The sequence below is a fragment of the Sinohyriopsis cumingii genome, chromosome 17, assembly GCF_028554795.1.
Source record: "Sinohyriopsis cumingii isolate HCF-2022 chromosome 17, ASM2855479v2, whole genome shotgun sequence".
Taxonomy (NCBI): domain Eukaryota; kingdom Metazoa; phylum Mollusca; class Bivalvia; order Unionida; family Unionidae; genus Sinohyriopsis; species Sinohyriopsis cumingii.
Window position 1 is genome coordinate 63,615,987 of NC_142977.1, and position 144,179 is coordinate 63,760,165.

General features: G+C 37.2%; 4 protein-coding genes and 1 pseudogene across 7 annotated transcripts in view; 1 reads left to right on the plus strand and 4 right to left on the minus strand.

Moving 5' to 3' along the window:
- Positions 1-6,428, minus strand: part of LOC149779100 (uncharacterized) — a 20,026-nt pseudogene extending 13,598 nt beyond the window's left edge. The window contains exons 1-2 of the transcript XR_016415331.1: positions 6,372-6,428; positions 5,100-5,210 (exon numbers count right to left, since the gene is read on the minus strand). The product of XR_016415331.1 is annotated as an uncharacterized LOC149779100 (transcript). The remainder of the gene's footprint in view (positions 1-5,099; positions 5,211-6,371) is intronic.
- Positions 6,429-19,943: 13,515 nt separating this feature from the next.
- LOC149779101 (uncharacterized) lies at positions 19,944-21,773 on the minus strand. Its single transcript, XM_089938394.1, is given in 3 exon segments — positions 19,944-20,141; positions 21,170-21,232; positions 21,747-21,773. Coding segments are annotated over 3 exon segments (288 nt in total).
- Positions 21,774-23,994: 2,221 nt separating this feature from the next.
- Positions 23,995-28,573, minus strand: LOC149779102 (uncharacterized). Its single transcript, XM_089938395.1, has 5 exons — positions 28,552-28,573; positions 24,827-24,941; positions 24,707-24,788; positions 24,106-24,171; positions 23,995-24,045 (listed from the first exon to the last, which is right to left on the minus strand). The coding sequence occupies exons 1-5, from the start codon at positions 28,571-28,573 to the stop codon at positions 23,995-23,997; spliced, it is 336 nt and encodes a 111-aa protein (XP_089794521.1).
- A 2,921-nt stretch (positions 28,574-31,494) lies between these two features.
- LOC149779103 (sulfotransferase 1A2-like) lies at positions 31,495-100,715 on the plus strand. 2 transcript variants are annotated; one of them, XM_089939658.1, is made up of 5 exons: positions 31,495-31,720; positions 79,333-79,656; positions 94,154-94,257; positions 97,283-97,463; positions 98,398-100,715. In XM_089939658.1, exons 1-5 carry the CDS (start codon positions 31,549-31,551, stop codon positions 98,508-98,510), a joined length of 894 nt encoding a protein of 297 aa, XP_089795784.1. In that variant the 5' UTR covers positions 31,495-31,548; the 3' UTR covers positions 98,511-100,715. The 2 variants fall into 2 exon arrangements, with proteins under 2 accessions (XP_089795784.1, XP_089795785.1); XM_089939659.1 differs by lacking the exon at positions 31,495-31,720 and adding an exon at positions 72,642-72,828.
- Positions 100,716-136,666: 35,951 nt separating this feature from the next.
- Positions 136,667-144,179, minus strand: part of LOC149779104 (uncharacterized) — a 14,845-nt gene continuing 7,332 nt past the window's right edge. For both annotated transcript variants that reach the window (XM_089939660.1, XM_089939661.1), the window contains 5 exons: positions 141,958-142,049; positions 141,385-141,475; positions 140,560-140,689; positions 139,778-139,929; positions 136,667-139,243 (listed from right to left, as the gene is read on the minus strand). In XM_089939660.1, the coding sequence (XP_089795786.1) occupies positions 139,130-139,243; positions 139,778-139,929; positions 140,560-140,689; positions 141,385-141,475; positions 141,958-142,049 (579 nt within the window). In that variant the 3' untranslated portion in view covers positions 136,667-139,129. The remainder of the gene's footprint in view (positions 139,244-139,777; positions 139,930-140,559; positions 140,690-141,384; positions 141,476-141,957; positions 142,050-144,179) is intronic.

Sequence of the window (144,179 nt, forward strand, 5' to 3'; positions counted from 1 at the left end):
CCTTTCTCGACTGGAAGATAAGACATGTGTTCCATTTTTTAAATCAATAATGCAATACCATTATATAGTTCAGTATCGCTGGAAATGATTGCACTTTAATGATAAAAACATTTCACTGTCAAGATTTATTTATCAAGTACGTACATTGCTCATCTATGGTGATATAGCCATATATCAGTCATATTCGTTTATAAATGATATACATTGATCATTCATTATGATAGGTTCATATCTTTGTCAAGTTTGTTTATAGGTTCCATATATTAAGTTTTGTTTGATTTCTCGTTTAATTCTCTGATTACTTATATTTAGGACCGACATTGTTACGGTGAACTGATTGCTAATAATTATGTGGAATCCGTTGTTGTTATGTGCACGAGTATGGTGTCAGATTAATTCATAGTTGAATTACATTATACATAGATCATTGTGTACAATGTCTTCCCTATTCCGGTTTCATCCAGTTACAATGTAGGTACTTATTTCGCAATTACAAATATTCATATATGAAAGCAATATTGTAATTTAGTAAACGTAAATCAAAGAAACGTTATTCACACAAAACATTCAATCATAACAACACGATATTTTCATATCGAAAACAGTAACTGATTACTTTCCCCCTTCTCGAAATATTCAGCTATGCCAAACGTTTGAGTAAAAATATTTTGCATCTGCTATGCGGTTGTTTCAAATAAGTTAGGATTTCAGGACAACTTGTCTTTGCTCATTAACTTGTTTTGCGCCATCTAAGAAATAGTATCCTTTGTGGTATGAAAAATATGTAATGTATGGTCATTCTCAAAAAAGGTCAAAATCTTATTCCTGATTTTTTTGGATAATGAAACCACACAAAGTTCATCAATGTAAGCTTTATTTCATCACTTAACCATTAAAATGTGTAAAACAAACAATGAACACCAACTTTGAATTAAAACAAAATATTAAAATTGAAAATATAGCTCCTTGCTACTAGTAAATGTCCCTTGTGTTACAAATGCAATATAAGAATTATTTCTCCGAATTATCTTTAATATTAACGATGTAATCAGCTTAACATCCGTGATATATGAAAATTACTCAACTAATCCAAGATATTTTTTCTTATCTGTTTTTATCTTTTCTTTTCTTAGATTTATAAAATGACCTAGTAAAAAGGTAAAATCTAACTCACATATTTTTGATTATAATTCCAAAAGAATTTACTTATTTCTTATTTTTATCCTATATGTTAGCAAGTGTCTAATGTCGAATCTTGAACAACTGGAATGGCAAAGTAATTTTTAACTGGTTAATATTTGACATGTAACACAAGGGACAATAATGTAACATAAATGACTCAAATGATAACACAAGTGATATTCAAACATTAAACAAATGTAACATCTATTTTTTTTTCAAGAATATTCATTGTTATTGTTTGATGTAAATCATAAAGTCCAAAATATTCATCTATGATTGAATGAACACAGTTTACTGGTCCTTGATTTTTGATTTACTGATTTTGGTAACACAAGGGAATAAAAAGTAACACAAAGGAAAGTTTTGTACTTCTCTCCTCCGTTATAAAAATATTTGTTGGATGTTGTGAAGATTAAACCTCAACATATTCGATTATTAATTGAAAAAGAAATTTCTAATGAAGTCACTTTCAATTCATCGTGTATAGATGGTAAAATTGAGGAAAATTCACAATACAAATTAAATAATCATGTCATTTTTTCAATTTTTGTAAAGCTAAGGCCCACAGTTCACTATCAACACAGTACTTTTGTCCAACAAGCTTGGGGTCGGGAATAGTTCCAATAACATTCTCCATATCATACCAACACTCATCTCTAACAGCAAGTGGCCAATAAAAGGAGGAATTCTCCAAACTTCTTCCAACCCTGTGCATACAGCTGACATATATTTCAGCTTCATCACAGTCTGTTACTATTCCAGGATATGGTTTATTGTCATAACTCACTAATACAAACTTTCCCAATAAATCTTGAGGACTTAAATCAGAAATATCAAAATGACTCCTGATGTTCTCGGTACTTTCATTGAGTTCAGACTTACTTTCAATGTTCTCTGATTCATGATGATTTGTTTCTGAATCGTTAGCTTTTGTCTCTTGTTTGTCCTCTGTTTCTGGCATAACGTTCTGAATTTCAATATCTTTCACTGATTCATCTACAGAAATCTTTGTATTTGGTCGATCCATCGGCAACATTGTGACAAAATTATTAGGAATCCAATTATGTTTTGACATGTCTTGTCTTGTTGTTGTCCACATTATGTAACTCGTTTGAGTAGATCTTTCTTCCCTTGGTTTAACCAATCGGTGTAGATCCTTTCTTACATTTGGGTTTCCTAATAAAGGATAGACGGAAAATATTCTGCGACAAAGAACACTCGATAGTGCAAATATTTGCCATATACCCATATAGGATTTGTTCTTGCAGATTTTCATGATTTCCTTTTCATAGATCCGTTCGATTTGTCCATCAGAGAGTGCTTCATCTGAATATTCGTCAGAATAGAAGGCATATGTTTTTGCAAGAGAATCATTCATTGGATCGTCAGTTCCTTGTTCTAAGAACGTATCTTGTAAATTGTGTCGGTTAAAATTTGCCTCTGTTTTTTAACACCCTTTTTCGTAACTGTTTCCTTTATTCCAGGAGTGAGTTTACAATTATCGTCCCTTTCAAAGAAATTCCAAATCTTCGTTCTTAATCTGTATGACACTGAACCCTTCTTAAGACGGTCATTACTTGTTTGAATTTGAAACTCTGTTCTTGCTCTATTTAATAATTTGTACTTCTTTAATAGTCTACCTCTTATTATCTCTGATAAGTACTTCTTCTGTTTGTTCTTAGAGCGTCTATACTTGTCCTTAAGATCTTCATTCAGGGAAAAGTGAAATAAGAGGTTTTTTGTAGCCTTGCTCTTCATTTCTCGTCTTTCTTTTCGAGTCATGCTGCCTTGCTCTGTGTTCCAGTTTCTCAACAATTTCTTTGTCTTTGACCTTGGTGTATCTGGAACAGATTCTTTTCCTTGTGACTTCTTAGCTCTTTAAAGTCGGACATAAAGTTTATGTGTAAGTCTTTTCTGAGCTTCGAGCTTCTCTTTCAACTTTAAGTTGTCTCGATAGCATTTTGCCATTAGTCTTTTCTTTCTACGAGTGTTTTGATGCCCCATTGGTTGAGCTGTTTCTCTAGGTGATGAAGGAGGCGTAAGAATTTCATTATCTTCCTTCTTCCTCTTACGCTGAGTTGTTTTCCTTTTTCTCCATTCCTTTCTCTGCTTTCTTTGTTCTCGGGGAGTCATATTTCCTATAAGTTTTAATTTGCCGACTCCAAGATCTTGTTGGTATTTTGCCCTGCATTTTGCTTTGTGTTCCTCTCTTCTTAACGGATCGGCATCTCTTTTTAGTCGATAACGACGTTGTTTTTCTGCATTTGTTAAGGCCATTATGATTCTACTTTACATTCTAAAAAATAAAAGAACCAATGGTTCATTATCATCAAATAAAAGTATATTAAAGCTTTTTTTGTCCATTCCCTTATTTTTAGATTTTTGGGTAAACAAGAGAATCACATAAAAAGATAAAAAGGCATAAAAAGTTTCGTTTTTATTCTTTGTGGTTATATTAATGGTAGCAACAAGATAAGACAGTAATGAGTATGTTAACGAATGACAAAATATCTTTACGATGGACAACCATCAATTATATATTGTTTTTTCCACTGCTGTTTTGTAGTGCTATCAAATAATTAAGCTTGGTATTTTTTTAGTCACTTGTGTTACTAAGGATGTGGTTAATAATATTTATTTCTACTGAAAAGTAAACTCATTTTATGCAAGTATTTCGATGTTATATTCTAATATTTTCTGTTATTTTTGCTATAAAGAATGATGTAACTTTTCCTAAATTTATTCCTTGTACAAAATGTATGCTTGAACTTTTGAAAAAAAATATATAGTTTATGTCCCTTGTGTTACCGTATTTGTCACTTGTGTTACTAAATTCTATTTGACAGTTTTGGTTCATTTAAATTTGTGATCCAGTGATTTATCATTGAATGCAAACAGGTAAATAAGCGTTTACTTATGATCAAATCATAATTTTGTTATTCATAAAATGCTATGCCGTGAAAGACAATAATTTTGTCACTATTGTTATTAAATCAGTCCCTTATGTTACATTTTTTACAGTAACACAAGGGACAGTAACACAAGGGACATATTTACCTGTGTTTCTCATTTATTTCACAATATATGCACCCTAGCAGAATGATTCAACAATATTTTTAACCATGGTGTGATATACAAATGCTACACACAAATTTATTATAAAATCAATATATTTACTGTTTATATATGGAGTAACAATGTGGACAGAAATAAAAGTTACGGCATTACCATACATACCTTTAATCTTAATAAAAACGTCCTTGCTGCATCATATCGTCTGCTCCATTACCAATAATTCCAAAGAGGAAGTTCTACTTGAGGGAGAAACTATTTATGAAATTATTTCATAAGAAAGACAACTCTTACTCAGATAATGATATATTGAGTGACACAAGGGACACGGCGAAATGCACTTTGAATTTATTGGAAATTCCTGTAAGTTTCACAATCTTTTGATGTAAATAAGACTGATATTTATGAAGAAACAATGTGATACAATAATAACCTGAAGGTTTAGGGAAAAAACTTTAATATATGTGATATAAATTAACACAAATTGATTGTGTTACGGCGAAATCACATCAAGATTTTACAAAATTCAATGAACCAAGGGGCAAACGCTGAAAAATTCAGACAAGGAATGAACCATTTTCTATTAAAATTTATTTTTGTAATAACTTAAATTGACATTGCAAGCTAAGAAGGGTGGAATTAAATCAAAATTGGTTTAAATATACCAGAAATCACACAATTATCAATATTTTTTGAGAATGACAACCTGAACTATTAGAGAAGAAGGATAACTGACTCGAAAAAGTAAAGTTTTAATTGAGAAACGCTCCATTTTAATGCAGTGCGAAATTACGTTGCCATCCTTCTTTATTCTTGTCTCACAAGTGTAAACCACTTACATATACCTGCTCACTTGTACCCGCCACCTTTTCTGATCTTTCCAACACACCAGTGATGTCATTTCCTGGATGGTTCCATATGCCTAGGCCGAGAGGGCGCCCGTCTGGATCATCAAGCTGATGACGGTTTTAGGGATGGTATTTAGAAGCACAGAGACGGAGTATAAGACGAATACATTTCCGCATTCAAGATTGAATTGATGTAATTACTGACTTCTGCTTCTTGCTACCACTGAGTGGCAATTGTTTGTATTGTTTCTTATAAACTTACCACACAAATAAACTTTCGATAAAATTAAAGTGGTCTTTAAATGAATAAGTTTCAATTCTGAACATGCTGAATGTTAATTAGTTTGCTTAAATAACTGTTATAAGGTCGTATTACAGTGTACGATCTCAAGTGGTGACGATTAGTAAATAGGGTCCAGTATATTTCAGGTATTTGTCAACGAAACGTGAGAATTGGAATTTTCATGAACTGTTCACAATTCTGTGGATACGTTTTATATAGGTTGTTTAATTGACATTGAAACAGTTGCCATTTTTTTTAAAGCTAATATATATTGTTGCGCACGATAACCACATGTAAGGAGATATAAGACTATGAATTTTTGCCTGATAATGATTCAGTTAGTTTGATTAAAGCAACGTAATCACATATACAAATGACACTCTACTGGAATTTCCACAGCTAATAGGTGAATATTCAAAACTCACATTGTTGCCTATGGAACGTATAGATTATAAACATTCTTTGTGACACAAGTTTAAACGATTGTTTCAAATCGTACATATATTTCGTCATGAAATTATTCACAATTACGGAAAAAACATTAAAAAATTCTAAGGAAGTCTAACAATAAAGAGCGTAAGGCATAAATAAAGCAATGTCTTCACATAATACCCCACTTACAGAGTAGCGATGTTTAAGCACACCGTCTGGTGACGAAATTGCTTTGTTAATAAGCTCAAGTTCTTTCTTATCCAACAGACCCCTGTTAATAATTAATAATCAAAACTCAGTTATTTTCACGGCTTAAAATAAGTAGCTGAGTAGCATTCATTACATAATATACACTCTTCATCCAAAATCACACGTGTTTATTAACGTCTCATCATTTGCGTAATAAAATTAAAAACGTATATAATCTAACACAATTATACAAGCATACCCTTCTTTTACTGAACTATATGAGACGAAGTTTCTAAATCATAAATCTATCAGATATCGATGATTTTGTTTAAACACATTTTTAAATGTTTCATACCTTATATTACTATTAAGAGGTTGATACAAGCCCTTGCCATTCGGAAAGCTTGAGTCACCTGTGCCATGGTTACAATGAAATTTTAAATGAATTAAATGCAAAAATAAGTCCTTATAATTTCCGATGTAAAGATGTAAAACCTAAATAAGTACACAATGAGTGTATTTAAGAAATATAAGATAAGTAGGACCCTGGCCATAACCTAATATGGAAAGCTAATATTAGTGTGGTTTCATGGAATCGATGGTTGCCGAAACAAACATACCTATAGAGGGGAGCTAATATTCTTCTTCTGTTAGTTTGTTCACATATTTGTTTCTGTAGCCGTGATTGCTCGAATAAAACCTGGATTAACGGAGTTGACGTAAAACTATGAACAAAGACTTATGACCAATAATAAATCAATGCACTTATTACACATTAAAATGTCCAAAAGTTTTGTTATATAGTGAAAATGTTATATCACTCTTGGACTGTAAGTTGTATAACATCTAGATTACGAAACGAAACTAATCAATATAATGCAATGTCTAAAATCAGTTTATAAATGTAACATTTTTTTCTCTAACTCCTATCATATTTCGTGCTATGAAGGACATTCACGTAAAATATGGTCTTATCTTTCTGTACGTAATGTGTACATATTAGTATATATTAATTTCTAGACAAGTAGGTTCCACACCACAGCCAAAAGGAGGCAGCTAACTTTTAAAATGCAATAGAATCATGTTCTAATCCCTTTTTTCTTCATGACATTCATATTTAAAGAACAAAAAACCGTTCATACACTTGTTTTATTTGCATGGACACTAAATGTCAATACTCAGTAAATGATATCCTATGTAAGAGATGTATTATTAGACTTTGTATATGACACTCTATGCAAGAGGTGTAGTATTAGACACATTATATTAATTATATGTAAGAGGTGTAGTATTAGACACATTATATGAATTATATGTAGGGGGTGCAGTATCAGACTCAGTCTATGAATTATATGTACGAGGTCTAGTATTAGACTCACTATATGATATTATATGTAAGAGGGGTAGTATTAGACACATCATATGAATTATACAGAAGAGGTGTAGTAATAGACTCAGCATATGAATTATAAATACGAGGTGTAGTATTAGACTCTATATATTTTATTCTATGTAAGAGGTGTAGTATTAGCCTCAGCATATGAATTATTTGTACGAGGTCTAGTATTAGATTCAGTGTATGATATTCTATGTAAGAGGGGTAGTATTAGACACATCATATGAATTATATATAAGAGGTGTAGTAATAGACTCAGCATATGAATTATATATACGAGATGTAGTATTAGACTCAATATATTATATGTAGGATGTGTAGTATTATAATAAGTATATGATATTCTTTGTAAGAGGTGTAGTTTTAGAATCAGTATATGATATTCTATGTACGAGGTTTTGTATTAGACTCACTATACGATATTATATGTAAGAGGTGTCGTATTAGACTCAGTATATGAATTTTGGGGCCCCGAGTGGTCGAGTGGTCGAAAGCGCTCACCGTTACGGATCACTACCATCTCACCTCTGTCTACGTGGGTTCGAGTCTCGGGTTCGGCCAATGTGGATATGTGAGAAAGCTTGCCGGTAGCTTCTCGTGGGTCGATGGTTCTTTCCGGGGTTTTCCCGGTTTCTTCCTCCACCATTAATACTGGCCGCCATGAATAGCCTATATTGTGCAGACAAATGGCGTTAAAACCTACAACAACAACAACAACAACAGAGGTGTAGTATTAGACTCAGTATATTATATTCTATGTACGGGGTGTACTATTAGACTCAGTATATGATATTCTAACGGGTGTTGTATTAGACTCAGTATATTATATTCAATATAAGAGGTTTACTGTTAGACTCAGTATATTATATTCTATGTAACAACTGTAGTATTAGACATTATATGATATTATATCTAAGAGGTGTAGTATTAGAATCAATATATTATATTATATGTAAGAGGTGTTTTATTAGACTCAGTATATTATATTCTATGTAAAGCCTGTAGTATTAGATTAATTATTATATGCTCATTTGTTTCCCCGTTAACTTTACATTGTCAGAATCGTTCAATATTCCCCGATACTGAACGCGCGCGACAATACACATATAGCATTCACGTGAATAAAGGAACTACTTTCTATTGTAAACAAACAATGACGCAGACGCACTTCTGATTTGTAAACAAATCTTATACACTCTCGTAAGAGGCTCTTTACGTTGTGGTTATTTAAATTTGTTTCTGAATTAACTAAAACATGTTTCGTAGACTGCAAAAAAATACCCCAAGCTGTTGTGGTACATTGCAGGTTGTTACAATGTTACGGATTTAGGCTAGCTACATTATATAAAAGACGGACGATTATGTCCTTACAAATAAGATATAAGTGACAAGACATATAATGTCTTCTTTATCTGGTGATAAGAATGGCAAAATAAAATATACTTACAGTTTTACATCCTGAATTTCCTCGAACTGTTTTTTTTTTTTTTAATTCTGCAGATCCGAATTACATGAGCCATGTCATAGGTTTCCAATCTGGTTTAAACATTTCGAAATTGTGCTGTAATTTAGATGACAAGTGCAACTGCTTCCTCCTTACTGCACTCAAAATGAAATAAGCATCAAATTCCATAGCGTCCTTTTGATAATTGCAATTGAAAGGTTTCATATTTTTCCCACATTAGGATTTCAAACATTCAATGACAGAAACAGAAACAGATTTACAGACGTAAACACGCTTCTCCTGCGCCACTTCAATCCGATGTATTTCATGTTTAATTTGCACAGATGAATCCAGTCCAAAATCACAAACATTCGTCGAATCGAAACAAAATACCAAAATATATTCATTCCAGATCAAACGGAAAAGTTGTTGCAATGCGCATTCATTCACAATATGACTGCAAATTTCAATCTTAACTAGACACGCCATTTTCTTTCGAAAGTTATGTCGACCGCGCGACAAAGTTCAAATTTATCTGGGCGGAGCTATGTGCGCATTAATAATGATGTCATTTTGTAATGTCAAATCTGCGCTTGTGTATTTAGTTTTGGAATACGGCATTCATTCATTGACGTTTTTTTTTTTCTTGTAGTGTATTTTGTTTATATAATTAAACCTATGGTAGAATTAAAAAAATGAGCATATAATTAAAAGGTTACTGCATTTTTATGGGAAATTATGAACTCGTTTTGTCGGAAGGATATACTGAACTCACAAGTTCGTGCAGTATTCCATCCGAAAACTCGTTCATATTTTCCCATACAAATGCATTGACCTATAGTTATTTGATAGTCTAGCTAGAGGTGTAGTATTAGACTCAGTATATTATATTATTTGTAAGAGCTGTAGTATTAGACTTATTCTATTATATTATATGTAAAAGGCGTAGCATTAGACTCAGTATATGATATTCTATCCAAGAGGTTTAGTAGTAGACTCAATATTTTGTATTATATGTAAGAGGTGTATTTTTAGACTCAATATATCATATTCTATTTAAGAGCTGTATTATTAGACTCATTATATTATAGTATATGTGAGAGGTGTAGTATTAGGCTCAGCATCCAAGGATCGTGATTGAATTTTTTTTGTGTATTTTGTTTATATAATTAAACCTTAGGTAGAACAAAAAATGAGCATATAATAAAAAGGTTACTGCATTTGCATGGGAAAATATGAACTCGTTTTGTCGGAAGGATATCCTGCACTCACAAGTTCGTGCAGTATTCCATCCAAAATCTCGTTCATATTTTCCCATACAAATGCAGTAACCTATAATTATTATATGCTCATTTTTTCCACGTTAACTTTACATTGTCAGAATCGTTCAATATTCCCCGATGCTGAACGCGCGCGACAATACACATATAGCATTCAAGCGAATAAAGGAACTACTTTCTATTCTAAACAACAATGACGCAGACACCTGGATTTTTGATTTGTAAACAAATCATATACACTCGCGTAAGAGGCTCTTTACATTGTGGTTATTTAAATTTGTTTCTGAATGAACTGAAACATGTTTAGTGGACTGCAAAAAAAACAAAAAACAAAAAAAAACAAAGCTGTTTTGGTACATTCCGCGTTGATGCAATGTTACGGATTTAGGCTAGCTACATTATCTAAAAGACGGACGATTATGTCCTTACAAATAACATACCAGTGACAAGGCATATACCGTCTTCTTTATCTGGTGATAAAAATGGCAAAATAAAATATACTTACAGTTGTACATCATGAACTTCCTCAAACTGTTTTTTTTAATTCTGCAAATCCGTGTTACATGAGCCATGTCATAGGTTTTCAATCTGGTTTAAACATTTCGAAATTGTGCTGTAATTTCTATGATAAGTGCAATTGCATCCTCCTTACTGCACTCAAAATGAAATAAGCATCAAATTCTATAGCGTCCTTTTGATAATTGCAATTGAAAGACTTCATATTTTCCCACGTTATGATTTCAAACATTCAATGACAGAAACAGAAACACATTTGCAGATGTAAACAGGCTTCTCCTGCGCCACTTCAATCCGATGTATTTCATGTTTAATTTGCACAGATGAATCCAGTCCAAAATCACAAACTTTCGTCGAATCGAAACAAAATACCAAAAATATATCATACCAGATCAAATGGAAAAGTTGTTGCAATGCGCATTCATTCACAATATGACTGCAAATTTCAATTTTAACTAGAAACGCCATTTTCTTTCGAAAGTTATGTCGACCGCGCGACAAAGTTCAAATTTATCTGGGCGGAGTTATGTGGGCATTAATAATAATGTCATTGTGTAATGACAAATCTGCGCTTGTGTATTTAGTTTGGAATACGGCATTCATTGATTTACATTGTTTCTTGTAGTGTATTTTGTTTATATAATTAAACCTTAGGTAGAATAAAAAATGAGCATATAACAAAAAGGTTACTGCATTTGTATGGGAAATTATGAACTCGTTTTGTCGGAAGGATATACTGCACTCACAAGTTCGTGCAGTATTCCATCCAAAAACTCGTTCATATTTTCCCATACAAATGCAGTAACCTATAATTATTATATGCTCATTTTTTCCACGTTAACTTTACATTGTCAGAATCGTTCAATGTTTCCCGATACTGAACGAGCGCGACAATACGCATATAGCATTCAGGTGAATAAAGGAACTGCTTTCTGTTTTAAACAAACAATGACGCAGACACCTGCACCTTTGATTTGTAAACAAATCATATACACTCTCGTAAGAGGCTCTTTACATTGTGGTTATTTAAATTTGTTTCTGAATGAACTAAAACATGTTTCGTAGACTGCAAAAAATACATATCCCAAGCTGTTGTTGTACATTGAACGTTGATACAATGTTACGGATTTAGGCTAGCTACATTATCTAAAAGACGGACGATTATGTCCTTACAAATAATATACAAGTGACAAGGCATATACTGTATTCTTTATCTGGTGATAAGAATAGCAAAATAAAATATACTTACAGTTTTACATTATGAATTTCCTCAAAATGTTGTTTCTTAATTCTGCAAATCCGAATTACATGAGCCATGTCATAGGTTTTCAACCTGATTACACATTTCGAAATTGTGCTGTAATTTAGATGATAAGTGCAATTGCATCCTCCTTACTGCACTCAAAATGTAATACACATTAAATTCCATAGCGTCTATTTGAAAATTGCAATTGAAATTCCATAGCGTCTATTTGAAAATTGCAATTGAAAGACTTCATATTTTTCCCACGTTATGATTTCAAACATTCAGTGACAGAAACAGAAACACATTTGCAGACGTAAACACGCTTCTCCTGTGCCACTTCAATCCGATGTATTTCATGTATAATTTGCATAGATGAATCCAGTCCAAAATCACAAACATTCGTCGAATCGAAACAAATTACCAAAATATATTCACTCCAGATCAAATGGAAAAGTTGTTGCAATGCGCATTCATTCACAATATGACTGCAAATTTCAATCTTAACTAGACACGCCATTTTCTTTCGAAAGTTATGTCGACCCTGTGACAAAGTTCAAATTTATCTGGGCGGAGCTATGTGCGCATTAATAATGATGTCATTTTGTAATGTCAAATCTGCGCTTGTGTATTTAGTTTTGGAATACGGCATTCATTCATTGACGTTTTTTTTTTCTTGTAGTGTATTTTGTTTATATAATTAAACCTATGGTAGAATTAAAAAAATGAGCATATAATAAAAAGGTTACTGCATTTTTATGGGAAATTATGAACACGTTTTGTCGGAAGGATATACTGAACTCACAAGTTCGTGCAGTATTCCATTCGAAAACTCGTTCATATTTTCCCATACAAATGCATTGACCTATAGTTATTTGATAGTCTAGCTAGAGGTTTAGTATTAGACTCAGTATATGATATTCTATCCAAGAGGTTTAGTAGTAGACTCAATATTTTGTATTCTATTTAAAAGGTGTAGTATTAGACTCAGTATATCATATTATATGTAAGAGGTGTAGTATTAGACTCAATATATCATATTCTATTTAAGAGCTGTATTATTAGACTCATTATATTATAGTATATGTGAGAGGTGTAGTATTAGACTCAGCATCCAAGGATCGTGATTGAATTTTTTTTTTTAAAAACCAACCAGATACGAAACATTTGCATATTAAAATCTATCAGATCCATAAGAATTGAATTCATTCAAAGATTCGTCTGTTTATCATAATGTTATTTACAATGTTTACATTTGACAATATTGCCTAACTGGTTAGCACAGTTAATGGACATTCACTAGCGTCCACCTCATCTCACCAATAATGGATGCATTAGATGAGTATATTCATAGAGTATCACATCACAGACGAGGCAGCTGGGGGATAATGTACTGAAGGATACGAAGAGAACAATAACAACTTAAGAAAATAAAATCGATATTTGGCAAAAGCACATTCTTTTATATTCTGTGTGAGAGGTGAAGTATTAGAGTCAGCATCTAAGGATGGTGAGTGAAGACTTATATAACAAAAAACAGATGCGAAACATTTGCATTTTAAAATCTAACAGAACCGCAAGAATTGAATTCATTCAAAGATTCGTCTGTTTATCATAATGTTATTTACAATGTTTACATTTGACAATATTGCCTAACTGGTCAGCACAATTAATGCACACTTATTCGCGTCCACCTCATCTCGCCAATAATGGATGCATAGGATGAGAATATTCATAGAGTACCACATCACAGACGGGGCAGCTGGGGGACAATGTAATGATGGATAAGAAGAGAACAATAACAACTTAAGAAAATAAAATCGATATTTGGCGAAAGCACAATCTGAGATGACCACAACTATTATTTAGCACAGCATTGTAAGTGAAATCAAAAGATGACTTCAGTGAGAGTAATATTTGGTTCACCGTAAACAAACTCAGAACAGTTGTGTAGAAGATAGATACATTATGACAGTTGGAATTTTTTGTACGTCTTATACAATGAAGCTGTCCAAGGCGTCAGAATATCACTGATAATGCGGCATTATGGTCAGACAAGTTTGTCATTACATACATTACTACAGAGTAAATTATAAACAACACAGATATAGAGTGGATAGACGCTAATTTAAATTTATAAATCAACGATTGACTCACAACAGGTGGTAAGTATGTTGCTTTTTAAATGAAGGCGAAAGAGAGGAAAGAAAAGTATATACAAGATGAGACTGAATGTTATGACCAATGGCAACAACTAAAACGTGGGGAAAGCCAGGCCAGTAAGAAGATGAACATATCTGACGATAAAATTTAGTACAATTGATAGGAGAGACCCATCTTTGAGACATAATACTTCTGATAATTCTATATTACGTAAAATGTGTCAGTGGTCTGTACAGTTATAACATAAAGCCCAATTTCAGAAACATAAACGAACAGGCTTACACATAATGAGGGAAACACTGAGTGATAAGAAATGACTCGTAGAACGTAACCCATGTATTCAAAAATGAAACTGCAGACAAATTTCAAACCACTTTCATATATTGTTTACATGTGCTATTTATTTTTATTTTGCAATAGCACAAAACGTGCATAAGGATCAATTTAATGTCGTAGATTTACCTCACCTTTAAGCGTATGTTAAATGTCATAAGCACTGGTAGTCTTTTATTTCAATCTTCCTTCACTATGAGCCGGTCTGTGCGTGCAATGTTGACTCAGTAAGAAAGCTTTACCTCAAGATGATGTATCCATATTCGTCGAATATCTGTTTAGTTTCTGGGGTAACGGTGAAATCGCCATTAAACCTAACGTCTAAAATAGAACACAGAATGTACTAACGGTAGTGACGGTGGTAGTTTTAGGAGTAGTAGTGGTGGTGGTAGCATTATCAGTAGTACTGGTGGTAGTATTAGTAGTATTATCAGTAGCAGCGGCAGCAGCAGTTATTAATGTGGCTTACATTAGAAACATACTATGAAGGAGGGGCATTCATCATCCTCTTCATAACAGACCCTCATGACCAACTACTGCTCACTATTAAGAGTCGATAAATATTGAATCATCTAATGATTAAGTCAAAGTCGATTTTGATTCGACTCTTCTGCAGTCATATCGATTTTGATTCGACTCTTCTGCAGTCATATATTCAACTTATATTTGGGTGCCAGACTAAGCTTACACTGTTATAATCTGGATGGTTGTTTTTATTTCTTTTCATTTTTGCCCTCATGATCAGCAAAATCATTTTCCTATAATTCTTGTTTGAACCTGTCTGTAGTCATGAATATGATTTCAAGAAGCGAACACTGTTTAGAGTTCAACTTCACACTAAGACATACTAACAGTAATTTCGACCAAGCATATTTATGTCTATAAGCGTCAATGCCCCTGCCCTATCCTCCATATTATTTGTTTATATCAGTAATCGACAGCGTTATTCGACCACACGTTTTAGATAATGAATATAGACACACTTCAAATAAATAGTACTTACACTTAGATCATGATGTATATAAACATAATACTTACAACTAGAGCAAAATGTATATAAACTGTGTGCAAAGTAAACCCTATTTATAACTGAGTGTCCATGATGTTTCTTATTATTGGTATGGTTATGGTATTACGATGATTTCAGAAACATAAATAATTATTTTCTTCACAGATTAAATATTTTGACTATTTTTGTTCCATATTAATTTTTCCTGTTGTCCTCCTTGTCTCAGTGTCCTAAAGGTATTTTTCTTCTCTCTTTATAAATACTAATATATGTGTATGTAATTTTATGGTAGACTGTATGTTTTGGTTAAGCACCCCCACAGGCATGCACAACAATAATGACTACAATCATATAGCAACAACAACACACGGAGTTATTAAAGCTACCATTGTTATTTGCAGTCTCTTGCAGACGACGTAATTGTTCCTATTTATGCTTTTACTATATATGGTAAGATTTTTTACTACACGTACTTGTAATATTTGCTGAGACATTGCAGTGCTGATTGAATATCCAGAAAAAGAAACATCTCGACTTATGTAAAATGTAACATACCACACTTATCCATGACGTATGTCTAGATCTTGTGTAAAATGTAACATACCACACGTATCCATGACATGTCTAGATCTTGTGTAAAATGTAACATACCACACTTATCCATGACATGTCTAGATCGTGTGTAAAATGTAACATACCACACTTATCCATGACGTATGTCTAGATCTTGTGTAAAATGTAACATACCACACTTATCCATGACGTATGTCTAGATCTTGTGTTCCAAAACAGATCTTTTCAGCTTTTATGAAATAGGAGGTCCTCACGTAAGGGATAGCCGTACATATATGTTCAATGTAAACTAGGTATTTTGTATGATACTGAAAAAGGGATTTAAAAGATTAAATGTGTTTTACTTAGTCAATGGCATTAAAGACTGTCCATAACGTTTTCTTTAAAGACGTCTTCATATTTGTGGTCTATTTGACTGTGCCCCTCTGAACATATGTACTTAATTTATTAGTTTTTTCACTGTATGTGTATGTATGTTTGAAATGCTCGTAAGCCTTGTATATATTTTTGATCGTCTTTAATAATCATGCTAGTTATGTGACACACACACATGAGGCTACAAACATTCTCATTTCCTCAAGCTTAATGCAAAATGACGCTTAATGCAAACTGTTGAGAAAATGGATAACATAAAAGAGTGTGGACCACTGCCGTACCGTTTCTGAATACAACCAGCAAACATTTTATGTTGTCATACACTTATACAAGTTATGTCAGATATTTTCATTCCACACCAAGCTGAACAATCGTCGCGAACATGTCTTCAGATTTTGTTGAAAGAAACACTTTTAATCGTATAACAACAGATAATCTACTACTAGTAAACATACCTTATCTTCTCTGTCACAAAATGTACTCTTATTTTACGATTGTGAACTGCATAATTTGTACGCTATAATATAATACAATTTGTTTCATGACACTTGTGTACGTAAATAGTACCTATCATAAAAAATGCTCTACCGTAGAAAGATATTTCCTCTTAAAAAGTTTGTCTTGACATACGTGACTCTACTCACATGACTGATATGTCGTTTATTTTACAAGGGTATCCTACGTTCGAATGATTATTTACACCTATTTCATCTTTAACCTATTTTATCTTTAATCAGTTCATGTTTGCTCAGGTTGGCTCCTGCATATACATATTGTCTTGATAAAATTATCTTAGTTACTGTGATTTTGACCTCTCCGTATTGAAGGTAAATGATTGCATATTCATGACATTATATAGATCATATTATCGTATAGGTATTATACTGATCTAATGACGCATACGCATTCTGTCAACTGTTTACATTTTATGTGACAGAAAACCCATGGTATCATCCGAAAATGCGGACAATTTTCTGCTTTCTATGACATCCTGACAAATTCTTTTTATCTAGACGCGTTTGATATATACCTAAGATGGATTCGTGGTACTCATTTATGTACACAAACGCATGCCATTCTCCCCAAGTACGTTATTGCACTAGTGACAAAATATTGACTCATTCATGGTTGAAAACAGTGGATCATCAGTTCTGATTCACCTATAATATAAATCGGATCTTCAATAATACAATTGCTTACACAGATGCACCATCAATAACGTGGAAGATTGAACAATGCTGATTGAGTTAAAAAATTTCACACAAAATCCATTCATATTTCATGTTTAACAAAATCTTCCGGTATTAATTTATTTTTGCAATGCTGTGCAAAAACTGAGAAGATTTGTAATGAGAAATCATTAGCATGTGAACCCTTTCTTTCTGAAATATAACGAAATTTATTTTACATACATTGCAAATAATATGTGTTTGCTTATATATATGTGCCTGCTTGTGTGCGTGTCTGTGTCTGTGTGTGTCTTTTTCCAGCTATATCTATGACTCCCATGGCAAATTATGCATGCATTTAAAAAAAGCATCGAAACTATCTAGTGGTGAGAAAGGAGCAGAAGCATGTGGATGTACGATAAAGTCCTTAAAGCACCGCGAACAGGATTTTATAGCTAAATATTTTTTGAATGAGGCAAAATAGCGGTAACAACATTGGCTGATAACATGTTCCTTGCAATAAACTGGTCTCTGTAATCAGCCGTGGAAATTATTTATGTCGAATCTGTATATGCTATTTATCTTGTTCCTGAAACAATTTGTATTGTTTATTTTTATTATAAAATGGGTAAAATCAACAACAAAAAGAATAAAAGAAAGAGTGAGAGTCTTTATAGAGTACGTTCTTTCGCTCTAACATCTAAATTATACTTCTTCGTAGTCATAAACTTAAATATGTAGTAGCTTGTTTATTTGTTGAATGAAACAAATGTCAATTTTGTTATTTATTTCTTTATATGCATAAGCATCACCTATGAAGTATTAATTTATATTTCCATGAACTTGCTCCATTTACGTACAATCAGCATAAGTATTGTCTACTACAACGTATATGCCTATATTTTATCAAATTGTCCAGACTGCTTCCTATGTTCAACACCATATGACTTGGAATTAAATTTATGTAGCACCAATATCATAATGGTGTAGTCAAATATTTGAATTGAAACTACATGTTTAAAATTGGATTGCGATAGTTATTGAATTAAGTTATATCCTGACTGGACCTGAAATAAATGTTTAAATTGATTTGAATTTGTTTTATGTTTGCAGTACTTGGTACAGTTGATACAGGCTGGGTGGTATATATTGTACCATTTTCGTCGCGACATGTCACAAAAACTAGTACATTTATTCGAGACATTCCTTCATTGGTTAGATCATATATGTACACACTATTTTCTTAATTAGTGTGACAGAAATGTCATCTTCAATACCAAAATTGAATAAGAATAAGTGCAAACGTACATATTTCTCACCCATGCGACAGAGAAATCCGTTTGTTTTGCTAACCTTACTTTTCCTGTCTCAGTCTAGTCATCTCATACCAATTGTCTCAGTCAAGGTCTTCACGCACCACGGACTACTGTATCAAGGGACGTAACCATAGTTGTCTTATGCTTGGTCTGATGGAGTTATTTTCGGATCAATCAACCGCTAACACTTTGGGACATTTAACAAAAATAAATGTTTGGAGTAGAGAGAAGAAATAACTTACAAAAACAAATTAAATAAATGTGTCGCTGAAACCAAACCAACTTTCGTCGGAGAAAATAACACAATCAGGAGTGGAAATAAAAAAAGACTGAAACGGTCAAAAAGAGTAGATTTACAGAAGTGGACGAACAATTTGTCATAAATTTTGTTTTGCAGCAAGAAAATACGAATAACAAACGCAAGGCATTGTGACATAAAACTACTAGAAGAATATCCTGAGAAAATATCTCTTCTCTCTATCTATCTCCCTCTCTTTATCTCTCTATTTCCCTCTCTCTTCCTCTCTCTTTCTATCTCTCTCTTTCTCTTTCTTTCCCTCATTCTCTGTCTCTTTCTCTTTGTATCTTTCCCACTCTCTCTTTATCTCACTCTGTCTCTCCCTCTCTTTCTCTCTCACTATCGCTGTCTTTCTGTCTCTTCCTCTCTCTCTCTCCCTTTCACTCTCTCATTCATTATCTCTTTCTCTTTTTTCTCTCTTTCCCACTCTCTCTTTCTCTTTGTCCCTATCTTTCTCTATCATTCTCTTTCACTATCTTTCTCTCTCTCCATTTCTCTCTCTATCTCTCTTTATAACTCTTTCTCTCTCTATTTCTCTCGTCTCTATCTCACTCTCTCCTTTTCTGTCTCTCGCACTCTTTATCTCTCATTCTCTCTCTGTTTCTCGCTAATTCTCTCTCTGTCTTTCTACCTCCTTTCTCCCACTACCTCTTGCTCTCTTGCTCTTTTTCACTCTCTCTTATATTTCTCTCTTTCTCTCTCTCTCTCTATTTCCCTCTCATTCGCTCTCTTTAACTTTCTCTTTTTCTCTTGCTCCTTATCTTTCTCTTTCTCTTTCCCTCTCTATCTTGCTATTTGTCTGTCTTTCTCTCTCTCTTTCTATCACTTTTTTCTCAAATTTCTCTCTCTCTTTATCTTTCTTCCCGTCTCTACCTTTCCCTCTCTCATTCTCTCTCTCTTTCTCTCTTTCACTCTTTCTCTTTCACTTTCCTTCTCTGTCTCTCTCTCTTTCTCCTCCTCTCCCTGTCTTTATTACTTCTCCTTCTCTTTCTCTCTCTCTTCCTCTTTCTCTCCTTCTCTCTTTCTCTTTCTCTCTCTTTCTCTCTGTCTCCCTCTTTTCTCTCTCTCTTTATCTCTCTCTTTCGCTCTGTTCCCTTTTCTCTATATGTCTGTCTCATTCTCTCTCTGTTTCACTTTCTCTCTTTCTCTCTCCTTCTCTCTATCTCTCTTTCTCTACCTCATTCTCTCTCTTTCTATTTCTCTCTTTCACTCTCTCGCTCTCTCTCTTCATCTCTCTTTCTCTGTCTCTCTCGTCTCTCTCTGGTTCTCTTATTCTGTCTCTCCATCTCTTTCTCTCTCTCGTTCTCTTTCTCTTCCTTTCTCTCTCAATCTCTCTAATTCTCTCTTTCTCTTTTCTCAATTTCTCTCACTCTCTCTCACTCCTTGTCTCTTTCTCTTTCACCTTTCTATATATCTTTCTCTCTCTTTTTCCCTCTTTCACTATCGCTAGGTTCCTTTTTCTCTCTCTCCATCTCTCTTTCTATCTCTCTCTCTCTGCGTATCTCTCTTTTTCTTACTCTGTCTCTCCCTCTCTTTCTCTCTCACTCTCGCTCTCTTTCTATTTATCTTCCTCTCTCTTCCTTTCTCTCTCATTATCGCTCTTTTTCTTTCTTTTTACTCACTATCTATCTTTCTCTCACTCTCTAGCACTCTCTCTCTTTCTTTCTACCTCTCTTCTCTTTCACTATCCCTCTCTTTCTCACTCTATATCCCTCGTTATCCCTCTTTCTTTCTCCATATCTCTTTCTATCTCTCTTTCTCTCTCTACCTCTCTCTTTCTGTCTGTTTTTCCTCCTCACTCTCGCTCTCTATCTCTCTCTCTTTCAATATTTCTCTTCTTTCCTCATTCTCTCTCTCTTTCTTTCCCTTTCTCTCTCTACCTCACTTTTTCTCTCTCTCTCTTTTCTCTCCCTATTTCTCTCCTTCTTTCTCTTTTTCCATCTCCCTCTCGCTCTCGTACTCTTTTACTTTATCTCTTTCTCTCTCATTATCTCTCTCTTTATCTTTCTATTTCTCCTTTACTCTCTTTCTCTCTCTCTTTCTCTCTCTCTTTCTCTCAATTTCTCTTTCTTTCTCTCTCTTTCTCTCTCTATCACTGTAACTTTCTCTCTCTATCTTTCTGTCCTTCTTTTTCTCTTTCTTAAACTCTTTCTCTCTCTCCCTTCCTCCTTATCTCTCTCTTTCTCTTGCCTTCTCTCTCTCGATGTCGCTCTCTCTCTCTTTATTTCTCTTCTCTTTCACTCTCGCTCTCGTTCTCTCTTTCTTGCTCTCTCTCTTTCTCTTTTCTATATTTCTCCTTCTCCCTCTCGTTCTCTTTCTCTTTTTCTCTCTCTCATTCTCTCTCTATTTTATCTCTCTCTCTTTCTCTCCTTCTCTCTTTCTCTCTCTCTTTTTCTCTCACTTTCTCTCTCTCTTTCTCTCATCTCATCTTTCTCTATCTCTCACTCTCTGTTTTTCTTCCTCTCTCTCCCTCCTACTCAGTTCTTCTCCTCTCTTCTCTTTTTCTCTTTCTCTCCCTCTTTCTCTCTTATTCTCTTTCTTTCTCTCTTTCTCTGTCTCTCTTTCCATCGTTCTCTTTCTCTCTCTCTTTCTTTCTGTCTCTCCCTATCATTCTCGCTCTCTTACTCTCGATCTTGTTATATGTTTCTTCATCTCTAGCACTTTGACTCTCTCATTCTCTATTTCTATTTCATTATCTCGTTCTCTCTATTTCTTTCTCCCTCTCTCCCATTTTCTCTTTCTCCCTCTCTTCTCTCTTTCTCTTTCTATCTCTCCTTCTCTTTCTCTCTATCTCTCTGTTTCTCTCTCTGTCGCTCTCTTTCTATATATCTTTCTCTCTTTCGATCTATTTCTCTCCTTTCTCTCCTTCTCTCTACTTCCTCTCTCTTCTTCACTTTTACCCTCGCTCTCTTTATCTCTTTCTTCCTCTCTCTTTTTCTCTCTCATTCTCTCTATCTCTCTCTTTTATTTTCTCGCTGGTTGTTTCTCTCATTCTCTTTCTCTCTCTTATTATTTTTCCCTCTTTTTCCTTCTTTCTTTCTCTCTCACTCTTTCTCTATTTATCTCATTTCCTCTCTATGTCGCTTTCACTCTGTCTGTTTCTCGCTCTGTGTGCTCTCTCATTCTCTCTCTGTATCTCTCTCATGTTCTCTCTCGTTGTCTCTCATTTTCTTTCTCTCTCTCTCTCTTTCTCTCTCTCACCCTCTCCTCTTTCTATTTCTCTTCCTCTCTCTTCATTTCTCTCTCGAATTCTCTATTTCTCTCACTATCTCTCTTCCTCTCTCTCTATGTCTCTCTTTTTCTCTCTTTCTGTCCCTCTCTCTCTCTTTCTCTAAGTCTCTCTCGCTCCACTTATCTCCTCATTCCCTCCATCTCTCTCTTCTCTCTTTAATTCTTTTTCCCTCTTTCTCATTCCCCTTTTCTCTCTCTCTCTTTTTCTCTCCCTCTCTATGTCTCTGTGTCTCTCTCTTTCTCTCACCGTCTCTTTCTCTCTCTCTGTCTCTATTTCTCTCTCTCTTTCTCTCTCTTTTTCACCCTCATTCTCTTTCTCTTTCTTTTTCTCTCTTTCTCTCACTCTCTCACTCTCTCTCCCTCTCTTCTATCTCTCTTTCGCTGTCTCTATCTCTCTCTTTCTGTCTGTTTTTCCTCCTCCCTCTCGCTCTTTATCCCTCTCCCTTTATCTTTCTCTTCTTCTCTTCTCTCTTTCTGTCTTTCTTTCTCTCTCTTTTCTTTCTCTTCGCATTTGTCTAACTTTTCTCTCTCATTCTCTCTCTGTTTCTCTTTCTCTTTTGTTCTCTCTCTCTTCCAAATCTCTCTTTATACCTCTCTTCTCTCTTTCTATTTCTAACTTTCTTTATCTTTCTATCTCTCTCTATCTCTCTTTCTCCCTCTCACTCGCTCTTTCTCTCATCCTCTCTCTCACTCTTTCCCTATCATTCTCTCTCTTTATCTTTCGCTCTTCTTCTCTCTATTTCTTTTTCTATTTCTTGTCTTTCTCTCTCTTTCTCATTCTCTCTCCTTCTCTCACTCTTTTCTCTCTTCCCGTCTCTCTTCCCATCTCTCTATCGTTCTTTCTCTCATTCTCTCTCTCTTTCTCTCTCTCTATTTAGACCTTTTTCTTTTTCTCTTTCTCACTCTATTTCATTTCCTCTCTATCTCTCATTCTCTCCGTCTATCTCTCTTTCTCTGTCTTCTTTTCTCTATCTGTGTCTCTTTCTCTATCTATGTCTCTTTTTCTACCTCATTCTCTCTTTCTCTTCCTCTCTCTTTCTCTCTCTCACTCACTATCTCTCTTTCTATCTCTCTTATTCTCTCTCTCTCATTCACCCTTTCTCTTTCTCTCTCTCATGCTCTATAATTGTCACTTTTTCTCTTTTTCTCTCATATTTATCTCTTCTCTCTCTTTCTCTCCCTTTCTCTCTCTCTACCTCCCTTTTTCTCTCAATCTCCCTCCATCTATCTCTCTTTTTCTCTTCCTATCTCTCCATTTCTATTTCGTTCTCTCCTTTGAAATCTCGCTCTCTTACTCTTTTCCTTTTCCTCCTTCTCTCACTATCTCTCCCATTTTATATTTTATCTTTCTATCTTACTCTTTCTCTATTATCTCTCTTTCTCTCTTTCTTGCTCTCTCTCTTTCTCTATCTCTTTCTCTTTCTTTCTGTCTCTTTCTCTCTCTTTTGCTCTCTTTGTCTCTTTCTCTCTTTCTCTCTCTCACTGTCACTTTCTCTCTCTCCCTTTATCTCTTTCTCTTTCTCTCTATTTCGCTCCTTCTATGTCTCTCTCTCACTCTCTTTCTCTCTCTCTTCCTCTCTATCTCTCATGTTCTCCTTCTAACTCTCTATCTCTATACATTCTCTCTTTCGCTCTCTTTCTCTCACTTTCTCTCTCTCTTTCCCTCCCTTTCTCTCTCTTTCTCTCTCTCTCTCTCTTTCGTTAATTTATATCTTTCACACCCTCAATCCCTCTTTCCTTCTCTCTCTTTCACTCTCTGACTATCTCTCTTTGTATCTCTCTCTTTCTCTATCCCACTTTCTCTCACTCTCGCTCTATCCTACTCTCTCCCACTCTCTCTGGCTCTCCCTCTCTTTTGCTCTCTCCCACTCTTTCTTCCACTCTCTCTATCCCACTTTCTCTCCCATTCTCTACTACACTCTCTCCAAGTCTCTCTATCTCTCTCCCACTCGATCTCTCTCTTTCTCTACAACTCTTTCTCTCATACTCTCTCTCTCTTTATCTTTCCTCTCATCTCTCCTTCTCTCTTTCTCTCTTCCCATCTTTCTTTCTCTCATTCTCTCTCTGTCTTTCTTTTTCTCTCTTTGTCTCTATCTCCCTCCCACTCATTCCTTCTCCTTTTCTTCCCTTTCTCTCTTTCTCACTCTCTTTCTTTCTCTTTCTCTTTTTCTCTCTTCCTCTCTCTTTCTCTTTCCCTCTCTCATTCTCTGTCTCTCTCTCTCTTTCTATCTTTCTCTCTCTCATTCTCTCTCTCTTTCCCCTCACCTTGTTCTCTTTCCCTCTTTCTCTTCCTCTCATTCTCTCTCTTTATCTTTCTCTCTTCTCCCCTTCTCTCTTTCTCTCTTTTCTCTCATTTTATCTTTCTCTTTCTCTCTTCCATCTTTCTGTCTCTCATTCTCGCTCTGTTTCTCTTTCTCTCTTTCTCTCTCTCTCTCACTCACTCCTTCTCTCTCTTCCCTTTTTCTCTTTCTCACTCTCTTTCTTTCTCTTTCTCTCTCCCTTCCTCCTCTTTTTTCTCTCTCCCCCATTCTCTTTCTAACTCTCTTCCTATCTTTCTCTCTTTCTTTCTCTCTCTCTCTTTCTCTCTCACTCTTTTTCACTCTCTTACTCACGCTCTCTTTTTATGTATATTCATCTCCCTAAATTCACAGAGAGAGAGAGAGAGAGAGAGAGAAAGAGATATAGAGAAATATAAAAAGAGACAGAGTCAGAGAGAGAGAGAGAGAGAGAGTGAAACAGAGAGACATAGATAGAGAGAAAGAGAGAAGGAGAAAGAGGGAAAGATAAAGAGCGAGAGAGTAGTGAGAGTTGGAGGGAAAGAAGAGAGCAATAGAGCAAGAGAGAGAGAGTGAGAGAAAGAGAGTGAAATAGAGAAAGAGAGAGAGAGAGATAGTGAAAGAAACAGAGAATGAGAAAGAGAAAGGAAGAGAGACGAAGAGAAATATAAAGAGAGCGAGAGTGAGAGAGAGAAAAAGAGAGAAAGAGAATGAGAGAGACAAAGAGAGAGAGATAAGAAGAGATAGGTACAGAGATAGAATGAGAGAGATACACACAGAGAGAAACAGATACATAGAGAGTGAGAAAGAGAAAAAGAGAAGAGAGGGAGAAGGAGTGAGTGGGAGGGAGAGAGAAAGAGAGAAAGAAAAACAGAGAGAGAATGAGAGAGAGATATATGTGATGAGAGAAAGAGACATACAAAGTGAGAGCAAAGGAGAGAGGGAGAGGAGAGAGGGAGTCGGAGAGAGGGAGAGATTGGGATAGAGAGAGAGTGAGAGAGTGGGAGAGAGAGACAGAGGCGGAGAAAGAATGAACGTGGGAGGGAGAGACTGGACAGAAAGAGTATGAGAGAAAGAGTTGTACAGAAAGAGAGAGATCGAGTGGGAGAGAGATGGAGAGAGTGGGAGAGAGTGTAGGACAGAATGGGAGAGAAAGTGGGAAAGAGAGAGTAGAAGAGAGATTGGAAGAGAGAATGGGAGAGAGCGAAAGAGATGGAGAGAAAGAAAGAGTAGGAGATAGTAGGATAAAGAGAGAGTAAGAGAGAGTGGGAGAGAGAGACAAAGATAGATAGACAGAGAGTGAAAGAGAGATAGGAAGAGAGAGAGAGAGAAAGAGATAAAGGAACAAAAAGAGAAAGAGAATGAGAGAAAGAGAGAATAAGAAAGATAGAAACAGAGCGACAGTGAAAGAGAAGGAGAGAAAGAGAGACAGAGAAAGAGAGAGAAAGACAGAGAGAGAGAAAGAGAGAGATGGAGAGAGATATAGAGATTTAGATAGAGAAAATGAGATAGAGATGAAGAGAGGGTGAGAGAGAAAGAGACAGAGAAAGAGAGAAAGAGAGAGAGATAAAAAGAGAGAGAAAGATAGAGAGAGAAAGAGAGAGTGAAAGAGAGATAGAGTGAAAGAGAGAATGAAATAGAGAATGAGAGATTGAAAGTGAGAGAGATCAATAAACATATAAAGGGAGCGAGAGTAAGAGAGAGAAAGAGATGGAGAGACAGAGAGAGAGAAAGAGAGAGAGAAAGAGAGGGAGAGAAAGAGAGATAAAGATAGAAAGAGAGAGACAGAGAATGAAAGAGAGAAAGAGAACGAAAGACAGAGAAATAGAAAGAAAGAGAGTGAGAAAGAGAAAAGAGAAGAGAGGGAGAAGGAGTGAGTGGGAGGGAGAGAAAGAGAAAGAGAGAAAGAAAAATAGAGAGAAAATGAGAGAGAGACAGATGGGAAGAGAGAAAGAGAAAGACAAAGTGAGAGCAAAGAAGAGAGAGAGAAGAAGAGAGAGGGAGTCGGAGAGAGGGAGAGATTGGGATAGAGAGAGTGAGAGAGTGGGAGAGAGAGACAGAGGGCGAGAAAGAATGGATGTGGGAGGGAGAGACTGGAGAGAAAGAGTCGTAGAGAAAGAGAGAGATTGAGTGGGAGAGAGAAAGAGAGAGTGGGAGAGAGTGTAGGAGCGAATGGGAGAAAACGTGGGAGAGAGAGAAATTGGAGGAGAGAGTGGGAGAGAGCCAAAGAGAGGGAGAGCCAAGGAGAGAGAGGGTGAGAGTATGATAGAAAGAGAGTGAGAGAGAGAGTGGGAGAGAGAGAGGGAGATAGAGAGACATATATAGATAGACAGGGAATGAAAGAGAGAGAGGGAGAGAAAGAGATAAACAGAGCGAAACATCTTATTTTAGGCTGCGAAATGCTGCTTGAGGAACGAAATGTTTTCTTTGAGAGAGTGATTGACTCTTTAGAAGTGAGAGACGGGGTTAACTTATTCAATCAAGAAGACGATATATTGTTGGAGACACTTCTTGGAAGCAGGGTTGACTGCATGTCGTCTATTGACGATGACGTATCAGATAGGCTCATGTTGGTGACCGCAAACAGCATAGCTTCATTCTACAATAAAATGTGTGCCCTACTATCAACTAACATGCCCTAACATGATATTAAAAGTAAGTAGTAAATTAACATTAAATATAAACAATTAAAGGCCAAAGTCTTCTTGTCAAATCCGCAAATTTTGTTGTCTGACAGCTGTTTGTGTGTGCGTTTATGTATTTGTTTATGTATTTGTTTATGTTTATTTCCAAGAGATTTCTATATGGTTTTCTGTATTTATATATCTCATTTTGTAAACGCATTAGTTGACGATGTATATATCATGCTTGCGTTCTCGTCTATGATGTGTCTCATAATTCTATGATATGTATAATATGTATCTTAGCAACCTGATATACTCTTTGTTGTAGAGGTTACTAAGTCATTTAGACAGTCAGTCATAGATAAATGCATGCACGCACGCATACGCGCAAACAAGTATATATATGCATAAATACATGCGTCATATGAAGAAAAGAAACTACATATAGAATTACACTGTTATAAGTTTTACATTTCATTTTCGTTGCTATCTCGGACTTAATGTTAAGCACATAACACTATAGACGTATTAACTTTTCGAAATATTATCATCATCAAGCAACTGTTAAAAGATCAGTGGCATGCTCCGCCAAATGATTGCAGATCTGCATAATTGCAGGTATTGAGATATTTCGTTTTGTCAATACGGTAGCTGACACAGTATTACAATTGTATTACTATTGTATCTTTGTCACTTTTCTGTTCTATTTTATGATCTTGTATTATTCTGAATTTGCTTAATCTGATGTAATCTCTTTTTAAAGAGGAAATAAAGTCAGTCAGTCAGTCAGTCAGTCAGTCATACCTACCTACCTACCTACATACATACATACCTACCTACCTACCTACCTACATACATACATACATACATACATACATACATACATACATACATATATGCATACATACAATCATACATACATACATACATCCGTATACATACGTACATATATACATAAATGCATGCATAGATACATGCATGCATACATACATACATACATACATACATACATAGATACATGCATGCATACATACATACATACATACGTACATACGTATACATACATGCATACTTATACATACATTCATACGTATACATACATACGTATACATACATACATACGTGTACATACTTACATATGTATACGTACCTACATACGTATATATACATATACATACATTCATGCATGCATACATACATACTTACATACATACATACATACATAGATTTATTCATACATGCGTATACATATATACATATATTCCTGGACATACATACATACGTGTACATAATACATACGTATACACTGATACGTATACATGCCTACATATGTATACATACATACATACATTGATACATACATACATACATACATACATACATACATACATACATACATGCATACATACATACATACATGCATGCATACATACTTACATATATGCATACATACATACATACATACATACATACAGACAGACAGACAGATAGACAGACGTACATACATACATACATACATACATACATACATACGTACGTACATACATACATGCATGCATACATACATTCATACATACATACATACAGACATACATACGTACATACGTACATTCATACATACAGACAAACACAGACACATTCATACATACATGCATACATACATACATACGTACATACATACATGCATAGACACATACATTCATACATACATGCATACATACATACATACATACATACATACATACATACATACATACATACGTACATACTTACATTCATACATACAGACAAACACACACACATTCATACATGCATACATACATACATACATACATACATACATACATGCATGCTTCGTACCCGTTCTAGCGGTAACGGTTTTCTGTCACGTTAACTCGTTTCAAGTGAGGAATCTTACATTGTGTTAAATATCATTATGCAAGTAATATCGGTCAATTATATAAGAATAATCAATGTTTTATAATAGCCGTTCTCAAGGTTGAGAAGAAAATAAGAAAATAGAACCTAGTGAAAGGAGCATTTGCGCATTCATAAATCTCATCTTGACACGAGATGAAAAGTTTATAGCAACCTAAAGTCGCGAATTGGTAATCAGAGGTTTGTTAAAGGATGAACAGAAATCTCAGTTAAAGGCAACCAATGTATATCATTATTATTATTATACAATCAGTAAAATACTAATATAAAAATAAAACTTATTAAAAAATATTTGTTGTTGGTAAATATGTGATCTTTATCTTAATATTGTACAGCCATCTTTCAATGGTTAGTTATTTGGCTCATGAAGGTTATATATCCAACGTTAAAAAAATCTGATATCTAATTTCTGTTAGTATGTATGTTCGGGAAAGGATGATTTTTTTTTAATTTAAAAAATAAACCATAGCCTAACCGCCTTAATCTGAACTCAAGGATGGTAATACCTATGCTTTAAAATAAGCAGCTATTTAATGTGTAGTTGGATATTCCTGATATAGAATACTATTATGGGTTGGAAATTGTTGGTGCAAACAACACTTTACAACAGTCGATGCCATGGATTGCAAATATTACAAAGTACATGCATGCCAATGTTTATAAGGTACGGAATGTATAGACACATAGTCACGAAATCTCAGTCTCAAAGTGGAATCTAATTATATTGTTTATGACTTGTGCGGAATGATTTCGGATATGTGTATTGTGGCGCGAGTTCAGTGTATCGGGTACTACTGAATGATTCTGACAATATAAAGTTAACGGCGAAAAAAATGAGCATATAATAATGTGCATGGTAGGTCTTTATAATGAGATATATTGTAAAACAGGTGATTTTAACGTTCATGTAGAGATGGCCTCATCGTTATTGCTATAATTTTAGTTTTACCGAGTTACGTCGGGAAAGTACCTACAAACTGACATTCAAATTTATAATTATACTATTTTCCCATTAGGCTCACAATTTGAGATTGTGGGTCAAATGACTGCTTCGTTTACATGGATACCTTATTGCCAGACATGTCTCACACAACATTTATATGGATACCTTATTCCTAGACATGTCTCACACAACATTTATATGCTGTTCAGCATTTAAAAGTCCTGTGCGCTGATACTATTTGCTGTAGTTTGGAAAACGATCTACATTGAGATCCTATATATATTTGCCTCTCACAGTTTAAAAAAAAATGCTTTTCTACATTTACTGAACCGCCAACACATATGGAATTTCTAGGTAATACCGATATTATTTGGTGTGTATTTACTGCTGTGAATGATGTAATGAAACTATGGTAGATGAGGCAGATACACGTATGTAGACACTTCTTCACACAAAGTTCTCATTAAGAAATAACAATATACATCTAGTTTTACTTTAGCTTGTCTCTCTGGATATTTGGTAATATTTTGCAAAAATTAAAGAAGATTGTCATGCAATTTGCAAATAATTTTTTTATATTTTTTATAAACTGTATGGCTACTGTTTATTTACATCTAGCGCCAAAACTAAATGAACTAAATGCAATAGTTTTATAAAAATAGTTGTTATTACTACTAGCGGTAGTTCTATTCCTATTATATTACATATACTGACTACGAGATTTGCATGTTTGATTTCCACATGAAGTCATTAATAAGATTTGGTTTTATGTATACAGATATAGCCAGGTACACATATATCTATCTAACTTTAAATTATCATGATGTTCCTGCAGAATCCAGGGATATCTCTCTCCCTCTCTCTCCTTCTCTCTCTCTCTTGCTACATGTCGGGTACCAAATATGAGATTAGCTACACTGTACTGTCTGTATAGTCACAATAAATCGTCCGCAACATCTTTGGGATGATTTAATATGGGTGTTGCCTGAAAGAGGGCAGTTATACACTGAACGAAAGCTGCCGTTTGCTTCCCTTATCAGTTTATCTTTCCAAAGAGAGAGAGATGATGTAGTCTTGCTTTATAAAGTAAAACATTTGGTCACGATTCTCCGATTCAGTTCTAACAATTAAATGTCAGTAAAGTAACGTAGAAGATCTTCTCTAAGGTGTAAGCGTACTATAATAAAATCTTGCAGTCAGGTAGGAACCTTTCAGCTATGTTATCTAAAACATATTGATGCTATTGGATACATCATATTTAGTAAAGCTTGTGAGCCGGAGAAACAGTAACTAAATGGGCGGAGCTTATATGTACTATCCATTCCAGAACACGATCAGCAGAGCCAATCGAAGCTTACCTCACTTAATCTTGACTCGAAGTAGTTTGAATCATTATACAGTATAACGTTGGCAATATGTCTGCGGTGACCTTTCCGGACGCTGGTGGAGATCTCTTAAGGTTACTGGAAGTCGACGGTGCGCTGTATCCGAATGTTGGAGGTGTAGAACAAGCGAATGGGATTCGAGCTTTAGTTAATGCCAAAGCACGCCCGGATGACATTCTTCTCTGCAGTTACCCAAAGTCTGGTATGTCATTCATTCCTTCTAGATTTTTGTAAGTGCCGACTTTTCTATATGGAAATAAGATGTAGATTTTGAATATGAACGCAATAAAGATCGGCGCAAGAGTAAAAAAAGCAAATGTAGGTCTCTTTGAAGCGTGACTGGTATTCTTCTAAAAATTACAATATGATGGTGCGATAGTAGTTAAGTGGGCCACCATAGCCTCAATGGAAATTAGCATTACAGGACCCCTTGGGCCACTCTAGCCTCAAGGGAAAGTTAACATGGGGAAAAATCATGGGCCACTCTAGCCTCAAGGGGAATTTAACATGCGAAAAAGTCTTGGGCCACTCTAGCCTCAAGGGGAATTGAACATGGGGAAAAAGTCTTGGGCCACTCTAGCCTCAAGGTGAATTGAACATGGAAAAAAAAATCTTGGGTCTGTTGAGCGACAAGGGAAAATGGAACAGGGTCGGGACCCTATTTTAATAGGGTCCCGACCTGATGGGTCTATGGAAATGGAACATACGAAAATTGAAACAGGGAGGGGTCTCTATTTTTTTAAACCAAAAAAAAAAATAAAAAAATGGGGCTAGGCAATTGAAAGTCAAGGTCTTTTCGAGACCTATGAGTGGCCCTGAAAAGGGCCTTTGGGTTTCTTCTTCTTCTTCTAACACCTCCACTTCTTCCACCATCTTCTCACTTTTTCCATTATTCCTTTCTTCTTCCTCTTTTCAGATTCTGTTATCCAGTCAGGATGACCCATCTCTCTAAATTTCTGTTGGATCTTCATCCAGTTGTTATTCAATCTTTCAAACTCTAATTTCTTCTTATTCTCTTCTTCCTTTCTCTCTTTGCTCCATTTTTCTTTTATCTTCATCACTTCTACTTTCATTACATCTCTAATTAGTTCTTCTGCTTTTATCAGCTGGTTAAACCCCACTTTACGTACCACCAGTCAGTCCAATAAAAGCTATTTTCTAGGAAGCTCCTGACTTCTATGACATGATCCAAGGCTTCCTTTAAAGTACCTACTCTCACGTAAGGTGGGTCAATGAATCCTCTGATTCTTTCTACTTCTTCCTCAATCATTCCCCCATTAGATCTTTTGCTACTCCAAGACTCTTCACATTGTTCAGGCTACCTTCAAATCTTCCTTCCTAATTCAATCTTTCAACTACATAAGTCCCATCCATGATCCAAAAATAGCTATGTCTCAAATCGTTAAATAATTTTGTCACCTCCATCTTCTTTGTTTATTCCTTAGAATGGTGCGAACGACGAACACTGTGGGTTCTTATACGAAAAGCGCGGACGTGAAGGAGAACATCCCCTAAGACAAAAGTTATATTACCTAGATCATGACCAAAAAAACGCGTGGACGTGAAGGAAAACATCCCCTACTTTTCTCATTTCATATTATCTACTATTCACATACGCTAACCAGCAATAAACTAACCCAAAATCTACCATCCACACACGCAAAGCATTAAAATCAAATCCCAATAATCTACTATCCACACTAACCTATGCTAGCGCTTATAAACACACAATCATATACATAAACTCATACACTAGGAAAAAAAGAGTCCATGTTTATATTCACACTACTCTACATACACACATTGGCAAATCGATTACTATTTCTTTTCTAGAGATTGGGGTAGCCCTGAAAAGGGCTGTTTGTTTTTGAACTCCAGTGACACCTGGTTAATGATGGCACCTTCCAGGCCTGGCACCACACACACATCTTCTTCCCCAGTCTCCTTTCACTTTTTTTCTTGGGAGTGCAGAGGCGGGATGATTGGCTTCAGCACCCCAATCCTCTGTCTCTGGTATCTTGTAAGTCATCCTCTCTCCTATTTTCTTTTCCTCCTCTTCTCTCTGTCTTCTCTCCTCTTCTTTCTTTATCTTTGCCTCTTCTACGATGGCCTCTGCAGCCAGCTCATCCACTATACGCCTGGCATATTCCAGGTGTACATGAAGTTCAAGCAGTTTTGCTAGTCTGGTGTTCATTCTCTTGATCAATCAACAAGGGTAGCTAGACTGCCGAGCGATTTTCAATTTATACCAAAAGCGTGGACGTGAAGGAAAACATCCCCCTAAAACAAAACTTCTATTACCTAGATCATGACCAAACAACGCGCGGACCTAAAAGAAACACTCACTCACTTTTTTTTACTACCCATTACTATTTTAAAAAATTTCATTAAAAGTAATATACTATCCACATACGCGGAGCAGCAATAAACAAACCCCAAACCTACTACATGTCAAACATAAAAAACATGATCATTATCTACTATCCACTCAAACGTACGTGAATGCTTACAAACACAAACACATACAATCACACTAGAAAAGAGTCAGTGTTTATATTCACACTACTCTACATACACACATTGGCAAATCGATTGTTATTTCTTTTCTAGAGATTGGGGTAGCCCTGAAAAGGGCTGTTTTTTGTGTGCGAAGTTGAAGCTAGGGCGATCTTTTAGTTTTTAAGAATGCGACGTCCTCTGAGGATAGACTTTCTGACGATAGGTCTGCTTCTTCGAAAAGAGAAGAAGAACTCTTTGGTGTCGATACGACAATCGACAAAGCCTCTGTCAGGTTCAGGTTCCTGCTGCTGTTGTTGCTGCTCTCTCTGCTGTTTCTGAAGTCTGTACTTCTCTGTCCATTCTTCTTTTTCCCTGTTCACTTCTTCTCTGAAGAGCTCTTCTATCAGGTCTTCAGTGACTTTTAACATTCTCACATTCTCTGTCTCTTCAGGCTTCGGTATCAGACTGTGTCTGACCCTATGCAAATTCACGTAGGCTTCGTTTAGCCTAGCTAGTTTCGAGCACATCTTCGTAGGAGGATGAGTCGGCAATGAATGGTTAGACTGGAAACTACCCCGGTTTTTAAAGTCAAGGCGCGGACGTGAAGGAAAACATCCCCACACGGTTTTCGAGTCGGACCGTTCAATGAGTGTCATGAGAGGGATAGTAAGAAGTCAAAGAGCATGAATCAAAATTCTTATAGTCAAACAAAAGACAGAAGCATTTTTTTTTTTCAAAATACAACATTTTTTTATTCAAAATCACTTAACACTAACAAACAACTATAACATTTTTAACAATATAACATCAAACATTTTTTTCAAAATACAACATTTTTTTATTCAAAATCACTTAACACTAACAAACAACTGTAATATTTTTAACAATATAACATCAAACATTTTTTTTCAAAACACAAACATTTTTTCCAACTAATACATTATTTTGGACAAGGCTGACAACGTTGTGAATGAAATTGTGATTTCCACTGTTGGAAGTCATTAGGCCATTGATGGACACTACGTTTCCTAGCTTGAGACAAAAGATAAGCATAATGGTCACAAAACCATTGATCTACTTTCACATCGTTTCTAGAAGAAGAACGAGGATCAAAATGAGTCACTAAATGTTCTAAGGAATAACCCAGGCTGCGATGATGCAGAAAATACACACAATATTGTCCGCACACCAAGGAATCTGTGCCTTGTAATTTCAAATTATTGAATCGGGTGGTCTGAGCATTTCTTCTCATAAAGTCAATGATATCGTCTTCCAAAGGAGGCAATCCGTACGAATCGAAATATTCCACACATCCTTCTTGAGGAAAGTAGACGGCTACCCAGTGGGTTCCTGGGTGATGGCTGTCGTCCGTGTTGATCACATAAGCTAGATGGTCTTGAGGTTTACGATGAGGGAGTTCATCTTTAGCACAGACGACAGGATTCCAAGAAGCCGTGTACGAGCTGTGGTTCAAAAGGTAATAAAGTTCCCAGGTATCCATGTTTTGTGTGGTTTTTTCTTCTTCTTCTTCACAGGTAATGATAAGTGATCAATTCGATCCTGACTTTTTGCTTGAAAATGTCTGACAAGTAAAAGGCGTTTAGATCCGACTTCTTACTCTGGTCAAAGTGAGATTCGATGCGACGGCACTCCAGAGACGTTAATGGAGGAGAAGAATGTTTATCCAAGCCTTTATACCACTCGTTCAACACGAATTCTATTTCGATGTGATCCCAAGCTTTGTCCAGATATTCGTCCAATTTTTCTTCTTGACTTAACATCAGATATTTGTCGTGTTGAATTTGACTGGGATGATCGTTGTGACATCCATAGCACTCTTCCTTGATCAATTCTTTCATTATATCTGCCAGGACTGTAGCAAAAGAGGAGACTAAATGGGCTTCTTGTTCTGGCCATCTTGACTTCATCATGATAACTTCTTCGTCTTGGGATTCTTCTTCTTCCACGGTCTCCTCACATTCTATCTTCAAAGTTTCTCCACTAGGTAAAGAGGGATAACTGTCTTCCATAGCTTCTAATAATCTAGAATGACTTCTCTCAAACTGTTGATTTCTATGGTATTGTCAAATTCTGCATACAGGATGACGTTCACTGTGTGATCTGGAGGTGGATTTGCAAACTGAAGTTCCACACGAATCTGACCCGATTTTATAGGGTGGAAATGCCCCTCGTGGCTGCCTTGGTCTGGAGTGAAATCAAAACCCCACAAAGCATAGCCTCCTGCATGATCGTCGTACCGTGACTGGTGTTGGTTCCTAACTGTCCGGTGGCTTCGTACAGGGACAAGTACGATCTCAAATAATTCTTCGCGACACCAAAGTTAGGCTCAAAGGGTCAGGTACACTTCGATCTTGGACACATTGTAATGTTGAAACTCAAAAGGATTTTGATCGTGGGTTCCGTTGAAGGCTGAATTCCTGACGATACCAACAATCAAACGTTTGGGTAACTGTCCTTGGAACAGATGATCTTCGATCATAGATCGCTGTCCAGCGGGAATGGTGAACGTTTTCACTTCTACGCGTCGTATCGGATACTTGGCGGTCGTTCTGCTCAATGTCTGACTGACGTCGTTTCCCACTTTAGGTAACACTTCCACACGACGCACGTAAAGTCGGGCTTCTTGAATGATAGTTTTGTATTCATTGGCATGGGCCATCAAATGGAAAGCGGCACTGCTACGATTCAGTCTCAGACGGATATCCACCCAGTTCAGCAAATACTTTTCTTGTAACCACATGTCCAAATGCAAACGATCCATCAGTTCTAAACTTCGCCCTTGCAGAATTTTCTTACGGCGATCGTTAAACCCCACATTGTAAGGATTGTCATCTTCTGTCATGACTGTGTCGCTAAACGTAGCTACACCTGCCGTGTCAGGTTTCCATACCACGCAAGCATCCAGATGAGTATTCTTGGCTTCTTTTCCGTACGTCAAGAGATTTTCCAGGTAGGCACGATATGGGTAAGCATCCATGCTGCTGCTGACCAGTTACAAGTCCACTTCGCTGAACAAGGAATGCATGAAATTGTTGACAGGAGCTACTCTAGCATCGCCTCCTGGATCGGTGTTGTCCGTTTTGATCACTTTCACTTTCAAGTACAGGTAACTGCTATTCAGATCGATGTAATCTTCGGGCTGTCCTTTGATTTCAAACTCGATGGGAGCGGAATCCGTCAAAGAGGAGACGGGGTGAAATTCCACCCATTGGGATTCTTGCATGGTCATCATCGTGGGGGGCATGGAAAACAGATCCAGTTCCGACTTGAAACAAGCGCAAGACTCTCGGTGCATCATTTTTCTCTTTCTCAATAATCAAAAACGTCTAAGTCTCGAACGGTTCTTCTTTTCTTTGCCACCGAACGAAAGGCCGATTTTAACATATCTCCTAAACCGTGTCCTCGCTGTCGAGCAAACCCTCGGTACACTGGACACATGACTTACAAGTCGTGAGAGAACCGTTTTCGAAAATGGAGCTTCACCGTGACTTTTCCTTTGGTGAATGGAATATTTTGTCCCAGATCTCCTTTCATAGCAATGTTGACCGTGTCCAAATACGACTTGCTGACAGGCAAATAGTGAGGATGTTCAAATTCGCGGTGAACGTGGTAAGTGTTTCCACCTTCCTCGTCAGTGACCGTGGCAGAATCCACTTTGAAAGGAATGACACGCAGTAACGGCACAGAGGTGTGTCCCACCACGTTGTACTCCACCACATCGGACTACACAAACATCAAATTCAGTCCTTGGTTCAGTTCTACCGGAGCACGAAATAACTTGCTAAAAGACTCGTTGTCATAAATGATTGGTAATTCGTTTTTCTTGAGCATGGCCATTCTCATGTCCATGTCTCCGCCCAACATGTCAAACAATTCAGGACAAAATAAAATGGACACGATTTTACTCCCGTCAAATTTCATCAAGAAGCGACGAGCTGTTTTGTGGTATTCCATGGTGACACTTTTTTGACACTTTCCAAAGCTTTCAGAAACACGACATTAAACCTGGAGGCTATGGTGCTCACCAAATGTTGACCACTAAAATAATAGCCTGGGGGAACGAACAAGTGATAGGTGGTGTACTTTTGATTTTGTGTGCCAGGGGCTTTTATGTTATATATGCCATGGGTATCCAAGTACAATTGCATTTGCTCGTCATGAACTTCCACATCAAAAAAGTTTTGAATGTGAAGGACATTGAGGACTTGGGTCGGGTGAATGATTTCTACTAAAGCCAATGGACTTCGTGATCTATTGGGATGGTCTGAGGTAATTTGGCCGTGTAACAGCACAACGTTTTCTTGGGAAACACCTCCATGGAACTGTCACTGGGTAAGGTTAAGTAAAATTAGTTTTGGTGACTCATAATTCCAGAGTTCTGTGGCTGTCCGAGCGGTTACTGGACGTCAGAGGCGTGTCTCCGCCCAAAATATGGTTGTTGTTGTTGTTATTGGAGTGGTGACTGACACTGGCACTGGACACAAGGTTCCCATTGTTCCCGTTCGAGGAGAATTTCAGGGAGGGATTGGGAAGCAGGTAACCGATGCAGCTGCTCAATAAAATGGTCCACAATTGTTTGTCTCCTTGTTGCAAACTTAATTTGGCGATGGCTGCCCCGATGACACAATACACCACGAAGATTTGGCAGAAAAAGACGATTTGCGTTTTAGGCACACGTTCTTCACACCACACCCACAAAGGTTGTTTTTGTAAATCTTGCAGAGAAGAACTAGGTGAAAGAGTGGTGGACGTAGCTGCGTCTGTGTGAAAGGGCATGATGGTCACTTCTTTTTATAGTCGATGACTTGCGAAGCGTCGATCCAAGAATCAAAACTGGGTGGATATCCTTTCCAACGTACTTTGACTTCTTTGACACGTCGTTTGACCACTTTACGGGTTCTGCGTTCGAGAATGCTTTCGATGTCGTACACGTCGTCTTCTTTTTTGGTGACACGTTGTATGTCGGATAAGTAAAACGTTCCTTTGAGCACTTCTCCGTTCATGTCTTCCAATTTATAGACGGCAGGATGACGGCCATGCACTCGTCCAGTGACACGAAACAATTCGGTCGTCCAGTTAGGTAAGTAACCTTTGTCGAAAGTGCGTTTGGTTTTGCCAATGCGCACCCAATCTCCTACGGCCAACACTCCACTTTTCTTGGGGGCAGCCCTCGTCGGGGACGTACCAAACAGGCGCTCAAACACAAACACTTCGTTCTCGGGAGTCACTTCTTGCGGGGCACGTCCGATGCTTCGATGGTAAGATTGGTTGTACGCTTGCACCAGGTGCGGTAAGATGTCGATGTACTTCAGAGTGTGGTGATGCGTAAAATATTTCCACATGCGTTCTTTCAAAGTGCGTTGAAAACGTTTCACAATGCTGGCTTTGGTTTCAGGATTCTCGGTGGTAAAAAATGAATATCACGTTTCTTTAATTCTTTTTGGAAAGCTTGGTTCAGAAATTCGGTACCTTTGTCCGTTTGCCATCGAAGAAGGTGACGACCGCTTTATTTCAACACTCGTTGCAGGGCTCGCACTAACTCGCTGCTCGATTTGGAACTCAAGGGTACGACCCAGGAAAATTTGGAAAAGACGTCGATGACACAAAGCAAATATTTGTAGCCACGATTATAGCTGGCCAAATTAGAGACATCGGCTAAATCGGCTTGCCATTGATGATCGATGCCTTCCACTCGGGTGCGACTTCTGGCAAACTTGCGTCGAATGGGTTTGTGTAAAGTGTAGGTAGCTTGTTCTTGTACCCATCGTTGCACTTGAGGTAAACGGAGACTTTTCAGTCGCGTTTTGGCAGCACGATACAATTTTTGAACTCCTGCGTAACCTGCAGGATGGGAGATATCGTAGTAAATGCTGGCTAAGACTTTTTCTATTTGTTGGTTTGTGTGTTAATAAGGCACCCACTCTTGGAAGATGCTACTCTTTTTCTCTTGGGGTACTTTCTTGTATTGCAATGCTTTGCGTGTGCGACCGGCAATAGGTGTCGAAGAGGAGGATGTCAGAACAGGGGATATCGGTTCTTGTTTCACTTCTGTCTTCACTTCTGTCTTCACTTTCTTTTTCTCTTGGGATGAAGAAGGGGTGGTCATCATCTTTTTAATCCATCCAATTCTGGAGGTAGGTGGTGTTGTTAACTTGCGTACTTTTTCTGGTGGAGTTTGAAACTCTTCTTCTTCTCCTTTTTCTGTCTTGGTCACTGGAAGTGGTGGTACTGGTGATGGTGCTGGACTTTTCATCAAGGTCTTAAAATCTTTCAGAGTGGGAAGAGCTGTTTCGTCTGAGGCTTTCTGGTGAAAGAGTTGCAATCGTTGCAAGAGTTGACCGTACTTTTGTGATTTTTCTGTTTCGGACAAATCTTGGCGATCCATCAAGGACTGCAATTCGTGTTGTAACTGGGACATCTCGCTCAAATTGGGATTGGGAGGTAAATGCGGGGTGCGTTGTTCTTGCCAACGATAGTATTCCATCCATCGTTTGTAAGGCACTAAAGCTAGTTTTCGTCCTTCCATGGGCTGTCAAGGGTCGATTCTGAAACCTTGGGACTTCAGAGGGCCTTTTAATCTTGCTCCCACCAGTCCTCCCAACATGGTTCCCAAGACTCCTTTCAGCAATGGGCCTAACAAGAGGGGTAAAATGCCTCCACGTTGGACCAACATCTTCTTCTTTTGATGAATGGGAATTTTCTTTTGAACCATTTGGCTAAGAACGTGACGATGTTTGCCTAAGAATTGTTTCTGGTGTTTGGACAAAGGGATCGTACCTTTCAACACGTTCAAAGAACATTCGCACACGGTATCGATGACCTCTTTGGAGGCTGATTGAATGAACATTTTTCGTAGGGGTGGAGAAGCTTTGGACAGGACTGATAACATGTCCCCATGTTTGACTAAACGAGGAGGCAGTCCTTTCCTTTTCTTTCCTTGGGGTTGTTTAGAAGAGGGATGTTTTCTGGAGGGTGACATCTTTGAGTCTTCAGCACCAAAAAACACTGATACCCCTACTTGGTCACATGCCTTTTTTATACAGGAACGCGTCGCCACTGATTGTCTTTACGTCGTATCAACTTGAGGACAGGCATGACACGTCGTGCAGGGATACGTAACGGACTAAATCGAGCCAGTTCTTGCTTGGACAAATCCAGTAAACTTTGTAACATGCCCGATCTTTCTTGAACTTTGATTTTGGGAGAAGGTACTTTGTGCGCAGCAGCCACTGCCACTAAATTGGAGGGTCATGCCACTGGGGAAGTTCTTGGGGTCATCAACGGAGACGTTCTTGGTGTAATCAACGTCTCCAAGTACTCTTCAGTTCTTGGTGTCATCAACGGGGAAGTGGATGAACTTGAGGCTGCCGGAGACGTGGTCACCGCCGTTGCAGGTCGTGGTTTGCGAGTGTAAGGTTGCGTCCTGGCTGAAGTGCCTCTCTTGCGACTAGTTTTCTTCTGTGGACTTTTCTTTTTCTGGGGACTTTTTCTCTGTTTCTTTTTCTGGGGGCTTTTCGTTTTCCGGGATGGTGTCTGGTAAGATGAGTGTCCCGCCACTGGAGAAGTTCTTGCAGACACGGGTCTCCTTGGGGACTTGGTCTTTTTCTTCTTCTTGGAGCTTCGTTTGACTTTTTTCTTGGGGAGAAGTTTGGGAGCATTAGGATCCCATCTTAAGAGGGAGCGAATGATGACCCCTCCTAGAGTACCGCTCCCTCCAGGTTTCAAAATGATTTTATTTTTTGGTTTGAGTGTCGATGCGAGGATGGGCCAGTTGGGTCAAAGTGACTTTGTTTCTATCAAAAAGGCGTTTGTTTGATGAGGAATCTGAATGATCCCTTGTAGTAAATGACGTGCTGTCACCGTGAACGATCGTAAGACTTCTTTGAGGCTACGTTCTAAGACACGAGCTCGTATTTGTGGATTTTGTTCTCGACTGATGCCATACAAGGCACGAATCAATTTGACGGGAGGATGCGACTGAAGGGACGTCATGTTCAAACTGTGTGTGAGACAGACGAAAAGTGTCTGAGGTTTTTATAGATTTTTTTTGTTGGGTGAAATTAAGTCGAGGACGGAGACGTGTACAGGATAGGCCCTCCGTCTTGGCCCCAGTGGTAAAACAAGTGGGTACGAAATCGCAAATCATCGGGGGTCGTAGGTTTCAAATCGACGAGTAAATAGGCGTGTGGAGTGTGAGTGGCATCGTCATACGCCTGAGTCAGCCAAGGCGTCCCTAACTGTTTGGCTAAGACTTGCACTTGCGATTTATCTCGAGGGTTTTTAAACAAGACCACGTAATGCGCATTGAGACTGATGGTGCGATGGGCTTTACTTTGTTGAAACAAATTCTGAGTGAAGTAAACGACACTGGCATTACGGTGATGCCCTTTGCGCGTAAACCACAGTTTAATTTCTTCTTCGTCTTCTCCTAACATGTAGTCGAAAATGACCAAACACGATGAAATCACCTTGACTTTCTCGCAAGAGGCTGTACGCCGATTGCTACTCTTTGTAACACCACACGATGCGTTGAGGTGGACGATCGATCAAATGATGTTTATGTTCGATCAAGCGTTTGACGAATTCGGTTTTGCCTGAACCGCTAGGTCCAGCAATGAGCATGTTAAAGGGATGGCGAAGATACAAAGCCTCCCAACTGGCACGATCTAAGTGTTCGTCGATGACTTTGACAGTGGAGGAAGAGGGAGCAGAGACAGCAGAGGTAGCCATAGTGTTAGGAATGTCACTTGTGACACGAGAAAAGACAAGACGAGAGTTTATATACTTTTTGCAGGACACGTTTATTGAATGTTTCAAATATGAACAACACGAAAGACAAAAATCCATAAAAGCCAAATAGTTATGTACAGGAATAAAAAACACATCAAAACGATCAAAGTGGAATATAAACAAATCTCTGTAGAACATGTTTTGGGTAACCAAGATGTCCTAAGGACAGTGTGTAATGTTCTTACAGTCTCTACATGAGGTATTGTCACACAAGTGTCCTCCCGGAATGATCTTTCAGGAATGTCCATGACAGTCCTGTCCTGAAGCGAGTGGTTGTTCTTGGTGACGGGTTCTTCTGGCACTGTCACTAACACAGGTTGAAAAGTAACTTTTTTCCTTGAACAACTCTTGTGCATACTGGGCCACTTCTTCGGTCCAAGCCTCAAAACCCCCCTTTTTCCAGTCACGAACATCTGTCCAATGGGGGTGTAAGTCACAAGCTACACACACATCGTCATACACGTCATCGGTAGCTAAAAGTTCAATCTTTTTTTCCTGTTGAGGTCGAGAAGTATCCAGATGAAAACGCAAGGCTTTGAGCAAAAGGAGTCTTTCGTGACCATTTAAGGCCATTGGTGTGGTAAGTACTGATCGTAAAGAGTCCACAAGGAATCGGCTGGTAAACGAAATCCCAGAAAACAAGTCACTAAGACACACACTATGCGTCGTTCCAAATTGAATGGATACAGTTCTTGTAATAATTGATGGTAATGATCCACGGTTTGAATATGGTCATTGAGTTCCTTCCACGGAATCTGTTCAATCACTTGTGACATAAGCCGTGGCATGGATTCCTGATTTTATAGTCTCTTTATTTCGGAAGCAATAAAGGTACTTTCTAACTAGACATCTTCGTTCTCCAGTAGGAAATCTAAATCTTGCATACTGTAACCTACACTTTAGAGTTTGTCAAGATGTTTCGTCTTCCGCTAAGCAGATTCCACGTAAAATATGTTGGTAATCCTTTAACTCGTCTTCCTCAATACGTTGCTCTAGGTGAATCTCGAAGTAACCAAAATTACGAACATTTAGTGCATTCACTAACTGAAAGAGATGAACAAGGTCTGACCACTGAAACAATTTCTGACGAATCAGTCCTCTTATACCATTCAGGTACCAGTGGTTAAACATCCGGTGACATAACGGATGCAATTGTTCTTTACGTTTGACTTGTATGTTGACCAGCTCTCGGTAAATGCGTTCTCTCAACTCCACAGGCAAAGCACGAATGTTCTCTTGTAAAGTATCCATGAATAGGTCAGTCCGTACAATTCACAATCTTCTCCTAGAGCAAAAGTAATCCACATAGTGAGTAATTTCTGACCACTGCCATTCAGGGTAAAGTCCAAGAATGTCACTGAACTCTTTTGATGTAAACGGTCTAGAGTAATATAATAGGACGAATGCACACTTGACCCAGATAAATCTAACACACTGGTTGATTTTTTCACTTTCCTCTTGTGAATTTCTCGGCACAAAAGTTCTACAGTCACCCATTGAGATTTCACTCTGGCAAACCCCTGCCAAACTTCCTTGTAAATCTTCTCTTGCAGTTCTTTAGGTAATGATTCAATATCGTTTTTGAAATGAAGTTTAAACACTGGTCTCAGTGATGTCCAACATTTGACTCCTAGCCACTCTGGTTTCCTCTTCTTCACCGACATGGTAAGTTACTTTAATGTCTCGGTCCCACTAAAGGTAAGTAATGACAATTCGGTGACCAACGAGCATGTTCTAGGTAGGCCGAATCTTGCGGTTCCCAGTGGTGAAGTGACAGACCGCAACTGAAGCACTTGACTTTATCCCCTTCGCCCAAGTAGAAAAATCCGGCTCTGGCTAATTCTTCGGGGGTCGGACCTCCCATATACTTATGCCATTTTCCTTTGAACGGTTGAAGACGATTTTCAAAGTCGCAGTATTCCGACAAACGCACAGGGGACGAATATTCGTCTTTCACAGGTTCGTTTCGATGAGGGTTGGGTGACATGGACAGGAGTTTGCTCAGGGCTGGATGACATCCGTAGGGAGGTAGACGTGAAGGTGGACATTCACCTTTAAAACGAAACCCAGTAAAGAGTCCAAGCGGACGAGTGGCATCGCTTTCGCATCCCTCAGGTTTGACACGCACAGCATCACTTTCTATGATTGGGGTAGTGAGAACAAAGTTCCCATGATGATTTACGGCATCGCTAAGGTCACAACGTACAGCATCATTCCCATCGCAAGGTTCACAATCGCATTCTACTTCAGAGCTCCCAAACTTGAATTGTGCATGTCTGAACTTGTTTTGTGTTTCTCTGAAAGTATTCATCTTGTTCGCTTGGTCTTGGTAGTCACAATGAACTATCGATCTTGCCTAGGGTTCCTTTTTATATACAGACCAATATCGACGGTCCATACGGTAAGGAGAAATGATTGGGAAGTCGCACTCGCTTCTGGTACACGATTCGATAGACTTTTTCCAAGGGTCGACTGACGATGTGGTGAGTGAGTAAACGTACAATCTTGTTGGGTTGGTGAGTGGTCACTTTAAAGTGTCTATCCTCTCCAGATTGCAAGGCTTCTTTCAATACCCCAAAGTTGACCACTCGACTGGTACGATAATTCAGAGTCAATCCTTTCACTTTACACGTCGTGTGCTCTTCTCCTTGTTTGTCCCGGTATTCGTAGCGGTAACTTTTTGGACCACCACTGAAGAAACTTAGAATCTTGTCGTCGGGATGCTCGTCTGTCCAGGCTCCTAAACGGTCTCCTTCGATGTCAGGGTGATGTTGACTCGGGTGATGGATGTAAATGCAACTGTCCGTGTCAAAGTACAGGACACGTTCCCCTAACAGTTCTAAAGCTTCGTACAATTTTAAGCGAGCATGAGCTGTCACGTAAGCCGCAAAGATGACATTTCCAAAGGGGTCGTCTTGTACAAAGTCCAGATCTTCTTCGTAATTGACCAAGATCAAATCCTCATGAACGACGTCCACGTGTTTCATGTATTTGGTTTTGTCGTGAATCATCTGGAAGTAGCGGGAAGGTTCTGTCAAATATTCCGTCTTGGGTAAACACGGTCGTTGTGCCATTTTCCCCCACAAGCAATTTAACATCACTTTGGCAAACGATCGCCTGCCTTCGTTTTTCTCGATGTGATCTAAAGAGATGCCTTTTTGTGCCCAGTATTTCTCTTTGAATTGTATTTGGTCTTCGGGAGTGTGACACCAAGACGGATAGCCACTGGCTTCTTGCTTCAGTTTCAAACAGGCATCCAAGTACTCTGCGAAAATGCCTTTCTGATTGGGGTCACCCTTGTGGCATTGTTGTGTCTTGGGAAAGTGACAAATTTCGTACACTTCTAACAGTTGGTATCCCATGTCCAGAGCTTTGAGCAATTCTACGCTGACCCACGTCCCCGTTAAGGCCCGTTCTTCCTGGGTGTGATGACAAGGTTGGTCTTGGTTGCACGTTTCGGCACAAGTACGGCACAAAGGAAACATCAGTTTGCCTTGACAATGGTGAGGTAGTACGGGATGGTATAGGTTCGTGGGAGGCAAAACTTTGCACTTGATCAAGCCTTCGTATTGTCGAATGTTTATCAGGTCGATGTGTTCGGTGAACAATTGCATGTGCCCTGCAGGAAAGCGACAATATTTGCACACGTAGGGATACAGCGAACACACGTCCAAGTATTTTATTTCTTCTCCTTTCTCTTCGTGAGCTTGGTACAGCAAACAGGTGGCATTGGTCCTTCCTCCGTACAAACTATCCCTCGGGTTCAGGGGGTCCATGAACTGGTAACTTTCCACGAGGCGTTTAAACTCGGGATCGGTTTTCAAACGGTGATCGTATTCGTGTTTCCACATTTCCACCACTTGGTATCCTTCCTGTTCTAACTTTAGGCGTCGCTGACAAGCGGCCTGGTACAAGTCTTCCATGGTTCGTTGTTAAAACTGATTTTTAGGGTCGCGGTCAGGGTAGCAGGCGGGGCATCCGTGAAATAAGCAACCGTTAAACTCGTACACGGTCTTGGGGTTTTCTAAGTCCCAGCCGTCGACCGAATGCGTTCCGATGGTCTTTTCGTCCCCTCCGTTGCGGACATGCTGAATCCATTTGTCTTCTTTGTCGCACAAGTAATTTAACCAGCGTAGGGTTTTGACCGAGTATTGACGTTTGACATAGTTGGTCGTTTGAGGACTGATGACAGCCACGGTGTTTTCAGGCATGAATCGTTGTCGGTACACTAAGGAACACGCTTTGGCAATGGTGCAAGCTTCTTTCAAAGGATCGACCCCTCCGTGTTCCATGAACAGTTCTCGAAATTTTCCACAGCATCGCCGTAAAATGTCCACGTCGGAACGACTATACTTTAGCATTTCTTCCTGAAAGTCGAAAGGGTCCGAGGCGTGAACCTGGTACCAAGCGTACAAAGCTTCTAGTTGTTCGGTACGCATGTTGTCGGGGTCGTAATAGTGAGCCTCAGGCAAATGGGGTAGAACGGCATGTTGATTGGCTTCCGTATTGAAAAAGTGTGGAAAGTACCCTTTAGCCATTTCTGTCATTCCAAAAGTTTTAGGCATTCGGCTCAAAGGCATGGCCAAGTAACTCATCGAATCTTTAAACTGTACTTGTCCCACTTGCATGAAAATGATTTTGACTCCGTTCAAAGTGACTTTAGGACGCTCGGTGCCTTGTTCCGTATAGTATCTCAAAAGAAACTGTCCATCGTATCCGGAGAAATTGTGAGCCATCACCGTGGCATGACGATGACAATCTCCGTAACGTTCGATGTCCTCTTGGCTCCAAGTCTTGTCGATGGGGTTTAAGACCCATTGTGCGAAATCGGCTAGCGTGTTCGGCCCTCGAAAGATTTTTTCACGTCCTCCAGGAATCTTACTACAGTGAGGGCAATGACCCACGATAGGTTCTTGAATGCACTTCTCGCACGCTCGATGAGCCACGCAGAAATTAAGAATGTGAATACCGGTCTCTTGCATGCATTCAAAATCGAAAAAGATGAAATTGCCTTTCTTCGTGTGACCATCCTCTTTGTCTGGTTGGGGTTGATATTTTTGCACGTAGCATTGTTGTTCCAAGTCCACGATGTGATGACAAATGTGACATTTTTTCTTTCGTGAACATACGTGTCCCTTGGCATTATTGGTACGTATGCCTTGTCCAGACGTAAGGCACAATCTCAGGAGCTGACAAGCGCATTTCTTCTGTGAACCTTGCGTCTTCAAATGCTGTTGGTAACAGGCAGGGCTGACAAACGTGCGCAGACAAGTGAAACAATGCACTGGTTCTTGTCCTTCGTTCAGACAGGGTGGAGAGGCCAAACATCCTGAGCATTTCGATCCACAATGCTTGTGTTGCTCTCGATTGTTATAGCCATAGTCACATTTCTCACAGTAATATCTGTATCCCAGGAATCCGGTGATATTGGTAATGGTATCGAAATGGTCATCGTGATGATAGACGTGAATGTATTTTCCATCCTTAAAGTCTTGGCCTCGAAACAACAGAGGCCCACGCATTTCTTGAGGGTGCACTTTCAAGGTGTAGCGTGGAGCTAGGGCATCTTGCAATTTTTGCATTTCAGGAATGCCACAGGGTGTGTCTTTGGGCAAGCCAACTTGTTGTAACAGGAGTTCTGCTTCGTTTCGTTGTTTGGCTCGATCGGATTGTCGAAAAGTTTTCCAGGTTCTTTTCCATTCTAAAGTGTCGTTCTTGTTGGCATAGGTTCGTCCCACCACGATGGCACGGGCTAAACACATCTGGTCTTCAGGGTTGTGAATTCGGACGAGACTTGTTTTGGTGCTGCGAAGCTCGTCCACCAATAACATCTTTTTGCGTCTAGTCCCTTGAGGAGGAGAGACGTGGGTCATGTCCAGTGTGGCTTTTCCATCGGTGATGTCAAACTGGTCATTGGATTGTTGTACGTGTTGAATCTTGTCCATGACTTTGGAAGCGGTCAATTCTGCAGGGCTGCTAAACTCGATCCAAATAGGGGATTTCAAACCGTCGTGTTGTATGGAAAATCTCAAGCGATCGTCTTATTTGGGTTGACATTGTCGCTTGAGTGTGGTAAGTAAAGAATCGCACACCCCAGTGATGAACCCTTCTGCTTTCTCCAACGGTACTTCGGACTTGAAATCTTTAAACTTCACCGTGGATTTGTAAGCCGTGGTTCTAAATTTTCTAGAGGAGCGCTCTTCTGTCTCTCGAATGTCATAGTACTTTTCAGGGTTAACTAAGGGTGGTGAACTTTGTTTAGAGGGTTTGGATTCTGGTTCACTCATGTCCTCTTCAAAATCACTGGCATGAATTTGTGCAAAGACTTCAGCCCTGGTACGAGGCGATAGATCACGTTTCTGCCTCTTACGTTCTTCTTCTTTCTTCTCAAATGAATTGGATCGTTTCATCTTGATAGAAAAACGTCAAATGACTACAGTTTAAACACCATGGACTAATTTATAGTCCTAGCAGACCAGCGTATATAAAAGGGTGTGTGACTTGTCCTTTCACTATTCATTTCACTCTCAAACTGAACACAACGATGGAAGAGACTACCCAAATCGAACGTTTCATCAGAGTTTTGCGAGGGGTCATTAGAAAATTTTCTTCAGACCAGCTGACGGACGACTCTCCTTCCTTGCGAGATAAAAGTCAAGATATTTGCTATATCTGTCAGAAGAAAGGGCATTGGTCTTCAGAGTGTCCAGACCGTCAAAAAAGACAAAAAAGGGCTAACAGAGACAAAAGTCAAGATACCTGTTATTATTGTCAAGAAAAAGGACATTGGCCTCCAGATTGCCCAAAAAAGAAACAAAAGGAGTCAGAAGAAGAGAGGGATTCTTCAGAGGAAGAAGAGAGGGATTCTTCAGAGGAAGAAGAGGAAGAAAGAAGACAATTCTATTTACAAGAGGCAAAGAAAAAGAAACAGGAGAAGAAAAGAAGAAGGGGAGAAAGTGAGGAGGAAGAAGAGAAAAAGCCTGTGACGGTGAAGAAATTCAATAAACAGAGAGAGTGAACAATGAAACAGAAGAAGTCTATGAACTTTTTAAAGTGATTTGTTGTGAATTGTGAATTGGATTGTAAATATTGATAAAAGAATAAATTGGATATAAAGGTAAGTGTCTTTGGGTTTTGATTTTAAAATAAGAACGTACACTCACACACTCATACACAGACACCTACTATGGGGTAAAATGGTTTTTTTTTTTGAGTTATTGGCAATTGAAAGTCTATCTCTTTTCGAGAGACGTTCGTGGCCCTGAAAAGGGCCTTTGGTTTTTGGTGTAGGGGTGAGTTTAAGCAATCAACTTTAATTGTCTTAAGCCTTTGCCACGGCCGAGGCCTACTTCTGGACTGCGTACTGTTGATGATGATGATTTAGTTGAAATCACTAAGGGTGGCACGATAGACTTAGTCACAGGGTTGGAGTGTTTAGCTCAGGAAGGTCGTATTCTCTTCGGTCGTGATAAAGAAGTCTGATACATTTGTTTCAGACTTCTTAACTCCGCTAAAATGTGCAACAGTACCGTGACCGCTTGATTTTCACACCCTTGTTTCTTTGCTAGTGCTACTTCTTCTTCTTGTTGTTTTTTTCTTACCTCTTCTTCTTGCTGCTGTTGCTGTAGGAGAAAAGCTTGTTCCGCTTCCTTTTGTCGTTGTATAAATTTCTCCAATTCTTCTTCCTGTCCCTGTCTAAAATTCTCCACTTGCGGTAATGAAGAAGGTGACGAAGGTTCCGGAACAAATTCTTGCGAGGTAAAAAAATCCACAAAATCCCAATTTACCTCTTCTGAAAGTAAGTCCGGGTTCCCTTGGGTGGTCTCCACTGCTGGTGCACCCAAATTGATCGTTTTCTGAGTTTCCGTCATGTTGAATAACTGTCGCATGGATTGACAGCGCACAGGCGTTAGCGAATCTATATAGACCACGTGACGTCACGGACTGTTCTCTTCGGATTGGATGCGGGCCGACTGAATTTTGTAACGCGTGTTTGGATTGGTCAATGAACTCAATCCGTTTCAATCCTTCCTCTACCTATAAATAAGCGCAGTTCACTGCATTGGTTCACCTGTTCTCGGCGCCTCAAGTTGTGGACCACAGTCGAATCATCAACCCTTGTTTCTTCGATGATGTTCAGGACGGACATACCGATGTATGTCCGATCCAAATGGACAGTTATCCATAGGACCGACACCAGCCTATGGATACGAAGAGTCTATGTGGAGAGGCAAGGATGCTTCAAAAGAGTGTTAATGTATGGTCCTACAGTGAGGCGAAGCTTAAGAAGAAGAAAAAGATGTCACAGATGCCCTTTATGTTAAGGGTATATTAACATAAATCCAAAGGCCCTTTTCAGGGCCACCCACATTTCTCGAAAAGAGATAGACTTTCAATTGCCTACCCCATTTTTTATATTTGTTTGGTTTTAAAAAAAATAGAGACCCCTCCCTGTTTCAATTTTCGTATGTTCCATTTCCATAGACCCATCAGGTCGGGACCCTATTAAAATAGGGTCCCGACCCTGTTCCATTTTCCCTTGTCGCTCAACAGACCCAAGATTTTTTTTTCCATGTTCAATTCCCATTGAGGCTAGAGTGGCCCAAGACTTTTTCCCCATGTTCAATTTCCCTTGAGGCTAGAGTGGCCCAAGACTTTTTCCCATGTTAAATTCCCCTTGAGGCTAGAGTGGCCCATGATTTTTCCCCATGTTAAATTTCCCTTGAGGCTAGAGTGCCCCAAGGGGTCCTGTAATGCTAATTTCCATTGAGGCTGGGGTGGCCCACTTAACTACTTGCGATACACGATGCAAAATATCAATGTGTGAATGTTTTCTCACTGAATATATCTGTTATGACATGAGTTGTATCATAACCTTCTTCTCATATCTTGCTATGAGAAGGGATTGCTCATAAGTTAAGAAATGTCTTTGTTCATGTTCAGAGAGAGAGAGAGAGAGAGAGAGAGAGAGAGAGAGAGAGAGAGAGAGAGAGAGAGAGAGAGAGAGAGAGAGAGAAAGGGAATTCAGACTCTCTGACAAGGGTGTCACCAATAACCGTGAAGATATGACTACATCTGTAGGTCTCTTTGAAGCGTGACTGGTATTCTTCTAAAAATTTCAATATGATGGTGCGATACACGATGCAAAATATCAATGTGTGAATGTTTTCTCACTGAATATATCTGTTATGACATGAGTTGTATCATAACCTTCTTCTCATATCTTGCTATGAGAAGGGATTACTCATAAGTTAAGAAATGCCTTTGTTCATGTTCAGAGAGAGAGAGAGAGAGAGAGAGAGAGAGAGAGAGAGAGAGAAGGATGACATTCTTCTCTGTAATTACCCAAAGTCTGGTATGTCTTTGTTTCCTTCTATATTTATGTAAGTGCATGAATGTTTAAACACGCAAGAAGATATGAAAAACAGACCAAGGGAATTTTCCACAGTAAAGGCTTCCACGAAAATATTGTTCGAAGAAGGGCTTATTTGGCAGGAAAAAACGCTTCCACGATGATTAAAAAATGTCAAAAAAACTTAAAATAATCCCAGGACAGGCCCCCCCTGCTGCTATAGTTTTTGTTTGGTTCAAATATTTTATAAAATCAATCTTGATAAAAAATTTATCAGCGTAATTAAAATTATTAATATATCAATAACTAATGGATGTTGGAGAAGCATATACTACTAGATTAGCACGAGAGTGACTAGAAGCAATAAAGAGATATATTCCACTGAGAAATTCTGTCAGACGAAAAATGCGAGCAGTTGAAGATGCAAAACAAGGTTTCACGGAATCAACTGAGTTATTATTTAAACCTGTAACTAAAGCTACTGAAAAAGTAGCGGATGCTGCTGAAAGAATCCTACTGGGAGATATTGAAGATTCCGAAGAAAGAAAAAGGGGTATCCTTCCAGTGTTAAAACAAATTGAAGCTCAAACTAGACCTCGGTCTCAAGTTCGACCTAAAGAAACACCCGAAGACATAAATCTAATAACTGGTAATGATGACACAGAACAAGCCGCTGCTAGGGTTAATGCGATTGAAAAAGTTACCGAAGATAGTATTAATGGTACAAAAGCGATTAAGGATGTTGATAAATTAGCTGAAATTGCTGTGATAACATATAATCAACCAGGAAATGTTTTAAAACCTGAATATGCCAATAAGTCTGTAGGTCGTGAAAAATGGTACAGATGGATACATAATATATATAATGGAAGTAATCAGGCCAGAGAAAATGATCCTAGATTTATTTCATTTAGTAATGCGATATATAGATATTTTGAACAATTACAGCGGCAACCTCAAACTTTACCAAAGCAAAAACAACCTCCACAACAACAACCTCCACCCTCCACCGCAACCTCCACCACAAGCAAAAAAAATATCTTCCACGGATCTATTTACCAATGATGCTCTTAGCATCATTGCGGACAGAGATAAATTAATTAATATTGCTACATTAGGATATAATGATAGAGATAAATATCTAAAACCGGAACAGATTGATAAAATATCACCTAAAAATTGGGTTCCTTCATTATATTTTGCATCTTAAAATGCAATTTATAATTTACATAAAATTTGTTATATTTGGTTTGGTAAACATTTTTCAGAGCGACGCTGGGTACCAATAGTGTTGCTGCGATACATGTTAGATTTGGCGACGTTAACGTCGTTGACGGTCAGCGAAGCAATTATAACATATAAAAAACAAAACATAGTTTGGTTGCCGACGGAACACGACGATGCAAAAGACCTGGGTAGAAAAATAATGGTTAAATTTACTCAAGGCGGCGCATATGATCACCAGCAACGTCATTGCAGATTAATCATGGACGACGCTGAATTAGATTTTATAATCGCTGATACCGCATCGAGAAATATATTTTGTAATCGAGAAAACGCTTATTTATCTGACGTGGCAAAATTAGGACCGATGTGAGTTACATCGATGGAGGATCTCCGCAGTATACTTATTAAAGATCCTCGATGCTCGCATACGTAAGTATAAATTTACTTTGCAGTTAAATAGATTTCCTTGTGACGCAGTTAGAATAGCTACTGACTGGTTTTACATCGACAGGAAACATTTAGCGGCACTGGCGAATTTAACCGGAGACGGTTCATAGGGCACTTGGATAATCAAAGACGAAAATGTTCTTAATTATTGTGAACCAGCTGATGTTGCGATTGAAGATAAATATTATCACGATACAATATTGGAACTTTCTTTATCACCGTCCGTGTACGATCCGGTATCACGATATAAAACCGTTTACGTGAACGGCCAGGTAGTTCTGGTAAAACAACACGAGTTATAGAATTATTTAGAAACTCTGACGTGATCGTGTTACCACCCACACACAGACTCGCGCGGGAATTGATACATCGATGAGTTAATTCGTGTACCTATCACAGTTTTTTTCAAATACAGCGGTGGCACATGGGCTTCTTCGCGAATGGGGGAAAAATATATCAATAAAATTATTATTTGGGATGAAATTTGTACTTTTTCGTTGGAAGTGTTAAAAATATTTCTTGATTGGTTATTAACGAGAAATACTGCTATAATTATTTGCGGCGATCACGGTCAACCGAGTCCCATCGATGGAGAATCTCCCCATGACTAGTTGAAGAATTTTGTCGATTATTATGAAGAAGTTGATACCGATTATAGATCACTTGATGTAAAATTAAGTGAATTAAAAAACTTAATTCGATTACAACCAAATAAAATTCAGTATACAATGATGCGTGAAATAATTTCAGAAACACCCATGATAGATTTGTTAGAATCGTGGACGCCAAATGATCTGATAGTTGCAAGTAGAAAAATAGTTCGTGATACGCTTCAACGGGAATTATTTCAGTGGCAGCGAAAGACATATTCATTGTTACCGGTGCCGTTATGTTATCGACCGTGGTCTAAGGTTGACATTGCCCGGGGTGGGAGTGGGAGACAAGCGCCCCAATCCTCCAAAATGCCCCATACGGCTTGCGTCTCTTACTGCCTCTGTCAACTAAAATCCAGCTCCTGGCCTTCGCGAGTGGCTTAGATTTGAAGCCCGGCAGACCATGTTTTCTACTAACAGGAGAAGGGGTGAAGGCGGCCCACTGGCGCCTTAAAACCAGTTGCTTCGGGTAGATGGGACTCGTAAACCTTGGATGGTAGCTCATCTAGGAGAAGGAAAACTCCGATTCCAAACCTCTGCTGCCTTGTGGCTATACCCACTCATGGGAAAGGCTAAGGGAGTAAACCCCGACAGAAAATCCGGAGATGGAGTCCCTAAGGCGGTATGACATTGACTTCAACGTCATTCCGGCAACTCCTGCGACGCCGTTGGTGCCAAGCTGTATCGGCATTCGTCGTTCCCTTGGGCACACCAGCTGCGTGGAGAGGGGGGATCTGCTGCATGGGCAACAGCTGATTCTCTATACCACCCTGCCCAGGCTTCATAGTTCCACTGGAGAGGACACTCCAGCGTCGTCGTACGGCGTCGGCACAACACGAGAAGTAGCAGTTTACCGGTTCTAAGTCAAAGCTCGATTGGTGTAGAGCTTGGCGCCAGGGGTTACTTCTGACGGTGGGAGAGATCATCAGGTCTCACTGGACAGCTACCGCCCGCCTCAAGCTGGGCAGCCCCCAGTCAGTAAGGTGCTGCCCGCCATGGCCTGCCTGCTTCACTGGGTGCGTGGAGCTTAGAGAACCATCTCGACAAGTGGGCCACAAAACTCTGCACCAGGAAAGACTAAAAGAAGAAATAAAAAGACTCCAACTCTTCGTTTTGCAACCTGGAACATCAGGACCATGTGTCCTGGATTGACCACTGACCTACAGCAGATCGACGATGCACGGAAGACTGCCGTCATTGACAGAGAACTCTCCCGACTGAACATCGACATTGCCTGCCTCCAGGAGACCCGACTGGCTGACAGCGGCACCATCAGGGAAGCCAATGACACATTCTTTTGGCAGGGGAAGCCCTTGGATGAACCTAGGCAGCATGGTGTAGGCTTTGCCGTCAAGAACACGCTAATCGCCTTCATTGAACCTCCATCATCAGGTACTGAGAGAATCCTTGCCCTCCGGCTGTCAACATCCTTAGGCCCGGTCAACATCTTCAGTGTGTACGCCCCAACCCTCTACTCCACCTACGAGGAGAAAGACAAGTTTTATGAGGCTCTGGATCAGGCAATATCCAGTATCCCCAACAATGAAAGTCTTTACTTACTAGGAGACTTCAATGCTAGAGTGGGAGCTGACCATGAGGCCTGGTCCACCTGTCTCGGCTTTTACGGAAGGGGCAAGATCAACGAGAATGGTCAGCGACTGCTGGAGATGTGCTGCTCCCACAGCCTATGTGTGACAAACACTTTCTTCAAATGCAAGGAGATCCACCAGGTGTCGTGGAGACACCCACGTTCACGCCACTGGCACCAGCTAGACCTCGTCATCGCCAGGCGTGCAGAACTGGCCAGTGTCCTCCTTACCGGCAGCTACCACAGTGCCGATTGTGACACGGACCATTCCCTCGTGGCCAGCAAGGTGCGAATATTACCCAAGAAGCTGCACCACGCCAAGAAGAAGGGTCACCCACGTATCAACACCTACTGTGCAAGCAACCCAGAGAAAACACAGCAGTTCATCAGCAAACTGAAGGAAGCCCTCACCAAAGTGACACCTGATGACACCATTGATTCCAAGTGGTCCCATATCCGTGACTCTGTGTACAATTCAGCCATCACAGCTTACGGGAAGAGGGAGCGAAAGAATGTCGACTGGTATGAGGCAAACTGGGAGGAGATGGAGCCCGTGACTGAGGCAAAGAGGAAAGCCCTCCTGGCATACAAGGCTGCACCTAGCCCCAGAACACTACAAGCCCTCAGGATTGCAAGGAATAACGCCCAGAAGACCGCCCGCCGCTGTGCCAACACCTACTGGCTGAACCTTTGCAACAGTATACAAACAGCTGCTGACACCGGGGATACAAGAGGAATGTATGAGGGTATCAAAAAAGCGACAGGCCCCCCCAGCTACAAGACCGCCCCACTCAAGTCCAAGACGGGCGAAGTCATCACAGACCAGGGGAAACAACTGCAGCAATGGGTTGAGCACTATCTCGAGCTATATGCAACCCAAAACAATGTCACTGGAACTGCCCTGGACGCCATTCCAGACCTGCCTGTCATGGAGGAGTTAGACACACGGCCCACCCTGGAAGAGCTCGGAAAAGCCATCGATTGCCTTGCCTGTGGGAAGGCTCCTGGAAGCGACGGCATTCCGCCTGAAGTCCTCAAGAGCGGAAAACCAGCACTGCTCCAGCCCCTACACACACTCCTCTGCCTTTGCTGGGAACAGGGATACATCCCACAGGACATGCGTGATGCCAACATCGTCACTTTGTACAAAAACAAAGGAGACCGTAGCGACTGCAACAACTATCGGGGCATCTCCCTCCTCAGCATCGTCGGAAAGGCCTTCGCCCGTGTTGCCTTGGCACGCTTGCAGATCCTAGCCTCCCGCGTCTACCCAGAATCCCAGTGTGGATTTCGAGTCGGCAGGTCAACTGTAGACATGATCTTCTCACTACGTCAGCTGCAGGAGAAGTGTCGCGAGCAGCGGATGCCCCTCTACATTGCCTTCATAGACCTGACGAAGGCGTTTGACATGGTTAGTCGGAGTGGACTCTTCAGACTCCTGCAGAAGATCGGCTGCCCCCTACGTCTGCTTGCTGTCATTATGTCGTTCCACGAGAACATGCACAGCACAGTGTGCTTCAATGGCGCAACATCTGAAGCATTCCCAGTCGTTAGCGGAGTCAAACAAGGCTGTGTCCTTGCACCGACGCTCTTTGCCATCTTCTTCTCCATGCTTCTCCAGTACGCATTCAAGGACTGCAGCGAGGGAGTGTACATCCATACCAGGGCTGACGGCAAGCTGTTCAACATCGCCCGTTTCCGTGCTAAGACTAAAGTCACAGAGGTAGTCATCCGTGAATTGCTCTTTGCCGACGATGCAGCCTTGACATCACACACGGAAGATGGACTTCAGCAGCTGGTATGCTGCCTCTCCCATGCATGTAAGGAATTTGGACTGACCATCAGTTTGAAGAAAACAAGTGTCATGGCACAGGACACAGACTCCCCTCCCTCTGTCTCCATCGATGGGTACAATTTGGAAGCTGTCGAGAACTTCACATACCTCGGGTCTAACATCTCCAGCTCACTCTCCATTGATTCTGAGGTGGGCGGCAGGATTGCCAAGGCAGCAGCAGTGATGGCCAGACTTAACCAGAGGGTCTGGAACAACCCCAACCTCACAGAGAAGACCAAACTGCGTGTCTACCAAGCGTGCGTGCTCAGCTCACTTCTCTACAGCAGCGAAACATGGACCACCTATGCAAGACACGAGAGGAAACTCAACAGCTTCCACCTGAGATGTCTGCGGCGCATTCTGCACATCCAGTGGCAGGACAAAGTACCCAACACAGAGGTTCTAGAACGCGCCAACATGAACAGCATGTTCTCCATACTCAGCGAGAGGCGCGTTCGCTGGCTCGGCCATGTCAAGAGAATGGACCCAGGTCGCATTCCCAAGGACCTGTTATATGGGGAGTTAGCAGAAGGTGCACGACCAACTGGACGACCACATCTGCGCTACAAAGATGTTTGCAAGAAGGATATGAAGACAGCAAACATCAATGTCAACGACTGGGAGAGCTGTGCAAACAACCGTTCCAGCTGGCGTCTAGCTGTCAGGCAGGGAGTTCAAAACGCAGAGGAAAAGAGAAGAATAAAGCAAGCTGAAAAGGGAGCTGAAAAGAAGGATAAGCAAAAGCGTACTTTGGAGCTATGCCATCATCTCTCGTAGACGGACGGATGCCAAGATTATGTTATCGACCAGCAGATACACGACAACAAAATATTGACGTTAACGTACCTGGACAAGAGAAAAAACCTGGTGCTGAATGATATTGTTGCAGTTGATGTTAATGTTGTCGAAGAAGCATTAAGCGCGGAAAAAATCTCCATGGACGCTAGGATACGCTATGACGATTCATTCTTCGCAAGGATTAACAATCACTGATACACGACTTTGGATTGTTGATGATCGCATAGAATGGTCAAATTTAGTTTATTTAGCTGTATCTAGAGTTAGAAAAATATCTCAATTACGAAGAATCGTTTTAGATAAATTAAAAATTAACGATATTGACGAATGAGATGACGTAATAAAGAAAAAAATATCCAGCTACAAACAATTTGATCAAAAAAATAATTACGAATTTGACTTAGATGTTGAGTTTGTAATGTCGCTGAAACAACAACAAAATAATCACTGCACGGGTTGTAATTGCATAATGACATGGCGGTATCAGAAAAATAATTCAAGACAATTTACCATGGACAGAAAAAATAACAATTACGGTCATACACGAGAAAATGTCACTCTGGCGTGTTTGGAATGCAATCGACGTGGAGTTGGTTATTTAAGTGATTGCGGCGGCAATTGAGTATCTGCAGGAATTACTTGTAGTTCTTCACGGGTAAATCCACGTTGAGGAGCAAGTGAATCAAGAACATAAATGCTAGTCTACCAGACGATCTTGTCACGGTGGATATTTTATGTGTTGTTATGCTCCAGATGGGATCTGTTGCTCTTTTTCTGCCACCCTCAGGTTCGCCTGGCTTATACAAGTATCTTACAATGATACTACCTAGCACCGGCTGTGTTGAAAAATCTCGTCGTCGTATTGGTATGACCGCGCGTGTAATCGCGATCGCCGGTTTCATATTTATTGCTCGTGTTACTTCACTATTTATCGCTAATATTACATCTGGTAATCTTTCTGCCCACTCGTGGGATCTCTTATCCTGAATAAATTCTCTCGCGTACTGATAACCAAATAATCGCTCAGCAAGTGTTTTATTGAATTGTTCGACGATTGCTTGATCACGATGAATTCCAGTATGTCCTCGCCGTGTTTTAACGTTATTTTGATTCATTAAAAATGATACAGCACCTAAAAACTTTCTGCCAGGATCAACTTGATGCAAATTTGGCCATCGTAATGGTCCTCGCTGATAAATTTTCATAAACGTGTTTGCAACTTCAGTGGCGGTTTTTGTCGATAACGGTTCTGCTTCTTTGTATCTACTTGCAATATCAACTATCGTTAACAGGTACTTGTATGTTTTATCGTCAACGGTGTCATGCGGTAAAAACATAATATTAGCCTGATGAACTTCATTAGGAACACTAACATCAAAATGTGTGTGTTCGATTCGTTTAGGGGGTGGAAGATACATTTGCCACACTGCCTGCCTCGATAACCACGCTGCCGCGGTAGCAGGTTTTACTCGAGCCGCGGTAGCAAGTTTTTTAACCGCAGATTTATCTTTCCAAAATCCAACTGGAGAATAATAAATTGACTCCATAATATTAATTACCAGCACCTAACGCTAATTTGCCCTTCATTGCGGTGTTAATTAACCAACTAGCTAATCTTTCTTTGATTGATTTATTTTTTATAGAATTTAGCGTATGAATGTCATTGTTGCAAATCATTTCTTCGATAGGCAAAATCATGAGCGAGACACTGTTGATGTATTGCATTTATTGAATTTCGCCTGATTTTGGCATATCACGATTATCAAGTCTAATATCAAGTCGAGGTCCCGGCCCACAATAATTATATCCAGGAAGATGTTTTTCTCCGCTGTATTTAGACAAAATAATCCTGGCAGCGATGCTAACTTTGTTGCAATATCACCGCCGTTTTTTTTTTAAAATTAATTTTATTCTTGGCTTCTGACTAGAAATAAATCAAAATTTTTTTGTGCCGCATCGCGCGCATGTACCTGCGACTGCTGATTTATTATTGCGGGTAGCAACTGTAATTAGACCAATTGTTGGTGGACGTGAGCGGCATTTTACACAATATAAATCCATGATATAATTATATCATGAATGTAATTGATTTTTCTGCCACAAAGAAACATGAACCAGATACACATCACGCGGCGTTACCAAATTCTATTAGAATGATTATAATAGGGTTGAAATGGGATAAGTTATGTTTAGTTGCACCACCTGTTGATGATCAGCGATGTTGTCAAGTAACGCAAGATTATTAAATGAAAATTATGACGATATTATTGAATTTATCACCGACATCGATGAAGCTCCATCGGTTAACGATCTTGATGGAAGTATTAATAATTTAGTTGTGTACGACGATGTAATGTTGGATAAACAATCGAATCCTGCCAGGATATTTTCCCGAGGTCGACTTAAAAACACAGATGTTATTTCTGTAACTCGACGATATACACAAATACCAAAAGTAATCAGGGACAATTGTAATATTTTAGCTGTTTTTAACGGCGTAGATACACACACGCTGCGAAACATTCACCAAACTTGGTGCAGCGGCGACAAGGATATTATTAAATTCAGAAACTTTATAAGTCGCTCTCAGTTATTCCCGCATGGATTTATAACGATAAACTTGCATAGCCCTCGAACACGATATCGAATTGGTCTTGACAAAATATTTTAACCAAACAAAAACTATAGCAGCGGGGGGGGGGGGCCGTCTTAGGATTATTTTAAGTTTTTGACATTTTTTAATCATCGTGGAAGCGTTTCTTTTGCCAAATAAGCTCTTCTTCGAACAATATTTTCGTGGAATCCTTTATTGAGGAAAATTCCCCTTGGTTTGTTCGCGGCCTCCCCCCCCCCGCTGCTAAGATCAGCACAAGAGATGAAAAGATAGTGCAAGTCGAACTAAAGTGCGGTTTTTATTCTTCTAAAAGTTACAAAATTATGGTGTGTTACAGGTTGCAAATATCAATGAGTGAATGTTTCCTCGCTGCATATAACTTTAGAATAGAACATTTAGAAGGAAAACGTTATGTTTATATTCCATGAAAAAGGTTTGTGGCATTATTTATATGATAGATTGGGAGCTACAGTGATACGCAATCGCCTTCATATATTTCCTTCTGTGCTTACATGCAGACAGTCGTAATTTCATTGTACTGGCAGCCTAAAACAGTACACAAATTGCAATTCTAATATTAGAACCACCATGGGAAATAAAATGAAAACATTTCATACTGCCCTCAACTTAAGTTTGCATGGGCACAGAAAACAGATAAGAAAGGAACTCTAGACTCCAAACTAGGTCAAGCACGATTTCTTAATCTAATGCAAGACATGGTACATGAGATTTTATTACTGACATCGAGGAGTAGGCTTGCGAGTAACCAGATCTAAATGGATTAGCAAGAAACTATATGAAGCCCGAGAGAGGACTGTTGCAATTGAAAAAAGGAAAGTTACCGGTGACAGGAGAAGAATTAGGTGGGATGGTGTCAGAATTTTTTTTATAGCTGTTTGCCAACATGAAAATAGATTGCAAATAGAACGGGGGCAATAAATAAAAGATATAAAGAAAGACTTGCAAGAAATGACATGATCAGTAGTGTTTGAAAATCAACAATTAAAAAAAAACTATTCGAAAATACCAAGACGAACGACGTGAATTTGAAAGAAAAAAATAAAAATAACAGACATCGGTCAAACAAGGCAATGAAAAGAGAGCGAATCAGAAGAATCAAACCCAAAGGAGAAACAATGTGAAAATATTTAACACGCTAGGGCCGAACAGTAAAAGTTTAAACACCAAAATAGCTCAATTAATGAATCTGCAGGTAAATACTTGGATATGAGAGACGCAAATGCCATCTATATAATTCCATGAACCGCTTGAGTACCAAAGACAGTACTAATTAATGTCTTGAATAAGATATTTTTTATAATGTGATATTACGATCAATTAGCCTGACATCATATTCATGCGCACGAATTTCAACCACGGGTTTAATGTCATGATGAGCAAATAGTTAATACACTTATATATCGAATGATATTGCGTCTATCAGTAAGTAATCAGAACATGTGACTTTAACCAATAATCAAACAGAAATCAACGTATGCAACTTATAAATAAATATTTTTTATGTATATATCTACCACTAGCAAAGACTTTAATGTTTTAAACTATGTGCCAGAAAGAGGAGGGCCCAGCAAGTATACTAAAGTGAACAATTAATGCAGTACCCTAGAATACAAAGTGAAAATCAAAGGGAACTTATACTATTGTGAATTAAATGCCATATAATCCTATATGTTCTATCAAATGTCCATAAGGCTAGAATGTTCTGAATGAATTAAAATATGCAAGAATGTTTTGACATATCTCAAGTTTTACTCAAGATATTTAATTTGTATTGTGTGGTTGCATTTTGTCGATGTTACTTAGTGAGTTGTTTTTGTCTGTGATTTCAAATTATCTTTAAAGATAATTATCATATTTAATTGAATTTGAGTTCAGGACATTTACTTTCCCCTAAAAAAAATGCATGGTCTACCTGTTATTTGTCATTTTGAAGTACTGAAGTATAATTGAACATACCTGACCTTGTTCACGGTTTGGAGTAATTTTCCACTAAGACGACATAATATTTGCAGGAAATGGTAATTGCGACATTAGTCACGTAGGGAGATATTTAAAGTAATTTACATCATAATCACTCATTATCTTAACATCAGACGTGACATCAGTCTATAAGTTGCGTTTACGTTTAATTTGAGAGGATGTATTTATTTTAGTTATTGGAATTGCAAAGTGTTCATTGCCTTTAGGACTAATTTACTCTTTTGGAAATGTGATTCTTTTAAAAACACTTTTGATTAATATTTATGTGATACATGGTGACTGTTAACACATCAACACTATTGCAGGTTATTGGCATATCAACACAACCATGATCGGAAGACAACTGGAATTCATTTCGAACACATATTCAAAGTTTTCAAATTACTATAAGTACCATCTGGAATTAAATGTACAATACTGTGTAACCCTTTTACATTTTCCCTTTTTATTCAAGGAAATTAATCATTTGTTGACTGTTACCAAAGTTGTTGTTTTTCTCGTTTTTTTCTATCACTTAGTTTAAGATCACTGGGTGGTAACATCAAATTAGGGGCTCGTCAAAGATACAGATTTCTTTAACATAATTCATAAAATCTCATTTTGTTCTTGAAATTGATATTCATTATGTTTCCGAATTTTGTCACTCCTTGGTATTTTAGTTTCACATATGTTAGAAATCTTAGGTCTAGCCAATAAGCTTTCACATTTCATCTAAAGTGGTGAAATTTGTTTAAAATCCTAACCAGGAAGGTTTAGAGTTCTGAGAAAGAAGGATTTGCGAGAGAGAGAGAGAGAGCTAGAGAGACACAGACAGACAGAAACAATGTGCAAAAGCAAACACAAAGCTAGATCTGTCATTCGGAAAACACACCAACCCCTATTTCCACACATATTCATATTCAAATGTTACCAGAAGTACTGGTTTAGTACTTGTTGCTTCTACCACACCAGTTTCATTGCATCAAGTGAAACTGATTTAAAGAAAAAGAAGTAGATAAATACGTTTCACATTTTCAGAAAATTGCCGAAAATGTGAAATGGCTAAAAGACGATTGGACGTTATTATGAAAAAGTATACTCACTGGCAAAGTTTGTGAAGCCAATACTTCACTGTCGATATGCTAATTATTGTACAGTTAAGGCATTGTATAGAAGGGCTATGAGTAGGTAATGAGACATATCTACTACGGTTTAGGAACTGTAGAAAAAAAATGGGCAGACCCATGTTGACTTTGCAACGGGAAAAGAACAATTATCTGATAGGTGGTGCTCAGCGAAGAAAGTTGGTTAAGATTACAAAAAATTCAGTCAATTAGTGTTAGTTGAAGAGTTCAAAAATTGCGTTGATAGTGCTGTCAGGACCTACATTGATGCGCAAAACTACAAAACATTAGAAAATGCTCGAACGATTCATAATATTTCCTTGACTCACAAAGTTTCCCGAAATCTCCCTCTCATCTTTTTATAAACGGTCATCTCATTCTCATACAAGTACTTCCAAATTACAGTCTGGCACTACTTTTAGGAATCAAACGTCTGGTAAGTCTGAACTGAAATCCTTATCTCTTCCTATGTGCACTTATTTCAAGAAGAAAAGGCTGGCTTCTTCTGATTACTAAGATTGAAAACTTAGCAGTAGAATAAGGAGAGAATCATTATAAGTGCTTTTATTTCTAAGATTTCAAATTCACGATCATGTATGGAAAGCAATACTTTGGTTGGGTCAAATAAATCCCAGTCTGATTCAGTGATGGACACTCATGAATTATTTATGTCCAAATGTTCGATTTCACTTTTTAGAAATTATGCCAGCCTATCTTTTACAATATAAAGGGACGCATGAGTTTTTCTGCGTCTTTTACTTATCGTGTACTATGCCTTTATCTGAGAAACCTTTTTCTAGTAAAATTGTTTTTATTAAAGTAGTAGAATGTGGCTTTGTTCATGTTCTTCTCAGTTGCGTATATTTGTCAACAGACTAAAATTCGGGAATCGTGACAGTCAGAGCGGCAATTACTTTACCAACTATGGATATTTACATACTACAAGGCAATAACCTAGACGGATATAATGTTGTGGTTAAGATGTAGAGAAAGACGCCAAGGACGAGGCCCTCAAATACCTAAGAAGGATTATGCATCTCAAATGTAACGAAATGCAGTGTCTAAAGATACGAAAGACTCGTCTAATCCGCTACTGATGGGACACTTTTAGGAACTGTTTAATTCCGCTAACATACTTGTTGTCTCTCGTATTGCCGTCAGGAATGGGGTCCATCATCACTTTTTCGATCCGCACAAAAAGAAATTCGTGGAACCACACAATCCTCGCCAAAACGATCTCGCTGGAATTCATAGCACGAAGGAAAAGTGAGCTTGGGTCAAATGGTATTTTTTATGTGACTTTAAGAAGGTAATAGCGCTATCATTTCTAAAATAGAACAGACTGGCACTTTGACTACGCCGTAACTCACATAGCTCCCAGATGGCTACTATCAAAAGCTCGCGCAAGGAATGTGCTGTTGGATGACTATTTCGGATTGTCTAATATTGCGTATTGGTCATTACCTCGCCTGAAGCATCTTTATTATCGGGCTGTGGGGGCTAAGGTAAAGCAAATGCCGAATGAGTAGGAAATGGACAAGACTTTTCGGATATTTTTTGTTGGATACAGGCAGTAGGCTTAGGCCAGTGCTTATGTTACATCTAGCGTAAACATGTACAAGGTCGGAGAAATGTTCTACCTAAGGACCATCCAATCACATTGAAGCGTTCAGCATTGCAATGCTATGTGCATAAGATCCAAAAGACACCTGATGTGGATCGCCATTACAAGCGTTCATGGACATTATAGTCAATGTGAGGTTAACATTTTGGAGTGCAACCACAAAGAATGGACTGCGCCAGTTGTTTCCTTTACTTAGAAACGTTGTTGCTTGCACCTCTTCAAACGTTCGGTCCAGTGATGGTTGTGTGTAAGGGCAACTGCATGTTTTCTCAGCGCGAGATTACAAAGTGTAGCCCTGAGCGGTTTATGTGGCTGCCTGACATTGTATAGACCCGTAAAGAAGAGATAATGCTCTAAGAAGCATAAGACATCCAACATTAAGTACAACATGCTCTTGTCTTTATATATTTATTGACCACACTGTTTTTGACACAACATTGTCCTCCTTTCATTTTTCCGCGGTATATGGGTTCCACACCAAGTTATCTGGTGATGCCTCGTAAAAGGCATAGGCTTTTGTAACCTCTTAATCGTCAATCCTCTAGCCGGCCTATGCATTCCTCGCCCTTCCAGAAGCCACTAGCCACTATTGTTTCATTAACGGCCTCTGTTGTGACTTCCTGCTTTGCCGCCAGCACCTTCAGCGCCTCCTCAATATCAAGGAAAGCATAGCTTATTTCGTGGGTATTATACAAATTTAGATAAGGTTCACTGTATGTCTGATTCGAACAACTGTTTTATGTGTATGCAGGTGAAGCAATAAATATAAACTGTCACATTACGTGACATCACCGACAAAAATAAAGAGTATGACACTGACGGTTCAATGCTCAGAAGGAATATCTAAAAATGTTCATTTCATGGCATTTTGCAGGCTTCATCATGACGCGGTAAAGTAGGGGTACCCACGAGGTCTAGTGTCGGTGTTGTACTTATGTGCAATGATACTCATACTGATTCCAGTAAGGCAGCTACCATAGGCAGCCTTAGTAAGGGACATGTCCTTTACGCTGAACGTCGGAAAGAAAAGCACAGTCGACGAGTACAATAAGTCGAGCGCACACAGCAGGGCATACCGCTAATGGCCGTCAATAATTACTGAAAACAGATCAGAAGTCCTTTATTTGTACCACGCGCAAAGTCTTTCGTACGACTTGTTGAGAGGCATATATTATGGCAGTTAATGACCATTAAATGCCGATTCGAGCGGTTTGTAAGAAAACACACAGTTCCAGCAGTAGAGGCTGACAAACATGACGCAGTGTGGTATAAATTAACAAGAAAACTTGTAGAGCTGGCAACTGGGTTGGAATATGGAGAGGCGGCGTTGCTAATAGAGGGCTGAAAGAAACTGGCCATTTTGTATTTTGAGGTGTGCGTCCATGTTTTACAAGCGCGCTGGCTCAACTCGTATTTTCAATTTGCATCGTTTTGCCTTCTATCCTGGTTTGGAAGGGTCTTCCTGTCACATTAAACGCACGGACGTATGCTGGTCTAATATCGACGACTAGGGCAAACCTGTTGTGGTTAAATGACCGTCGTTATTCTCCAGTAGTTGCGTGCCGTTGATATATCCCTTCCACTTTATTTTAGGGCCCGATCCCGTTGCCCATGGACATAGATCCGGTTTATGATACCCTCAGCAGTCGAGGATAATGACACCTTGTCAATATTTCTGTTGTAGAAGTATTGGGTATCATGCTGAAATTGTTTTGTGTGGCGTCCAGAAAGAGCGTGACTATCTCCTTCAGCTTTCTCTGTCAGTGGAATCAGTTTAATGTTCCACGTACTCTCTCAGTTTGTTTGTTTATCTGTCGGTCTCTCGGTTGATTGGCTCTAATATTCTATGGCCCACAGCTTTGTATTCCATGAGCACGAGGTTTTAATATTCAAATACGCGCAGCACCTAATCCTTCTGTACTGATGAACGCACTTCGACTATTTGTACACCTCGATAAGTTATACATAACTGGACGTATTCTTGATTGACAGCACATTATTCTTCAAGAGGTGAGTCCCACGGGTATATGATACTCTCTCCTATGGAAACCCAATTGGTGCAGGTTATGTGAAGACGGGCTCCATGCACTTCTCTAAACTCATTTTATATGCAAAATACCAGCGAGTTAAGTTGATGGGGTGTACTGTCACCACCTAGATTATTCATTGGCTATCGTTTGCGTGTCAGGATATCTGGACCTTCGACCCCGTGTGCAACAGAGGCCAATAACTGTCCCAGACATTTTCATTTTTGCGTTAACATTATTTATTCTAACTAAAGCCCGTATTTACGCATTAACATTCTTCGATATATAAGTGTTTCGGCTTGCCAAGGTCTCTGATGGAATTACTAGTTTACAATTTGTGCTATGTGATAGAGAATGTAAACAGTTGTCATTAAATAATGTATATCTTTGAACTATTAAGTCTGTGAGATGTTAATTAGGTTAAATATGGGCTGTAAAGGATTTAAGTATTCTGCATTGATATATTGGCTGTTGGTCTTTCCTTATTTCCGATAAAGTTTAAGAAGATCAGCAATTCATTCGTTGTTTAGCAAGAATGACATGAATGATGATATGTGACCATATTACCATGCACCCACTAAGAGTACCTGTACCATTTTCAAGATGACCACCATGGTAGATGTATTTCATATCAGATGGGTATTATTTTAATTCAGGACCAAGCAGTATGTATTGGTTTGATTTGCATTTTTAACGTTGCTTTAACAATTTGAGTCATATCGCTACAATGTTTGCCGTGTGACAGTCTATAGTGATACAACATAAGGTGAGATAGGGGTGAATTATTCAAGGTTTAAACATGTGAGCAAAAAATCAATTTCATATATTGCAACAAGTGTGTTAAGGAAATATTAGGATATATATAACAGCATAGTATGAGCTGTCATATGGGCCTCAGTCGACATATTTTCCATTTCAAATTCTCAACGCTCTGCTATCAACTACTTAATTACGCACAGCTTCCGCAACCTGATGTTTTAGTTTAAAAAATTGCGCACATGCGCAACAGAGAAAAATATTCCAACAACATTGTTACGGCTTGGTAGCGACATAACGTATACTGAATCGTACGAAAATATACGTTGTTGAGAGTTGAAGGCCTTAACAATATCAATTCCAGGCTTGTAGGCTGTAACAGTGGACGTATCTGGTGCTCTATAGACATCTGTATAAAACCTAAATACTGCGCAATTTCGGAAAACCCAGAAATGCGAAATAGAGGCTGTTTACATATAAAATCGCATACTCCCAGTATGACTTTGATAAAAACCAAGCATTTTACTACGAGAATAAAATAAAAATAAAAAGTTGTTTACTTGTCTCAGTGATTTCTGAATCAAGGTCGGAAACTAAGTCAAAATAGAAACAGTGTTTCTACTTTTAGGTATTTATGAAAAGATTCATGTCAAACTGAATTTTCTGGAAAATATCAAATTCATAGTAAACAAAATTACATTACATTGACATGTAATGAAATAAAAAATTAAAAAAATTTAAACTTACAAGCAGACAATTAAATTAAATAAAATATCAATTAAATCAAATATTCATAAACAGATATATGCAAATATGCCACATTGTGTTACATTTATTCAGAAAGGCACAACGAAATATCTCTTACATAGGTTTACTAATGAGGAAAATAACCCTTGCCCTTTTCCCCACGTTACTGAGATACCAATAAATTCTTCTGTCGAGATACAGATCTAAGATATTTAGTCTTGTATATTTTCAAAAAATCGAATATTTTCTTTATTTGTCTGTACCCATTTCTTTGTTTGGGTGTACCCAATTATTTATTAGCGAGCACCCATTTATTTATTTGGGTGTACCCATTTCTTTATTTAGGTGTACCCATTTATTTAATTGGGTGTACCCATTTCTTTATTCGGGTGTACCCATTTCATTATTTGGGTGTACCCATTTTTTGTTTTGTTTGGTGTACCCATTTATTTCTTTGGGTGTAATCATTTCTTTATTTGGGTGTACCCATTTTCTTTTTCTGGTGTACTCATTTCTTTATTAGGGAGCACCCATTTCTTTATTTTGGTGTACCCATTTTTTTGTTTGTTTGGTGTACCCATTTCTTTATTTGGTGTACCCATTTATTTATTTGTGTGTACCCATTTCGAGCAGACAATACATGGGTGTCGTCTTGGTTCATATAATCTGAAGGGAAATGACTAAAGGTTGCTAGTACTGCAGGTAGCACGTAATATGATGATGTAGGTCGGACAATGGATCGGTTGACCCATAGACCCTGCCAAGTGTGCGGGCCGCAACATCAGTGATTTTTATATACATTATCTGCTAACTTAATTTTGTTATTATCTCTCTGTCTCTCTCTGTCTGTCTCCGTCTGTCTGTCTGTCTGTCTGTCTCTCTCTCTGTGTCTCTCTCTCCGTATATATATATATATATATATATATATATATATATATATATATATAGAGAGAGAGAGAGAGAGAGAGAGAGAGAGATGGTGCTAATAAGAAGTGAATTTGTATATATGGACAAGGATTGTTATCCTATAGGCTTGACATTTTGTAATAAATTTCTCACACTTTATAGATTAAAACCCTGGTCCACATATTTCGGCACCTGTCTCCTTGCCTGCACGCACCAAATCCGATATCACGTATTTATTAAAAGCAGCAATTATCTGCATTCAAATTTGGTTGCACACATTGGTGCACATTTTATACACTTACCAGTATTTCTCGTATGTGTGCAGCTTCCGTTGGCTAAATAGTCCTTTTGGTGACATGTGCATTATATTTCCGGAGCAAATCATATTTTTGGCGACTTGTAAATCCACCTGGAATAGCACAACCATCTGTTATGTGGCCATTTTGAATTTCGCGCTTGATATGGCTGTCACAAATTACCGGTATGTGTCTGAAGTGTACGCACGTTTATTCCAAAAAAATTTGCGTGCATCATAATTGCACATTTTAATGAACAGGTCACATCAGACCCACATATCGTCCATCAGTATCAATACATATTTGTGGGGTTGATTTATCGGACTAATATATACCTTACTACCTTCACTTTTCAAATAAAAAACAAAACGTTTTTTGTGTGTTTTGTCACGTCTTCCTTTGATATTGCGGTATTATATAAAATTTTTTTGGGGGACTCGAATTAACATTACATTTGTTGTTACACTAAAATAACGATTGTATTATGCTGCCAAAGACAGTTATTCAAAAGCGTTGGTGAGCTTGTATGGCATCTTTTTAAAATTGAAATGAAACTGAAAGTAAGGCGATGTGTACCGTTTACTCGCGAACCTGGGCTCGAATTTCCGTAGAGTAAGAATTAAAAATTCTCTAACCTATATGATATTAATCATATCATTATTTGTATTAAATATTAATTCTGCCTACTTTTATGAAGCATTCTTCTATATAATCCAGGGATACCACTTTCTGTTATGTCTGGTGTATATTTATATTTGTTTATAATTAATTATAGATACTTTGATTTCTAGTGGTTAGAGCGTCCGCCTCAGAAGAAGGAGGCCGTGGGTTGGATCCCCGGCCGAGTCATACCAAAGACTTACAAAAATTGTACTTACAGCTGCCTTGCTAGGCGCTCAGCATTAAGAGGTTAGTCTTAGGACTGGTCAGACTGGTGTCAGGATAATGTGACTGGGTGGGACAACATGCTACATGTCTGCGGCATGATACCCCAGTGCTAGACATCACTATAAACTGCCACACTGCAGACATCGTAGCGATATGACTCAAAAAAGCTACGTTAAAAATCATTAAGCTACGTTATCAATCATGCGAGTGTGTCTGCTACACACGAGTATATATAACACCGATTGAATAACATCATGTTTTGGTGATGTGTGCTTAGCCGTGAGGGAAAATGGGCTCGTGTGTATAGGCAAGGCGATGGGTGCCGTGTACACACGAACCTGGGTTCGAATCTCCGTAGAGTACGAATTAAAAATTTCTCTAACCTGTCTGATAGTATTATTTGTATTATATCTAATTGATGACAGCTCCTAAAATTTTATGACATGGACCGAGCCTCACAGAAACTTAATGCATTACTAAGATCATAACTATTTCCCATTGGTTGTTGACTACCGGCGATCAATTATATAATGAAGGAAAATCTGTCTTTTGCTTCACTTATCAGGGCTTGAAGTTACGCAGAGGTTTGCCTGAATTTTCAGGGAGAACCGATGTAGTCTTGTTTTATAATTTGAAGTGTTTGGTCACAATTTTCCGATTCAGTTTTAAGAACGAAATTTCAGAAAAGCAGAAGAACTGCTTGAATTGTGTGGGTACGATCTGAAATAATCTTTCAATCAGGTAGGAATGTTTCAGAAATGTTGTCAAAATTTTATTTCCATCGATATTTTGCTGATGCAACTTGATCCGCCATTTTCACGATAGCTCGTGACCCGGAACAAAGGTAATTAAGTGGGCGGAGCGTATCGTCCGGTTTAAAACTATCCGTTCCGGAACATGATCAGCATACCTCACAGAATCTTGAGTCGAAGTAGTTTGAACCATTATACAGTATAACGTTAGCAACATGTCTGTGGTGACCTTTCCAGACGCTCGTGGAGATCACATATGGTTAATGGAGGTTGACGGTGAACTGTATCCGAATGTTGGAGGTGTAGAACAAGCGAATGGGATTCGAGCTTCAGTTAATGCCAAAGCACGCCCAGATGACATTCTTCTCTGTAATTACCCCAAGTCTGGTATGTCATTCATTCCTTCTAGATTTTTGTAAGTGCTGACTTTTCTATATGGAAATAAGATGTAGATTTTGAATATGAATGCAATAAAGATCGGCGCAAGAGTGAAAAAGGCAAATGTAGGTCTCTTTGAAGCGTGACTGGTATTCTTCTAAAAATTTCAATATGATGGTGCGATACACGACGCAAAATATCAATGTGTGAATGTTTTCTCACTGAATATATCTGTTATGACATGAGTTGTATCATAACCTTCTTCTCATCTCTTGCTATGAGAAGGGATTACTCATAAGTTAAGAAATGTCTTTGTTCATGTTCAGAGAGAGAGAGAGAGAGAGAGAGAGCAAGGGAATTCAGACTCTCTGACAAGGGTGTCACCAATAACCGTGATGATACGACTACATCTTTGGGGAATAAGGTACGGAACCGCTGTAAGGAAAAGACAGAGCTGTTCTGACTGGAGCAACGAAAATTCTTCGTAAGCCTGATTCGCTATTTATAGTTTTTCGTTGCTCAATGTTAGTGAGAACAAGCCCTTTGAACTTTTCCATGGCGATCGTGTGTACCATCTGCGCAACGCATACAATATTGATATAATAATAATTTGCATATTCTGCAGCTTTCCTCCAAATCTAAATTGATGACATTTAGAAACGAGCGAAATTTATTTTGTGCTGACGATTGTTGATTTTTAGTTACGCGCAAAATGTACTTTCTGCTGATAATTGTTGATATTTAGTTACGAGCGAAATATATTGTGCATTTTGTGCTGATAATTTGTTGATATTTAGTTACGGGCGAAATGTATTGTATTGTTGTATGGGTTTCTGCACCTGCTTGTAAAGTGCGATCTTTATAAAATAGCATACAGTTATATTACACAGATATATAAATTGTATCTCCATATATTTTAGTGGAAAATTATTTTCAATATAAATTAATGAAATATTACTTTAATACAATTTAGAACAAATTTCAATCGTAATACTTTTACTTAAAGTTCTGTCCTATCTTCTACAAATTTCGTTGGAGTATGCAATTTAGAAAGAAAATGTTATATTTAAAATCTATGTGAAAGCTTTTTGGCATTATTTGTATTGAGTCCTTTTGATGAGATAAAATTACAAAAAGTACAGTTATACTATTATAACTACTACGGATAATAACAAGAAAACAGTTCAGACTTTCGTCATGTCACGTTTTCATGGAAACAGAAAAAAGAAAATAAAGGACTTTAAAACTCCAAACTAGTTCAAACACTAAAACCTCAATCATGTTCAACACATCGGCCCAGGATGTTTACCTACGGACACCGCGGAACCGGTTTTTTGTTAAGCAGACCCAGATGGGTTTGCACAAAATTAAATGAAGCTGGAGAGGGGCTGTTAAAAAGTAGATACACATTTATTTTTGGATCAATATTTAGCGGGAAGAAATAAAAAACGTTTGGGATTAAAGTGAGTTGGAAAACACTCTGGCTTTGATACGAAATTATTGAAATTTATAAAAAGTGCAGATGGAAATAGAGTCAAAATAGCATCAATTTAAAATAAAGTGAAAGAAAAAGAGAAATACAAGAGGGAAAAAAGCAAGAGAGAGAGAGAGAGAGAAAGAGAAAGCGAGAGAGAGAGAGAGAGAGAGAGAGAGAGAGATCCTGATGCAAATGCGAAGTGAAACAGAAACAAGCGAAATACCTTTCAATTCGAATGAAATAGATCTGGCATTAGGAAGCCACACCACCCCTATCTGCACACAAGTTCAGGTCAAGATGTTTCCAGAAATTTTAGGTTACTACGCCCTATTAAAAAAAGAAGTAGGTCAATACGTTTCTCATTTTCAGACAATTGCCAGAATGTTGAAATGGGCAAAAGAGGAGTCGACTTTATTATTAAAAGGTATACATATTTGCAAAGTTCTTATTGTCTACACTTCACAGCCGTTACCACAGTGAGCTAATTATGATGCAGTTTGCAAAGGTCTCGTAGACTACCTTAGGTTGGGGTGGGGTGCTCCCAGTATTATCTTTAGGTATTACAGAAGACCCACCCTGGCTCGTTTTTGTTAGAAATTGAAGTAGCGATATAGATGCAAAGCTCTGAGCCCTCAGTCAGCGATATCGACAGTTAAATTATTGAATGCACAAAAGGTGAAATTAAAAAAAAAACCACAAATGTAATGCCATTCAATAACAGATAGTCCTTCCTCAAGTGAAATTCAATATTCAAAACCCTATCACTCGTCTTTCACTCGACCATGTGACGGCCTATTTCATCACGTGACTTAATGTGATAGATTTTCCTCCTGTCTTGTGTTTCTACTCTTCTCCAGTATTTCTTGACTGGTACCCAGTACCCCTTCAGTCCAACAACCACGTCCTTCACCCTTCCACTTCCTTCACTTCCGTTCTCTCCTTTTCTTGTCTCCCAGAAACTCGGGACCAACTGTATCAGGGTATTTCCCTACAGCTCCTCCTGTCCCTAAAAGCTTCCTGTCCGAAGCTCCTTTTTAATTCCCAGAATAACAATGTTTCCCGCCTATTTCAAATGACGTCGGAATAGCTTATAACTTCCTTATGTAAATTCCGCAACATGGTTGAGCGACTACTGACGTTTAGTTTCAAGACAGTAGATTTAAACTTGAGATTCCAATGGTGGCCACGCCTTGCTCAATTCCGAGTGGATGTTGATTCACCCATGTGTACATAATTAGCAGACATTACCCCTTCCCCGGCAGTATGTCAAGGGTAGATTTACGATCCCCACTTGATGTTCTTTTGAGCCCAACACCGGCAATTCATGCCACTTACCTGTGAATCGCACGCAGCCAAATAAGGCACCCGTAACAAGTTCCTACGGCCATGTTATATACAATATGCTGTCGGCTTACACTTTCGTAACATAAACCGGTGGGCCATCTGTGTACACATCGCTTTGACACTCATTGTTCGCAAGGCTGACTGTCGCAACATTTATGAAGAGAATAATCAGCCTCAGGGTCTAGCATATACATGTTGCAATCTGGCTATTGTTCCTTACTTATAACGTGACACCCTCCCACGCTTGGGAATATAATCGGGATTTTATTTCCCAAATTTGCTCCAAATGGAAAAGTGCGTTACACACGCAATCAAAGGAAAAATCATAGCGACGCTACACACTGACTACGGACACGAATATACACACAACATACGGTTATTTACAGAGTGATATATGCCACTTCAGCGCCCCTACTCATGAAATAAGCGCCGACAATCTCTGTTCTTTTCACGTATCTGATCTGAATCTGGTACTGCTGTAAGAACAACGACCATCGCACTCTCGTCCATTCGACAATTTCGGCTGCAAGAGATAGGCGAGGGGTTGGTGGACAGATTCCAATATGAACTTGCGCCCGTACAAGTACAGCTCGAACCGTGATATTCCGAACACGATTCCGAGGTATTCCCTCTCCGATACGGAATAGTTCTTCTCGGCAGCAGACAATTTCCGATTGCCGTACGCGACAGGAAAAAGCGTCCCGTCGTTCTCTTGTAACAGTACTGCTCCCAGTCCCGTGTCGCACGTGTCAGTGCGAAGCACGAAGTCTTTGGATAGATCTGGTAGGCGGACAATCGCGTCAGATGTAAGCCTATCCTTTAGCGTTTAGAATGTGTGCTCGCACGTATCCGTTCAAATAACGTTACCCAGGGATCGTTTCTTGGCCAGGTCAGACAACGGCACCGCGATCGCACTGAAATTGGCCACATACCCCCGGTAATACCCCACCAATCCCACGAATGATCTCACCTCAGCTTTCGTGGTGTGGAGTTTCACAGCTGCTCCACCTTTGACTTTTCTGGGGACAGCGTGCCTTTACTAAGGGTGTGTCCCAAATAATCCAAGGTTCGGAACCCCAGGTGACATTTGGAAGGGCTAGCCGTCAATCCCTCGTGACGTAGCCGCTCCAAAACGTCAGCAAGCAGAGTGAGGTGTTCACCCCACGTCTCTGTGGCTAGCAAGAGATCATCCATGAAGTGTTGGACACTCCCTATCGCGCAAGGGCTACAACAACGTCCGCATCATTCTAGTGAAGATGCTGGGAGCATTCTGGACTCCGAATGGCATGACCAACCATTGGTATGTCCCATCGCGAGTAGCAAAAGCGAGCTTTGCCCTATCCTCCTTTCTCACAGGGATTTGCCAATATCCCTTGGACAAATCCAACTTTGATAAAAATTTCGCCTTCGAGACACAAGCGAAAATATGTTTTGGATCAGATAGCGTTTCCACTTGAAATTGCGTCACCTGATTCAGCTTTCCGTAGTCGACACAAAACCGATGTGTGCCATCCTTCTTCTGCACTAGGACTACCGGAGAGCTGTACGGAGAGTCGGCGGGCTCGATTACACCCAGAGTAATCATCTGCCCGATCTCCTCCCTTAAGATGTGTCGTTTTGCATGGGACAAGGGGTAGGGATTCCACTGGACTGGCCGTCGTCCACCAGCTTTAAGCCGAACTCGACAAGTGACGTTCTCCTGGGTATTTCCGTAAGCACACCGTAATACCCGACCAGCAACGTCTCTATCTCTTCCCGTAGTACCATAGTCAACATGGGGTCGCACTCCACGTCCGAGGGGTTCTCAGCCCTTGTTAACGGATAGCTCGGGACAGTATTCGCCCCTTCCGTGTCGACTTCGGCGTCCTCGATGACGATCGTGGCGTTGACAAAATCGCTGGTGGTCTCCCTTTCCCGGTATCGCTTAAGGAGATTGGCATGTTAGAGCTTCTCCTTAGTCGGTAGACGTATCCGATAGGTTTGACCTCCGACTTTTCCAGTTACGACGTACGGCCCCCACCAGGAAACTTGCAACTTGTTGTGTACTTGGGACAAGAGCAACAACACCTTGTCGCCTACGTCATGCTGGTGTGGTTTTGCGCGCTTGTTGTAATACTTCGATTGACGTGTATTCACTCGCTTGATGTTCTCCTGTGCGAGTGAACAAACGTCCTTCAGTTTGTTTCGTAAATCCGCGAAGTACTGATAGGTAGTAAGTACCTCTTCAACAGCGTGATCGTACGTCCACAGCTGTCTCAGTACGGCGATTGGGCCATGTACGGTCCTCTCGTACAAGAATTAATATTATTTGTTTTTGGTCGCTATGCGGTACGCAATATATTTTGTAAAAAAAATTATTACTTGGATGTTTCGCCGGTACCATGTCACATTTTAGCTGTATTAAACAAAAAACGTTCGGGACCCTGGCTTATTCGTTTTAGTGTGCCCGCCGATGTAACCTAACAACGTAATGTCCAACCCCATGTGATGAACAATTTGTAGGGAGGCCTGGCAAATCGCATTAGTTTCCCACTAGATCTCTTCGGTGGGAATAACGCCGCCAAAACCTCATCTTGCCCACATTGTGGATTCTTTCTTTTTCACCCCATGCCTCTCTAAAGAGTAAATATGCAGTATTTTTCTCTTTGATTTTTCTTGTGTTACTATGGTAGCGTACATGTTCACAGGTCTGCCTATAATAAAAACTGAAAAATGACGGTCTTATGTGAATGAGTAAGGAATACAATGATAATGTAAATACTATCTTATTATATGAAAGCATTATGATATGCATTTTAATGAAAGCAATATACATATTGACAGAATTGAAGCTAGATATTCCAATACCAAACAACGTGACAGACGCACTGCAAACACATAATGCATCTTCGAATCACACAAACATAATACGTCAATGGAAAGTCCTAGTTTTATATTATATTTTGCATATATTATACAAGAGACGCGTTACATATACTGCACACATAAGATCATTTTCCCCTCTGGTTGGAAATGGGAGGGGATTCATTTAGATAGTCTTTTTTTTTTTAAGAACGCTCGTGCACAGGTTCGCATGAACGTGCTTCAACAAACAAAATCTTGCATTAATGTAATAAATAATGATAATAATAAATTCATTTTGCATGTTGTGAAGCCACTTGTAAATACTCTCCCAAATACACACAGCACACATTCTGAAGTACATCGCGAACACAACCTGGACAAAGATGGTAAGATAAGAAATGATATAGAGTCAGAAAGGCTAATATAAGGGTCATTTATCAGCATGCATGAAACAAACACCAACAGTCTCTATGAAATGACTATGAGCCAATACATTCCTGAATAAAGCTTCAGCGACTGATATGTATGTATGTATGTATGTATGTATGTATATATATATATATATATATATATATATATATATATATATATATATATATATATATATATATATATATATATATATATATCAGGAATGTATATAACTTGCCATTCATATAATGCACATTGAATCGAGAAAAGGCTTAATAATTCAACAGGAAGTATAAAATACACATGGACCAATGGGTAGACTGACTCTCTGTCTGTATGTCTGTCTGTCTGTCTGTCTGTCTCTCTCTCTCTCTCTCTTTCTCCAATAAGTGACAGATGAACGAATATTACAGTAGGGCACCTTTCTGTAATTATAGGATGTCATTGGATGTGGGAAGTGATCAGCATGATTCTGCAAGAAAGCGTTACGACGATCCCAGACTTTAAGGAAAATCACATGATTGAAATGATTCCTGAAAATCATTTGGCAGCCATTCCCTCGCCACGAGTTCTTAATACCCATATGAAATTCTCGGAGTTGCCTCGCGATATGATTGAGAAGCGGTGCAAAATTGTGTTGATCCTCCGAAATCCAAAAGACGTAGCGGTGTCATTCTATCACCATCACAGGGGTCTTGTCAATGTTTACCAATACGAGGGAAAATGGGAAAACTACATGTCTTTATTCAACAATGGCAAAGGTACGGCGCAAAATACATTTTGTGTGTGTGTGTGTGTTGTGGAGTAATGTGTTGTCCACATTTAGTATAATTAATCTCTGTATAATCTATGATCATCGAGAATCGGTCATGATCAGTTCTAAATAGAATTGCCCGTTCGCTATGTCTGCATATGCTACGGTCTCATTCAAAGATATTAAAATTGACCTCATTGAATAGAAATATGGAACTGTTGCATATCGACTTATTCCTTAACTCGCTAAGAGTTAAATGTAAAAATAGTCCTTATTAAGTAAAGATATCTCTCACGCAAGATAGAATATAAGATCAGAGACAGTGCAACATTAGACGGGGACCGAGGGTAACCGAGTGGTCTAATCTTCTTATATCTGCTCTTCATCCTTCTTTTATCGTTTCTTCTCATTCTTCCTCTTTTACGTTTGCCTTGTCTTTAGCTTGTTGTCGTGATTTTGTAATTGTTCCTCTTCTCGTTGTTGTTTTTGTTTTTGATCTTTTTCTTGATCTTGTTCTTCTTGCACATTCACAAATTGTATCTGCGTAGTTCACAAAAGACTGATGGTTTTTATTGTGGAAGATATCACACACACACACACATACTCATGAGCACGTAACCAGCATTAGGGCGACATACGTCACAGAGCAGCATTAGGGTGACAGGATGACATCATGTTGTGTTACAAACAGTAGCACATATTTGTATATGAATTCATTAAAATAAATTATAATTTCTATTATCAAGCTTCAATATTCATGTTTAAAGCAACAAAATTTATTTTTAAATATAAGCACATATTTGTCGCCTTAATGCTGCGTCGCCGTAATGCCTACACACAACTGTGATAGTCAAAACATCCTTATGGCGACAAACGTTTCACACACATATTATGTCTAGTTCAGCATTAAGGCGACAGCGTTTCCAGTGTCCTTATTGCCATACCTAACACAACAGAAAAGAAAAATTATATTTTAAGATCATCAGAATCTTAAATATATGCATTTTAAAACTGTATTACGTATGTGCATCCACATCCTTATGCCGACATAATCTTCACATACATATTTTGTCTAACCCAGCATTAAGGCGACAGTGTTTCTAAGGGCCCTATTGCCATGCCAAACAAAACAAAGAAATAAACTTATATTTTTAAGGTGATCAAAATCATAAATATATGCCTTTTAAAACTGTATTACAACGTCTGCTTATCCATTTGCAAACGTTTTTATGTTTAACTCTTTTTAAAAATCCCCCCCCCCTTGCCGAAATATAAGAAAAAGCTTGTATGTGTGAGTTACCCAGGCTGGTTCCTCTAGCTAATGGGGATGTTCATCCGACCAAAGACCAATGCCTATGGCGGATCTCCTTCCTCCTGTTGTTTATGTGATTGCCTATGCCCTGTGTTTGCTATATGTATACTTGCTATAGTGTTTGTATGCTATAGATGTTACTGTAAGGACGGCATTATGTGATATCATTCCCTTGGTTTTATACTTGTTTTTTTCTACAATAGGACCATTTTCATTTCTGGAGTTCTTTTTGGTTCTTTATTGCTTTTAAATGACTTTAAGAAGAGACGTTTATGTATTCTATCAAAAGGTACAAAATACAATGAACACCCTAAACTGTATTTTTCTGTTTGCATGTTTAGTTTCTCTCTCATTCTTTTAATATTATTCAAGGGCAATTTGCCTAGCCTGATATAAGGGGTTACGCTAACTTTATTTGATAATTGTGCTGCTCCTAATTTTAGGACATGGTCTTGTGGTGCCTCTAGTTTTCATAAAGCTGAAAAAGAAGTCTATAGAAAAAAGGCCGAAAATCAAAATGAAAATAAAAAATAAAAGGGGAGAAATTTCTCCCTTTGCGTCTGTATGTTTATTTGTGTATGTGTTTGTTATTTGTTAGTGTTGTATTCGTGTATCCCTTATATTTTTATGTGTTTGTCCATGTGCTGCATCCGAGGTTTTCATGAACTACTACAAAGCCCTGTTCATTTCGTGCTATGTAAGCTCATTATTTCCTCCGGTACGCAGGTTCCCCGTCTGAAAGGCCTGGTGAACCTCTCTAAAGAGATTGTTAATGTTGTGTTAGATCGATGGGTTTCCCTTCTTTTTTTGTAATCTGCGTTTCGAGGTTAGATTATGCTAATGAGTCAAAATAAAAAGAAGAATTTAGGGAGATACCGTTAAAAAGGAAAAAAAAAAATCAAAGATTTAAAAATTCCATTCTCGCATCCCTGTGTACTTGTGAAATGTAAGAGAGGAGCCCCAGCCGGCGCACGGGCTGGAACCACCCCCTAAGCGGGGCGATGAACTGAGGCCATTCCCCCACAGTGGTCTTCCACAAGGGTGCAGGAAAAATTTTATTTTAGTCAAGCACTTATTTGTTTAATCCTAACTACATGACCATACTTCAACATTGTTTTAACAATATACTCAGTTATATTTTGTATACTTTATCAGATATTCTCTCTAGATATAATAAATTATTTCTTCGGTATCTCCCTTGTTTGCATATCTGCATTATGAAGTTAATTCGTTCTACTTTATTATTCGCACATTGAGCTATTGAATGGTATTTTGTTGGGCATTTGGGTATTTCTTTTACCATGTGGCGTTTGAAAGTCATTTCGCCCGTAAGCCATACATCCTGTACAAATTTAAATATCATACTTTGAACTTGTAAGGACTTTAATTCCCGCCCATGACTTCCACACATTTTTCCAGTTAATCCCCTAGTGTTTTGTTATACTACATATCTTCAGTTTTCGGTGTTTTCCCCCGATCCATTCGAATGTTTCTCTCTGTCTCTGTCTGCCTGTCTCTCTGTGTTCCTCATAGTTCCTTTTTATCTATTTATTTTAAAACTATTTCAAGTATTTTAGTTAAAAGGTTGTTTATATATATATATATATATATATATATATATATATATATATATATATATATATATATATATATATATATATATATATATATATATATATATATATAACTCATGGCGGTTTTTTAAAGTGAAACCCAGCCAGTATGTATACAAAGCTTCCAATGCTAATGCCGGAGTTTTTAATTCATTTTTTTTTTACAAATCTATTTAAAATATTAGCTAATTAACTATAATTGAATTGGGAAGACTTAACCACCCCCTAGTATTCGTCCTATCTAATATTTCCGTGGGTAGATTTTGCGTTTTGCTGTTCAATATATAATTTTCCAATTTTTTTTGTCTAATTCATTTAGTTTTTTATTTCCAGGTCAACGGATTTTATGATATAATTCGTATTGCTATAGGTCTACATGTATGTCCTGCCGCATTATACATAGTGGCGTAAGCATCCATATATCGATATTATCTTTTATCTTTGATACTATGTATTTGTAGTTGTCTATTTTTTGCTTTATGGCCAAGGGTCACTCCTAAAGCCTTGACTTTATCTTTTATTAGGTGAGGTGGGAGTCCCGGGTGATTCCCCTCCAGTTTCCTATCTTTAAAATTTCTGTTTGTCGTGGTTGATCTTGTAGTCTGAATATTTTCCGAAAGTTTCAAATTCGTTTTGCAGGTGCTTAAAGATTTTGCATCCTTGTGAAAGTTCGTGAAATCATCTGCGTGTTCGAGCATCTTATACTCATGTTTCAAATTTAGAATGCGTATATCTTCTATTTTCGAGTTGTTTTTTATTTTGTGACCCAAGACCTCAATTGCTATTACGTATAATAGCATGGACAGTGGGTGTCCCTGCCTCACTGACCTTTGAATTTCAAATTATTCCGTGATTGCTGTTTATCTGTACTCTCGCTTTTATTCCAGTGTACAAGATTTCGGCCCATTCCTGATTTTCTTTTCCGAAGCCATAGTTTGTAGTACCTGTTGTATGTTGTTGAGTTCTAATCTGTCGAAAGCTTTTTCTTGTACAAAGAGTATCATGGCACCCTTTTGACCAGATTAAGGTCTTCCCTACCTCCTTTCCCCTTGTATAATATCGTGATCATTCCCTCCCTCATGGAGTTAGAAAATTTTCCCTTTCCTAAAAATATGTTATTATATAGTGATTCTAAAATCGGCGTTATTTCTTTTTGGAATATCTGTTAGAATTCTGCGGCGAGCCAATGCATTCTTGGCGATTTTCCTTTCGCCAGGGATGAAATTGATTTCTTTATTTCTTCATTTGAGATGAAATCATCATACATGTCTTTGTGTTCTGATGACATTACCTCATGTACATACTGATAATATTTGTATACACTTCAATATATCATCTTTTGGTGAATAAATATTATTTAAATCCCTTATACTTTCCAGATCCTACTCTCCCCCTCCCTTTCTCAATTCTTCCCTCTTATATAACCCCTTTGCCTTTTTGTAAAGTATTGCAAATTTCCCCACTCTTATTATCCTCCATCATTTTGCTTCATCTAAAATCTCATTTAGAAGTTTCTGTGCTATTTGTTTTTCCTCATCTATCTCTGTCAAGTCTAAAAGAAAATTTAAGTTCTTGTTGCTCATTTTTTTATTTTCTCTCTCCATTTTTACAATAATTTAGAGTTTTCTTTTTAATTTTCCAGCTTTAGATATCCCATTCATTTTCAATATCTTGGTTGCCTTTATAAAACCCCTCAATCCTTCTGTTATAATGTATTCATATTCCTTTTCCCCATATATTTTCTTATTTAATTTCCATTGCCTCGCCTCTCCCCACGTTTTCCTTTTCTCTATTATTATTTCTTTATTAACCATTTTATGGTCTTATATTTTACATTCAGTTACTCTAAACTCTTTTATGTATCCCAAGCCTACTAACTTGGTATACACCATCTTCATACGTAAATTCTTTCTTTAAAATGTTTAATCTTCTATATGCATCAAATAGTTTGTGGTTTTTTTTTTAATCTTTCATATCCTCCCTAATTAATTTATCGTTTGGTGCTAAATATGTTTTCCTATCTACATCGTCTTCCACCCAGTTAAAATTCCCTCACATTATAACATTCACCATTGTAATGTCCTGTAAATATGTGATGAGGTTTTCCAAAATAAATATATTTTCTTAATTCTTTGTGCGGGAAAGTAAACGTTGACAAAATGCTAGTCTTTAATTTTTATACAGATTAAACGTTCTTAAAAAACCCTACATGTAGTTGCTGTCATGATACACCTTTATTGTTTCGAATTAGTGTTGCTACCCCACCCCTAGTATCGTCTTGATTATCACTAGTGATTAAAATTGCATCCATTTTTTACTCAAATTTCGTTTTTATTTCCTTTGTTATATTATTTTGCGTTTCTTATATCATTATTATTTCATAGTCCTCAGTTTCCTCTAATAATTTCCTTAATTTTTCTTCGTTAACCCCATTTATGTTAATGTCGCAATCCGGAAGTTTGTTCTTCCATTTTTACTCAAATGACAGTTGTTAACATCTTGATGAGATGCTTAATTTGATTCGTCAGTCTCCATGTTTGTTTTCTCCGTTGTATCAGTCACCAAGATATACTGTAATTTTAGTAATAGCTGTTATTTTGATGGTCAGTGGCGCAGGCAATCGTCTATTTTGATATCATAACTGTTTTGAGGACCAGTGGCTATGAGTTTTCAATAAAAATGTTGAGGATAACAAAGGGATTGATCATCGGAAACTGTTTAGAGTAGATGAGAATATATTGCCTGATTTAAACTGAATAAGACAGATTAAATGGCCCAGGGCCCAGGTTTTCTATATTACGTAGGTTTGCAATGTCCATACAGACTTTATTAGGTATCGGGAAGCAGCAATGATTGATATTTCCATACAGGCTGCATTAGGTTCCACGTGAGGGCATTGTTCACGTGTCAATCAAGCTGCATTAAGTGTCGCGTAGCGCAAAGTTTTGACTTGTCAAACAACAGTTCAGAGATAGAGGTTCGGAAAAATATGAGAATATATACCTGTGAAGCTATTTATGTAAAGAAAATTCGTGGCGCTTTTTCGTGAAACTTTGTTGTTAAGATTTTTGTCATGATTAGTTGTAATAATAATGATAATATTAATAATGGATATATATATATATATATATATATATATATATATATATATATATATATATATATATATATATATATATATATATAATGCAATGGCTTCAAGAAAGTTTTGCAAATCCTACAGTAATTCCATCTTGGCATCCGTCCGTCTACGGGAGACGATGGCATAGCTCCAAAGCACGCTTTTGCTTATCCTTCTTTTTAGCTCTTTTTTCAGCTTGCTTTATTCTTCTCTTTTCCTCTGCGTTTTGAACTCCCTGCCTGACAGCTAGACGCCAGCTGGAACGGTTGTTTGCACAGCTCTCCCAGTCATTGACATTGATGTTTGCTGTTTTCATATCCTTCTTGCAAACATCTTTGTAGCGCTGATATGGTCGTCCAGTTGGTCGTGCACCTTCTGCTAACTCCCCATATAACAGGTCCTTGGGAATGCGACCTGGGTCCATTCTCTTGACATGGCCAAGCCAGCGAAGGCTCCTCTCGCTGAGTATGGAGAACATGCTGTTCATGTTGGCGCGTTCTAGAACCTCTGTGTTGGGTACTTTGTCCTGCCACTGGATGTGCAGAATGCGCCGCAGACATCTCAGGTGGAAGCTGTTGAGTTTCCTCTCGTGTCTTGCATAGGTGGTCCATGTTTCGCTGCTGTAGAGAAGTGAGCTGAGCACGTACGCTTGGTAGACACGCAGTTTGGTCTTTTCTGTGAGGCTGGGGTTGTTCCAGACCCTCTGGTTAAGTCTGGCCATCACTGCTGCTGCCTTGGCAATCCTGCCGCCCACCTCAGAATCAATGGAGAGTGAGCTGGAGATGTTAGACCCGAGGTATGTGAAGTTCTCGACAACTTCCAAATTGTACCCATCGATGGAGACAGAGGGAGGGGAGTCTGTGTCCTGTGCCATGACATTCGTTTTCTTCAAACTGATGGTCAGTCCAAATTCCTTACATGCATGGGAGAGGCAGCATACCAGCTGCTGAAGTCCATCTTCCGTGTGTGATGTCAAGGCTGCATCATCGGCAAAGAGCAATTCACGGATGAGTACCTCTGTGACTTTAGTCTTAGCACGGAGACGGGCGATGTTGAACAGCTTGCCGTCAGCCCTGGTATGGATGTACACTCCCTCGCTGCAGTCCTTGAATGCGTACTGGAGAAGCATGGAGAAGAAGATGGCAAAGAGCGTCGGTGCAAGGACACAGCCTTGTTTGACTCCGCTAATGACTGGGAATGCTTCAGATGTTGCGCCATTGAAGCACACTGTGCTGTGCATGTTCTCATCGAACGACATAATGACAGCAAGCAGACGTGGGGGCAGCCGATCTTCTGCAGGAGTCTGAAGAGTCCACTCCGACTAACCATGTCAAACGCCTTCGTCAGGTCTATGAAGGCAATGTAGAGGGGCATCCGCTGCTCACGACACTTCTCCTGCAGCTGACGTAGTGAGAAGATCATGTCTACAGTTGACCTGCCGGCTCGAAATCCACACTGGGACTCTGGGTAGACACGGAAGGCTAGGATCTGCAAGCGCGCCAAGGCAACACGGGCGAAGGCCTTTCCCACGATGCTGAGGAGGGAGATGCCCCGATAGTTGTTGCAGTCGCTACGGTCTCCTTTGTTTTTGTACAAAGTGACGATGTTGGCGTCACGCATGTCCTGTGGGATGTATCCCTGTTCCCAGCAAAGGCAGAGGAGTGTGTGTAGGGGCTGGAGCAGTGCTGGTTTTCCGTTCTTGAGGACTTCAGGCGGAATGCCGTCGCTTCCAGGAGCCTTCCCACAGGCAAGGTAATCGATGGCTTTTCCGAGCTCTTCCAGGGTGGGCTGTGTGTCTAGCTCCTCTATGACAGGCAGGTCTGGAATGGCATCCAGGGCAGTTCCAGTGACATTGTTTTGGGTTGCATATAGCTCGAAATAGTGCTCAACCCATCGCTGCAGTTGTTTCCCCTGGTCTGTGATGACTTCGCCCGTCTTGGACTTGAGGGGGGCGGTCTTGTAGGTGGGGGGGCCTGTCGCCTTTTTGATACCCTCATATATTCCTCTTGTATCCCCGGTGTCAGCAGCTGTCTGTATACTGTTGCAAAGGTTCAGCCAGTAGGTGTTGGCACAGCGGCGGGCGGTCTTCTGGGCGTTATTCCTTGCAATCCTGAGGGCTTGTAGTGTTCTGGGGCTAGGTGCAGCCTTGTATGCCAGGAGGGCTTTCCTCTTTGCCTCAGTCACGGGCTCCATCTCCTCCCAGTTTGCCTCATACCAGTCGACATTCTTTCGCTCCCTCTTCCCGTAAGCTGTGATGGCTGAATTGTACACAGAGTCACGGATATGGGACCACTTGGAATCAATGGTGTCATCAGGTGTCACTTTGGTGAGGGCTTCCTTCAGTTTGCTGATGAACTGCTGTGTTTTCTCTGGGTTGCTTGCACAGCAGTTGTTGATACGTGGGTGACCCTTCTTCTTGGCGTGGTGCAGCTTCTTGGGTAATATTCGCACCTTGCTGGCCACGAGGGAATGGTCCGTGTCACAATCGGTACTGTGGTAGCTGCGGGTAAGGAGGACACTGGCCAGTTCTGCACGCCTGGTGATGACGAGGTGCAGCTGGTGCCAGTGGCGTGAACGTGGGTGTCTCCACGACACCTGGTGGATCTCCTTGCATTTGAAGAAAGTGTTGGTCACACATAGGCTGTGGGAGCAGCACATCTCCAGCAGTCGCTGACCATTCCCGTTGATCTTGCCCCTTCCGTAAAAGCCGAGACAGGTGGACCAGGCCTCATGGTCAGCTCCCACTCTAGCATTGACGTCTCCTAGTAAGTAAAGGCTTTCATTGTTGGGGATGCTGGATATTGCCTGATCCAGAGCCTCATAAAACTTGTCTTTCTCCTCGTAGGTTGAGTAGAGGGTTGGGGCGTACACACTGAAGATGTTGACCGGGCCTAAGGATGTTGACAGCCGGAGGGCAAGGATTCTCTCAGTACCTGATGATGGAATTTCAATGAAGGCGATTAGCGTGTTCTTGACAGCAAAGCCTACACCATGCTGCCTAGGTTCATCCAAGGGCTTCCCCTGCCAAAAGAATGTGTAATTGGCTTCCCTGATGGTGCCACTGTCAGCCAGTCGGGTCTCCTGGAGGCAGGCAATGTCGATGTTCAGTCGGGAGAGTTCTCTGTCAATGACGGCAGTCTTCCGTGCATCGTCGATCTGCTGTAGGTCAGTGGTCAATCCAGGACACATGGTCCTGATGTTCCAGGTTGCAAAACGAAGAGTTGGAGTCTTTTTATTTCTTCTTTTAGTCTTTCCTGGTGCAGAGTTTTGTGGCCCACTTGTCGAGATGGTTCTCTAAGCTCCAGGCACCCAGTGAAGCAGGCAGGCCATGGCGGGCAGCACCTTACTGACTGTAGGCTGCCCAGCTTGAGGCGGGCGGTAGCTGTCCAGTGAGACCTGATGATCTCTCCCACCGTCAGAAGTAACCCCTGGCGCCAAGCTCTACGCCAATCGAGCTTTGACTTAGAACCGGTAAACTGCTACTTCTCGTGTTGTGCCGACGCCGTACGACGACGCTGGAGTGTCCTCTCCTGTGGAGCTATGAAGCCTGGGCAGGGTGGTATGGAGAATCAGCTGTTGCCCATGCAGCAGATCCCCCTTCTCCACGCAGCTGGTGTGCCCAAGGGAACGACGAATGCCGATACAGCTTGGCACCAACGGCGTCGCAGGAGTTGCCGGAATGACGTTGAAATCAATGTCATACCGCCTTAGGGACTCCATCTCCGGATTTTCTGTCGGGGTTTACTCCCTTAGCCTTTCCCATGAGTGGGTATAGCCACAAGGCAGCAGAGGTTTGGAATCGGAGTTTTCCTTCTCCTAGATGAGCTACCATCCAAGGTTTACGAGTCCCATCTACCTGAAGCAACTGGTTTTAAGGCGCCAGTGGGCCACCTTCACCCCTTCTCCTGTTAGTAGAAAACATGGTCTGCTGGGCTTCAAATCTAAGCCACTCGCGAAGGCCAGGAGCTGGATTTTAGTTGACAGAGGCAGTAAGAGACGCAGGCCGTATGGGGCATTTTGGAGGATTGGGGCGCTTGTCTCCCACTCTCACCCCGGGCAATGTCAACATTAGACCACATAGTAATTATTAAATGAGTAAAGAGAAAAGTAAAGCAAAAGCAAAACAAAACCATATGTTGATCAAATCGACAGAGATTTAGAAGGCAAGTAGATGCGTAGGCAGTATAAACTTTCAATGCAAAATAGTTTTATTGTGGAAAAAAATTAACATTTATTTTTTTGTTCAAATATCCGATTGACATTTTAGTATCAAATGCTGATCTTTTTCTTCGTTTAATAGGAACTGCTTTTTGAGAAGTTATACAACTATACATGAATGAATTATACATCTCCTTTTTCTTCATATAAGAGTACTTTCAACTTAATCTTGTACAGAGTAATAAACCACTTAAAACGTGGTTGTTATAGGACGAGTAAACACTACGAGTACGCAGCATCGTTTTGAAAAATGACCGTCTTTACTTGAATCGCAAAGTGTCGATGATTTGTAGACGTCTGTCAGCTATAAATAGCAATGTAAAATATATAGTATGCTCTTACTTTAAGATTTATGTGTGCTGAGTCGCCATGAAGTATTAATTTACTGCATATACAACTGGGTCGTGTTCAAATAATTTGGACCTCTAACAGAGTAAGATATTGCCTGCAACTTTATTTAATGTGTATTTTAGTATAATGGTCCATGGGGGTTTTTTTTGCATATAAAACGCTTTACATTAGTTTAATCTCATACGACGGAATGCAAATATCGGACAAAGTTTGCACAGACTTGAGAGACCGTAAATTTTTCAGCTCAAATATGTCACCGGAGAATCATGGATATAAAATTCCAGTTATAAATACGCCAAAAGTCCTTATCCTTCCTTTTTGATAATGTTATATATATATATATATATATATATATATATATATATATATATATATATATATATATATATTCAACTTTACAAAGTAACATGACAGTGCATCCTTGTCATACAAATCAAGTAAATAATACTGATAACCGGTCCTTTCGTCCTCCACTGTACACCTTTAGTAGGTACATTTTACACAAACACAGCTTTATTAGGTACGTTTTACACACACACACACACAGATTTAGTAGGTACATTTTACAAGGTGATCTAGATCTAATTGAAAAATACCATATTTCTGTTAAATCTTATACATGGCAACACTCACAAAATAAAACATAACACAATTTTCGTAAATCTTTTCAGTGTTTCTCATTGTTCACTGATCAAGCATGTCACATTATTTGTAATGTAAAACAAAAAGTTTAGTACTCTTGCTAAGTTAAATTCTCGAATATTTCTCTTTCTTTCTTTTATTTTTCTTTCTTTCTTTTCATTTGTCTTTCGTCGTAATTGAGTTTAGCCTGTAAGTATTACTTTCTGTACATTTTCATTCATTCTCTCTTGTTTCTTTCTAGCTTACTTATATTCTTTACAAGCAATGCAGATAACTATAGCACACCTCTTTGAAAGATTTGATCACAACTTAGATATTTGTTCTTCAAACTTTTAATCCCTATTGTTCTATTAATAATTTATCATACATTCTTAATACATCAAATTTATTTCTACCAGTGGAAACTTTATAAATGTATTCTTTCTCTTATTATTTAATGTCTGAAATTTTTTAACATGCATAGGCTTTCTATCCTCAGATGTGTAGGTCTCTGATAACCATACTGATGGAGACTCATGTTTATATTAGCATCCGTGTATGATCCATTGACATAGCAATAATTACAGACTATTACATAGGACTAGACAAGTACGGTCTTCGTCAATCACTTCTGTTATCCAATGTTTCAAGGGGATCGATAGGTTTGTGGGTGCGCAGGTAGCTTAAGAGGTCGATGTGCGCCCTGAATGTTCTATGGCAGTGTGGACAAAAGATGGCAGCAATGCAGATCGTGGGGTCGTTGGTTAGGGCTTGCCTAGTCTGCCTCCGTTGTTCTGCTGCGGTGTTATGTTCACGTCGCAAGCTGCAGAGAGCCTTTTCCGATGAAAAAGCGCCACAAGCCCTTGTCCTGAGCAGTCAGCTCCCATGTGCCATTGCTTATGTCAAAATCCTTTAATGACTTCTTCAAGGTGTCCTTGTAGCGTTTCCTCTGGCCTCTTTTGGAGTGTTTTCCTTGTTCTAGCTCGCCATACAAAATATCTTCTCGGAAGCTGGCGGTCTGACACGTGGGCTACGTGGTCTGCTCATCGCATATGTGACTCCATGCTACTACTACAATAAATGTCTGTGGTAGAAATGACCAGTTTTCCTCCTTGCATCAAGTAAATAAATATGAGTCAACTGATGAGAATGACGCTCTACTGTTAAAGAATAAAAGCATTATATATATATATATATATATATATATATATATATATATATATATATATATATATATATATATATATATATATATATATATATATATATATATATCACAGGGGCTCGTATTGTTGCTTACAATTTACCTGTCATACATGCACTATACAATAGCTAAACAGTGTATGTATGACAGGTAGATTGTAAGCAACGATATGAACCCCTGTGTTGGCAGTATGGTGGTCAGAGAAATATGAAAGTGAGCTTATATAGTAAAGTTATGCCACAATCGTCTAATTTAAGCTGGCTCCCCCCTCCCCCCCCCCCCCCCCCCCCCGCGGCAAACTGAAGGTTTCGTATACACGTGATTCCATGGAAAAAACTCGTGGCCTATAAAAACACGCGAACGTAAAAGTTTCGTATACGCGCGATTTTCACTCCTTCATTTTGCTTGTTCCGGTCAGCCTGGTGCTTCGGTCAGACTGAATCTACCCGATTATTTGTCCCTGTATGAAATAAACCAGGATAAAAAACTGCCCTCAATAAAACTGAAATTTATTTATTTATTTTTCAAAACTGTCGCTGATTTGGAGAAATGCGCCCCTTGAAATCAGCACCCTAGGTGGCTGCCTAGTTTCCCTATATGGTAGCGCCGGCCCTGGGTGTGGGGTGTCCTGATGCCTCCCCCACCCGCTAAAAAAGCGTACATACACATACAGTAACTTGACACTTTAAATTTGATCATCGTTTACTTCTTGAGCACATTTATTGGGTATTATGCACACTTTCAGCAAACAGACTTTTGCTATGGTGCCCTTTCGAGGCATGTCAAAGCCCTTTTGAAATTTTGGAAACCCTCCTCCCCCAAACACTTGACCTGATCTGGCCCTGAAATGTATGTTAATATAGAGCAAAGAACACCAAACAGACATATAATATCTTGAAGGTCGATGTCTTTATTTACGTATTCACCAATCGCTAAATTTAAGATCCGTGATACCGTAGCACTCTGGTAGAATTATTATGAACTTTTATGATCAACTTCCAGTTTCAAACCTTGCCTTTGATTACTTAAGCTAGCGACTCTTTTAAATAATTTAGGCATATTTTTTACGTTAAAAGTTTCATTTATTATAAGTCTTCATCTCATGAGTAAAACAAAGTTATTTATTACACAAATAATATATAACAATACTAACCAGCGTTCTCTACATGTATGTCCTTCGTACTTTCTAGGTCCTAGTGGTCAACGGATTTACATTTTACGGAAAGAGAAACATTGGTTGTTATATAAATTAAGAACAAATAAAAATATTTGAATGTGCAAAACATTGATAAATATTTTATAAATCTATTGATCTATAATACTTTTTTTATATTATTTTTATGATTTATTTATTAAGTTTGTTCCGTTTATGCATTCTTTACCAAACACAAATTTAAGATAACGCTATTTTTAACTACAGCTCGATTTTGTTTCGAACCCGTTTCGAAAAGTTGAGTGTGTTATGTCTTAACAAGGAATTTGATTCAGATAAAAGAAATGAAAAGAATATATTTTTATCTTAAATCAATTCAATATATCTGCTCAAAATTTTTCATTAACTTTGAAAAAATAGGAAGCAATTTTAGAAATGTCGCCTTAATAGTTATTCACTGACGGTGGGAGAAAACACAACCTTAACACACGGTTAAATTTTTGCATAACAATATTTAATAAAATCGTGTATATCTTGCATCAAAATTTCTAAATACTAGTTACCGATGATATTGTGATACATGTATACAATTCTGTAAGTGAATCAGTCAGCAAGCTAAGCTACATAAGAATAGCACACATTAGGGTGACACCGATTTTGTCACCCTAATGCTACTGTCGCCATAATGACCACCCAGTGACAATGACCTGTCGCCGTAATGACGGTTTCGCTGTAACACACACACACACACACACACACACACACACACGCAGATATATCTATCTATCTATCTATCTCTCTCTCTCTCTCTCTCTCTCTCTCTCTCTCTCTCTCTATATATATATATATATATATATATATATATATTTATATTGCTAACGCTTTTGCATTAATTTTCCCACTCTTTGCAGTCGACTGGGGGTCTTTCTACGATTATGTCCACGCCTGGGAAAAGGCAATTCATGATAACCCAACTCATCCTATCCACGTGTTCTACTATGAAGATATGAAAGCAGTATGTATAATCAAACGCTGTGATATCAAGGCTGTTCAAATTTTAATTTCATCCACTTATCCAGGACTAGATGTTGTAGAAAGTTCACTTATCACACCTACCTTCTCATTTATCCCAACATAATAACTTGCCAGGATTCAATGAAATGTATGAACATTAATCATCATAAAAAGCAAACGTATATCACATATATATTTCTTAACAGGGCTTAACATTGCAGTTATGGATTATCAAAATACATACACTTTATTAGCATTCGCACTTACATCAGCAATAATGAAATTATTACAGGAATTCGAACTTTACTAAATTTCAGCATTCGTGACTCCAGATGGACTTTACCAATATAATGTAATGCCGTTAGGGATGAAAGATTCGCCAAGTACATTTCAACGTCTCGTGAATATGATTACCTCTGGTCTAGACAATTGTGATGCTTACATCGGTGATGTCATCATCTACAACAATTCGGAAAAGTGAGTTCTGTCGTGCTAGTGTAAATTTTCTAGGACATATCGTGGGTCAGGGACAAGTTAAACCAATGGATGCTAAGGTCAAGGCTATCTCTGAATTTCCCGTGCCTGTTAACGAAAAGCAACTGATGCGATATTTAGGTATGGCCAGATACTATCGAAAATGTTGTTCCAATTTTCTCTGATTGCTGAACCCCAGATAAATTTACTGAGTAAGAAAAAAAAAACAAGTTTCTTTGGACTGAAAAATGTCAGGAGGCTTTTGACAAGTTCTTACAGCTCCAAATTTCAGCCAATCATGTAAACTGAATGTTGATGCAATTGATGTTGGGATTGGAGCAATTTTGGTTCAAGAAGATGAAAATGGTATTGATCATCCAGTGTGCTATTTTTCTAAGAAGTTAAATTAGCACCAAAGAAATTATTCTACAATCGAAATGGGATGTTTGGCGTTGATATTGGCATTACAACATTTTGAAGTTTACTTTAGTTCAGTCCTTCTTCTGTGATTGTTTTATGTGAAGACAACCCCCTTACTTTCATCGGCAAGATGAAAAATAAAAATCAAAGACTGATAAGGTGGAGTTTGTTGTTACAGAAATGTAATCTTGACATCAGGCATGTCAAGGGAAAAGATAATTTAATAGGAGACGCACTTTCCCGTTTATAACAATGTACTATTTCATGTGCAATGTGTGTAAGTTATTTGAGTTCGTTTAAACTCATATATAATTAGTCTGTTGTAAAAATAAAGCTTTATCATATGAAAACTTCTTTTACTTTATTGGGGAAGTGTTATGTAGATTTGATTTAATTTATATCTGACGTAATTGTTTGTAAGTTCTAACATCTTTTTATTTTTTAATTTCATCATATGTCAAATCAATTTAGTTATATCTACTAGTAACTTGATACCTTTTCCAGAAAATAGTTAGACCTTGACTGTTCATATTTGTAAACACATAAGGCTGACCTGGTTCCCGACCTTAAATCAAAATTAGTAACAGTCACGTCAAGAATTTTTTATTATTTATTTTTATTGTGGGAATATTAAGGGTGAGATTGAGGCTGTATTTAATACGTTACCCTATTCTTGTAAATAGCTTCATTGAAGTAAACAACCTTTTAATATTTTATTTTTTGAGTAAAATGATTGGTTCTTGTCAGGTCCATGCTGAGAGTACGTGATGTAAGCATGATCACATGATCCTTATCCGAGCATTTACGCAATATTCAAGTTTTAAACCATTGCATAGAGAGAGAGATCTGACCGTTGGGCTTCTAAACACTAGGACGTGAAGATGTTTCTTTTGTTGTGTCATTTTGGGAAATACAGTTTAATGTGTATTCGAATTATTTGGATTCTGAAAGATTAATTCGTTTCTCTGGAAATATTTTGAGTGCTGGTGCAGAATTCTTGAACAAAGAATTTTCAGTATTTCAAACACCATATTATTTCTTGTGCTTCTACAAGGAACTGTAGACTTCAACACAGTACAGGATACAGAATACGTCATCGCCTTTCAACTTGGAGTCTTCGTGGGGACTCGAACTTGAATTCATTAGAACATTTCAATATTAGGACTTATACAATTTGCTTCGTGGATTATTCTTAGATTATGTTTGGATTTGATTCTTAAAACCGTAAGTTATTTTTTCTTCATTTTTGCAGTATTTTCAAGGGAAATAAATTATTTGTTAAATTTTTCAACGCTTGCTGTTTTCACTCTTTCTCGTGCTGCTGTTTATACGAGCCTAAACACGTAACATAAGACTAAGATAAATTCAAACACTGAGAACTAGACCTTCTGTACAACAGTCAACAGAGGTTATAGCAGAACAAAAAGAAGTAAAACAAATTTGAGTGAGGTTTTGTTTTCTTTTTCACAGTATGGTTACATTTCCAAAATATATAAATCTATGAATGTTACGTTACCATCCATTTCAAAATGTCGAACAAATTTCAGAAAAATCATGAACCACAAAGGGTTGTGGCGGTCTATCTTATTTTTTAAATGTTTCTGGTCCTGTTAGTAACCTTTTTCAGTTTATTGCGAACACTGGTAAAGGATTTGAAGAATACGTCTCTGGTTAATTACATAAGATACAGGGGAGCAGTTGACTTGTCGAAAGGACCACACAAAGCCATCTTTCCAAGGATTCGTTGTGGTTATTATGATGGGTATGACAGGTCTGTTCCTATATCCAGCAGCTAATATAATTTTATCTTGAATTCTTTGTGTTTTCTGCTATGTGTTAGGGGATCACTGTAGCTCATTTGGCGTCAGCATTGTAATCCAAGGATCGCACCATGTGTCGCTTGCATCGGTATGTCTTTTGGGAAGGCACTCAGCTCCCAATTCTGCAGCATTATATAGAGAATTATGTGTTTAAAGTGTTGTTAAATACCCCCCCCCCAATAAATCTGCATTTTTACGTGACTTTTCGTTAATTCATTTCTCTCTGTCTCTTTGTCTGTCTGTCCGTCTCTCTCTCTCTCTCTGCATTGCAAAATACAATTGTTTCTAAATACTTTTAATCTTCTCGATTAGGATAGTGTTGCGGAAGTGAGGAAACTGACGAAATTCATGGGAGTTTCTCTCAGTGATGACTTTACCAAGGCAATAGCCGACAAATGTAGTTTTCATAATATGGTAAATGACAAAATGGGCCTTGAGGACGAAAAATGGAGGAAACTTTGGAGGGACGAGAAACCGCGAATGTATCGTAAAGGTAACTATAGGTAGACAAGTTCTGAGGCAATGGTAATAATAATAGAAGACTGACAATATGGTCGTGTGAGATCTTTTTATATTTAGTCTTCATTAACGTTTCGTCCATATACATGATACTTATATGTGAAAATCCGTGCATATGTACAATTTAAATCTTCGCAATAAAAAAACATTTTGAAAAAGAATTATAAGGGATATTAATCAATATTGATAAATTTATAAAAATAATATTACTCGAAAAAAAGTTCAATTATTCTGCATATTTTAAATAGGATGGATATATACCTCAACGTAGTTGTGCTGAATACGCGTGTGTTTGTAGGTTTGCGAATGTTTGCTTCTCCATATATATTTTACATTGATTACAGTATTCAGCAATATCCATCAGTGTTACACTAAGTAACATAAAGTGTTACATTAAGTGACATAATGTGTTACATTAAGTGACAGTGTTACATGAAGTGACATAAAGTGTTACATTAATTGACATAATGTGTTACATTGAGTGACAGTGTTACATTAAGTGACATAAAGTGTTAGTTAAGTGACATAGTGCTACATTAAGTGACAAAGTGTTACATTAAGGGAAAGGCCCTTATTACCTACTTTTTACTACTATCATGCTTAATATCTAAGATTGTGTTAGCAGAGAGGCGAAGTTGTATAACAAGTAACATTCAGGTTATTCAGACCAATTATGTTAGATAGTCAATATCGTGTGCTAATTTATACATTCACTTCAAAAATGTGCATCATTCTTCAATTAATAAATTATATATGATGCAATATGATTGAGAAAATGAACATTGCAATAAAAATTAATTTTATGCAAAATTGAAAACTCATGATTTTTGTTGGAGTTATTATTTGGAGCTTTACTGGTATAAATTAAAATGGAAGATTCTAAGAGAAACATTTCTTTTTCTTTGCAGGTGACGTTGGAGATTGGAAGAATTGGTTCACAGTTGCACAAAATGAGGAGTTTGACAGAATATATGCAGAGAGAATGTCAAATTCAAAACTAAAATTCAGGTTTTCACTATAGTGACTTTGATTCTAATGACAGCTAATCTGGACTGATCGGCATATAGCTTCTCAGTTATGCAGAACTTATATACACCATTTATTCTGTTGTTTGAATATGAGACTGTATCTGTATGTATAAACACGATGGCGACGTAAACGCAGAACTAATTATATACATGTCATTTCAGATACCAAACTCGCCCTTATCCCACTGTCCCAGTGTAAAATAAATACAAGTTAATGTTTCTTAATCCGATTTTTAACATTTCTTTGCTTTGTGTTTGGTGGGCAACAATACATTTTCTAACTGAACGTTCATCCGTTACCAATGATGAAAATAATTGCATACTCTTTGAATTCTCCTGAAAAAATGAGTTGATTTCTGAGGAAAACTGATTCATTTGCTGAAATAATGATGAACTGTTCATCTACTTTGTACCAAAATTAAAAACGATATTGAGAAGTTCACAATTGTAAAGTTGCAGCGATATTTTTCATCGTTTCACATTTGCCTCCCAATTTTAAAACAAATCCGCATTATCTTAGGTATCGTTGGCCAAGTAATGCAAAATTTCAATTTGAGGGAAAAAAATGAGATATTTCATAAAATGTGGAACCGATGACATTATAACCAACACCTTTGGTGACAACAGCTGACGCGCCCGATTCATCCTCGACATGAGTAGTCATTTGAATAATGTTTATGGTGCAATTTGATTAAAACAATAACTTGCAAAACACGGGTATGAATTTGTTTGCTCAAGGTTAACAATTTCGAAATGTACGTTTAACATTTGCGAATAATGTTACAACAAGAGCAGTCACGTATGCAACTAAGTTGCAGAAATCAACGCGTGGTTACAGTGACTTTTGGAGAGCAGTTAGAGCACCGCCAGTGGAGCAACTTGATAGGTAGTATTACGTATATTCGATATGATATTTCAGGAATTACTCTGTCCTGTTAAATATATTTCACATGATGGAAAAGCCCTGTTTGATTCACGAGCTGGAAATGTTTGTTCCATTTTATTGTATTCGATTCTACTTCGCTTGATATTATGTCGGCTATTTTTTTCATTAATTGAGCTTCGTGTACGTCTCTATGCACAATTCTTACCAAGTGCAGCCGGATTTGATTTTCGTGCTCATGCTCAGCCATTAGGATATGTATTTTTGGGGGTTTTAATTGCACGTTCTGGGACAATTGTCGTAAATAGTAAACTATTGTGTTTGTGACATTGAAATAATACCATACACATGTGTAGATACATGGTTGATTTGATTTAAAATATTATAATATCAAAGCTGTTTCTATTTTCGCCTCTCAGGAATGTTAATGATACAATTTAAGTCATTTACGGTCTTTTCAAAAGTATATGGATTATAAATTTAGCCTGACGTCGATTGTAAAGAATGGGAGAGACAGCCAGGTTGAAAACTCCGTTCCTGTGAATATCTGTCATACCTTAATTTCACATTTGATTGAGAAAAGAGAAGAATAGTTCTTGCTAATTCATAAGACTTTAACAACTTATATTTGAAATCACAACCATTGCCAGGAAGATTAATTTTGGATCTTGATTTGAATGAAGTTTCTCTTTCAATAACTTGAATAGTACACAGACAATACGTCCAAAAGCCAGTTAAAAGGACTAAAACCCAGTGGTTCGTGGATTGATCCCCTAACAACAAACAGCAGTAAATAAACATCCTCATCCCGATCATTTTCTGTGTCAATGCAATGTGATAAAATCCTATTCTTCAAACATTTGATGAAATATTTCCAAATCACCTTGATATTCAAGGTGAGAGAAGGTTTATAATAAACCGTCGAATGCCTAATTCCTACGTAACTTGTTGGAGAGGTCTAGACATAAAATCTGACCCTTGATCAGACCTTATAAAGTTGGGAAGTCTGGCAAGTGTAAAAATAACTTTACCAAGCTTTCACAATGATTTGACTTTGAATATTTCTCAAAGGAGCTACCTCTAGAATTCTTGTGGATACATATCATGTTCACGACGTATCTCTCGACTTTGTCTTTGGTAAGAGACCGACAGAGTCTACCATCATTTTGCTAAATGGTTCGTCAAAGGCAGGAACAGGTTGCAGTTGAGCCTTAGGTATTTTCTGATTGGATTTTCCTACCATTTCACAAGTGTAACAAGATATACAATCTTTAGAAGCATCACATTTTCGGTCAATAAAGAGGATACAATCTTATGATAAGTCTTTCGACTTCTAAATGACCCGACAATGGCGTTTCACGGGCTAGACTGAGGCTATTCTATGAATGTGACCTCAGAACAACAAGTTACGTAGGAATTAGTGGACACTGAACAGTGATAGTTCAGTGTCCACTAAGTACCTACGTTTACCTAATATGGTTTACATTTTCTCATAAGAACCACATGTCTCACAAATTACATACTGGGACTTGTGTGGCTTCACTAATAACCCTCTAAACAAACAGGAGATCTCAGAATCATGTTAATGTTGGACAATGAGTGATTGTCTTTAGTCACCCTGATTAGAATAGAGTGTCCTAAAAAGAAAATTACTGTCATCATTAACTATCGATTGATAAATACGAGGAAAATAGGTGACCTCATCAAAACTTTGGTTACTAAACGTGTCAGATAAAGGAATATTTTCATGACCAACATCATTCGCAAGAGCTCTATTGTCATAGCCCTGGTAACTACACAAGCAGCGGGATCTAAACAATGCATTTCACTTTCAATAGGATCAACGTAATTGTCCAAACAAGGCTTGTCATTTACCAGTGGATTAACCACAACCTTATATCCGGCTAGGTCCATGGCTTTTGGTAAACTAATATTTTCTGTAGATTAAGACGTGGCTCCAACAGTCACGGGTCAGGAAACTAAGTCTTGTGCCAAATTGAAACAAAGATAGAAGCATTAATAATACCGAACGCTACTCCTGACTAAGATTACCTTTACTATATGACGGTTTCTGAGACAAAGACAAAATACTTGTTAGCAGCTCCTTTTTGTCACTTGATACTTGATTAGACAAAGATTTGGCAAAACAACCAATAAGGGTTAAAGAAATTTCCAATATGAATGGTTCATAAGTTGCCGAAATAGAATAAGACTAGGGTTTGTTAAACTCAACTAATGCATTGTTTTCAATTCAAGACCTCAAAGCATTTGGATTAGCTCTGTCTTATTCTGGTGCGTATTTATCACCCTATGGCAATCAGAAATGACTTGCCCTTTCTAATTTCAATAAGTACACGTGGGAAGAAGTAAGGATATGTCATTAGTCTTTTCCAGTATTTTGATTTCTAAACGTTTTGTCAGACCGAGATTTAGAATAAGCCTTATGAGACTGAGATGGTAATTTACCATTAAGCACCCAAAAATGAAAAGACTTATTGACAAATGAAACTTTGCTCTCTCTCCGAGCGGCATTTTCCAAAGTTTCCCCTTCAAAGATAAGTTTTTACATTACTATAGATGCAATTCTTGAAATCCTCATTATTATGAGATCTCGGCCTCTTGACTGAGTACCACCGGTCAAATAGTTGCTTTTTCTCCCCTGCAAATTGGTTTAGTCCCGTTTCTTTTCTACAGTACTTAAACTTTTGTCGACATGTCTTTGGTTCCAACACACAGCCCTTCAATATATATTCCTGACCCACATCATAATCAGCTCTATGTTGTATCGACACGTGCCTTGCTAATAATTACACGTTGTAATAAACAAAAATGCTATCTTGGTCATATCAAGCCTACAGCAATTTTCTGAAAGAGAAGAAAGTATTTATCTAATCCTTTTTCGTGAAAAGGGGGTTCAATCCTAATAAATGTGGCAAAATCAAAACCTGAACATGTTTTGAAAGGAGGACGGAAAAAGTGCTCAGCTTGCCAATTCTAAATTCCTTTAATGTATACAGTATTCCTTTTTCGCTTCTTAATCTGTTTCTTATTCTCCGTCTGCATCAATCTCATTTACCTCTGTTTGAGTTTGCATTTCATATTCTTTTCTCTTACAGCCTCTTCCTTTCGCCTCTCACAACTTGCATCTCTCTCTCTCTCTCTCTCTCTCTCTCTCTGGCTGTATTTCCCTCTCCCTCTCTTTTAATTTGCATTTTCATAATTTCTTTCTCAAGATGCCGCTTTCCTAATTCCAATTCAGTCAGGTTTGTTAGCTGTAATTCCTTTAATTTCTTATGAAACCCATACAGAGTTGTACTAATTAATCCAAAAGAACTTTTATATAAAATTTGCTTTCCCATCCTAATATTGAAACAAAATGTTCCTTTTTAAACTTTGATAAAAAAATTCCTTTAGAAAGATCATAAAGCTCGAGCAGAATATCCATTTTCAAAGACTGTAACCCACCCGGGGGTGGATTTGAAACCAAGTTCTCGTTATTAGATGACATTGAATATGCGTTTTGGTTGTATTTTAGATTTCTCAGATGTATTAAATTAAAAACTTTGCTGAGACAATGAAACAAAGTCAATCTAAATTTTCAAAACAATTTTAATATCTCTTAAATATTTTTAAAAAAATTCAAATTTAGAAAGATCCCCCAATTTCTCTTACGACTCTAGGTTCTCAGTCATGTAAAGGAAATAAGTGAAACCAGCATTTTAAGTAAAATGAAGTGGTTGTGAATTAAAGTCCAGATAATCCTAAATATCCTATGACAAATCAAAATATATAGAATATTCTGAATGAATTCTAACAGTCGAGAATGTCCTTGTTTGGCACAATGATGCAAACCAAAATGTCTTTGAATATGTTCACAATAAGTCAAAGTGGTGTATTCAGATCCAAAATCTGGTCTCTGGCTGATTCTCGTAGACTGCTCTTAAACGGGTATGAATTATTTGTTAATCAAATAATTATTTATAGAAATTTACCCTTGACCTAGATTTGAATCATTCAAACAAAAAAATTAGAGTCAAATTAAAAGACTGAGCGTGCCTAGAATATTCCGAACTCAAATGCTATGTAAACGTGCTATTTACAAATTACACTCATGGACAAAATGTATCTATGTAAAAAGAATAGTACTACTTACAATAATGGCTAAGCACAGAGCCATACATAGTACATATATAAATGTGAGAAAGTTTACATATATCTATTGTGGCCTTGGAAAACCATATTTTAAGAAGTCATACAGAGAAAATGGTACTTTACCAACCATAAAAGCTAATCAGCCAATCAAACCATGTATGATTTAGCAATGCATATAGGAGTAGTTATAAGCTTGTGTGGATCAAGTATGATTCTATCAGAAAACATTGAGAGAAACTGATATGTTTCATGTGTTTGAAAAAATAAACAAATAGCAGAAATGAGTATGAAATTGAACTAACAATGGTTGAGAATCTAAATAAGAATGCTTATTTGCAATCTGAAAGAATATTATTCAAATTAAAATACTTTATTGAACGTTTTGATAAGGATGTTGTTCCAGTGTTGAATTACGTGTTGGGTTTATGGGGTTTTCACAACGAGGACGTGGAGGATTGGTGGTACGTTTAGATATATCACAACCACTTCGGTGGCCTAAGTGGTTAGTTCGCGGGTTCTAACTCTGGCCGAGTCATGCCAAAGACTTTTAAAAGTGTTATTAGCAGCTGCCTCGCTTCGCGCTAACAATTTAGAGTTTGTTTTAGGACTGGTTGGCCTGGTGTCAGGCTAATGTGACTGGGTGGGACATGATGCTTCAAGGCGCCCCAGTGCAATACATCACTATAGACTTCCACATTGCAGACATCGTAACGATATGACTAAAATTGACAAAATACGTAAAAGTTGTTAAAGTTACGTAAACAATCCTACACAGAGAGACACACATAGAGCCACCAAATTCGACCCCCGTCTTTTCAAGCAAACCAATGACAACGACACCTAAATTCGAGCCCAGTTTTTCAGCCAGAAAGGTCAGGAAATCACAATGCCAACTTATTGTTTAAAGTAAAAGAGTCATAATGCCGCTTAAATCACACACACACACACACACACACACACAACAATTATTTAAGATAAAGGCTATATTATAACCCCAATATAATCGTAAAGTGCGAATTAATGAAATATATAATGAATGTGTACGAATACAGTTTCTAAGGTATCGAGTGCTGGACAGTATCAGTACCATAATGATAGAGATCACGCGATACTAACATGAACACACTCTTTAAAATCGTTACTGAATGGGATATACATATATTAATAATTAAACACATAAAGTGCAATATAACTGACCACGCGGCAAGAAAAGTGAGAAAGAGGTAAGGGTTCTCAGCCAATATGAAGACATAATGGAAACGTGTTTATGTTTCGCAATTCTTTAATTGCAATTAAGTAATCAAAGTTATAATTAAGACACATCTAAGTGTTGAAATCGTAATGTAGTTGCAGAGAATTTACGAGATACTTAGTTTTAAGTGCGAATTACTGATTTGTCAGTAAGGGACAGTAGGTTGCAACTCTGTTGGTAACTAGATTCATATTTCGAACTAACCGATTTCCAAGTAATGATGTATCTAGGTTACCTTTTGTGTGCTTTGTCAACAAAACGAGTCAGATTACCTAATTACAATGCAAACGGTTGAAAAGAAGTAAATCCTTATGCCCGAGATCCATTAATTTCATTATTTAGGTTTCATCAGGTCATTTGACTTTTCTTTAAAACAGGTCATATGTAGCTTTTTGTGACCAAGTAGATATCCTTTGACGCATTGCTTATTTATTTATTTATTTATTTATTTATTTTTGGATTGAGGTTAGTTCTTTGGCCTCATTATGTTTGATGTAATACATTTGCTTTTCTCACTTGGACTCATTCGAATGATTCAGGCGTAAATAGACAAATGGGAATTGATAGACTGGCAATCAATATCAGTTGTTTCGACAAACATCTTCCGCGCTTTTTGTAGTACAAGAAACAACTATATCACGCCATTTTACCAGCCTTAGGGAGATCCAAATAGTTTAACATTGTCTTATGTGCACTGATATTATACCACGAAAGACACAGTAGTCATGTATGGTTACGATACATCTCTGATCGGATTTTTAACTCACAATTGTAAATAAAGGATCTTCAAGTAAAAGGAGAAATGAATTGCATACCGACTAATCGGATATCTAGAATTATTGACAGGGGGTTTCCAACCTGCACGTTTGGTCATCATTGTGTAATATTGTCTGTGATACAGTCTATACGCCATAATAATTACTAACCTAATATGCTTCCCTCCTTAATCAAATGGAATTGATGTCAGATATACTGCGGCCGAAGTTTATCTCTAACCGACCCAAGCATGGCATATCTGATCTACATCAATGATGCTGAGAATTGTTTAAGTATAGATTTTGAAGATATTTTCGCTTATATTCACCTACACAAGTTGTATAGCGATTAATGAAAATGCAGAATAATTACGACCAAGAAAAATATTATGTAACGGAAGTTACAAGTAAATAGGTAAAACCATATATATATATATATATATATATATATATATATATATATATATATATATATATATATATATATATATATATATAATGGCTGTCAGAATAAAAAAGGAATTGCTCGCTTGTCCTTTTTAAAGGAATTTTAAACTTTGTACACACAATATCAAGTTTTATAAGAAGACGTACAAGAAGTTGTAAAGTGAATCATGTTGTACTAGTAAACATACTAGTAACAATTCTACATGGTTAATTCTCAAACATATGCATTAACAATACCCTATTTCCCACCACTGATTTTGTGATCTCTAAAAGCTGATGTAGCAACAATACTACATAGTTCTCCACCAAACCCATGTAGTAACAATACCCTGTGTCTATGAACTGATTTGTTTTCTTCAGAATCTGATGTAGTAACAATACAACATGGCTATCCCCCAAACACATGAAGTAACAATACCACATTTCTAAGGCACTGATTTTGTGATTTCCAAACCTGATGTAGTAACAATACTACATAGCTCTCCACCAAACCTATGTAGTAACAATACCCTATTTCTAGGCACTGATTTGTTTTCTTCAAAATCTGCTGTAGTAACAATACTACATAGCTTTCCACCAAACCCATGTAGTAACAATACCCTATTTCTAGGCACTAATTTTGTGATCCCAAAGACTGATGCAGTAACAATGCTACATAGCTCTCCACCAAACCCATCTAGTAATATTACCCTATTTCCATGTGACATTGTAAAGCAGAGTCTGTGATCTCCAAAATATGATGTAGTAACATACTACATTGTCAATCACCAAATGTGTGTAGTAAGATTACTTTATTTCTAGGTGACATTGTAAAACTGATTGTCTTTATCTCCAAAACTTGATGTAGAGATAATACTACATTATTCATTTAGTTGTATTACCCTATTTCCATTTAACAGTGTAACACTAACTTATTTGATTTGCAAAACCTGGTGTAGTAAAAATACTACATTGTTAATTCCAAAGCACAAGTAGCAACATTACCATATTTCAATGGTAATAGTATAATATTCATTTGGTTGTTTAAAATATCTGATGTAAGATTACTAGATCTATGCCTCACACTGCCTCCAGAATATAAAAAAATGATGTGTTGTTATTCCTATAGGACTAGAACTTTGTGTTTAATATTACTTGTAAATGCTAATATATTCTTATATTACTCTACTGATTATCAAATGTACTACCCTCCCAAGTGGAGACTGCCCATCGTAGTAATAACAGAATCCATCATATGCCTCTGTGTACACTATGAAAATTCCATCCTTGGCTCAGAATTTAAAGTGGTACACAAGGCCGTGCTGAGTGTTTGATGCAGATCTGTAATCCCAAGGGGAAAATTTCTATCCCAGATCAAAGCACAACGATTATTATTTTCTGACACATTTTAATCAAAATGGGAGTCCATGTCAAAAAGGCATACTGTTAATATTGCAGCAACTTTGAAACTTTCATTACCTAATGATAGAGCTTAAAAAGTTAGATTTACACTGAACTATTCAGTGGAAACTTTCAGTGATATTCCTTTTAGCTTTCAAAGAACACAAAACACAGTAGTTAAAATTTGTTATAGTAATGCCAATACACAGTGTCTGAATTGTGTATGACATAGCAATGATACACATATGAAGAGGTCACAAAAATAGGTCCACTTTTATTGATAAGATTAATCAAGATGGACAAAAATAATGACATAGTTCTCATTCAACGTTGAGGTACAATTGATTTACCCTTCAGAAAAGATACAATAAGAATGTATATTTTATGAACAAAACAACAATTACAACAGCAGCTTTTTCAGCTTAAAATGCTTGTTTATACTACTGGAAAAATATGTTCAGGTGATGATGCAAATCAAGACATATTTGATATTTTGTGTGCTCCCAGCAAATGTGTATATGAATGTGATAATACCACTATATTGCCAAATATACCAAATACCTAATTAAATTTAAGGTGATTGCTGAATACATTTACATATCATTTGATATTTGCTTATACCAAGAGGTGCTAATGTTAAATGTGACTAGTTATAGATTTTATTTTGAAATAATATCTGGATACAAAGAAAGATGTCACCCCTACATCAAGTTTGTCATCCTGAAGATCATGCTAAGCCTTCTTTCTATGGTCAGTGCACAGATAGATACCTAATAAGTGTGTCACTTTAATCTGAATAATGAACATTTTCTAGATAATAAGGGCTGTTCCATTAAAAGATACTTGGGACAAAGGGATGGCACTTTTAAAGTGGGGTACTCACCCATAGATGCAATTTAGAAATTTCTTATCATTTTAATATGAACTCGTTGAAATCAAAGTACCATGACATATATTTTTTAAAAACTGCCTTCCCTGGGTACCATGTATGTTTAAATGGAACAGCCATAATGGTTATAATAGCGCAATCATATCTTTGTAAAGAAGCAAACAGTAATAAGTGTGCATATACTATCTTCACAAAATAGTACAAAATACTTCCTATAGAGATTATGTCATAAGTTTCATATTTTAACATTTAAGATTGAAAACGTTTGAAAATTTTGCTCAAAACTGTGATGTCTTGAAAGAATCAAACCGGTCTCAAAAGGAAAATAAATCACACAGATCGTACAGCAATTTACTTTTGTCAAAAGATTAATATCAATTTTGCAGTTTTGTGCCACTAATGCCAAGATTGTTAGACTTATTTTAAATAATTTCTTATTCTAGTTTCCAGCCACTTCTTGTTAATATTTTTCATTGAAATTATATCTTTGGTGACATGTCCAAACAATTTACATGCTAGATAAGCTGTATCTATAATCTGTTTGTCTTTTCTATCAAGCTTCATTGACATTTTGCTGTATGCCAATTTCTCTTTAAGCATTTTTGCTATTGCTTCTTTACAAAATATAAAGTGTTTTCGTCTGAAAAAATGGCCAGATACAAAAATTTTGTGGGTGTATTCAACAAAAGCTAACTCTTGGTCTGTGCCTTCTGATCCTTTTCCTTCCTGCAATCAAAGATAGAAAAAAATTAATTCGTTACTTCTAAGCTAAAACCAACTGCATAAAATCTGTGAAAATGAAATAATTAAGGATATAATCTTGAGAAACATACACTTTAAAGCATATAAATGTTGAATTTTCTGTCACAAATGTCCTAAAGACAAAAGGCTCATATACCCACTGCATGAATGAGTAAACCTTTGGAAACTTTACATCTGCATAAAGATACATATCATGTGGATACATGTTAGGCATTATTGATTTGTATTGAATTGTACAATGGAATTTAATAAATTTAGTCAGAATCATGCCGAATAATCACTAACATTTATTTGCAAAAATATAAGCTTAATAATAAGTGTGCATTTGGAATTAAGCTAACAAAGTACACCGCTCCCTCGATAACTCATGCCCTGATAACTTGCACACCCGCTTATAACGTGGGGTCAGGCATGGATCCCATTTTTTAAACCAGAACATACCCCAAAAATTGATCCCTTTGTTGAACTTGAAGCAAATCGCGATCAAAATTGGTAATGGAAACTTTGATGCATTGCTCACTTTATCATTGAAAAAGGTAAATAGGACCTAAAAATTTTAATCAGCACTATGAATTATCAAATTTAAAAATAGGTCCTGCAATATTTGAAATTTTTTTTCCATACGACATTCCTAGCAGACTGCAATTAACGACATGTAAGGAAATTTTTATCAATGAAAATGTCACTCACACTTAGTGGAGACAGTACTTTAATAAATAAATAAATAATTTTTGTATCAATTGAAATTAGTGTTCTCGTTCTATCTTTTAATTCTTTTTTAGTGTAATCGTCATAAATGCAATGTGTCCTCTTGTAATTAAACGTAAAATGCATCAATCTACCATAACAACTATGTTCGATAGCGTTTCTATGAAAACTTAATTAAGTGCTGACCGTGTTTTGATAACTGACTTCCGGAAGTATTTGTTGTATTGTTGCACTGAATTAAAAGCTGGTCTCCTTGGTATTAACATGTTAATTATGTCTTTTGAATCAAATAAAGGAGGTGGAAAAAAAGAAAAGTTAAAAGGCACGAAAACTCTACAAACTTAAAATCTAGCAGCCTCGGTCATATGTCGGGTGAACTCACTTCATTTGATCAATAGAACACTTAGAAATGTTATTGTGTATGTAACATAAAGATGACATGGCAGCCAAGCGAAATGAATACTTCATAAAATAAAGAGTTCGATTTCACAGATATGGACCATCGTAGGCAAGTGAGTTTCAGAGAATTTTTGAACTGACACTTAGAGATATCCTCAAGGATGATAAGAAGTTTCATTATTAATTCCAATTAATTAATTCGTAACACGTGATAGGTTGTTGAAGCCAGTTGGAACGATCTTTCATATGTTGGACATTTTGAAAATAAATGTTATTTAAACAGTATAACGATCAACATCATTAGAAAAATCGCGTTATTACAAATTAATATCGACATGATTATAAAATGAGGAATAAGTCAATAAACAGCACAGTTCACTAACGCCGCTTCCCCCCCCCAGTTTTCTTGATATCAAAGGGATTCTTTTCTCCCAATTTTTGGAGGTCCCTTGGTAACTCACATCCTGCTTATAGTGTGGTCTATGTTTGTGGACCTCATCATGAAGTATTGACTTTTATAATCAGTTATCCGATATATATAAAATTGTGTCTTTTGTATTCTTCCTACCAGTGTTCACTATTCATAGCATATATTGTAGAGGTTCGTTTTTACCACAAATGCTTCCAATATGAATAAATATATGGTCGAAGTATTTAACATTACCGGACTTGCAGCTGTGTATCTTTCATAATGACCAAATGGAGAATATCTTCCAACTCTTATTACCCAGCCTAATGATGTTAATGTCTTATGGACTAAAGGTCTGCTTGGGTTATTATTGTGGTACTAGTCACGATACATCAAATTCTTATATAAAATACCTTGAAAGAATATTTACTGATATCTATAAGGCCATTCTTAAGCTTAAACACAATCTGCAGCTCAGTTAAAGCCAACACATTTTACATACATAACTGATATAGCTAATCACATCTACTGCATAAATTGAAAACAAAAAATAAATATGACTTGAAAAATCTCATATAAAATATTTATCCATCTTTAAAAGAAAGTAATTTACTAGTTTAGAATTAACCAGTTTGATGTCAATTTTGTTTACGGAAATTATATTATATAAGATTGAAAAAGTCAACTGAAAATATAACTATCAAATTAAAAGAAAATATTAAATCAATTGTCAAATATCATGACATTGAAAACATACCTTTGCATTGTTGTCTGACTGCTGTTGCATATATTGGAAGTATCTTCTTTTCTGTCATCAATACATCTTTCAAAACAAAAATATTGTCTTTTATCCCCCACTTATCTTTCTGTGCCATTTGGCTCTGCTGTTTATTGGTGTGATCCCTCTCAGACTTGCATCATAGAAGGGACCCCCTATGTCACTTCACTAAGGATGGAGTTTCAGAAATGACCAGGCAAAATAATATCAGTTTACCTTTTATTAGAAACCCAATTACTGGACTGGAGGACATGAAGGCTATCATATTTCAGATTATCAATGTCAATTTCTTGGAATCCAGTTGAATGTAATTGCCACAAAGAGAACCCTGTTGATATGTGATTCTGCAGCTGTTCCCCTGTAGCTGTGCAGGGTCAGCTGGATGTGGACTTTTCAGGCTTAGATTTTGAAAATAAAAACATTTTAGCATAATTAAGCAAAAACAAATGGGGAAGACAGATTATATATATATATATATATATATATATATATATATATATATATATATATATATATATATATATATATATATATATATATATATATATATATATAATCTGTCTTCCCCATTTGTTTTTGCTAATTAGATGTTCAGGACATCATAACTTCATTGTATTTTATACTTTCCACACTTTGTAACACTTTGTACTTGAACATGCTATCTTACAACAATTCCAAGTACAAGAAATTCACATATCATGTCTATATCATTATTGGCTATGTATGTATTTATGTAAATGTGTTGTAACTGTGCATGGGAAAGACTATATGTATGTATGTATGTATGTATGTATGTATGTATGGATGGATGGATGGATGGATGGATGGAAGAATGGATGGATGTATGTATGTATGCATTTGTGTATGTATGTATGTATGTATGTATGTATTTATGTATGTGTGTACGTATGTATGTATGTATGTATGTATGTATGTATGTATGTATGTATGTAATTTCACCTAGTAAAGCAACCTGTGATAGCACATTTCATAGGGAATCAGACTCATAATCCTAACATTCAAGCTTTGACAGGCTGCTCAAACCAGCATTGGGCTAAATGCTTTGGTGTGTCCTTGGGAAAAGTATTTGGTTATAATGGTGCTGACAAAACCAACAAAAGCAAAACACAAAAAGCATCTAGTAAAATCAGGTTCTGTGGGTCAACAATATAATATCTAATGAAGCATTCTCTAAGAATAAATACTTACAGTAACAAGGAAAACAAAATTAACCTCTGGGTTTTTATCAACTCATTTATATAATAGTACCTACCTTGATATCATATAAAAGAAAGTTATTGTATGGCATTCCCTGTCTTGTCACTGTGAACATCATTTCATTGTCAAGATAACTTGTATATGAATTTTTCTACTTCGCAATTCTTGTTCCCAATTGCATCTAGAGATTACTTTTCTAAAAGATTTGCAATGGTAGTTATATTGATTATTCTCTGGCTCATGTAAAGTTGCAAATGGTTACATTGTTCAAGACTGCTCTCGTGGCCTAGTGGTTAGAGCATCTGCCTTGGATGTGGGAGGTCATGGGTTCGATCACCGGCCAAGTCATACCAAAGACTTACAAAAATGGTACTAACAGCTGCCTCGCTTGGCACTCAGTATTAAGAGGCTAGTGTTAGGACTGGTTGACCTGGTGTCAGGATAATGTGACTGGGTGGGACATCATGCTACATGTCTGCGTCATTGTGCTGTGCAAGACATCACTATAAACTACCACACTGCAGACATCATACATCATAGCGATATGACTGAAAAATTGTTAAAGCTATGTTAAAATTTCAAATCACACACACACATAATTTGTCACACCAGCATAAGTTGTCAGCTGAGTGATATACCATACCTTTATTCAATTCATTGTAATTAATTAACTGCATAGAAAACTGATCATCTTCATTCTATATTCAGAGTGATACTCCTTTCAAAAGGAGAGGGTTAACATTAGAGGCAGCATGGTTCAAACACTGACTCTGTTCAACACTGACCCATGGGAATTAGTTAATGAAGATAGCCTTGACACACAGGGTGTTAGGCTGAACATTATTTCAGCTGTTAGTACAAGTATCAACCACAGTTATCTCTAATCTGTGTTACTAAATATATTTGCTGGTCCTGATTGTCCAATGATACATCAATCTCTGTTAATTATCAGAGCACCTGCCTTAGTTGCATGGTCTTCAAAGTATCAGTACTTGTAGTTCCCAGTCAGAGAAGATGTTTAGAGAAGATGACAATAAAGATCTAAACATAATCAACAATTTCACGTGCATGACTCCCCTACACCTGTGTAAAGGTGTACAATAAATAACAGATTGGAACTTGCTGTTTAGTAAAGGCACTCAAGTAAAAAAGGAGAAAAAGTTATCAGAACCATATTACTTGAATTGCTTTCAAACAAGTATGTCAGGCATAACTACAAACATATAGAACCATGTCTAGTTTAATATGATTATCATACCAAAATGAATTTTAAGCCAAAAAACACTCAGCCCTCACAAGTTTTGTATACCCATTCCTCTCTCTCTCTCTCATTGATTTATGCTCCAGTATAAAAAATAAACATTGTACTCAAAGCTATAATGCTTTCAAACTGTATGACATTTTCTGCATCAGCGTGCTTCTAGCAAACACGCTTGCAATCAACAATATCTTGCTATAATAAACGATTATGCATAGTAGCAATATAGTAATTTTGATTGGTTCAGTTTATTTAAAGCAATTACATGTAGCAAACAGTATCTTTTCCTCTAAACAGTGCTGATGTCATAAACTATCCCAACAAATAGTCTTAAGATTGTGTCTTGTCAGTTTTGCAAAAAAATCATTGATCACTTCCCTATCCAAATGTAAAAATTATATGAAAATATATACCAAGAAGGTCATTCTCATGATAACTAATAATTATGTTTAAAAAAGTGGTTTTTCTCATGCATTTAAAACTTTGAACCGAAATCTAATCTCAATTTCCTCCAATCTCTCTGTCTTGAACCCAAATAACATTCAGTTCTAAATGTTTTGGTCTTGTCATGGCTACTTTATGTCATATTTATTAGTACTGTATTGATTACCTGGAATAACTGAATAATCATTCAGATATTATTGCTAACCATTTAAAAAATTGGTAACAGTGAGTTACCCCCAACTTCAAAACACTAAGCATATTTAGCTAGGTGTACAAATTTTACATACAAATTGCATATTTGCATAAAATGTCTCACTCACTGTCTGGATTTCTTCAAAAGAAAGCTTCAAACATGAACTGAAGCAATCTAACTAATATATCTGCCATAGATACAACCAAATGCTATACATGTCCCATTGTCTGCTATTCTTAGATATAATACAGATTAATATTAATACTATCTTTGCTCATACTGTATGCAGTGGTATGTAGTAACATGATATCTTTAGGTTTGTTTGTTAAAGCTACATTAAAAATCCAAATCACACACACACATGCACACACACACACACACACACTTTAGTGCAATGTGACATTCACTCTTTACTGCAATGTGGCTGTCACTCTTTACTTCAAGGAGACTCGCTCTTTACTGCAGTGTGACTGTCACTCTTTACTGCAGTTTGACCATCACTTTTTAATAAGTGTGACTGTCACTTCTGGTGCAATGTGACTGTCACTTTTTACTGCAGTGTGACTAACTCTTGGTGCAGTGTGACTGTCACTCTTTGCAGCAATGTGACATACACCCTTGGTGCAATGTAACTGTCACTCCCTCCTGTAATGTGACTGTCACTGTTTACGGTAGTGTGACTGTCAATCTTTACTGCAATGTGACTGTCACTCTTGGTGAAATGTGAGTGTCACTCTTTACTGCAGTGTGACTGTCGATGTTTACTGCACTGTGACTGTCACTCTTGGTGAAATGAAACTGTCTCTTTTGGCAGATACACATACCTGGTCATACATTTACTTAAAATAGCTATCATTTATTTATGAAAATTACAGAATTCATAGAATGTATCCTCTGTGTAGCATTCTTTAAGTTCAATGAAAACAAAAAGAAAAACTGAAACAAGAACATCAATGGCACTATTACATTCATATCTCCATATCTACTAAGGAATACCTTCTTTATTATGCTTTAACTAGATTTGTATATATGTATGTTAACACAAAATTCATTGTGTCCATTAAGTCATTATTAGTCCTAGCTTCAACAAACTGAGACTGCAGTTCAGCCAAAACTTGATAAAATATAACCATTGTGTACATTTGTCCAAGGAGAATCAATCTGGTTTGTATTTGAAACTTTCTCAAGTTTTAAACTTCCTTGCAGGTTTTATCAGGAATATCTTGAGTATGTGTGTACAATGAGGAATCACTAACAAAGATAACACCCATATGTTTACATTAAGTAATTTCTTGCATGTTTATTTCAGCCATGTATAAATATTTGGATAGTTTGAGTACCTTTTCGGGATACTGTATTAGATTTAATTCAGTCTTCTTTGAATTAAATGTAGCCAACCAAATTTGGGACCATTCCTATATCCTTACACATTAACTGAGTTTAAGTTTCAAAACAGTGATATTCTTTAATTCAGGAAGGAGAAACCTTTTCAGTTTAAATCTAGTGAAATGAAATGGTTAAGTTTAGTAGATTGGGCTATCTCTTTACTAAATTCAAGTTGCTCCCAAGCAGCTATGTTATAATTAGGTGATTTTCATATTTCTGCAGCTACTACCTTCTTCCCTGTATTATTTAGTTCTATCCATGTACATTCAAGGTCAGAAATGTCGAAGTCACACTGTACAAGTCTGAATGTTGTTTTTTTAATGCTTGCATCAAACTCAAGTGTAACCTTTCCTTCCTGTATTTCATCATTTAGAATACTATGCTTAAGCCACATCTCAGCAAAAATCCCTACATTAGGCAAGAAAAAGCAAATATGTATGTTTCTGGTTGGCTGACCATCTCTATTTTTTGTTGCTGACCCCTATCACTGTCCCCCTGGAGTATTTTTTTTTAATCCCAAAATTGATTTGTGCATCTAACTGAGCAAAGTATTTGAAGTGCATAGTAGATTATATATACTAGTCATTTCAATATATATATATATATATATATATATATATATATATATATATATATATATATATATATATATATATATATAGTGCAATATTAAATATACATTTTGGGCCTCAGACATTTCTCAGTATCAATGTTCTTGTGCTTTTTATTGCAATTTCAACACATTATTGTCTATATCATGCTAACCCAGGGTGGCATATAGGCCGGTATCCAATCTGCAAACTAAGCTCTCTCTGTGTATCAAATCAATGTTACATCATAGACGGTGTACATTAAAGTACATAATGTTACAATAATTTCAACATGTTTGCGAACTGGGCTTAGGTTATATCAATGTCAACAAAAGTAAGATCCTAATAAAATAATACATTACTATGACAATAAAAAGAAGCATTACTGGTAAAGAATGACCTAATAAGTTTATCTGCATCAGATCAAATAACCAAACAAATGGTAGGTAACATTTGGTATTACAATGTGCTGATCACATGATATAATTTTAAAATATATTGATTAATATGAATAATAATAACAGGATTGTAAATATTGTCCTAAAATAGGGATCCTAATACATGTAGTATCCAAGCTAAAATCTTCCATTACAAAATTTCAAAACTGTTGTATGCATCCGTGAAAGTTGATTTGCACAAATGTCATACAACCTTATGCCAACAATTCTAACAGAACAATTTGGAAAAACGCCACTGCCATAAAAGAAAGGGTCATTTTTGTATATTTCCCTGAACATAGACTACAGTTGTTCAGGGAAGCATCTGACGGACTACATCATAATTCATTGTAAGCTCGTTACTTTACAGGGAGCATTGGTTAACACTACTATATAGCAATATATTCCAAGCCCAAAACAGAAAACTTAATATTGGCTACTGTACAGAGAGAAAAAGAAAGAGGTAGACAAATATGTCGGTCTCTTAAGGAAAGAGAGTGCAAAAAAAAAAAAAAAATAGAGTGAGAGTGACAAAAACAACATATATTTATTATAAGCATTTTCTACATGTACACATATTTAGCATACAAACATATATCAACACAAACACTTAGACAATATACACAAATATACTTATATGGTCATGCACATATGCATGTTATCACTAGATTCAACATTTGCTTGTTATTACAAGCTTTATAAAGTTGACAATATTTGCATTCTGTTACTATTTTAAATAATTATTTTTTCTTATTACCAATCTCATATGATACAAAGAGCACTTTAACAATTTACTGCGTTATTACCTTTGAAATTATTCTACTTTACTGATGTGTATATACAACTGCTATATGTTTCTTTTCCTTTCAACAAAAGCATTAGGAACCCCGAGTGGCCGAATGGCCTAAAGTGCTCTCCGTTATGGATCATTGCCATTTCACCTCTGTCTGCGTGGGTTCGAGTCTCGGATTCAGCTAATGTGGGTATGTGAAAAAGCTTGCCAGTAGCTTCTCGTGGGTCAGTGGTTCTTTCCAGAGTTTTTCTGGGTTCTTCCTCCACCATTAATACTGGCCGCCATGTATAGCCTACCATGTGCTGAAAAATGGTTTTAAACCTACAAAAACAACAAGAACAAAAGCATCAAACAAACAAGGCCATACCGACAACTGTAAAAGTAAATATTTAACTTCTCTGAATTTGCTTTCATAATTAAGCTTGACCATATTGTCTAACTCTATAGAGAATGTAATACATGTACCTACATACTTAAAATAAGATGTATTCCATTCTAAATTATATTCTTCACAGTACCTTATTGTACTTTATATAAATACACATTTAATTTTTTTTCAGTATTTATACAGAGTCCATAAAATTTACAATATTAGTAGATAACATACAGAGCTGACTTAAGGGACTTTGAAAAGTCATCCAGGGTGAGAGTGGTGTCATCAGCTTACTGTGAAACTATATATTCGTTGTTTATAAGTGTATACCAGTGATTCTTAGCTGAAATATCTAAAACTATCTTGTTGCCATTTACATCTGCTTTTACTCTGTGTATGAAAACCTGAAAGTTATTGTTTAGTAAAACAAAATGTATTCCTCTTGAATTGGATGCAAAGGAATTGAAGATACATTCATAACCCCATCATGATCTAATATGTCTCCCATCGTTTTATAATATGCAAATCTTGCATCAGATATATTAAGTATTGCTTTCTTTTCTGGTTTTTAAAACATCCCTTTTTTTACTGGGTTCTCCAAATCCATGCAGGCAATTCTCAATAACTCATCCATTGTCCCTCTCTTAAAATTAATGATTGCTGTGTACTTTATTTCTGTATTTGCAGAGACATTCTTCTCCAAAACTGTAATAATGAACATTTTATTTATTATTCTTTGGTTACATATAAAACAAAGTTTCATACTGTCAATAAGATACTGAGAAAAGAGGAAAGAGAAGTAAACAAAGTGACAGGTGATATTTAAAACACAAATTGTCCATGTTGTTAAGTGAACTATCTAAATGTTTTAAAATGGTAAAAGCAATGCCCAGTAATTCAATAACAGTATTGATGTGACTTGTTTGTCACTCTTTTTTTAACTTTGCTTTTTATAATTTCTTTTTATCTAAAATATCTCAGCAATCCAAATGATGCAACCTGTGTAGTCTGCTTCATTGCTGTTCATTTGGTATTGGTGAAAAATCTTGCTTTTGGCTTACCAATGGATACCCTTCACCAACCCCCAATCCCACCCTCAAGGTATTAAAGATGCAGTGGACATGGCAAATTTCTTAACTTAAGACTGTGGTGTGACGTTTAAAAAAATATTATTGTTTAATAATTAAAGATATGGAGTTATTTATTAATTAGGTCTTTTAGATTTGTGCTTTTTTTAAATTGATGTGAGGCATGTACACCTCATATAATCACTGCACAGTAAGTAGCAAAGAAACACCCATAGTCATCTAGGAAGCAGAGCTAGCCAGTTATAGCAGAAGACATGTTGGTTCAAGGCAAGTAGAATATCTAAAAAATTGCATGGATGACAAAATATTTTGACTTGCATCTAACTATTAAGTAGGCAATGTTCTTCAGAATTATTAACCAGGGAAAGGGCTGGTGTTTGCCCTGTGAGCATCACAACAAATTGCTCTCAAAAATGGCAGGCCTTTGAACATGAAAAATGCATGTAAAAATTTGGGGATAAGGTGCAAAAACGTTTTATTCTGTGAACTTCCATTGACTTATCATGCCATGTGGGTGATATTCTTATGTTTTGCTTTATTATGCCTATCCAAAATTATGGCCCTCTTTGACCTCACTCATGTATTGTTTAAAAATTTTATTTGGCAGGTTTATGCAACATTAAATTTTATCATAAAAACTGTCCCTTGCACTCATGACCAGTTTTCGTACTACATGATCAGCATCAAAGAAGTGGATTTTAATTGCTCTCCAGCCTGACAGAAGCCTTTAGATGATTTGTAGAAACAAAAGCAGACTGGTTTTCTAACTCTTCTTGTAAGTACACAAGCTAGGACTCCAGTTATACTAAATAATGATTGCTAAAAATAGGTAATTTGGGGACATCCATTACAGTTCTGCATGGTTAACAACAGGTAACTTCCTTGTCAAGATAGAAAGAACGCTAAATGTGTGAGTGTATGTGATTTGGATTTTTAATGTGGCTTTACAAAAAATCAGTAATAATGCTATGATGACTGCAGTGTGTCAGCTAATAGGGATGTATATCACTGGGGCATCATACAGTAGACATGAAGCATGATGTCTCACCCAGTCACATTATCCGGACACTTAAGGCCAACCAGTCCTAACACTAACCTGTTAATGCTGAGTGCCTAGCAAGGCAGCTGTCAGTACCATTTTTATAAGTGTTTGGTATGACTTGGCCAGGGTTCAAACCCACGACCTCCCTCATTCGAGGCAGATGCTCTAGCCACTTGTGGTTAAATATGTAAAAAGCTATTTGACAAACAATTTAATTAAGTATCAAACATAAGACAAATATTGTAGGAAAGGAACACTTCCACATATTAAATTTTAAAAAGTGATATGATACTAATTTATAAGTTTTACTTACATACTAGGTCAGATTGCACAATGCTGTAAGATTTTACTTGGGAATGTGGTCTTTTAGTTTTGACAGGTTTTCTCTCATCTAGAATCTGAGTTTTTTTTTTCATTATTCATTTTCCCATTATTCTTCCATTACAAAAATGATAGTTTCCAAAGATTCATGTTTTACTTTTACCGTGAAGTCATATGTTGCCTTCATTATATCTTCCTTTATCACATAGTATGAGCCCTTTAAAGTCTTCGTTGTGCCTTTTTATTTTGCTTGTGTCCTTCAGGAAATTTCTATGTCCTTATATCCGTATATCAATATGCCCATTCCAAATCCACTTTAGTGTGATGGCAAAAAATTGTTCAACTAAGAATGATTAAAATTATATACATTTTAAATTTTCCAACACGCTGACGTGATGGAAAATATGCTAATCAGAAGAGTTTCTGGTGTAATTTTACTAGCCACCTTGGAAGGTTTTCCATAGACAAAATGATTTTTCTAATGCAATTGTTTGCTTGAAGGTGGTCTGATGTCCTCTCAGCCAGCACATCCTGAGATGGCTTTTCCAGGGAGATATATTATGTTGTTTTTGTTGTCGTGGGTATCAGTTTTTTTTTATTGTAGGCAAGGTAAAGAAAATTTTGGTTTCAAAAGTTTCATTTGTTCTTATTTTGCCCTGTGTTTAAGAATTAGTTTGTAATTGGTGCTCTATTTCTTGGTTATTTTCTGCTAATTCTCCCCGGTGGTATTTTGCATGAATCACTCGTATATGTGCTAATGTTAGATCCTTCTGTGTTTATCATTTATAATTAGGTTGAGTGTTTATGTGGGCGCACTTATCAGTCTTGTCTGGTTATTTGATTTCGGCTTCACTGCCTGCTGTCTTCCATCTGTCATCAGCTGGCGGGATTTCGGCCCACTTTCTCCTGCACATTGTGTTAGAGGCACTATGTGTCTAAATTAGTTTCTAATGATCTTTTTTCAGCATACAATTACATCACAACACACACAAACAGCACCACACCGGACTTCAATGACTATAGCAATTCACTTGAAAATAATAATGATAACAAAATGGGGATGGGGCGGAAACTTTAACCCTGGACTTCTGCAAAGGAAAAAGGAGTACGATCCTAAATTTCATGCATGTTGTTGTTGTTGTAGTGTTTTATGTCATTTTTCAGCACACGTTAGGCTATACATGGCGACCAGTATTAATGGTGGAGGAAGAACCAAAGACAAAACCTGGAAAGAACCACCGACCCACGAGAAGCAACTGGCAAGCTTTCTCACATACCCACATTGGCCGAATCTTAGACTTGAACCCATGCTGACAGAGGTGAGATGGCAGTGATATGTAACAGAGAGCGCTTTAGACCACTCAGCCACTCAAGTCCCCTTCATGCATGTAAGGTTCAAGGCAAGTAAACACTCACAAGCACTAGTGTTTGCAAGTATTGACTTGAGAATGGAAACTGACCTATGTACCGGGTGGCAATGGAGTACATCTCACAACCAGCATGCAGGGACAACTAAAATAATATAACTAAACGAAACAAACAACAACCTGACATGAAGAAGAAAAAAAATGTACACATGAAATCCAAAACTGGGAGAACGGGGAATACATAAATTACAAACCATGACCTTTAGAAACGAACAACAGTGTGACGCCTCCAACTCTTTACCAGCAAATGCTGGAACGGAGTCATGGGGTGCTAATATAACTTTAGTACATGTGTTTGGGTTTATTGGGTTTTAAATAGCGAATTTGGACCACTGCATGTTGGGGGGGGGGGGGGGGTTAGGTGCTTGTGTCCTTATTGCTAGCTCATTGTAAATGGCTTTTCCAGGGTGGGGGTAGATTCTTAGAGTTATTTGGTTTGCTTCTCTGGTGCAGTTTTGCTAGCTGCATACTGGCTTTCCAGAGTATAAATTATAGTTCAGTAATCCAAACCTGCTTTCTTCTACTTTCCATAGCATTATAAATGAAGTCTCCATATGAAACTTTGTTATTTTATGGGTATAAAGACGATTTTTGGGCTCAAACACGCTATCACTGTAAACATCTGATCCATGCACTCTCCTTACTGAGGAATTTGCTAACTGTGAGCTCATAATAGTTTAGCATGCTGATGATGTTAACAAAACACAGTTGGATGCACAGCAGGTGTTATCAACCAATGAGGCCTTTATATTAAATATCTGGCCAATCAAATTATGTAAAGAGAGAGAGAGTTGTAAATATTTTTAGTATGATGAGAATACAATATTTTCTGATTTAAAGAAAAAATGGTAGACATTAATATGATAATGCTTTCCACAAATTCATATAGTGAACCAGCCTGTTATCCATATGTTTAGAAAAAAGGGCTGGGATTATTTAAAGATTAACATGAAGAGCATACACCAGATTGTTCTCCCCCCCAAAAAAATAGAAATTAATATCAACATGGGATTTCCACCAAAAGACTTCTTATGATGTCTTGTTGGTCCTAAATAATAATGATGCCAATATGGATTCCAATATGTTCACCACAGCAGTTAAATTGAAAATGGTGCTATTGTTGAAGAATATAAGATATGGTTTCCACATTCAGCAGTTAAAAAGAAGTAATGAAATTGATTTCAAAACAAAATTTCAGCCTAGAGACTGTGGCTGCCTTCATGAGAATATTTGTTCGATGTTTATTTTTTACACATTTACTTTTTCAACTTATATTTCACAAGAAAAATATTTTAGCAAGATTATTTGAAAAAGATTAAAATTTATTTTAAAGTCGTATTTTTTAATAAATTTGTTGCCTTGCTGGCCTTAAACTGTCTGAAAAAGAAAGTTTAAAATTAGATTATTATCAAAATTAGTAGTAGTAGTAGTAGATGTATTATAGCTTTTATATATGTGCAAAATAGCTTTTCAACAACAATTATCAATTATTTAGATAATTTTAATTTTTCTTATCCAGCATTACATTACTGTTGTGTTCTTGTAACTGTGTTTATGATTTATATAGGTAATATTTAAATAATTTATATTTTGTCACTAAAGCATAAGAATACAATTTGAATAATTAATTCCATTGAATGGAGCAAGTACAGTATATTAGTTTATTTATCATACAATGTAATTTGCTTAACAGGAGGGCAGACTAGGTTAGCCAATGTTTTTTTTTTTTCGGATGGGGTGTCAGTGGTCATAAAAAAACACCATAAGTTCCCCAGCAGAAGTGTGTGAAAAACCACTAAAGTTTAAATATATTCTTAATGAGAGAGAGAGAGAGAGAGAGAGAGAGAGAGAGAGAGATTCATTAAAATGTAAAAACAAGACCACTTTCTGACTGAACAAATATATGTCCAGACTTGGAAATGTTACTGTTTTCCAAAAAAACACGAAGTAAATCTATTAGTTCTCTTGAGTATTTTGATGAAAGTATAGGGATTATGCTATCCTGGATATATGGATGAGTTGATTTATTAATAATATTGAACATGTCCTCCAAACTTTTCTTGTCTCTAGGTTTTGAAGTTTAAGATACCGATGTGTATAACAGTTTTAGCATTATGAACCAACCCTGACTATTAGGGCTTGATATTGAGCTTGGAAGCTGTTTGAAATAAAATTTAAAAATACATTCAATCAGTCCTAAGAGCACCCACATGAATTTGCTGAAATCTGAGAGTGGCTTATCTCATCAGTTACAATTATCAGCAAATTAAACTTAACGAATATTACTACCTAATTAACCTGGCTCTGTGTGGTGGCCATGATAGTGCAGATGTGCCATTGTTGCTGTTTTTGTTGTTGTAGGGTTTAACGCCATTTTTCAGCACATGATAGGCTATACATGGCGGCCAGTATTAATTAATTAATTAATTAATTAATCGACCCACGAGAAGTTACTGGCAGATGTGCCATACATAGATACATACATACATACATACATACATACATACATACTCAAAGTAATCATTATTCTGTAGGACAGAAATGCAAGCCCATTTCTGTCTACATCTGTTGTAAAAATTATTCCATCTTAAATATACTTCTAATCAGAGTGCATGCAAGGAAATTGAGTGTTTCAAGAATAAAGGAAAGCATATCCCCCTCCCACTTGTATTATGGAGAAAACTCAGGTTTGGTAAAGTTATTTTATAATTACTTCAAATAGAGAGACAAATCCCTTGTGTGAAAAGATCAAAGTTTACAGCTGTTGAGACAGCATTTACTGAGAATGGCAGAGCAGTTCTTTTGCCTGACATAGCAAGACACATGTGGGTTTTGTTGGACTATATTTGCACAATTAACTAGTGTCTGAGAACTGATGATGGGAGTATCAAACTAAATGTCAGCACCTGTTGGGTAATGAATGGGATCCCAATTGGCTCTCTAGTTGTAAAAAAAACAATGCAGAAGGGTAAGGACTGGAGAAAATCCAATTACTAACATTAGCTATGCTAGATGTGATTCATGCAATGCCCAATGCTTTGTATTATAACTGCTAATACCTAGCAGTAAATGTAAACATATGGCTTATTAAATGGGTTAGTATTATAAGCTGCCTGAAGTAAATCCTTGAATGTATTGCCATATAACACTGAAATGGTCAGTGAAACAGACTTTGTCTTTGATGAACTTCGCAATTCCATGGAAGACAATTATGAAACTGAAAGTAAGAATGCTTCAGAAACCTCATTAATGGAAAATTATGTGTAGCAGGATAATGATATATCCAAAAGTATTGAAGTTCTGGGTACAGCACTTATTGACAAATTGGGAAATTCTCTGCCAGAAGATCTGTCAAAAGGTCATGATGCTTCAGATACATCAGTTGCAGAGGAACACATCACTTTTCAAGATGACAACATAACTAAGAAAGATGATGTTGATGGATTTGGATCATCAATAACTTCTACAAAACCAGGAGATTCAAGCATTTGCTTCATGGATATCCAGTTGGAAAACCCATCATTTACTGAAGGGATCAAGGTATGTAGCATCCTAAATGTTATACCACAAAATATTTATAAACCTTAAAATAAATGCAATGTATTTGAGGATTCTATCTATTCTGCTTGTAATTAATTGTAATATCTACCATTTTTTATTTCAGATGTAGCAGTTAGCAATTACATTGTTTTATATGATTTTCAATATCCTACTTCTGATTAAAATTTAGTATCATTTATTATTTAACCAGGTGGTGTAGAACAATACGTTTTGTAGATGTAGGTATGTGTAGAATGATTACAGTTCTTATTGTGCCATTAATATAAGCACATCACAGCAATAAAGAAATAACTGTTAATCTGTTGATGTAGTTTCAAGTTCTAGCATGCAATTTAAGCCTCAAAACTGGGAGAGGGACACAACTGAATGCACTTATCCACTTAAATGTTCACTTCATCATATAAAGATGTTCATGATCTTAGTTATCCTTAGTTTTCATGTGACATCAAATGTATGTAAGTGGCCTAGTGGTCTAAAGCGCTCTCCGTTACAGATCACTGCCATCTCACCTCTGTCTGTGTGGGTTCGAGTCTTGGATTCGGCTAATGTGGGTATGTGAGAAAGCTTGCCAGTAGCTTCTCGTGGGTCGGTGGTTCTTTCCGGGGGTTTCCGGGTTTTTCCTCCACCATTAATACTGGCCGCCATATATAGCCTTTCGCGTGCTGAAAAATGGCATTAAACCCAACAACAAATGAATGCACTTTATCCAGAATTGCATTTTAGCAAGAAATGTGTTTGTTAATTAGTTATGACATTATTTGCTGCTGGAAGATAGGGCGTGTGGTGATACTCAGGGTTTTAGTGTCATTTAAGAAAGCCGAAACAATTCTAATTTTCTTGTATTTTGAAGATAAAATGTTCATTGTTGAATCATTATAGCTATAAAGTGTGTTTAACTGATGTTTATGTTCTTGTACCAAAATATGAAGTAAAATAAAAGAACAAAAAACAAATTTAAACTTATACATTTTGTAACACAATTTAACTCTAAAACCTACGATTTAAGCTTGTACATCTATGATTTAAGCATATACAATTGCTTCTTTGATGATACATGCAAATCGAATAAGAGCAAACAATTAAGAACTTACAGTAACTCCAAGCTGCTGGGAAAAGCTATGCAAGATGTAACAACATGCTTACAGAAAGCAAAACAATGTGTGAATTACTGTCTAAAAATGATAACAGAAACTGATACCAAACAAGCTAGATATTGATACTGAACAATTGTTTTGAAGGCAGAGTTGAGTGCTTTTTTTTGACAAAGCTGAAGGGAAGGACAAAAAAGGAATGTTTCTTATTTTACTGATGGTGGAAAACGTGTGTGTGTGTGTGTGTGTGTGTGTGTGATTTGGATTTTAACATAGCTTTAACAACTTTTTCAGTCATATCGCTACGATGTCTGCAGACTGACAGTTTATAGTGATGTCTAGCACTGGGGCATCATGCCGCAGACATGTTGCATGATGTCCCACCCAGTCACAGTATCCTGGCAAGCGTGTTTATGGATTTGCTTCAGATGTTTGTATAGGATTGACAAACATTTGCATTACAAATACATAACGAAATCTAAGGGTGGCACAATTTCAGCTGGATACAGAAAAGAGAGTGGTCACGGACAAGGAAGAGAGCATGCAATATCTTGGCTTCAGGATTATGCATACCACTATGCTGACAGAATGGCAGATAATGGTGATATGATGCTGCCTTACAAATCTAGAAAATTAACAATCTACGGGCAGTATCTGCATGAAAAAACAAATGATCCATGCAGTTAGTCAGGCGATTAGGGTTCAGACCTGATTGTGAGAACAAATTAAAACTTCTTAAAAAATAAATAAGTTTTGATATAACACTGTTGGACTCTATATGTTTTTAACATAAATTTATAAAGAGATGTTTAGTCAGTCAGGTGAACTGTTACGAAGCACAAATATACTACTCTATTTCCTTGGCATTTAGTACATGCTGCTTTTAGGTGATATTTTAAACAAGGGTTGAAGCAATTCCTGAGGGCGTATCTTGATTTGGCCGTATCTCTCCTCTACTTTTGCCCATCCATCTCGAACAGCTACATTGAAGGATCAGACGATGTCTCAACAGTGTCTTTACATAGGAAATCATTGGTTTATGAATGTACCTTTAATGGCAGACATTGTGAGATTTTGTCTATTTACAAGAATTACCTTTTATTGGCAGACATTGTGAGATTTTGCCTTTTTATAGGACCTGCCAATAATGCGACTTTAGTTACTTTACCGATCTCCGATCGTTATTCAACTAAGATATTTTCGGATGGTATATTTTCAAAGCTAACTCCCCGTGAATTCGAAGTTTCGAATAGGCATATATTTGTACTCCTGCATGACATCGGAGATGACTAATGGAGACAGGAACTATGTTGGTGCAAACTGCGGGCTTGAACTCCACCAATGAGTCACATTTGGTTCCCTACCAATGTGCAAATGCACTCTATTCCATTTGCCACATCACTAAATGTTTGTGTTGTTGTACATTAACAAGAAAGGAAAAGGCGAAATAAAAATAACAAAATTTAATTATTTGTACGTCTTCTTGCTAACGTATGATTCATTCCACGTTTAAATTTTACCCGATGGAAATACATTTTTTTAACAGACTGGATTTAGTGAGTTTTCCGTTTATGTCCTTCACGTCATATTGAGGCAGACCACATTTGAATCAGAAAAACGATCATGTGACAGCAAAATTTATGTGTACAGAACGCCTCAAGCTAATGCTTATTTTTCACCAGACTCTCCATTTCACGTCATGCAGAACTACAGAAGTCAAACAAGGTCAATGTGTCATTGTTAATGAATTATGTCCCAAATCTGGTTCTTAAAAACCTGGTTCCATAGAAACCATGTGCTCTGTATCCTTTCATAGCCAAATCAGTATTCTGAGCTTTCATGTACCTTCAAAGGAAGAGATGTATAGTTTCGTTATCTCTGTCAAGTTGCAATATTATCTTGAACACAATTCAGTATAGTTAAGATCTATCATCTTCCATTTCTTATTGCACGGATGTTAAGCCCCTTGAGTTTATATATCAGTGAAACTCTGCGAGAGTACAGTTAGGTACATGCTTAGGCTGGGAATGATGTTATTCTTGCATGTAATCATGGTAACATTACGTACATGAACTTACTGTGCCTCATACATCAACAAGCCATAGCAGGTTTCATGAAAAAGCTGATAAGAAGGCATCTCTTCTAATCTAAGCTCCAATCCCAAAAACACATCTGACAAAATGCCTCGTTTTTTGTGCAATGCGTAACAGTCATTTCTCTTTTACACTCTCTCGCCCCTTTTCTCTCTCTCTCTCTAACCTTTATATGCATGTATGTAAATATGTATGTATGTATGTATGTATGTATGTATGTATGTATGTATGTATGTATGTATGTAATTTATGTATGTATGTACGTACGTACGTACGTATGTATGTATGTCTGTATGTATGTATGTATGTATGCATGTATGTATGCTTGTATGTATGTATGTATGTATGTATGTATGTACGTATGCATACATGCATGCATTTATGTATGTATGTCTGTGTATGTATGTATGTATGTACGTACGCACGCACGCACCTACGTACGTACGTACGTATGTAGGTATGCATGCATGCATGTATGTATGTATGTATGTATGCATGTATATATGTATGTATCTATTTATGTATATATTTATGTATGTGTATGTGTGAACATGACTGCGTATGTATGTATGTATATATGTATGTATGTATGTATGTATGCATGTATGTATGTATGTATCTATTTATGTATATATTAATGTATGTGTATGTGTGTGCATGCCTGCGTGTGCATGTATGTATGTATGTATGTACGTACGTACGTACGTACGTACGTATGTATGTATGTATGTATGTATGTATGCATGCATGCATGCATGCATGCATGTATGTATGCATGTATGTATGTATGTATGTATGTATGTATGTATGTATGTATGTATGCATGTATGTATGTAAGTATGTATGTATGTATGTATGTATGTATGTATGTATGTATGTATGTATGTATGTATGTAGTGTATGTATGTATGTAATGTATCTATATATGTATCTATGTATGTATGTATGTATGTATGTATGTATGCATGTATCTATTTATGTATATATTAATGTATGTGTATGTGTGTGCATGCCTGCGTGTGTATGCATGTATGTATGTATGTATGTATGTATGTAAGTATGTATGTATGTATGCATGTATGTATGTATGTATGTATGCATGTATGTATGTATGTATGCATGTATGTATGTATGTATGTATGTATGCATGTATGTATGTATGTATGCATGTATGCATGTATGTATGTATGTATGTATGTATGCATGTATGCATGTATGTATGTATGTATGTATGTATGTATGTATGCATGTATGTATGCATGTATACATGTATGTATGTATGCATGCATGTATGTATGTATGTATGTATGTATGTATGCATGTATGTATGCATGTATGCATGTATGTATGCATGTATTTATGCATGTATGCATGTATGTATGTATGTATGTATGCATGCATGTATGTATGTATGTATGTATGTATGTATGTATGTATGTATGTAATGTCAATATACTTATACATTATTAGGTACATTTTTTTGTCCTTTTTCTTACATTGCACCTCACGTTACAGTTTTTCCAAATGGTTTGCAGGTTTGCATACTTTTCAGCTCCCACAGTTTGTTTCATCATATATTATCATTCAGCACCCTTTCAAGATTTTAGATATCAGTAATGTCAGCAGATATAATTGTCTAGTTATTACGGTATAAACTGAGAAAGACTCAAGGAGACGGAACACAAGTTTTAAAGTACATTGTATTGAGACAAATCAATAAAGCTAGCGTTGACTGGTGTTGTTGTTGTTATAGTTTTTAACGCCATTTATCAGCACGAGAAAGGTCATACATGGCGGCCAGTATTAATGGTGGAGAAAGAACCTGAGAAAACCCCAGAAAGAACCACCGACCCACGAGAAGCTACCAGCAAGCTTTTTCACATACCCACATTGGCCTAGCCCGAGACTCGAACACATGCTGAAAGAGGTGAGATGGCAGTGATCCGTAACGGTGAGCGCTTTAGACCAACTGGTACTGAATGAAAATTTTAGAACCAACACTCTGAAGATAATGCACTAGAGAGAACCGAAGACAGTAGATGGTGTGACATATCCGGTGATGCATTTTGATATCACATTGAACCTTTCATTCATTCCCAGTTTACATGGTTTGTATAGCTTCATAGTTGATATGAATTCATAAGGCCTCACAAATTGTATCAGCATATGAGTCAATAATTAAGTAATGTAAAAAAAATTGCGGAGAAAACCACAATGTATTGGTAATATGTCACACTTTATGATCAACCCTTAGTTGTAAAAGTAAGCTAAAAGGTTTGGTGCAATTGTCAACTTTTATTCAGACATGCAAAATACTTCATGTGTGACTACCATATTTACTGCAAAGGCATGAAACACAATTTTCATACTCTTATTACAGGCACTAGATACACCATCATGCAGTATTACTGTTCAATGTCAGACTGATAGGATACTTAAGAAAAACAAGCAAACGAAACATATAACATTGTAGTAATTAAGCTCTGTATGATTGTGTAAGCGTTTTACTCGGAAGACCAAGCACTTGTGAATTTGTTATTATTTAGCAATGACACACTTTAATTGATACACATATTCATGAGATATCCTCATCTGTGTGAAAATCACAATGATCAGTATACAATTCTAAAGTTTCACCTACTACACAGGCTGTGAAGTAAATATCTTTGCTAGAGAAGGAGTAAAGGCATTGCAAACATTCATGTACTAATCAGCATTCATACATGACACTCATGCAAGAAAATGAGCATACTTTTTTAATGTCACTCATGCATAAGCCCATTTTTAAAATGTTGGTAAACACATTTAAGCTATGTACAGATGATGTCACATTTCAAGAAACAGAACTATTGTTAATTCTGCTCAACACATTTTTTTCATCTTTTCTTCAGGTCAATGAAGAGATGAGTAGTTACCACATGGACGAAGAGGGACTTTCATGAAGTGAAGAGTAGTTACCACATGGACGAAGAGGGACTTTCAATGAAGTCAAGACTAGTTACCACATGGACGAAGAGGGACTTCCTATGAAGTGAAGATTAGTTACCACATGGACGAAGAGGGACTTTCAATGAAGTGAAGAGTAGTTACCACACGGACGAAGAGGGACTTTCTATGAAGTGAAGATTAGTTACCACATGGACGAAGAGGGACTTTCTATGAATTGAAGAGTAGTTACCACATGGACGAAGAGGGACTTTCAATGAAGTGAAGAGTAGTTACCACATGGACGAAGAGGGACTTTCAATGAAGTGAAGAGTAGTTACCACATGGACGAAGAGGGACTTTCAATGACGTGAAGAGCAGTTACCACATGGACGAAGAAGGACTTTCTAGAGCCATAACAAATTGCAGAGCCACATTGTAGAGGTGGACACAATTATTACAGACAGGCATGCTCAGATACAGAAATGGATCAGAAAGAATATGAGAGCCACAATCTATTGTAATGTGTGACATGTAGTTAAGGGTGTGTAGATATTGCAATTTTTACGACACTGAATGATACCATTTGATAAAACTCGTATACAAGCACATATAGTATTATAAAAGTTGTATGTTTAAAGGTATATTAAAGTTGGAGCGAACATATAACTAATAATACAGTCAGTCCCCTCCTCCCAGCCCTTTACATACACACACAGAAGGAAGAAATTAACTAAAGAAAAGCAACTCGAACTTGAAAGATTTCAATCAAAACAAAACTAACACAGAAATCATTTTTGTACCACATATTCAAAATCATATATCGCAACAAAATCATTATTATTATTATTATTATTATTCATTCATTCATTCATTCATCCATTCATTCATTCATTCAACTATGATTTATATGTATGTTAAAATGAATGCTATTTAAGTCTTGTTTCCAAATCCATTAATTCTCTGTGGTAAATTGTCAGTATGAACATAGGCAGTGGATGAAATTTTTTAGTTTCTTGAATTACTGGGATAACGTTTTTTTTTTTTCTTCTCCAGACTATGTTCAAGAATTGACAGCAGTGATGGAGGAAGTGATCAGGAAGCCGCAGTCAGTTGATAGACAGTTATTGCCACCTCTATGCAGCCATCTATCTATTATGACTGAAAATAGAACACACAGCGTATTTATAAAGAATTTAAACTTGTGTTTAAAGGTTAAAGTTATGTTATTTCATGTATCCAGGTTTTCTGTTACATATTTCATGTTTTCAGAGTCAATGCCTTTAGCATAAAATTAGATTTTACTACAACCAGTGTTAGGAAGCTAAATGAATCAAAAGTGAACATGAACAGACAGCAATATGTTTTTAATCTCATAGTATATAATCTGTTCAAGAAATTAAATTACAGAGGAATACAGAATTTGTCATAAGAATTTCCAAGGTAATGAAAAAATGATTTTAGAATGATCGATCTGTTATCAAAATGAAAGGTTTGGGTAAAAATTCCACACTCAATTATAGTGGTAGTACTAATACATTTTGTTAATAGTAAGGATTTTATGAAAATGAATTTTAAGCAGAATTTTCACATATCTATAAAGCAATCACTTGTCCCAAAAATGACCCTGATAGTAGCACCATAACTACTGTAAGAATATTTTGCCTACATGTGTTCATGTACTCGGACAGGTATTCCTTGCTATATCCATATTGCTGAAAGAGCATATACACTTCTCACTTAGTTACATATTCAATTAGGTTAATATATATATATATATATATATATATATATATATATATATATATATATATATATATATATAGATTGTATTGCTCATGATATAAAATAAATGTGATACACATAATTATAAAAGTACATCTTGTGACTGGATAATTCATACCACTGTCTAGTTATTTCTTTGACATGCTTAGGGAAACATGGCTCTGTCTTCGTCAAAATGTCGATCGAAGAAAGTTTCCTTTGTCTGCGTGTAATAGTAGGATACAAGTATATTTATTTCACTGAACATTAGCATAACTGTCAATGAAAAGAGCAATTGATACAGAAATTCCTAAAGCTTAGCTTAAATGGACACGTGATTGTGTAGTTACATTTGCCGGGGAGAGACCGAGAGACATAGAGTCAGAGAGGGAGACTGAGAGACATGCTTGAGTAAACGACGTAAAGAAGAATTAGCAGCCTAGCTTTCATTCTCTTTGTATTCAGAAGCATCTGGGCAAAATAGATCTTTTGACTGGATAACTCTTACGCTTGTCTAGTTCTGACCGAGTAATCCTTCTTATATGCCATGAGTGCATGCTCCGGTTCTCGACAACTTGAGAGTCTAAGATTACTTGCAATCACATTGCGATAACGCATGCTGACAGATGATTTACTTATTTCAGTAAACATTGGCATTGTGGTATATGGAAAACAACTGGTACAGTGGTAACTATATGGAACAAGAAACTCTCCGTGTATCCATAAACACGTGTATGCACCATTTATAAACTATGAAAGTGTGATTTACGAAGACAAATGGAGATTGAACATTTTGGGTCAAATATCGACAGGATATTTATTTCATGATAAAATGTTTAACTGCTTGAGGAAATAGGACCTGTTAGCTATAGGAATTTGCTGTTGATACAGACGCAATGGCAGACATAGAATAATGTAGAGTAATGACTTAGTATCACTAGAGATTATAGATTATAGCTAATACATTCTCTACATGCAACAAAATAAATTATTTAAACTCAATGTACCACATATGGATGATTTTGGCCAAATATTAGATAGTTTACATCTGTCATAATAAATCATGTATAAATAGTATCCTTTTCGGTCAGAAAAAGAATGTCATAAACCAGGACAGAGGACACTATAAGACCCAAAGAAGGTGCACCAGTTACCGTAGACTACATTGTATCGTATAAGATTTACTGGCTAATAGCAATGTTGGTAATTTGTTATGGAAACGGTCTTCCTTTCCATTTGTCTCTACTTCTATGCAATAACCAATCCCTTTTGTACACTTTCTTCGCTTGAAATTTGTCATGCAATTTATAAAGAAAATTTCTACTGGATTCCGTTTTATATGGGTAGCATGATACATCATCAGACAAGAGTAATTTCGTTAAGTCATAATTTCCTGTCAACATTAGCATTAATCCATTTATAATCGCACATCTATTCCAATTGATTCTATTAATTTCGCTCCAACTATTTATTCTTGAATTTCCTCATATCAGGCCAAATATGTATGTGTGGTAATAACATTGATCACCTATCCCAATTGGATCCATACAAACCGGCATTACTCTTCCAAACGTAGGTCCACTTTGCACTAATCCAGAACAGCATGGTGTCATTTTGGCATGTTTACGAAGGGCAACATTCCACATGCAATCATTCTAGTAAACATAGGCTCTCTGAAATGTTATAGTAGTCAATCGGCCTGCGCTGCATATTTGCATTAATTCATTTATATTATATGGATAATATTGTGCCAGATGGAAAACATATGCTATCTTGTATTTCAGTGAGTTATTTCTCTTACACCGTGCATGCCGTTTCAAGAAATAACTCTAATTTTTTGCTTATAATAGGAATATTTGGTATGAAATATTATGTTAGCCCACAATATTTGTGCAATATAAATACAACTCATGTGCTAATTTCTAGCTGCTAAGTTTTATAGGTTTAAACATTGAAATACGATTGTTTATTGTTTCTGTTTTTATTGAAGCCTTACTTATTTTAATGATTATAATTTCATCTGTAGGTCCAATATAAATTATCTAAATTGTTTACTTCGTAATTTTACACTACCGCACCCAAAGCTCGATAGTAAAGGATGTAATAATACAGATGTCTTCTGATTGCCCTGGGACCGATGGAACACTACCTCTATACATTTGTTTAAAATAAGGTGATACTACTTTATCGTCTCTGTTTCTGTCATTGAATCTTAGCGCCGTGATTTATTAAACAGCAAATGGCACCTTGATAACAAAACATAACACAGGGGAAATGGGACTGTGATTGCGTAGTTGTATTCACGAGAGAGAGAGAGAGAGAGAGAGAGAGAGAGAGAGAGAACTTTGTGATAACTAAACCTAACACAGGGGAAATGGGTCTGTGATGTTTGTTTAGTTTTATTCAGGAGAGAGAGAGAGAGAGCGTCAGAGATGGAAAGAAAGAGAGACGTACACTCCGATATATATGTCAAAAGGATACAAATGATTATGAATATACCACGCTACGCCTTGTTACAATAGATGTATTTGACAATGTAGAGTCTAAAGTTATAAATTGATCTTCACATACATTTATGAAATTGGAGGAGGATAATTATGTTCAGTTATATTATTTCACTGAATCGGTCATTCAGCACGTGAAAGATGAACAGGAAGAAATGGAAAATACTACTATTGACAAAATCACTGCGCGTATATTGAAGGAACACATTGACAATATAAACGTAGCATGTGCCTCGTTTGGAACATAAAATAGAAAAAGATGGCTGTATTCAGAGAGAGTGAATTGAGTAGGCTAATGGAAATAAGAACGATAAACGCAAACGAAATTAATTTACACCGTTCGTGGGTACTTACATTAAACTTCAGTCTGAAAATACTAATTAACAATGCAGTTGTACAAACATCAGAAGATCTCTATGAGCATGTCTGACCAAATCACGCTGTAAGACAGGAACTCATTCTCACTGACCGTGTACTTTGCAATTCAAATAGTATGGAAACACTAGCAAGAGTTTTGCTTAATATTGGACTCGAAAAGGATATCGTGAGCTATGGAGGTATACAAAGGGAATGGATATTTATTTGCTGCGATGGACTTCCATATATAACCCGCAAACAAACCTGAAGTAGGAAGCAGTAATATGTATACTCGGTACTTGCAGGAAGTTTTTATTGAACAGCAATAATTGCTCTATTCGCATCAGTATAATCCCGAAATTAAAACAAGGATGTTTTATTATCAACTTTATTATTTGGAATAGAACAGGGTGTGATAAACACATATCATAAAATTATAACTAAATAAAGGAAATATATTACAGTAAAACTTATGGTCAACCACTGCCGAGGAGTAGAACTTGTATTACAGTCATAAACTGATTCTTGTTGCTTTGTTTACTGTTGGATATATGATCAATCCGATACTTGGTCACCTGTAGTGGCCATCGTCTATGGTACACTATTCGCAGAATGACGAGAACTGTTGGAAATAAGCTAGGTTTATCCAACACAAACAAGGTTTGTCGCATTTTAAAGTTAATATTTTCTTTGAAAATCCAGACTTTTCTTTGAAATTTCAAACGTTATGTTAACAGAAGACAATACACACGACAAATATTCATGACACGCATAACTTCAAAGTTATTATCACGCTTACCATCATACCAGCTGCATACATCTCAAACACAAATGATGCAAGTATCCAGCGTATAATCACTTTTCATGATTATTTCTCGGTTAGTATTGACGAAAGCATAAATTAGACATGATCTCGAAGATTTCGTTTTTTAAAAAAAGTATCTGCTGGCTTCAATCGGCTTGGTATTTTCCAATATTTTCTTCTTGCAGAATAATTATTTTAAATTTACCTCACATACTGACCGTCCGTCGAGCTGTCATCACCATTGATTAACGTCTACAAGTTCTGACATATTACCCGCGCACTGAAACACGCACACACAGACCATTATCTCAGAAAACAAAAAAGATCATTTAAAAACATAAAAACTAATATGCACTTGACTCGGCCTAATGACAACAGGGAGATATGGTCAGTTTGGTAAGATGCTCCACTACTAGACCAGAATTGGCTAAGGATAACATCTAATTTAACATGACTCACAGTTACTAAAATTATCACTAAATACAAATGTATGTTTATAGCATAGTCAGCTAATCTAAACATGAAATAGAAAATTATACACAGATTTATCTTCTCATCTAAGGCAAAGCTAGCTACATGTACAATACTACCCGAATCAACTACATTTGGCACTATATTAACTGCATCTCCTTTTACTCAGCCAGCTCTGTCTATATTTGTCTCACAGTTTAAAGCTTATACCCGTCTGTGACCAAGAATAGCTCAGTTGTTTCTCCTGCATGTCCAAAACATATACGGAAAATGTTAAAGGTTTTTAAATGAGTTATGAGCACACATCAAGCTGGTTGCATTGAGCGCATTTTGATAGTTAGAACTTTGCTTACTAACTAATAATTGAATTACATACACAGAGGTACATTTTGATGCTTAGAACTTTACTTATTAAGCTTATACATACATTTCAAACCTAGATTGCATATGGTGCAGTTTGATTTTTAGAATGTTACTTTGTGAGCCTATACTATGATTTCATGCATAGGGTTAATTTCTCGACTTTTAACGTTATATTCTAAGTCTGGTGTTGCATTTAATGCATATGGGTAGATGTTGATGCTTAGACCATTACTGAGTAAGCATATACTTACATTTCATGAATAAGGGTTCCAGTAATTAGTTAATCTACTTAGTCTATACTTGCAGTACATTCATACAGATAACTTTGCATAGTACGTTACTCGAAAAGCCTAAATAACTTGCATTATATGCATATGTGTTCATTTTGTTTGGTAAGAATTTACATGCTGAGCCTTTACCTGCATTTCATGGTAAGGGATGACGTTGATACATAGAAGGTTACTTACTAAGCTAATTCTAGCATTTCATGCACATGATCGCATTTTGATACATTGAACATTATTTGCGAAGCCTATTCTTTAATCTCAAACAACACCATTATCAGATTCTATGCATAACATGTAAAAATATATTTGGTTATCATGCTATTAAATAAAGTAAAACGGACGTATTAAGTTGTATAAAGAATTTCAAGCTTTTATAGTGTTCCAGTGTGCTTGAGAAATACTGTTTAGTACAGGTAACGAAGAGACAGATTTCTATATTGATCATATACAGGCGTTTGATTGGAATAATGTGCATGTTTAACTGGTATGCCATATAACCTATAATAATGTGCATAGGATGAGTTAATATTAGTACATAATAAAAGTAAAATAGCCATAACTCATCTGAACTAATAACTAATGTACCGGATTATATGAACTACGTAAGAAAATACATAAGAAAAGTAATAATTGTATTAATGACATGTAGCTATGATATTTGAGAGATATTCAAGCTTCAGTGACCGTCTGAAGTTTTTCTCTATTCATCAAAATTACGTTTACTGAGAACATCACCCATTTGTCAATACTTTAAAAAAATACGACTGAACTATATGAAGCGTGTTTTTCTCCTTCTTCTCTTGAACATGCTACTATAGACCTAACAAGGACATTTACATTGCAATCATAGAAAATATTTAAGCATTGTCCTAGATTCCGCACTCATCGCTTGGAAAGACCGAGCAACATTGATGGAATTATATACATAATTGATGGCGATAAGAAATTGATTATATGGTTCGCTTTCCACAGGTGTTAAACCTCAGAGGGTATCTTGATTGAGGACGTTATGGTTGTTCCTCTGGTGGTTTGATGATGTATGAATTTGTTCCAGGAGTTATGAACTCCTTGCCAGATATGTCTGTCAACACTGTGCATTTCTTGATCGCATCGTTAGGAACCTGTGGGAAAATATTGGTAATTAGCATTTGTAATTATGTATACTCGTCATTTTGATTATTCTTAATTACGTCTCTGCTGCTATTACTAGTACAACAACTACTAATACTAGTAGTTCAGTTAGTACTAGTACGGCTAATGTTGTCACTGCTATTACTAAAGTTCCTGTTCAAATCAAATACTAGTCATACCACCTCCTTTGCTAATACTATGTCTTTATTTTTACTACGACTTCCACAATGGCTACTTTACTTATTACTGACATGTTTCGTCCACTAATTGTTAGCAATATGATATAGTATGTGTCGAATCGTTGATATTCTCATTCTGAAACAGTACCGGATAAGCATGTCTTTTATGAATTTTGTCTTGGGTACCTTATAGTTCGAACGTTGTAAAGATAAAATATATTTCATTAACCCTATTATTCATGTTTAAGATATCTGTCTTGTTTATAATGTAATATAATTAGACACTATTCCTTAATTTATCACCAATATAGTTTTACAATTACCACTACAAAGATAAGAACGCACCTTTTTAAGTGGCGTGTAAAACGGATGATGGTGTTTCTTCACTGGATTGTTGGTTGCTTTGTTGTAAGCAGAAAGGAAAACCCATCTTCTCAAATTGCTGTTGTTTGGTCCACTTGAGTGCAAAATGTTGCAGTGGAAAAACACTGCGTCCCCTATAATAAATGGGTAATAAAACGTTGTTCAAATTTAATGAAGCTAATATATTTGGCTTCACTTTGTCATTTCTAATCTCACAAAAGCAAATCAGGACGAGTCGGCTGCGCTACTGTGTCTCTGTGCATAATATTTTATTCTATTTGCCGAGTTACGATTGCGAATGTGTCCTAAGAAAAATCAAATGTTGATGAAAATCTGACGAGAGATGTTGAAGCTATAAGATTTCAAATTATGTTTCTCAAATAGTTCAAGATCTACAGGTGATACACGGAGATCTTGAGAGATTGCTTGAGCGAAGCGATGTGAAGCAAGGTATTAATTATACCCCATACAGCATTAGCATCAGTTCATGATTATCCCAACGAGATTTTTTATCATCAGTTAATATTTTACGGTAATTGGATTTGTTCACCAGATAGCATTTCCAATACCAAGCAATATATTAAAATATAATTTAGGTTTAGCAAGACGATGCAGTGCTGTGGATGTTTGGTCACCTTATGTTTATTAAAATTTGTTTTCTTTCGTTGTCAGCAGAGTTAGTTTCAGGCAAAACCAGCTTAAATGGTTGTTTGAATGTTTTAGAGGTGAAGATAATTCTAGTAAAATATGTAAAGTAGAATTACCAGGATCCATCTCTACGTATACGAGTGAGGTTTGCTGCTTGATAGCCTCTACTCTTTCCAGATCAGCCTCTGCCAGAATGGTTCCAAATTTATGTTCAATCCGTCCATACTTGTGCGATCCGGGTAGAATCTGTAACAAATCATGATTGATTATCAAAGCCCATAGTAACAACTATACAATGTTTGACTTTTTATGTCTTCTTCAGGAATGCAAACATACACAAAATTTAATCTGGATTCAAGCTCTCAGAGTGGAGTTACGCAATGCGGACTTATATATCGTGTTATTACAACTAAATCCATGCAATTTCGTTTTACGTTTGGACGTCGATAGAAGGATCGAGTGTTCTATTTGGATTATGTGTTCATGAGCGAATATTCTGGTGAATAGAACTTGAAGAAATATATTACACGCACCATGTGCTGGATAAATTTGATGATACATTGAACTCTAAATGCTGGTATTTGTAATCAACAATATATTTTTGGGAAGTGTTAAGGGCGGGGTTCACTAATAAATCCCAGAAACTCTTGATGAAATCAGTCAGAGAGATGATAACCTGGAACAAGATAAAGGGAAGTAAATGAGAGGTGGCAAAAACTTTTAATGGTTTTCAAGGTTTTAAGGAACCACAAAAACTCTCGAGGACTCTTTAAAAGAAATGGTTTATGAACGTTTACGGATCATTTATTCTTTAAATATGCTGCCAATAAAGACAATAATGACTCTTAGTCTTTTTTTGAAACAAAAAAATGTCTTATAATTAATATGGTTGGCAGCATACAGGTATTCAAATGAGTACCCTATTATATTTTAAGTTATACCTCAAGGCAGCCGTTTATTTTCACACATGGGTCTACAGGTATAAAAACTGTCATCATGTCTGGACGTAGGCATCCATTGTGATACCAGTACCTGAAAAAAATGATATGTTAAATTGTCTAGTGTTGTTTTGTAGGTTTTCTCCACCTGTATTTGTTTCTGTTCATGATCTCGATGATGACTTAAAGTTGCACATTCAAGTTAGCTAAATTTGTAGAATCAAAATAAAAACATAAAAAATCAAAGTTCGCATGTCAGCCTTACCCTTAGCTTGCAGAATTTTGTTTGGCTTCATAGGAATCAGATAAAACTACTAAACTGTGCATTGGATATGAATATAGAAATACATATGTCTCGACAGGATCAGAATAATTTACTTCCTTTCCTCAATTAGATACTGTACATATAGACCATGCTTTATATTTAAGTTTCAAAGGTGATGCATCGGACTAAATGTTTCGGAAATTTTTATTTTTCCTTTTTGCCTCCCATGACATTTGCGCTTTTAAAGCGATTGTATCTATTCACGAGTTAAAACTTATTTCATACATTTACTCAAGAAAAATGGATCTCACCCATAGTCCTGATGCCACATGTGTCTTCCACCAGTTTTGGCTTCTTTCATCATAAGTTTGCTGTGATAATGATAGACTTCTCCGCCCATTAGCTAATAATAATAATAATAATAATAACAATCATAAATATTATTAGTAGTATTATTATTATTTATTAATGTTTTCATGCTAGTAGTCATCTAGTTATTTAGGTTGGTGAGTTTGATTGTCCTTAATATACATGTATTACATATCCCGAAACTGCAGAAGTATTTATTTGTTGCGTACGTCACCTGAGGTTCGCTTTTCGAAATACTGACTTCCATTTACTCACTACTCTATACACGAAGTGACTGCAGCGAGAAACCCGACAGCTTTGAGCTCCCTGGCTGTGGGTTCGACTATAACCAGGTTACCCATCCAGTAAATCCTGGCTCTATTACCAAAATTGGTATGTATATTTAATTTAGTTTTTTGCTTATCACTTTCAGATAATAAACTTCCTTTCAGGGATAACGCAGGTAGTGGAGCAAATAGTGAGCTCACATTATATGTTGTTTCTTTCTCATCAGATATTTTATTTTATTTATTACCCTCTGAAATGGAAATACCATTGATTTGTGATATTCATATCAACGTACATTTCACGTGGCAGGGCATCTGTTATGCATGATCGTATCAGCAGTATTAAGCATGTCTTAAAGGGCTTGAGGTGATGAGCAAACACTTTGGTTATGAGGGGTGTCCGTTAGAAACGTTTGCACTTAAAGAAGAGGGATATCAAAAGGGAAATGTTATAAATATAGAGACAGTCAGAGCAGGAAGAAGATAATAAGAAAAGTAAGCTGAGAAAAGAAAGACAGCAATTGACAAGGAAAAGATAAAACACGAAACAACGAAGATATAAATAAGAAAGCAGACAGAGAAAGAAAAGATAAACGTGATAAGCAGGCAAATAAGTGACGAATATGGAGGGAGACGGAAGCACCGATAGAAGCCGCAAAGTTTGGAGACATCAATATGGATAGGGAGCATGAAACATTAAAATATTAAAAGATACAAAATTAAGTTAAAATTTTTTTAACTCAAGCAAGTTAAGATGCCCACAATAGACCATGCTTGAGTACGATAACGATAATATTGATGGTCATTTGCACAGATTTCAATAAAATGTCAATGTCCAGAAGCAAAATGGTGATTCGTCGCTGCATCCCAGCGGGTTAATAATGGATAATGCGATCGATGTGTATTCGCTTTTACCTTCGGACGACGCGCTAAGATAAGCTCTCTTTCAAAGATATGAGTTAACTGAGAAAGGTTTCCTCAAGAAGTGTAAGTAAAGTAAACTCGAGAAAAAGACAAAACAAAACATTCATTGATGTGACAGACATTTGACATAGAGTCGAATTGTTGACCCGTTATGGTAAGGAGCGATACGTGTTTCTGATGGAAATATCCTTTACGGATATATTATAAACGGTTACATAGGCATAACATTTTGTTGAAGCTCTGGAAGGTATCAAGATGTGGTATCGACAGAAAGATTTGGTGGTCTACCTAAAATAAGATACCATAATAATATAAGAAGACTGGTGCCACAATGTACATAGATAGACCACATATCGCTCATTTGACTGAAACGAAAGGAGCTTGTCAAAAGAGCAGCCGTGGCTATGGAATGCAGTGGGCGACAAAGCTTGATGATTTTGCTAATTATGCGAATACGGTATCGGCCGAGAATGTGAGGGTAACGGCCGCTAGTGCTACCGCTAACGGCCTAGAAGTTAGGTTCCTATGCGACACAGGGACTAAACGCGTCACGGAAAAGCTGCGTCTCGTTAGTGATAACCAAACGTTTGGTTGGAAAACACTGTGGACGTTTTTAGATCAGACCGTTTCTGTCGCTTGAATAGACACTGAAACGATGCGAACCGTGGAAGTGCTTTGTATGAACAACCCAATATATGAACTAGCAACTGGAAATCTCGATGTGCGCAAACTCCCATCAACATCGAAATTATTAGAGAAATCACTGTAGCGTAAATTGAAAGTTCCAGAAACAGTAGTCTAGATCTGACGCAATAATTTTATGGGCAATTGCATGACACGTCTTTGAGGGTCACTACGGAGAAAAAATGTCCGGTTCGGGCAGAATTGTAAAGGTGGGCAAGTTCTAAATTCGTACGCACGAAAGGATTTATGCATAGTGAATTTAATACAGTGGGTGGTGGAGAGATCTTTTC

What these genes read in the sequence shown, in the direction of transcription:
- LOC149779102 (XM_089938395.1), bottom strand. Translation starts at nt 28,573, where the DNA reads ATGTATACGTATCAGTGTATAC. An exon ending in GAGAGAAAGAGAAAGATAAA is followed by an intron (nt 24,172 to 24,706) that starts ATGAGAGAAAAG and finishes GGGAGAGAGTAG; the next exon opens with GATAGAGCGAGAGTGAGAGA. An exon ending in CAAAGAGAGATAGTCAGAGA is followed by an intron (nt 24,046 to 24,105) that starts GTGAAAGAGAGA and finishes TTAACGAAAGAG; the next exon opens with AGAGAGAGAGAGAAAGAGAG.
- LOC149779103 (XM_089939658.1), top strand. Translation starts at nt 31,549, where the DNA reads ATGTCTGCGGTGACCTTTCCGGACGCTGGTGGAGATCTCTTAAGGTTA. An exon ending in CTGCAGTTACCCAAAGTCTG is followed by an intron (nt 31,721 to 79,332) that starts GTATGTCATTCA and finishes CTGTAATTATAG; the next exon opens with GATGTCATTGGATGTGGGAA. An exon ending in ACTATGAAGATATGAAAGCA is followed by an intron (nt 94,258 to 97,282) that starts GTATGTATAATC and finishes CTTCTCGATTAG; the next exon opens with GATAGTGTTGCGGAAGTGAG.